The sequence below is a fragment of the Necator americanus genome, chromosome IV (genome assembly GCF_031761385.1).
Source record: "Necator americanus strain Aroian chromosome IV, whole genome shotgun sequence".
In the NCBI taxonomy this organism is placed as follows: Eukaryota; Metazoa; Nematoda; class Chromadorea; order Rhabditida; family Ancylostomatidae; genus Necator; species Necator americanus.
Window position 1 is genome coordinate 32,001,404 of NC_087374.1, and position 101,304 is coordinate 32,102,707.

The 101,304-nt window shown below is 40.2% G+C and overlaps 12 protein-coding genes across 19 annotated transcripts; 7 read left to right on the plus strand and 5 right to left on the minus strand.

Annotated features, from left to right (window-relative positions):
- Positions 1-4,551: 4,551 nt before the first annotated feature.
- RB195_003421 (uncharacterized protein) lies at positions 4,552-13,609 on the plus strand (the record flags this gene model as incomplete). Its single annotated transcript, XM_064201062.1, has 11 exons — positions 4,552-4,590; positions 5,408-5,490; positions 5,792-5,867; positions 6,020-6,123; positions 9,813-9,897; positions 9,998-10,095; positions 11,389-11,458; positions 11,611-11,704; positions 12,222-12,303; positions 12,858-12,939; positions 13,559-13,609. The coding sequence occupies 11 exons, from the start codon at positions 4,552-4,554 to the stop codon at positions 13,607-13,609; spliced, it is 864 nt and encodes a 287-aa protein (XP_064056943.1).
- Positions 13,610-14,055: 446 nt separating this feature from the next.
- Positions 14,056-14,704, minus strand: RB195_003422 (uncharacterized protein; the record flags this gene model as incomplete). Of its 2 annotated transcripts, XM_064201064.1 has the most annotated exons (4): positions 14,056-14,099; positions 14,164-14,210; positions 14,283-14,584; positions 14,647-14,661. In XM_064201064.1, 4 exons carry the CDS (start codon positions 14,659-14,661, stop codon positions 14,056-14,058), a joined length of 408 nt encoding a protein of 135 aa, XP_064056945.1. The 2 variants fall into 2 exon arrangements, with proteins under 2 accessions (XP_064056945.1, XP_064056944.1); XM_064201063.1 differs by having other exon boundaries at positions 14,283-14,704.
- An 821-nt stretch (positions 14,705-15,525) lies between these two features.
- RB195_003423 (uncharacterized protein) lies at positions 15,526-24,563 on the minus strand (the record flags this gene model as incomplete). 2 transcript variants are annotated; one of them, XM_064201065.1, is made up of 15 exons in its annotated part: positions 16,896-16,997; positions 17,066-17,228; positions 17,315-17,446; positions 18,750-18,902; positions 19,022-19,134; positions 19,201-19,305; positions 19,374-19,457; positions 19,521-19,617; positions 20,191-20,315; positions 20,522-20,721; positions 21,787-21,889; positions 21,967-22,082; positions 24,075-24,146; positions 24,204-24,245; positions 24,539-24,563. In XM_064201065.1, the coding sequence occupies 15 exons, from the start codon at positions 24,561-24,563 to the stop codon at positions 16,896-16,898; spliced, it is 1,632 nt and encodes a 543-aa protein (XP_064056947.1). The 2 variants fall into 2 exon arrangements, with proteins under 2 accessions (XP_064056946.1, XP_064056947.1); XM_064201066.1 differs by lacking the exons at positions 24,075-24,146; positions 24,204-24,245; positions 24,539-24,563 and adding exons at positions 15,526-15,608; positions 23,275-23,290 and having other exon boundaries at positions 16,904-16,997.
- A 4,200-nt stretch (positions 24,564-28,763) lies between these two features.
- Positions 28,764-32,510, plus strand: RB195_003424 (uncharacterized protein; the record flags this gene model as incomplete). 2 transcript variants are annotated; one of them, XM_064201068.1, is made up of 2 exons in its annotated part: positions 28,764-28,925; positions 32,352-32,510. In XM_064201068.1, the coding sequence occupies 2 exons, from the start codon at positions 28,764-28,766 to the stop codon at positions 32,508-32,510; spliced, it is 321 nt and encodes a 106-aa protein (XP_064056948.1). The 2 variants fall into 2 exon arrangements, with proteins under 2 accessions (XP_064056948.1, XP_064056949.1); XM_064201067.1 differs by lacking the exon at positions 32,352-32,510 and having other exon boundaries at positions 28,764-28,976.
- Positions 31,756-33,352, minus strand: RB195_003425 (uncharacterized protein; the record flags this gene model as incomplete). Its single annotated transcript, XM_064201069.1, has 3 exons — positions 31,756-31,851; positions 32,092-32,199; positions 33,281-33,352. 3 exons carry the CDS (start codon positions 33,350-33,352, stop codon positions 31,756-31,758), a joined length of 276 nt encoding a protein of 91 aa, XP_064056950.1.
- Positions 33,353-34,013: 661 nt separating this feature from the next.
- On the plus strand, positions 34,014-45,315 carry RB195_003426 (uncharacterized protein; the record flags this gene model as incomplete). The annotated part of the gene is made up of 14 exons (XM_064201070.1): positions 34,014-34,031; positions 34,504-34,603; positions 34,850-34,965; positions 35,045-35,147; positions 35,548-35,747; positions 42,749-42,870; positions 43,123-43,219; positions 43,295-43,378; positions 43,431-43,535; positions 43,593-43,705; positions 43,805-43,957; positions 44,768-44,899; positions 44,959-45,121; positions 45,205-45,315. The coding sequence occupies 14 exons, from the start codon at positions 34,014-34,016 to the stop codon at positions 45,313-45,315; spliced, it is 1,617 nt and encodes a 538-aa protein (XP_064056951.1).
- RB195_003427 (uncharacterized protein) lies at positions 38,928-39,707 on the plus strand (the record flags this gene model as incomplete). Its single annotated transcript, XM_064201071.1, has 3 exons — positions 38,928-38,983; positions 39,238-39,420; positions 39,542-39,707. The coding sequence occupies 3 exons, from the start codon at positions 38,928-38,930 to the stop codon at positions 39,705-39,707; spliced, it is 405 nt and encodes a 134-aa protein (XP_064056952.1).
- Positions 45,316-47,759: 2,444 nt separating the features above from the next.
- On the plus strand, positions 47,760-59,727 carry RB195_003428 (uncharacterized protein; the record flags this gene model as incomplete). Of its 2 annotated transcripts, XM_064201072.1 has the most annotated exons (14): positions 49,524-49,627; positions 50,504-50,688; positions 51,903-52,021; positions 52,522-52,624; positions 55,799-55,998; positions 56,161-56,282; positions 57,573-57,669; positions 57,820-57,903; positions 57,989-58,093; positions 58,160-58,272; positions 58,350-58,502; positions 59,125-59,256; positions 59,365-59,527; positions 59,617-59,727. In XM_064201072.1, 14 exons carry the CDS (start codon positions 49,524-49,526, stop codon positions 59,725-59,727), a joined length of 1,791 nt encoding a protein of 596 aa, XP_064056954.1. The 2 variants fall into 2 exon arrangements, with proteins under 2 accessions (XP_064056953.1, XP_064056954.1); XM_064201073.1 differs by lacking the exons at positions 49,524-49,627; positions 50,504-50,688 and adding an exon at positions 47,760-47,775.
- A 767-nt stretch (positions 59,728-60,494) lies between these two features.
- RB195_003429 (uncharacterized protein) lies at positions 60,495-63,200 on the plus strand (the record flags this gene model as incomplete). The annotated part of the gene is made up of 6 exons (XM_064201074.1): positions 60,495-60,563; positions 60,619-60,735; positions 60,931-61,023; positions 61,643-61,867; positions 61,928-62,053; positions 62,991-63,200. The coding sequence occupies 6 exons, from the start codon at positions 60,495-60,497 to the stop codon at positions 63,198-63,200; spliced, it is 840 nt and encodes a 279-aa protein (XP_064056955.1).
- A 3,277-nt stretch (positions 63,201-66,477) lies between these two features.
- RB195_003430 (uncharacterized protein) lies at positions 66,478-73,009 on the minus strand (the record flags this gene model as incomplete). Its single annotated transcript, XM_064201075.1, has 20 exons — positions 66,478-66,589; positions 66,727-66,880; positions 66,965-67,034; positions 67,867-67,968; positions 68,042-68,160; positions 68,224-68,320; positions 68,467-68,581; positions 69,075-69,184; positions 69,252-69,315; positions 69,444-69,534; positions 70,125-70,225; positions 70,418-70,548; positions 70,830-70,932; positions 70,987-71,074; positions 71,181-71,322; positions 71,495-71,569; positions 71,653-71,745; positions 72,048-72,179; positions 72,759-72,858; positions 72,918-73,009. The coding sequence occupies 20 exons, from the start codon at positions 73,007-73,009 to the stop codon at positions 66,478-66,480; spliced, it is 2,091 nt and encodes a 696-aa protein (XP_064056956.1).
- An 8,968-nt stretch (positions 73,010-81,977) lies between these two features.
- Positions 81,978-99,342, plus strand: RB195_003431 (uncharacterized protein; the record flags this gene model as incomplete). Of its 4 annotated transcripts, XM_013436712.2 has the most annotated exons (12): positions 81,978-82,067; positions 83,687-83,790; positions 84,277-84,418; positions 84,545-84,614; positions 95,449-95,564; positions 95,677-95,811; positions 96,027-96,152; positions 97,497-97,697; positions 97,807-97,943; positions 98,002-98,098; positions 98,175-98,273; positions 99,199-99,342. In XM_013436712.2, the coding sequence occupies 12 exons, from the start codon at positions 81,978-81,980 to the stop codon at positions 99,340-99,342; spliced, it is 1,461 nt and encodes a 486-aa protein (XP_013292166.2). The 4 variants fall into 4 exon arrangements, with proteins under 4 accessions (XP_013292166.2, XP_064056957.1, XP_064056958.1 ...); XM_064201077.1 differs by lacking the exons at positions 81,978-82,067; positions 83,687-83,790; positions 84,277-84,418; positions 84,545-84,614 and adding an exon at positions 93,660-93,786; XM_064201076.1 differs by lacking the exons at positions 95,449-95,564; positions 95,677-95,811; positions 96,027-96,152; ... (3 more) ...; positions 98,175-98,273; positions 99,199-99,342 and adding an exon at positions 84,704-84,744.
- RB195_003432 (uncharacterized protein) lies at positions 84,777-93,573 on the minus strand (the record flags this gene model as incomplete). The annotated part of the gene is made up of 12 exons (XM_064201079.1): positions 84,777-84,841; positions 85,692-85,759; positions 86,784-86,893; positions 87,012-87,118; positions 87,174-87,315; positions 90,272-90,378; positions 90,845-90,967; positions 91,048-91,181; positions 91,441-91,547; positions 92,987-93,098; positions 93,181-93,235; positions 93,411-93,573. 12 exons carry the CDS (start codon positions 93,571-93,573, stop codon positions 84,777-84,779), a joined length of 1,293 nt encoding a protein of 430 aa, XP_064056959.1.
- Positions 99,343-101,304: the final 1,962 nt, after the last annotated feature.

Below are 101,304 nucleotides of genomic sequence, written 5' to 3' on the forward strand. Positions count from 1 at the left end.
GAAACCTAGCCGATAATTTTGTTTTCGTTTTGCATTTATCCACCAAAAACGAATATATTGGATATTCTGGCTCTGGAAGGTCAAAGAGAACTAAGAATGACTGTGTTTATTTTAAAAAAATGCCTAACTGATACAAAAAGGTGAGGGTTTGATGATTTTCCTAAAACGACTTCCAACAATTGCCTTCAGAAGTCTCAGACGTACATACAGCCGACCGAATTCACCACTCTGGAATTATGTGGTTTGATGGCCTCCTTCTGGAGATTTCATGGAAAAATGCGAAAGAAGAAAAATTGTGTATAAAATATAAATTACACCACATACATGACTTTTCCTGCCTTGGTGTAATGCCATTTCAGATTTCCTCCACAGGTGAGTGTAGCGATTACAGTTTTTCCTTCATACGGACCTCCTATAGAACGATTGAACTGGAATACGGATTTTTCTTGGTGGATTCACAGAACACCCTTCTTTTTCTAGTATAATTTTGAATTTGAAAAATTTCGTTCATCTGTTTCAATGTGTTTTCCAATAATACGTCAAGGAGTCAAGGATCAAGAAAAATTCCAAAAAGAATTAAATGAAACATAAAATTTACACACTGAATTTAACACGCCTACCTCCATTGATGACTTCGTTGCGTCCGCCGGCGTAGTACAAACGACATTTATCCGTTTACATCCTGCGGCAGTATTAGCCACAGCCCTTAAAATTACCGATTAGTTTTTCTTTCTGTTTATACTCGCGGAGCAGACAGACTCGATCTAGTCGCTTCTTATCGCTCGCTTTCGTCTAACATTGTCGTTCTGTTAAGATATGTCTTTCTTGATTTTTGGTTTTTTTTTGAGAAAAAATAAATATAATAAAGAAATGGTAAATAAATAAATGATGTGGTTAATAATAAATATAAATAAATAAATAATGTAGTAAAATAATAGCATAGAAAGGGTCAGTTAAAGGCATCACCCCACGAATCCGAGGTAGTACGGATTTCAGAAGGAGTATTCTTATACGGGATAGTAGATTTTGGAGAAGGGGGTGATTCCGTCTATTTCTTCCTAATTGCCGTAGAAAACGGCCCGGGAGATGCGGCGCCGCACAAGGCTGACGCGCTCCAATCGAACTCGTTGTAGAAAATAGCGCGCCGCGACGCTCGAAGCCGTATCTTCCGGGCCGTATTTTACGGCAATTAGGAAGAAATGGACGGAAACACCCCTCTCTCCATAATACAAATACTCCACCTGAGATCCGTACCACCTCAGATTCGTGGATTTTGAGCGAACGAGAGCGAGAGTCAAAGCGGAACGTATGCACACTTTGCAGAAGAAGTTGATTTCATTTGGTTTTTCCCACCTCACCTTTTTCCCTATCTACCGTACTTTTATCTAATTTTTGGAAAAAATAGAAAACCTACTTATCTAACAGCTACGAAAAACAAGAACCCACTTCACCGTCGGTGTCACTGTCCCTGCTCCAGAAGCGCTAATCAGTCCCGCTGCTTTATTCACACATTTTGCGCATGCCGCTGAAGTGATCAGTGATCGGGTTAGAAAGTTATGAAAATTACGATCACTATTTACACTTTCACTTTTAATGTGTGTCGAAAACTTACGTATTGGCTTTTTTGTAGTGGCTGCCTGGAAAAAATCCCATTAAGGAAGAAGTATACACAACAATGCAGCAATTACAATTTTAACATCTCTGTCGTTAGCTGTTCGCCCCCTTCCGGTCCTACTTCCTCAGGTAATGCTACAGGAATAGGATTTAAGAAATAAACACAACTTCTATGACAATTGTTTTTCTTCCTTTCTCTGAACTTGCTTATATCCTTGAGAGCAGCATTCATACTTTGCGGCTTAGCGTCGCTTCGTGGTCCTTATTGTGAGAACACGTTGATGTTCTTTTACACCAACTGTCACATCCATTTAGTTCTCAATTTTAAATATGGCTGGAATATTTCTACCAGATTGCGAGAAAGCATATCGCTCGCACCTGCGATGTTTTGGAAACGCTTACACCGAGTATAAACGAGGTGCAGACACAAGAAGACAAATAATCTCCCTTGTCCTTTCTCTCTTTCACCTTTTTTTTCCATCGTTCTTCGAAAGTTCAGTTATCTACTAAAAATCAGTGTTTTCGTTTAATATCACCTTTATACCATCTTTTCCATTAAAACATTGAGAAAAATCAGTGAAAACTCAAAAAAGTGTAGATTGCCGTAATTCCGGATTCAAATCTTGGTTATTTGAGGTCCGGTCATTATGCGACAACGAATTTCTGCGTTCATTTTTTTTTTAGGAAAAAGAGCCTTCCAATCGTAAAACAATGTATACTAGTTATTTCTAAAGGAAGTTTAAACTGAACTAAAATCCAGAACTCACAGAGATGAAGCTGACCAGGGAAAGAATCACAGCTAAACAGAAAATTTTGCTCATAATCGAATTCAGGAATCCTTGAGTGGTTTGAAAACCGGCGAACACCGTTCTTTTTATATCGGCTTAAATAACATCGGAATAGTCATTGGCCAAAGCAAACGACCTTGGACCCGGCTTACAGGCTTTGCTTGGCGAGATTTACACAATTTTACATTCTTTAAAAACTGTTTAATGTCTTTAAAAGCAGTTGTTCCGATAATAAAATGATAATAAAGGAATAAAAGATAAAGTGCGTGTTTATGCGATTGCGGAGATACCGTTCGATGACACAAAGTAGTATTTTTTTCCTCCTAGAGAAGTACGGTACCTATTTATCGATCCGAATAGGATGAAATGGTTGGGTTGCACTGCAGTGGTTCGGAACCATGGGTCGTGTAGCCATAGCGCCGGACCTCTTAGCGACTGCGCTACACAGATCTGCTTTCACACCTCTCATGAGGCTCCAAAAATAAGAATATAAAGTTAATGGCTGGATATAGTGGCCAGCAATATGAGGGAATGTTTGACTGCCCCTCCAAAGAAGTCTTATGGTCCTAATTAATCGGTTTTTAACTCGAGAAGTTATGAATTTTTACTGATTCAGGTGCTTGGAACTACGTAACTTCATGTTTCACTAAGCATTTTGTGCTGATGCCTGCTTTCCTGCTTTCATGGCGGATCTACCGCGGCAAAATTACACATGTACGCCTAAAGGCAGCGTATCACTATTTTGACGTGGAGTGACACTTTTTTTTTAAAGGCATCGCCCCACGAATCTGAGGCGGTACGGATTTTAGGTGGGGAGTTCCTATACGGGGTCGTAGATTATGGAGAGGGGAGGGGGGTGATTCCGTCCATTTCTTCCTAATTGCCGTAAAAAAATGGCGCGGAAGATGCGGCGCGTGCACAAGGCTGGCGCGCTCCAATCGAACTCCTTGTAGAAAATAGTGCACCAGAACGCCCGGAATCACCCTCTTCTCCTTAATCTACGATCCCGTTTACGAATACTCCACCTGAAATCCACCACCTCAGATTCGCGGGGTGACGCCTTTAATGACGATTTCAGTTTTTAATTTCATTTGATTTTTATGACGCATCCAAGTGCGAGTGTTCGAAGATTAATTATGTCTTCTCACAGCGTATTCAAGTGAAACCAATGGGTAAGCTGCTGAGAGGACCGGAAAGTGTACATCATAACGTACCTCGTAGGAACTAAAGCGGTTCCCAAGCCGTTTTTTGACGATGATCTGGGAAAGATAAGCGGAACTAGGCTAATTATATACCGTAATCTACTGTCCGTACTCTACGCTTTTGTCCTCGGCTCTGGGCTCGACAAAATCGTGATACGCTGCCTTTAAAGAAAGATGTAGGTTCTGCTAAATTGGGTCCCATTGCCCCAATGTCGCACTTCCCCACCGACTTCCACACCGAATAGGAGAGAAATTTTGTCTTGTGTTCGTTGAAAAACTTCCGCTTTTTCTATAATTAGAGGATTTTTTAAATTTTCTCCATTTTACCTGGAACAATAGATAAAAAAGGAGGATTCAACTTGTCGGTAACTTTTATCCACAGCGATGAACGTTTAGAATATATTAAAGTAAGCTGATTTAATTGTACGCGGCTAATTTTCGGGGTCTGAATGCTGGGAATTTTCTCTTCTGACCTCTTTTACAGTTCTGAATCGACGATGCTACATTTTTTTAGAAGTAGCAGTTTGTTTGGAGAGCTGGAGAAAATAATTCAAAAAAGGAAAGAAATTTAACTGTTGACTATGCAGGTGATTTTTAGAAACGAAATATTATGTGAAGCACCTGTGTGTAAGTTATGTACGTGAGGGCAAAAAATTTTCTAACGTGATCCCGTTGATTCGAGTCCATAGTTCGCTAATCGTCATTGTTCGATCTCGGCGATCGTGGCCAATGACTGCTCCGATTGCGTGCTTAGTCGTAGGCGCTTTAGTCGGAAACCCATATAAATTGTGTGATTTTTTGTCGATTTTTCAAACACGTGGAATGAACAAAATTCTTCTTATTTTTGTGGTTTTTTCATTAATCTCTACCGCTACGGTAAGTCGAAATTTTTTTTTTGAACTGATTAGTTCAAAGTTCTTCCAAATGTCAATACGATGTTACTCATTATGACGGTGTCATACACTGTAAGAGTAGAGAAGCGACAGGTAGCGAGCAGAAGCGACCTCGAGGAAGTATCGGAGCTTGCTTGGTTAATGTCTCAGAACGATTCTATTTCATGTCTGAAGCGGCGAATCCAAGCGAGACAAAATGAAAATCACTTGGCTTGTGGAGAAATAAGTGAAATTTGAGATGGAAACTAAAACTGTCTATTTGTTGTAAATAGTAACAAATAATATTAGTTCTTCCTGCTAGTAATAAAAAAAATCTTATTTGGTCTAAAATGAAATATTTAGAAGTTGACTAAGTGAACTACCGTACTTCCTCGAGCTAGCTTACAGTTTTGAGAAACGTGTACTTTAGCGAATCCGAGACAAAATCAGATGTAGAAAGGGCTAATTGGCTAACTTTTACCCTTATGACAACAACATACAGTAAAATTTCATGAGAAGAAAAATTAGGATTTGGGACCTTAGAAGTCACACTATGGACCAGTTCAAAATTTTTTTCGAGATCACCTATCGGTAAATAAACGCTCCGTAGAAGAGAGACGTTGTGATTTGTTTTGTTGGTGAAATTAGGAGTGCTTGAATGAGGGTGAGGTTGACAGAAAGTGGATGAATGAAAAGCGATAGTAAATGACATTTAGTGGTAGATCAAAGACATTAAGTTGTCAGAACTAAAAAAAAAATCCTCACAATGCCCTTCCTTTGCGTATTCTACCAACAATTGACAAACTGAACAAAAATCATAACTGTAAACCGTGCGGAGGGGACCACGAGAAGGTGAATATTAATTTTGTCGTGTTTAAAGTTTTTATGGGTTCTTACCCGTGCATGTTCGTGCCCATTTTCATATTTTCAGGCAGTTGTTGCCTGTGGAACCTGTGTGTATGGAGCTGTCACTCTTATACCTGCCGGAGTTCGAATGACTAAACCTACTACTAAGTGAGTGTTTTCAATTATTAATGGATCTTTGCGAACGCATCTGCATTCATTTCACACATATTCGATCTCTTGTGGCATCATTTTAAATTTGAATTTGAAATTCCAAAAAATTTTACCCCCTTAAATTGCTGTTTTTTTGCTCTTTTTGGCAGATTAATTAATTAAGATTAAGAACATGTAATGTTGAGAAATGTAGAGCGGTTGCCGGAGTAAGGCGGGCGATATTAGACGAGAGATGGCGAGCGACAATAGGCGACAATCGAAAGCACGATGAGCGTTTATAAAAATGATCTACTTCTAGAACGTTAGCAAATACAGCGGCCGGATGTAGACGAATGAATGTTGTGTGCACGTTACCGCAACCTGGAATGATGGAGGTACGTTCGGTTCGGCCGATTCTTATCAAATCTCTTTTTTTTTTCTTCTCAAATCCATAAGGGAAGTGCAAAGAAGTACTCAATCAAATTGACTTCTGTCAACTTTTTAAGGCATAGTCCATAATTGCAGAAAACACAGATTTAACTTTCAGTTTAATCGCGCAAAAGCGGGACCATACGAGGGAAAGTCGATAACGGTACTGCTCACCTGTGGAGCGGATAAGAAATGGCGTTTCACGAATAATGGCGCAGTGACGTGAGAGATATAACTACATAGATTCAATTGATTTATTTCGATGTGACGTCATTAAAATTTCAGATTTATTAATACTGTCGCCTGCTACTATTAGGAGATGTGGAAACGATCACCGAGAAGTTTCCCGATGTTCTCGATTTTTTGTTTTTTTGGGATTTTCTGATAAAGATTTTGTTTTCTATAATAAAGACTTTATTTTTACCCCGAGGTATCTGAACCATCTGGTGAATATATCAGAATGAAGGGACACACTTTTGACTACAGCTGGTATTTTTTCACAGTAGTTCAATCAAGAACCGAATAAACGGATGAATATAATTATTATTGCAGTCTCTTCAAGACTGTCTGATTTACAGTTACACGAGAGAAACAATCGTAGTGCTACAGATCCACATCCTTCTCCACCATCTCGATCGATAATCGATCGGAACGGGTGGCTGGAGTCTTGCATTAAAAGCATCACCCCTCGAATCTGGGGTGGTGTAGATTTCAGATGGAGTTAATATACGGGGACGTAGATCATAGAGAAGAGGGTGATTCTGTTCATTTCTTCCTAAGTACCGTAAAAAACGGTACGGAAAGATGCGGCGCATGCACAAGACTGACGTGCTCCAATCGAACTCGTCGTAGAAAATAGGGCCCCGGAACACTCGAAGCCGCATCTTCTGGGCCGTTTTTTATGGCAATTAGGAAGAAATAGACGGGATCACCCTCCTCCCCAATATCTACGACTCCGTATAGGTATAACCCACCTAAAACCCGCACCACCCCAGATTCGTGGGGTGATGCCTTTGAAGCAATTGTGATTAATAGTTGTGGTGGCAGGTGGTCTGTTACTTCGCTATTTTCTACACGTGAGGTATAGTTGGGTCAAACCGACATGAAGCACAGTGCAATTGCTACCGCCGTTCATTGCTGCAGTTCTCGAAGGTCCCACCCCGATTTCAACCGCTATCTCTGGATGACCGAGGTATTTGAGGGGTTAAATCACCTATGGCTTTGATTTTTTTGGGGTCTGACGTTCACCTGCATCACCTGTGCTCCTACTGTTCGTCGATTTGGTCGAACGGACACGAATAGTACTTCTGTTCGAACCGATCACGTTCAAGGTTTGCCCAATGGCTTCTCTTCTTGCAAGGGACTCGCACATCATCGAATCTTTCTTTGAGGGACTTCGTGAAGAGGTCGGCTGTCTTTTTGCGGTATGTTTGATGTCACGTGGTACCCAGTCGCTTACGGCTCTCATTCAACGATTGTCGTTAAAACGCATCACGTTCCACCTAACTACGGTCCATCTAACTTTACTTCTCCTGGCATGTGTGGCAGCGTCTCTGATCATCGTGAAGTAGGAGTGAACTTCGAATCCCCGACTTTACTTTAGTTGCGTAAAGTGGAACATTCCTATCATCATCCTTTCAGTTGAGCGCTCTATGACACTGACCGCACTTTCCTCTCGCTTGCGAAATCCCCAGGTTTCCGAAGCGTGGGTCAAAGCAGGAAGAACGGCGAACGTTATCTGCTCCTGAATATCGATACCAATTTTGGCTTCAACCTAAGCAGATCAATGTAAGCTACGATAACATTTGATTGTTACGATTGCTTCTACAGAGCATTCTCCCATCACCGAGTACTAATACTGGGTAATTCTGTAGATAGTATGTTATTCCTATCTTTCACCTTATTAAATAAATATCGATTACGTTACGGAGTTCTGGAAGCGTATGTATAGGGAAAATGAGCAGCTGCACTGCATAGTTTTCCCGGACGGTTCATGCTGATATTTTTTGATTAAAACGCGTAAAATAAAGTAATAAAGCTCAAAGTTGTACGTGTGTCCAAACAAGGACTTCGAAGCTGGATAATCTAGCTAAACCGACCAATTTCTCAGTTCACTAAGGAGCCGCGTCAAAGGTTTCCACCTGTTTTTTTTTTGCGTTTTCCTTGCAAACCTACCATTTAAAGTATGTGGAAAGCGACGAGAACTGCTGGAATATTTGATCTCGTATTGATCGCTGTGCTGTGTGTAGAAAGTGCCTACAGGCAATGAAAGAATTTAAAAAAACAATTAATCGATCAATCGGGCAGGACTCACTTTTAAAAATTAGGTCAGTGTTCCTTGAAATACGAATTATCAGACCAAACGTGGGAAATCTTTCCAACTCATTATATTTGTTTATGTCAAATCCACACCTTTGTAAATAATATTTAGTGTACGTCGGGTTTAACGCAGATATTGCATGAATTACTCAACCAAAAGCGATTGAACCATACAAAAACTGTAAGTCTGTATTTAATACATTGATATGTTTGCAAAGAGAAAAAAACACCTTTGTTTACTGGGAAACAAAATTCAAAGATTATTTTTGCACGAAAACGCTTATGTTGACATATTTATTTATGAACACCGTTCGATAATCGTGAAAATCTGAACGCGACCATGTGAGTTTATGGTAATCGTAGGCTATAAATCGTACAGAGATCGGGAAAACCTCTATTCTGAGCGCTATGCTGCACGGTTCTCAACGTTCCTCCCAAAATCGCAGAAAAAAACAAGCGTTAAATTTTGAACTTGAGACACAGAGAAAAATTCTTTTTTGCTTTAAGTTTGAAAAATTTTAGAAACTGATAGGAAAACAAGTTGGGGTGGCGAAATAGTTAACTTAGAAAGATGTTGTTAGTTTTGATTATGTATTTAAGTTATTTCAGATGGCTAAAGCGTTGCTGTATTTTGCATGCATATCGATCGCATTTTTCTCGTGCTGTCAGGTGAGAGAGATCCATGAAACAGGAATGATATCGTGGGGAGAAAAAATTAACTTCTGCTTCACAATGCTTTTTTTTCTAAAATAGTTTGCTTTGATATTTGTAGCAATCAACTCCTTGTTATTTCAGGCAGCAACCACAAAAAGTACACCACGTATGTTGTTATTTATTTGTTTATTATTTCGATTAGAATTTTTTCTCTGATTGAATTGATTCTGTCACGTGCTTGTCCACAGTTATCAGCATTATAAAAAATGATAAAATATGAATGTTTAAAAAATTCAAGTTATAAAAAGGTCTTGTAACCTCTATGCATATATCTATCTATATAAATAAATAAATGTCTAGTGTGTGGACGATGCCTCCCTCGTACGGTTACTTTAACACCTTCGGATGGCACACCTGGATCGATAACTCCAGTGATTAAGTGAGTTTAACCGGTTATAATTTTTAAAATTAGAAAAAGAAGGCCTAGAAATTTTCAAGTCGAAATTATCCATCCCCTTTTGTATGTAGGTGAAATAAAAGGAACAGCGAGAATAAATTCCTTTCGAATTTTTTTTTCGGTAGAGTCGTGATCCCTTTAAAGAGAATCTGAAGAGAAATTTTTTTGAAAATTTCTGAAAAAATCATTCATTTACTTTTATTTATTTATAAATTCATGAATAAAGGGCTTTACTAGTCTTTGTCGCATGCGTTCAACTACTCACACTTCCAACATTCAAAAAACCCTATATTTTAGTATTTTCGAAATTAGTGGACGATTACTGTAATCAACGTTTCATGAATTACTGATGCGAATCTTCTGTCGACTGAAAAATTCCGTGATATAAAAATCATTTCTAACAATGTTACAAAGGAAATTTTTCTTCTTTATTTTCATTAATTTCTTTAATGAATAAATTAATTAATTTCTAATACTTCAGAATGATTCCCAATACTCCACAAGGATGTAGACAAATGAGAATAATTTGCAACACACCAGCCGGTTACACAAAATCAAACATGGTGGTATGAGGAGTTTCCTACATAACTTTCCTCGATTTTCCTTTGTTTTTGCCCCTATCTTTCATAAATTCCCTCGCGATCTCTGTTTTCGTTTTTTTTTTAGTTCAATGGTACTGAACCTCCAAAGGTTGGAAAAAACGTTAACGCTTTAATTTCGTGCTTCAAAGCGTCCTGGCACACAACATTCATGGGCTCATATATGTAAGTTGGAAAAAGTCTGCTCCAATGTACCAATTTTTTGCCCAACGGTGAATATGGAGTTAAGCCGAAATGCATTGCATTTAATGCCTTCAAATCCTGATTTCATCTGGTCGTTAGAACAAAGAAAAAGGAAAATGTTCCAGATATGTGAATTCGGTTAGTTGCTATGCCAGCTAGGAGACCATAACCGCTGCAGGCCGTAGCCGCACGATGCAAAAACTCGTCCAGTCCATGTTCTACTCGATGCTTCTTCCGTTATCCAGATTGCAATGTATTATTCTCTCTTCGAAAATCTTTGGAATAAATTGCGTTACTCGCTTCAGTAGTTAATTTTCTACGTTGTTATTAGTTTGTTTGAAAGAAAAAAAAACTCCACAGAGTGCCTGTTTTCTTGGAAGCGGATGTCGAGCAAAGGAAAACAAAAAAGAAAATTCCTCTCCATTCTTGAAGAAGAGCACCATTTTATTGTTGATAAATCTATGCTGGGATGATTCCCCGGCAATCAATTAGAATCTCATCCAGTGAAAAAAAATAATTGACTTAATCCTAGAAATTATTTGCTTACTTACTCAGATAAATAAGTTCCCCGTCTTCACTGATTGCGTGCGGGTCCCATTCGTTCCTTTCCTCACACAACCGCCGCCCAGGATGTTCCTGAGTTGATGAGGTGTTTGAGCCGCATCCAACGCAACTTGCATATCCAAGTTTGGAATAATAGATAAAAATATTAATTGGAAAAATAGTAGGGAGCGTTTCCGCTGACATCTTCTCATCCATCCCTATCTGGAGCAAAGAGAAAAGTAAAGGGATTTCTACAACTTCCCCCTAATCCAGAAAAGTTTGTCTTTGTTTATCAGATATTACAGTGGCACACGAATTATCTTTGAGAGTTGTTGTTGATTACAAATGCTGGAAAGAAAACACAAACAATAGTAGTAAGCATTTTGTTGTTTGTTCCCGCTCACTCTGTTGTTGTTGTTGTTGTAAATTGTTTTGCTTTACGGTTGTTTATATATCCGCAGTGCTGTCAAAATTTGCTTTTTTTAAATCATAGAGGACGTGTAAACAAATCGATTTTTAATAATATTGGTTTCTATACTATTAAAATCGTAGGAAATTTTCACATGCACGCGTGTACATAGATGTCGCCTACATATTTCTTCCTTATTCTTACGAGAACTGTCACAAAACGCCACTGACTCCTTGACTTCGCTTCTCTTTTAGGATTCTGTTCGGATAACTGCCGTACTCGAGATTTTTTTTTTTGAATCTCCTGACAATCCCCTTTTCCAGAGAAATTCTCATGATCAACTATTCTGTTTTCTGTTTGGTAGCGTTCATGGCAATTTATTCATGTTCCGAGGTAAGTGATCTCGTATTTCATTTCGCATTCTTTTCTGGAACTTGCAGGAAATTTATTGCTGTATACCCTGAATGTAAACATAAATTTATGCACAAACTACCTATATGAACAGGAAAGTTTAGCATAAATTCCATGAAAACTTAATATTTTAGGCTGCCCCTGCCAAAAAACCACTACGTGAGTTTAAATTCCACGAGGTAGCAGGGGTTTTTTTTGCAACATTTTCAATTTTCTACACCACTAAAAGTACGTAAAAATACGAATAATGATGTTCTGGAAAAATTCTTAGAAATCCTTCAGGTATCCTCCAGGTTTCCTTCAGGTTTTTACGATTATTTAGGATATCTGAATAAGAATTATTCAGATATCCTAAATAATCGTAAAAACATCCTCTTAACAGGGCGACTTTTTCAATGGGACTAGAAGAATATTTTCCAGGAATAAAAAAACGGGGGTGGTTTGCTCCAGACCTAAAAAGCTTTCTTTACCATAATTTCGAAGAATAAACGAAGCATGGAATATTGTACTATTTGAGGGATAAGCGCACACGTTTAGACTTCCATTAGTTCTTCCCAGATTTATTGTCCCGCAGGCAGCTGCGCCGCAGCCACCGTGATGCAGTGACCACTAGTTATTTTTATTAGTAGCTAATAGTATAAATCAATCAATTAAATCAATAAATAGACGCCTCCGCAACGTATTGAACGTAGTATGAATAGTTCAAGGATCGGTTGTCCACCTTCTAAACTCAACCCATGTTCAGCTTGTGCAACATGTCTTCCTCGTGAAGTTCAACTTACACCAGCTGATGAGGGTACACAAGGATCGGTAACTCCAGTGTTTAAGTGAGTTTTTTCTGAATATTTCTCAAAATACTAAAAAAAAGTCTCTAATATTTTACGGTGAAAAGTATTCCATACGCTACCTTCGTTGCTTATTTTACATTCATTTTAAGACTGAGATTACAAGGAGCAGTAAGAAAAAATTCCATAATTTACTCAAAACGTTAAGGATTCGCCCTCTTTTTTGCTAATAAATAAAAAAAAATAAGAAAAATAAAAAAATAAAAATAATGAAATAATGCTTTGCAAATAAAAAGACTTTGAAATGATTCAGTAAAAAAAGGGAGACGCCTCGAAGGGAATTTGTTTTATTTTTCGAAAAAAACTTCAATATGATGGGAACTAGAAAATAATTACAAAAATTAATTACAACCTGGAAGAATTATGTACTGTAATAGACGTCTTTAAACTGCAGCTTCATCAAATAAAAAGAGTATTATGCGCGTAATCAGAAATTGCGATGCGTTCTAATGGGAATGTGACGATAGGAATTAAGTACAGAGATCAAAGTACCGTATTTTGTGTAAGAAATACATAAATTTCGGCGAAAATTTCAGGATGTTACCGAATGCCAAGGGATGTAGACAAATGAACGTAATCTGCCCAACTCCAAAAGGTTTCACAAGGACGCAAATGATGGTTTGTCTGATATGTTCTCTCTTAGTTCATTTTCCGAAATATTTTTTTAAAAATAATATTCATCACTTTTATCTTTCATTTCTATCCTTTCTTTACTTGTTACATAATAAAGTTTTGTAAATTTTGAATGCTCATAAGAAAGACAAAACCGGTTATAATAGTTATCCGAAAAAAAAAGAGAAAACATGATTTCGCTTCCGCGTTTTCTCTTCTTAGCGTTCTCGAACTTTAAGGAAAACATCTTGATTTATAAGAACTACCGTTATTTGCTCAAAACGGCAGTTTCACTTTAATCTACCCTCATTTAATACTAAACTACTTTCTGGATTTTCGTTGATCGTTCGTTCATAATTTCTCTTTCAGTTCAACCTCTCCAACTTCTCCAGAGTTGGCGTGAATGTTACAACTTTAGTGTCATGTTTTCAAGGATCATGGAGAATCACGTATCAGAAACAATTCATGTGAGCTGCTCTTTTTTACTAAAAAAGAAGTTAAAGAAGAGTCGTCTAAATAACCTGTTCCATTCTGACTAAGAGTAGAAGAACAAAAAAAAAAGATATTTCGCTTAAATATAAGTTTCATCTTTCTGGAAATTTACGTAATCTCAGTTCATTTTCAGATACCTCAGCTCTGTGAGATGTTTTGCCAGCTGAACTGCAAAAAAAACTGATCGCCTTGCTATGTATGCTTTGTCTGGGAAAAAATTACTCGACATTTTCAAAATTTGATTTTTTCCCCTGATAATCCGGAATAAATGTTACATTTCCTTTCCAAGAATAATAAAAAAATCAAAAAGTAGTGAATATATGTATTATCAAGTTAATTTCGTTCAAGGAACGTGAAAACTAATATAAACAACAAATTGATGAACGGAAGAATATCTTTCTTGTTGTCCCACCCCAGGAAAGTTTTTTGTTCGATTTTTCCAAAAGTTCGGTGTCTTTCAGGGTGCAAAACAAAACCGATTTTATTAAAAAATTTAGCAGTACAACGATATGAGTTATTGATGAGTTTTCAAAACTTTTGACTCTTTCTTTGACATCAATCCTGAAAAAGTAGGTATTTATCCGGATTTCCCTCAACACGACAGTTTTTCAACTCACATACTTGTTTTCTCTAAGAATGTTTCTTGTTCGACTTATGAACACGTGCTGTGTTTTCTAAAACAAGGTATCGTGCAGGTTACGCAACGTTCTTCTGAGAGAAAAAAAACAAAGGACTTACTTTTCTTCTTGGGAGATTTACCAAATTTTTTCGGATCACAAGGTTCACTGAAACAGTAACGGAGAGGGTTCACTAAAAATGTAGTGAAGAAAACAGTAATAACAGAATGTCGAACTCACCAATGTTTATTTTCTGCATTCCGCTTACATTGATTTGGCAAGAAATATGGATCAATCGCTGGCGTTGGTGGTAATGGTGGTGAGTTCTTCTTCTGATTAGGACACGCAAAAAATGGATCATTCACAGGTGCTAGAGGTGGTGGTGGTGGTGGTGGTGGAGGTGGCGGTGGCGGTGCTCGTGGAAGTGGCGGAGGAGGTCGGGGAACAGGAGCTGCAGCTGGAGAAAGGAATCCAGGCATAGCTGGTGAGCCCGCTGGCCATGGTGGTGGTTGCTGTTGTGGCCATGGTGCCCCAGGGGAAGGCTGGAATGGGTAAACAGGAAAAGGAGGTGGAGGCGGTGGTGGCGGAGGAATTCCTGCTCCACCAGGTATCGGTTCATACTCCGCCATTATCTCAGAACAACATAGGCTCTGAAATGACATAAATCTGAAGGTGCCTGCAGTGGCACAAGGGAACGTGCTGTCGTTACTAACCTATGCATACACTGTTGGCGAGTAACCGAAACCACTAGTCAATTTCGGCCGATCTGTGAATAATGAACTTCACCTTTCGCTTTTTTGTGAAGTTGATTTCATTTTATGTGAATCTGTTGATTTAATTCAGGACAAAGATGCTGAGAAGGGAGTAAATTTGCTCGGTTAGTCAAGTTAACTCACTGTCGACGATTCATCGACATTGCTGCCCTCTTCCAGAGAAAATCTGACACCACCGCGAACATTTGTGGGTGGCAGATTCTTCTCACACCATGTCACCAGCACCGTCTTTCACCATCAAAAGGAAATTGTTAAGTTCCTGCCCCCACTCACCGTTAGCCTCATCTGATAAATATTTAGATTACTGTCATGTGCTGGCGAACGATAACCACATCCGAATAAACTTATACTATCATAATTTAAATGATGTTTTAAGTAATAATGGAATATTTCAAGTGATTTGAGGGCATACATAGGTATATTAATCGTAATACTGCTCACTATTGTGATCGTAAGCGCAACGGAGCCGTAAGAACGATCTGGAGCCTGAACAAGTTTACAAGACACCAGCTCCATTGCGTTACGATTTCCATGAGATAGTTATTTAACAACGTCTTACAGAATATTTTCTATTTACATAAGTGTTCAACAAACAAACATAACACAACACAACAAACAGAACAACGTTGTTCTTCGAGTCTGTCACGTTCGAGTTCGTTCGAATGCTTTCAGAAAGGTGATGAGGCGCTTGAGAGAATAAGTGATTGTTTCTATTTGCCAGGCTCTGACGAAGGCGATTGCGCCGAAACGTTAGCTTGTAGTGAAGAAAGATCAACACCAATCTTGGTTACAGCTTAAATAAATCAATTTAAAAAATTACTAATTCAAAATAACAAGATTTAAGGGCATTCGAAGATGGATGCTAGTCCTATAAAATGTTACCAATACTACTACATTTACTTGAAAACTAATCGGGAAATTATTGATTAAATCATCTACAGTGACTGTAGATTTAAAAAAAAAGTAAAATCCATAAATTTGAGAATCCTTGCGTCAGTAATGTTGTTAAGTTGTGTTGCAGACGAATCAGTACCTTAATCCTTCCTTATTTTTTATCTTGTTACGTATACGGTAATAACGGGCCCCCTCACAGCGTAATTGAACGCAGATCCTTAAGAACATGTGGAGCAACATTTCTTTCTTTAGTTTTTTTCTTAACGTAAGAAAAAATATTTGAACAGGATGTAAGGTTGGAGTGTATCGATGAAGCAAAGATTATGAAATACTCTTAATGACTTCAATAGAAAAAGAAATCCTTTCTTTTTCTGGACTCCTGCGATACGCGAGGTTAGAAAATAAAGATCGCTACTTTAATTCCAGAAATTCTCAGATTTTCGATATTTTCATCTGATTCTTCTGCAACAACACTTGCTTCATCAATCTTGAGAGTACTTGAGTAGTGATGAGTCAGGTACTCGTATCCAATCTTAGCTGAAATGCTAAACTTCTCGAAGGTCACACTTTGAAATTCCTGGATAATTAGCGACTTTTGCCAATGGATTTAACTACTACATTTCAGAATTGTAGATATTGTAATGATCTGAACCGCTTTCTTCTTTGGTATCCGTGAATACGTTTTCTAGCCTGGCTTAGAGCTTAGAGCTTAGACCGACACTGTTATTTTTTTTCGCTTCCGTTGCAACTTGTTTTCGTACATATTAATGAAGAAGAAAGGGGTGGGTGTGGCGCAGTCGGTGTAGCCACACGATCGAGGGTTCCAGACCGCCCTAGAGCAATCCAAGCCCTTTATCCCTTCGGGGTCGATAATTGGTGCCAGACTTGTCTGAGAGGATAAAAAGAGTGACTTGATCATCGGCTGGTTCCCGCAAGTCATTGTATGGGTCAACACGCGTTCCAAAACCTCAACGATTGCGAACTCCAGTAAAACGCGTTGGCGCATCCCAAGTGGATTGATACGCCAGTGACTTTATCCTTTTTAATGAAGAAAATGTAGCTCGACTAGGAATTATTTATTGTAGTGAGAGCGTAGCCGCATCGAACAAACATAGAGTTAGTGAATTTCGTTAGAGTCGAAAAGTAGGTGTTTGACAAGCGGCCAATGTAAAGCACTTCCAGATTTTTAACCACTTTTATCGGATCTGCTCCGCTTGATGCGAGTTGCAACAGCTGCTACTACAGCTGCGCCAATACCGCTACCGTCTGCAGACAGCATGAGTTGATACTGAAATATTTCCATTGTAAGCAGACTAATCGCGAACGAATTCTGAATAGGCTAAGAAGATCGCTCACATCCACATTTTTGTCAATAAGGTGACTGATCTTCTCGTTTAATATTCGTTTGAAGGAAGGATGGAAACGGTACACAGATCCGTCAACTCCAACGGTTACTTTGTAAGGTCGTTTCATTCGATTCAACACCTGTGCAATAGTTGAACCAGTAAGATGAGCTGCTCTGAAAATTCATTTTCATTTCCGTTGAGACGTCTGTACTTCGTAAAATCCTATAATTTTCGAGTGAAATGGAAATAGGATCCTAACCTTGTGCTGACGACGGCACATACATAAGCAACGTGATGGCAGTCTTCATCGGTCACACGGCTGACGCCGATTTCGGAGAGGATTTCACGCGTTTTTGGGAACGATTTTCCTTTTCCACCTGATTCTAATTCGCTAGAAGAAAAAGAGAACTAAGTAACGTCCATGTGAAATGTACTGCTACTAAAGAATAATGACTTCTTTTTGAAGCGATATAACACTTAATGAGAATATGAAGGAGGGGCTTCAAATAACTTTTATTTGACTAACAAGATGAGCTCAACGATTGTTCGTTTTCACTCTTTCACTTGGTCCTTCACAAAGAATTGTTTGGAATTAAAGGAAAAAGTATTCTTCGATATCTTTCAGCTGTTAGAAAACCCCATCGAGGTTTCTGAACGAGTGTACAGCCTTACAGTGACTGCTAGTAGGGCTGGCCAATGTTTCGCGTCAGTGTTTTTATTTCATTCTTTCAGACAATTCTGACACCAATTCATCGGTGCCCCGGAGAGATGAAAGTTTTGGCTGGCACTAGGCACTACGAACCATTGATCGATGGTGCAGTCACGGACGAACCTCTTACTTATTGCGCTACAAACGCCGCGATGTGAATAGTAGAATAATCAGTTTAGTGGAATGAGCTCGCACTGGTGCTTAGACCCGAGTGAAAGGACCGACTTGCTTGTTCGAAGGATAATTTCTTGGATTTTCCTTTTCAAGCAACAACAGATTCCTATCTTTATGAGAAGTAAATTACAGTGACCGTTCACAATTCTAAAGATACAAAGGGAAATAACTGAATATTTAAGTATAAAAATATAAGATTTCCGGAGCTAGTCAATCCGCTTGAGATGCGCCACCGCGTTCACTTCAATTCAGAATCAAAGGCACAACCGGATCGCTTTGTTCAACGAGTTATGAGGAGTTGGTTGGGTTCGAGCTGGAAGGGAGGCCACCTCTTTGAAAACTGAAGTTCTGGACTGAGGTGGTGAAGGAGGACTTGAGGACACTTGGCGTGAATAGGTAGTTCAGGAGACGTATGGTTTTCCAGGACGTGGAATAGAGGCGAATGGATTGATTCTGTGCAAACTCTCGTAGAAGATCGAGAAGGCTGGACAGAGCTATGTTCCAGGACAGCATACCTCGTGATGGCATCAACCCGTCGATTAAGTCAAGTAAATCAAGAGTTCGCACCGGCGCTTAGATCGAAGTGAAAGGACTGTCCTGTTTCTTGGAACGTTGTTTACAATTTAAGGAACCGACGGAAATGTTTCCGGAAGACTTTTCTCGTGGTCTTTCCGAAAGGTGAACGAAAATCCTTTTTTCTAATAAGTTTTTTAGTTTTTTTTTTAAATATGCAGTTTTCAACAAAAAAAAGAGACTTTTGACAACTTCTTCTGAGTTTATGTCTCCGTTCATCATAACAAGTAGCACTTACGTTTCAACTTCAGAGACATGTTTTGTTGTGAAACATTCTCGTTTCGAGATCGCTGCATAGTCTCCATTGAACAGTGCACCTTTTCTCGCTAGAAGCTCTAAGATGATTCGAACCAGTTCTCCCATGTACATACCGGAGATCATTTTTTCAAATCTGAAAACGTCATCAAGGAATGGCAGGCTTTTCTGATTAGATTAGAAAAACTAATGGTATTATGGAATTTTTGCAGTTGTTCGAAAATGATTGGTGGTGAAAGAAAATGAATGACTCACAGGTGTTTATTTGGGTTAATACTTTTTTTGTCAATCTCTCTATCGTAATCTGTGTAGATAAACGAAAGACAGCCGTCGTCACCAAAAGCTCCCCATTCCATGTTGATAATCATCTAGAAGCGTGGATATCCGTAGACTAAACGCAGCCGATGTTAGGATGAATGACTGATTGTACATACTTCGTCCGGTTGCCCATCATTTTCCCATTCGCCTTTCAATTTATGGACGTTTTGAAGTTTTTCCATGTAACAGGCATTAGTTCCCGTTCCAAGGATCACACCCATCTAAACAATACCATCTAGTGAAGATATACGAAAGAGAATATGAATAGTTCGCTGTTAATTCATCACACCTGACAGCTTCTTTCCTTAAAAGCACATGCCATCAATGTACCTACAGTATCGTTGAGAATTGCAACGACATCGATGTCAACATCCTTGAACATAGCTTATAATTTTTAAACGATTTCTTCTCGATAGATTCCAAGAAATTCTCTCACTGATCGCTTTTTGCATGCTTTTCTGAGGAGCTGAACCACATCTTTCCCTTCTACCCCACTTGCGCAAAATCCTTTTGACCAATGTATTAGTATTCCTCTGAATAAATTTAACATTTTGACAAAATTAATTCAGAAATCAACTTCAATTCAATTCAATCAAATCAATTTATTAAATGTTGATTTGTTTTGGTTTATGAGATTTTCTTCTGCTGTATCTTGACCTTCAGTTGTTGGAATCGATCTACTAAGTACCCTCCAGTACCCTCGACTTTTCTGAATTAATCAGCTAGGACGAACTAAGTCGCGCACGTCAGAATGAAAAAATTCTCTTGATCAACGTTCCACAAGATCAACACCAATCATACGCATGGGTCATTGCGTGTGATTTTAACGCTAAGTAGTATTTGAGAAAAAAAAAAACTACGGAAATGAATCAGCATAAGATGGGTGGCGCTTAATTCCGCGATGATATTTGTCCGCTGCTACAAATCTTCAAAAACCAAAAAATAATCTTTGGCGGAAGTTAAAGATTTGTTTGCTACAGAAATACAACCTATATTCTCTAGTTACGTTCTTGAATCAAATCAAAACGTTTCCGACAATAGAAATGCTCGACGATTGGACATATTGCGGCCTTGAGAACAAGATTTTTCCTTTGAAAATCACCTACTTGGTGAGGCCAATGATGTTTGTTGCAAACGAAAAGGTAAATCCCAGGGGTAATCTCTTCTTGCTGCCTTTTCCGAATTGTTCTTCACTGAACATAGCCATACATGAAGCGATATGGTCAAAGAGCTGTAAAAGAAAAACTTCTTCTGGCAAAAGTCCTGAAATGGTAGTTCCATTTTACGATGTGTCAGCTTCCATCGTAAAAAAAAAAATAATGGTTCCACGACGAACTCTACACAGGAGACCTATGAAATCGCAAAACCTGTGCAATAATTATACTCCCATACCAGTACCATTAATATGTGCGAAAAAAATCAAAAAATTTAACTTACTTCTTCACCTTTTCCTTGTTGGATAGAAGTTGGAATTGCGTAGACTTTTCCAACCATTTCAGCCTCATGTCCTTTTAGCCGAATAAGAAGCACACGGAAGTTTGTGCCTCCAAGATCAAGCGCCAAATAATCTCCGTATTCGGTACCGTCAGGTATACCACGAATGTAAGATGGAAGCATTTTGAGGCCAACACCTGGTGCTGAAAAGGCAATTGTGATGAATTGGAGCGAATAACTTCTCAAAAGAAGCCCGCAACAATGATCTACGCTCCAATCTCCGTTCCACCTTCAATTTCCACTGCTTACACAACTATCTAACTCCAACATGTAATGGGAGTGGAGGCTAATTCCCGTTACGATTTCATCTTCTGCACAGTGAAACTGTACTTCACGTCACGTTACGGTTCTCGAACATAACAAAGGCAACGTATCACGAAATTGACGGTTTACGAAAACCCAAGGAAAACGGATAAATGAAAATAGAGTTCGGATTGTAAATTATGGAAATGAGTGTGGTCCCGCTCATCCTTTCCTAATTGTAAAAAAAAAATAGCGTGGAACGCGGCGTTCTTCCCTATAAAATCATTTACAACGCACCACCCTTCCGCACGCGACGCATCTAGGAGCGAGGGGTCAAGAATTAGTGAGGTCTCCTCAAGTAAAGCCAACGAATACCCTTCCGAGGGGCGGATCTTGTGCGAGGGTGCGCGTCCTGATGTACCTCGTAGGAAATAAAACAGTTCCCACGAGTTTTTTTTAGGACGACTAGGGAAAATTGAGCGAGACAGCGCTCGTATTCTTAAAATTCTACAATCCGTACTCACGTTTTTCCTAGAGTTGCCGTACCACTTCAATTTCGTGATACTTTGATGGGTTCAATGTTTGTAATTATTAAGATGATTTACGCTAATGTTGTTGTTTTTCTAGTATAACCACTTTTTTGCTAAATGACCATAAGTTTACAGTCAGGATACCTCTTACCTCGTTATTAACTGTAATTATTAAGATTTGTGGCATTAGCTGTTTCGTGGTTTTCAATCAGTTTCATTTTTTGTTGTGAAGCAAACTCAAAGCTATTAGGAGCTTTCATTATTCAAATATTTAACCTTGCCTTTAATGCACAGTAATTCGATAATTCGATATCTAATCGTTGAATAATACTAGTGTGACGTACAGGTACAGTGTGTACAGCTTTCCCATTAAGTATTTGTAATTGTCTGGATCAAACTCTTAATATTCTATGTTGATGTTGAATTGTCACTTACGTGTCCCCTTTCTGAGACCCTTCTCCATTCCATCATGCAATGCTGCCATCACACCTCGAAGCTGTTCATCGGAAAGAATCATGGGCTTGCAGGCTTCCAGCACCTAAACGTCTAGTTTTGACAACTAGTTTACCTTTTTTGTTTGTTTTTGTCCATGTTGACATTATAGCTTATACCCACATCTTTATTGATTTCGGATGCATCAAATCCAGTAACCGCACGTTTTGGTGGCTCAGCAAGACTGAGCAACCATTTCAGAACACTTCTATAGACATCGACGAGAACTTGACATTGCCCTGAAATGCCCCGGTCGAGGAGAACCTACTAACAAAAAACCATTTCAGGACATCCTTACACGCTTTAAAGGCATTACCCCACGAATCTGAAGTGGTACGAATTTCAGATGGAGTATTCGTATACGGGATCGTAGATTATCGAGAGAGGGGTGATCCCGTCCATTTCTTCCTAATTGCCGTAAAAAACTTTCCGGAAGATACGGCTTCGGGCGTTCTGGCGCGCAATTTTCTATAAAGAGTTCGGTTGGAGCGCGTCAGCCTTGGGCACGCGCCGCATCTTCCGGACCGTTTTTTTACAACAATTAGGAAGAAATGGACGGAATCACTTCCCTCTCCGTAATCTACTATCCCGTGTACAAATACTCCACCTGAAATCCGCACCACCTCAGATTCGTGGTGTGATGCCTTTAAACTGGAGAGGAAAAAATCGGTACCAACTACAACGCATTTAGAGTAGTTATAAACAAACATGTGTTGAGTGATTCTGTAAGATTCCCGATACCACCGCTTATCGATAAAATTGATATGGATCTGCTTTCCCGATAGAGACGGGGCACTAAGCCAAGGAACTTTTAAACTTCTTCTTAAACTTTTAAAAAAAAGATTGTGGACATCCTGAGTCCATAAAGAACACTTGTAATCATCTGCTCTCTTGGCAAAATGTTTATTCGCATTAATCTGTACTTTGAACACAATAAAATCTCTTCCAGAAGAACCTCGCTACTTCATTTGTAATTCGGTTACTCCACGATGCAGTTGTTATGCAGTGTTAATAAAAAATTATTATTAAAATAGGTGTAAAATGATTGAAGCATCAGGTCTGGACTTCTATGAGGATTCGATAGATTGATTGCACCTATTGTTCATAATGTCCGTAACTGTTGCCGATATTCTTTTTTGCTCAACTCTTCAACACCTAATGGTGTTGGTTCCCAAAGATGTCAACGGTCTACCTCTCCAAATGTTTCCGCCTACGAGTGCATGTATTTACAGTAGATTCAAAATATCCTAACGAGAACAAAATGACTCTACATAGATTCAGATTATTGTTGATCCAGTCCAAAAACGTGTTCTTTTGCAACGTTTCTTCTAGAGCGGGATTGTAAGCTCAGACCGACACAACAGATGTCTCCTCCTCCAAACACAATTCCCTTTTCGGCAGCTGAAACATGAAGAACCCGTAAAATCTCACCCGAGTCTAACGACATAGTCGCTATGCGATGAAGGTGTAGATAGAGTACAAGAGAACACGACCAATTGAAGGTCCGGTAAGTAGAAGAGTGATTGAAGGAACCTACCGCATTGACCTCAAAATCAATTAACGTTCACGTCAACACTGAAACAACTTTTAAACATGCCGTATCAGTCGCTCAAAGGTGGATCATCATATGGAGAGTTTGGTTGTTATTATTCTCTCTCTGCCACCTTCCTGGCGACGAAAACCAATATCGGCAATGGTGTTTCAACTCTTAAAATATACGGTGGCATAGGGAAACGGGATTTTTTGAGTGTAGTAGTGAGAACCCTGAGGATTTGGAGATAAGTGTGAGTGGCACCCTTCAGTGTACAACTACCTTCCATTTAGTAATCAATGAACAGTGGATCGGTTTACAATGAGCATTTACTGTGAAATCATTTCACAAAGTGGTAGTGAGATTGCTGCTCAGCGGGAAATGCGAGGAGCAGCAGCATTGAACCTAAACCGAACGGCTGTCCGACAAATATTTCGCAGCTTCTGTAGATATCTGTAGGTGAAGATCCAATATGCAAAAGTTATGGGAAAGTTGAGACTTTGAGTAGCAGTCGCACGATCACCATCTTTCTGAAATGACTTAACAGCCTGAATAATTACCGTCCTATTAGCTTACTACCAACGCCGGTGAAAGTAATGGAAAAAAATAATCAGGGATAAACTATTATCTTGGCTAAAAAAGTTTCATCTAATTCCAAGTGAACAACTGGTTTATTACAAGTGCTTCGACATGAACTAACCTAATTGATAGTGTTTTTGACTGGCCTCTACCTCTGAACCAAGGTAAATCGATAGACGTAGTATGCACTGACCTGTCAAAAGCTTTCGATAAAGTATGCCACTCGAAACTAATTGCTAAACTCCATTACCTTGGAATACGGGGCCATATTTTAGATTGGATGATCTCTTATCTTAACATGAGAAGTATGACAGTCAAAGTTGGCCATAGATTCTCAGCCAAATTCCCTTGCACGAGTGGAGTTCCACAAGGTGGAGTCCTGTCCCCTCTCTTATTTCTTATCTACACAGTCGATCTACCAAGTGTGCTCAGAACTTCTCCGCTTGTGAAAGTCCAAATGTACGCTGATGACATTAAAATTTATGGCATCTATGATGATGAGAATTACCATGAAGTACGTACTGCACTTCAAACGTCACTAGCTAGGATGTCTGACTGGGCTTCTAAATGGGATTTGCACATTACCTATGAGAAGTCCCTGGTTACGCATTTAGGTAAAGGGGATGTGGCTGAGTATAGTATGAATGTAGTAACTCTTAACACGTGTAAATCGTGTAAGAGACTTAGGAATGTTTGTCGATGATAACCTCAACTTCTCTGAACACATTGATCATGTTGTAGGAAAAGCATACTCTTCCCTTTTTCGGCTTTTTCGGATTGCCCACACCAGTAATCCAACTATTCTCACTCGCTTATACAAATCGTTCGTCTCACCTCATCTTGAATATGGCTCTCATATTTGGAGCCTCTCAAAGAAGAAGCACATAGCGAAGCTCGAAAAGGTGCAAGATACTTTTACCCGTAAGTTGTTCAGAAGAATGTCAGCAAATCTAACGGTGACTAGCTACAACGATTGTCTTAAAAAATTAGGTATGATCAGCTTGAAGAACAGACATTTATACTCCGACTTGATCTTTTGTTTTCGAGTCCTCAGAAACGAAACCAAGTCAACACCCAGCAAATATTGGTACTTTAGACCTTCTAGTGAAAGAACTGGCCGTTTCAACAAACGTTACGCAAAAATTCAGCATAAAAACTTTTCGCTTATGTTCAACAATTTCTTCTATAGAACTGCAAGATGGTTGGAGCTCTTACCTCGTAATGTTCATAAAGCCGGACAGTGTAGAATATTCAAGATGAGTTTGAAGAAAATTGACATACCCCGGTGTTTGAATACTGATGTCTAACAGCGTGCTTCTCTTATTCTAGCAACTTTCAGATGTCTGGTGCCATTTGCTCAGTATATGGACCGCTCATAGATTTCCACCATTAGTAGTTCTTAGTTGTTTACTATATCCCTCTTTTTATTGCCCTCCTTCTCATAAGTCTTTTTTTTCAGCTAACTGTATGGCCAGTCTTCGCATCCTTCTGACCCATGAAGCCTTATTCGCTCACTGAAGCTCATTCACTAACAAGGATACTTATATCTTATGATTTGATCTCTTTTTTAAAATGTTCCGTCATGTCGCGTCTTCTCTATACTATCTCTAAATAATCTCATCTTATTGACATCCGCATCTTCTAGCTGGGTTGGTCTTGTCTAGATTGTGGTAGTTAGTCCGTTGAGGATCACGAAAGTTAGTGAACCCTCTTCGTTCAAGGTCCCTCGCCAGATTCGCTCAATATTGCAACGCGCTCCTTCTGGGGCTAAGTTGTTCGTATCCCGATATGTAGATAAACAAACTGATGTTGAGCGTTCTGGATTGGGGGAGTAGATGTCATGAGAGGACTCTTCACTTTCTGGAGTAGGAGAACGACATGTTGATGCGTTTCCACCACGAAAAAGACTGCGTCAGGCCCCACTGACAATGAGTTTGCCGACTTTTTCTTAACTATCCTGACATAGACAAATGTGTTTTTTTTTCTCTTTGGTCCACTATCTGTGTATGCGAATAAATAAATAAATAAATAAACAGCAAATGCACGTTGTGAACCGATCCATTGGTCCGGTATTACTAAATGGCAAATATGTAGTTTTATACTGAACGATGTCACTCCCACCTATCCACTAATTTATCAGAACTGCCACTACTATTATACATTCAAAATTTCCCACTTTACCAGCCCGTACTTTTGCTTTTGATTTACAGTCTGTTCGAGGAGGAATCGCCGGGATATATAGCAAGATTATATAGCGATTAACGAGTGAAGTTGACACTATCCCCTTTAATGAACCCCTTGCGCATTGATCGAAAAAAGGAGAAGGTCATAGTTTTCCGTTTAGCACTGGTAAACCATTCGTCTTTTCTTGCCTTCATGATCGAATTTGGTCTGATGCAGAATATTTGCACAAGAGTATACACATCAATGTTACCTCTTCGATCTTAGGAACGAATGCAGCTTGGTAAAAAAAAGTGTCCGAAAGTGATGCAAGTATGTGCATCAAGTTTTTTCTACTTATTTATTGCATTACAAATTCGCTTCCCTCCTAATATTTCGAAAAAGTTTGAACCTCTTGCTGGCTGTGTTCCCAGATCTCTACAGCATCTTTTGATATTTAAAGGCATCACACCACGAATCTGAGGTGGTGCGGATTTCAGGTGGAGTATTTGTACACGGGATAGTAGATTACGGAGAGGGAAGTGATTCGGTCCATTTCCTCCTAATTGCCGTAAGAAACAGCCCGGAAGATGTGGCGCGTGCACAAGGCTGTCGCGCTCCAATCGAACTCGTTGTAGAACATAATGCCCCGGAACGCTCGAAGCCGTATCTTCCAGGCCGTTTTCTACGGCAAATAGGAAGAAATAAACGGAATCACCCTTCGCTCCATAATCTGTAACGTGTACGTGTAAGTGGCCTATACAATGACTTGCGGTGGCTAGCCAATGTGTTAAGTCAGCGTTTTTATCCTCTCAGACAAGTCTGGTACCAATTTATCGACCCCGTAGGGACGAAAAGCTTGGTGAGCACTAGAGCGGATTCGAACCTCCGATTTATCGTGCAAAAAGCGGCACCTCTAACCGCTACACTACACCCTCTCTCGTGTAAGAATATTCCACCTGAAATCCGTACCACCTCAGATTCGTGGGATGATGCCTTTGAAATAGCTGCTCTTGTGTTTGAGAATGCCAATTTTTGGCATTCTCAAACACAAGAGCAGCTATTTCAAAGGCAGCTATTTCAAAGGCATTTTTTTGGGTAAGATTTCAAATGGCGATATAAGCATAGATTTCAGAATAACATTGATGAATTATTTATAGAACTGATCAAAAACCGACTCAGAAGGTATAAAAAATGTACACTACATCGAAAAATAAACGACCGTTACATAATTTAACAACTGGTTGAATTATAATGAACTATTTTCTTCATCTTTGGATCGAAAACAATACGATCCCTCTATGCGTCTAATTAAAGCAATTATTGATTATTAATTAAGCAATTATTAATTAAGCAGGATAGTCTCAACAGATAGCAGTACAAAAAAATTACTCTGATATCAGTTTGGCTAATGTAAATGTCGTAGAGCGGTCATTCTGCTACCGACATTAAATCATGGCATTTTGGTTTTGGCCCCTCATCTCTCGGGTTGCCACAAAGTCGGATTAGCTTACGACATCGTTACAAAAACTTACGGCTGTTAACTGATTAGTCAACCAAAAGTTTGGAACCGTTGTCCTCCTCGTCATAACAAGGATTGCTGTAGCAACAAATGAGGTTATTGGACAGCATTCCCAACACGTCAATGCTGAAAGACTTCTAAAACTGTTGCAGAACGGCTGGGAATAAAATAGAGCTGAATTTGAATTCAATACCAAGGATTAGCCGTTCGATCCGTAGTCTAGGTTTTGCGTCCTATCGGAAACTTTAATTTCAATGAGAAGATTCTCGTTTTAGCCTTTACTTCCCCCTCAAACTTGGAAGGCCAAGCATCATTAGATATAAGGCGAAGGCATAATGGGGATATCCCAAATCAATCCGAATGTAATAGACCAATGTGAACATCCAGCTAACGCCGAACTTCAGACTTCTTCTGATGCTCACTTCGCTTACTTTCGGTTACCAATATAAATTTAAAGCAAGAAAATTTAAATAAATTTTTGCAATGGAACAGCGTTTGTAAACGAGGGTTAGTTCGCTCTTCTTTATATAGGAAAACATGCATCAGTTAATAGTTTTCTAGTAGTAATTTTGCTATAAGTCTCTGAATATTCTGAAGGATATTCAAACTTGATTTTACATCTATATCCCTTTCATAACACATTAATTTGAAGGAATATCTACGAATCTTCCTCATTAGAGGGATCACAGCCGTTTAGTCGCAAAGCTACGTGGCGCGTCGTTAGGCAGCGGAGAGAGGCTAATCGCCAACCAAAAGCGACCTTGACTCTGCCCTGAGACCCGGGTAGATCCAGGCGATTGTTTCTGATCTACCACGATTGACTTATGACATCCTTGTATTCGGCACGTCCGATCTGCCAAAAGTCTGCAATCAAGTGACTGAGAGCTGCAAGAGATGGGGTTTGGAGTCGCCTTCAACAAATACACTCCACTTGTACACTCTAATAAGAAGACGAGACGTTCTCCCACAAACCCGTGGGACCAGAGGATTGCAACCTGCCTATGGGTTTTAAAGTTTCACGCGTGTCACAGTAATAAGAAAGTCTCGTTACTCCGGAGGAGAGAATGGTAAGGTAGCGCCAGGAAGGACGAGGAGTCATATAAGCTATCGAAACGGAAAAGGACTAGGATGACGATCTGTACTTATAACGCGAGTACGCTTGCATCGGAAGCGGAGATCAAAGATCTGATGGCTCAAGCCAAGAAGATTAAGTACGACGTCATCAAACTGACTGAGACGAGGCGACGCCAAAATCTCGACTATGCTTTTGCTGATGTTATTCATGATAAGGTTCGAATGTATGTAAGAAACACCTCAGATGCTGAGGGACCAACTGGCTAAGAATGCGGATTTATCAGAGGAATGGATGCTGTTTGGTAGGTGCATATCGCTGATGTATTTGAGATGGTTACCTATATGTTGCTACCATTGAGTATTTGAGATGGTTACCTATATGTTGCTACCATTGAGTATTTGAGATGGTTACCTATATGTTGCTACCATTGACCCTGCACACGAACCATGGACCATTTCTAGGAAGACTTGTGGCGTGATCACCAATGGAATTGCCTCGTGAAACGAAGAAGAAGAAGACTGTACATCATTCCCCATAATGTGTCAGGATGCAGTGGAAGAGGTACCACCGGAAACGGAATGAGTCATATCACAGGAATGAGTGCCTACAAGAAAGGTTTTTTAAACACTACTCAAATAGTGAAATAGTTCGTAGATGACTGTTTCAGTTCTTTCAGAACTGAGCTCGCGCTATCAGTGGCATATAATTGAGTCAAATGAATCATGCTGCCATCGTCGGTACCTGTAGTAGGGTGAAAACGTGATGATCGACGAGATCGAGGACAGAGTGTAGGATCGAGTGAGGACCCTTACTACCACTTTTTTGTGTTTGTAAGTTATTCTGTTCTGTTTGTTGTTGTCTTTTCATATTAAGTTATTATTGTTGTTATTCAGTTTATTAGTTGATTTTCATTGTTCATGATATTACAATAAAAGCTTTGATACAATAAGACCTGTCCTGAAATATTTCAAATTCACAACAGCATGTAATGCAACAAGTACAACAAGTGTAACAGTAATAGTAAGAAAAGCAAAATGGAATATGTTCAAGTAAGTAACAAGTTATCCACAACAAACAACATCTGTTTAGAACCATGAGTGTGAGTAATACCTAGTAGTAAATGTGGTTAGTAAGTATAATATAATATCACGATATATAATAACGAGCTTAGTCCGTGTGTGTGTGTGTGTGTGTGTGTGTGTGTGTGTGTGTGTGTGTGTGTGTGTGTGTGTGTGTGTGTGTGTGTGTGTGTGTGTGTGTGTGTGTGTGTGTGTGTGTGTGTGTGTGTGTGTGTGTGTGTGTGTGTGTGTGTGTGTGTGTGTGTGTGTGTGTGTGTGTGTGTGTGTGTGTGTGTGTGTGTGTGTGTGTGATGCGTAAATGGGTGTGTGGGTGTGTGTGGGTGTGTGTGCGTGTGTGTGTGTGTGTGTAAAGTGGGTGTGTGTGTGTGTGTGTGTGTGTCGGTTTGTGTGTGTGTGTGTGTGCGTGTGTATGCGTGTGTGTGTGTGGTGGGTGTGTGTGTGTGTGTGTGTGTGTGTGTGTGTGTGTGTGTGTGTGTGTGTGTGTGTGTGTGTGTGTGTGTGTGTGTGTGTGTGTGTGTGTGTGTGTGTGTGTGTGTGTCACGAAATTCGAAAAAGGGGGTGCGACGGGTCCACCCGGTGTCGGATTGGTGCGTCGGCGCCATATACCCATAGAAGCGGTGCGACGGGTCCACCGGCGGCAGATAGCCATTATATGGGGTGCGACGGGTCCACCGCGCCAGATACCTGTAAAAGGGGGTGCGATGGGTCCACCGGCACCAGATACCTGTAGAAGGGGTGCGATGGATCCAGTCCACAGGGGTTACACTGGCGCGCCGGCGCCAGATACCTATGGAAGGAGGTGCGACAGGTCCACCGGCGTCGAAATAGTGCGCAATAACTTCGTGTGAATGACGCAAAAGATAGATGGTTGCAGCCGTTTCAAAGCCGTGGCCACGGGCGCTTTGCTTTACACCCTATATGACTCGTCCGTGTGTTCATCTCCTTCTTCGTTCGCCTCAAGTTGGTAGCATGCCGTTCTCAGAAAGTGGAAACGCGCATGAAAACGGCTGCTTAAATAGTAGCAGGATGTTTATGTGATCTGACGTGGAACGTTATCTTTATCAGTAAGATGATGTCCTTCACGTCATTTTATGCCGAAACATCATTCTTTGATAACTGTTTATAGAAAACAGGAGAAAAACCCATATTTCGCGTGATACTTTCAAATTTTGTTTATAATATATTGATAAGGAGTGTTTGAAGCTGAAGTTCGAATGTACTCCAAATGTAGAACTGACGCGTTTAGAAAGAAGACTATGAAATATTCGCTTATAGTTGTAATATAAAAAAGGAAGAAAGATTGCTGGAGTCCAATTTCATAGAACTAATAACACTAATATTAATTTTCGTTGATTAGCGAAGGCAAGCGAAGCAAACAACACAGAAAGTCTGAAGTACGCACCAATTCGACGCCGACGGACGCTCGCCCACCGGCGTCGGATTGGTCCAATTCTACAGGTATCTGGCGCCGGCGCCGGATACCTGTAGAAGGAGGTGGAACGGGTCCACTGGCGTCGTACTAACGCGCCGGCGCCAGATACCTATAGAAGAGCGTGCGACGAGTCCAACGGCGTCAGATTGCTATAATATGGGGTGCGCTCCAATGACCGGCGTCGATGGACCTGGTCATTGGAGCGCAATAAATTAGTGTGCATGACGCAAAAGGTAAATGGTTGCAGCCGTTTCATAGCCGTAACCACTTGGCGCTTTGCTCTTCACCTTTATGACTACTCCCGTGTGCCTATTTCCTTCTTCTTTCGCCTCAAGTTTGTAGCATGCCGTTCTCAGAAACTGACTGCTTAAATAGTAGCAAAATGTTTATGTGATTTGACGTGGAACGTTATCTTTATCAGTAGGATGATGTCTTTCACGTTATTTTGTGTTAAAACATCATTCTGTGATAACTATTGGGAGAAAACAGGAGGAACACCCATACTTCGAGTAATGCTTTCAAATTGTATCTATATTATTCTGGCATCGAAGGAGTGTTTGTAGCTGATGATCGAATATTCTCCAAATGTAGAATTGACGCGTTTGGAAAGAAACCTCCGTAACCTTTTGCCTTAATTTATAATATAAAGAAGAGAAGGAAAGCGTTGTTAAAAAACACAAATCTAATTTTACAGAAAACACCACTACTATTAACTTTCATTGATCAGTGACAGGGAGCGAAGCTAAAATCACCGAAAGTCTGAAGTCCGGCTTTAGCCGGACATTTAGACTGGTATATAATAAGTGTAATAAGTAACTGTGATTAGTGAAATACTAATTACCAGTACAACATATTATGGTGCTGACAAACCTGATTTTGTGATTTTCGCCGAGTTCTCGTCATAGCTCCGTCGAATTGGTGGTACCTTTCCACATTTCGCAGCGCATCTGTCCGGCAGACCAACAAATTATGAAGGACCTAAAATGGTTTATTTAGAGGTACTCCATTATAATGACATCAGCTGATGAAGGCGGCTCTGCACCCCCGACCCGCGCCTGTCTCGACGGGGCGACGGGTCGACGGGCCAGCGACTATGTGGCTGAGGTTGGCGTTTTAGAGTGTGAATTCAGAACTTCTGCGTGCAAAAGACAGTGATCCCTGATTATCTGATTGGCGCTGTACAACCAACCCAGCACAGCAACCGTCACAAGAAAGAGACATCTACTAGATATAACTGCACTTTCGCACCACCATCAGCACGAGATGAGAGGAGAACGGCTATTGAGTGAAGCTACGACAACGAATTGGAAGGATCAGGTTCGAGAACCAATGCGGGTTTTGAGGATTTTCCCCTACTGAACGGAAACTAAAAAAAGGATAGATCAAGAATTGAGATGATAGATGCTAGGGTTTGTCATTGGAAAAGGAATTATGTATGCAGAATGGAATAATTTGAGGAGAGTATATAAAATCGGAAAAGTGGTTAATGTGATAACTCAAGCCGATAATAATTCAACCACCTCCTCTACAATATCTGGTCGATATCAGCTGATGAAGACGGATCCGCACCGCCGACTCGCGCCTGTCTCAACGGGGCAGTGGCTGTGCGGTTGCGGATGGCGTTTCAGTGTCAATGCAAAACTTTGCCTACAAAAGACATTGATCCCCACTGATCTGACTGCTGCTGGACGAGCAATCCAGCAAACCAACAGCCGCAATAACTGAATATCCCCTACAGCTTCACATCTGCACCACTACCTGTACGAAACGAGCACGAGATGTGAGAGATGTGTATACGACAACGAAATGGAAGTAAGAGGTCTGCCACCTTCATTCACTTCAAACTCCTATTGAATAACAATAATAACACTTCATCCGACCAGCCGAACAATACTTCAGCTCTAGCACATTCAGTTTCCTTACAGTATAGACAACTCTCTCTACCCCTCTCGATATATATCCTTCTGTTTCTCTTCGTCCATCTCTTTTTCACTTTCTGCCCCAATCAGCTTAAGCTGACCCATTGAACTTATCTTATGGCAGTTCGGCGGGTACTAACTCGTCTTTCTGCCGCTTTTTTCGATGGCGGCGCGACCCGTCGACCGCCCCATAGTGAACGTTCAATAATCATCGGAACACTGAGCCGCCAAACCGCGCCGCCCGCGCGGCTGTGAACTCAGCGGGCAGCCTTACGAATTGCAGTAAAACACTTTGGAGCATCCCAAGTGGATTGATACGCCATTGACTTTATCCTGACTTTACTTTTAATGACTATATGGGGTCGAAAACTGCAGAAACGGGTGCGATGACGCTCATTTCTTTTTAAATGCCGTAAAAAACGGCCTGAAAAATGCGGCGTGTGCACAAGTGTGGCGCACTCCAATAGAACTCACCGTACATAACAGCTCGAAGTTCTACTGAGCGCGCCAGCCTTGTGAACGCGCAACATCTTCCAGCAATTAGAAAGAAATGAGCGTTTCTGCAATCTGTGACCCTGTATAGTCATTTACCATCGGAAATCCATACAACCCTTTGCTATGAAATCCCTTTCAGCGCACCTTTCTGTAAGACAGTCTCTCTGCTTGTCCTGAAATTTCTCCTTATTATATAGCATGACTTCTGTTGAACCGTATAATGCTTGAATTTAGCTTCCTGAACAGTACTCAATATGCGAACCAATGTTGATCTGTTTTAAGCAGTTCAGAATGATCTCGGTCAAGATTTCTGCAGGCCAAAAGCATATCATTATCGGTCACTCAAACTTTTTTTCCCTTGACATGTTATAGTCGGTAATGTACTCGAATCTTCAGGTTAGTTTATTTAATTTTAATTTTAATTTATCTATTCATTAGTTCTACACCTCTATAAGACCCGTCTTCTAATATAGATATCCTTTGCTCCCTATCTTTTTCTCTGCTTTAGAAGATATAATGTGGTGAAACTTCTTCTAGTTTTTTGGATGTTTAGATCCATGACAAGTTTTCTACTAAGCAAAACCGCTCTACTTGATATATAAGGTTCTATGTTCGTTAAAATCTGCTCTACGCCTCACAATCGTTTTGCAGAACATTGGACAACTGAGCATAGAAAATGTGTGCATAAGAAAGAAGCGTCGTCCACCATGAATATGCTTCGAACTCTACTCTTTGACCATCCTTTGTAAAAGAACTCTTTAAACCAACAAAAATCTCTTATTACACCAGTTGGGATACTAGATACCAAAAGAATATTTATCAGTCACCTATATCATTCTTTGCTTACGGTATCATGGTACGCTTACAGGATCATTTTTCTATTTGCTATATAGGAACCTGGTCACACTTGGTTACTTTCACATCTCGATTTCCTTCCATCTCAGCGACCATGTCATCGGATTCGGAGGGTAAGAACCTACTTGATTAACCTGCCAAGCTTACAAATAAGACCCAAACGTGGAAAAGACGGAATTCAATGGTCGTAAGCTAGTAGCTTTGAAGAAAGATATTAAAAGATATCTTCACGATTCCACGCTAACTTAAGCCTAACGTGAGTTTTTCGAAACAAGTGGGTTCAAGAATGTGTTAGCTGGTGTTAGGTAGTGAAGGAGTAGTTGCTTGCTAGTAAGTTTATACCAGCTCGGACATTTTAGGGGAATTTCAACTCCTCATGAATGTCTACGGTGATGTTCTAAAATGGTTGTTCAGTCTTGCTGGCTTAGAAAAACATCCAGCTGCTGGATTTGATGAAGCTGAAATCAATAAAGATGTGAGTATAAACTAGAGAGTGCCATCATTGACAAAAACAAACAAAAAAGGTAAAATAGTCGTCAAAATTAGACGTTTAGGTGCTGGAAGCCTGCAAGTGCATGATTCTTTCGGATGAACAGCTTCGAGGTGTGATGGCAGCATTACATGATGGAATGGAGAAGGGTCTCAGGAAGGGGACACGTAAGTGACAATTTAACAACATAGAATAATAAAATAAAGAAGATATAGAATAATAAGAGTTTGATGGAGATAATGACCGACGACGTACCACTAGTGAAGTCAAAAGTCATCAAAATTTGCGATCTCTGCAGCTTTTCGTGCCAAATCTGACCGACAGTTTAAACTTGCGCCGTCATATCCGTATTCATCGCTTGGAGCTAAACACTATCCTCTCTGGAGCAGTACGAAATGAAATCCGCAAGAAATAAGAAAACCGCGTCGCCTCGGGCACAACTGTTCACACAATTCGAAACTCTCGGTGAAATTATTTCTTTTGGAGGGTAGAGACAACAATTAGAAGGCTGTTGTTAGGTACATTTCTGTCGCAGAGGTTTTCAACACTTCATAATCAAGTTTTCAGCACCTGGTATCGGCCTTGATATGATTCCTTCGCACGTTCGTGCTATTCCTAACGGCACAGAATATGGAGATTATCTGGCGTTGGATCTTGGTGGCACGAATTTCCGCGTTCTCCTAATCCGCCTGAGAGGAACCGAAGCCGAAATGAAAGCGAGAACCTTTGAACTTCCAACTTCTGTGCAGCGCGGAACTGGTGAAGCGGTGAGCAGTTTTGACGGATAGAGGAGCACGTGACTAGCACAACAAGAAACCAAGCAAGATTAGTCACGAAAACAACCAAATATAAAGAAATTCCATAAATATCAGTAACAAATAGTTTGGATACTTTACTGATTCCCAATACTGTTCTCGGTCGTTACTTTCCCTCAGTTTTCATTCAAGATGTTCCAGTTACGTTGGTTGTGGGCCATCAGTACTGCACATGAGTGCACATGAGCTCTACTTATTGGGGGTCTCCAGGAAGTTGAGCATTTTTTGGGACCCACTTTAACGTTCTTTTAGTCCATCTTTCATCGGTCCTCTTTACATTGGGACCGGCCCACCTAAATTTGATTTTCGATATAATTATGATAATATAATGATGAGCCATTCCTCTTAAATGCATCGCCACACGAATCTGAGGGTGGTGCGGATTTCAGGTCGAGTATTCATATACGGGACCGTAGATTAAGGAGAGGGGGTGATTCCGTCCATTTCTTGCTAATTGCCGTAAAAAACGGCCCGGAAGATGCAGCGCCGCACAAGATTGGCGCGCTCCAATCGGACCTCTTGTACAAAATGGTGCGCCAAAACGAATGAAGCCGTATCTTCCGGGCCGTTTTTTACGGCAATTAAGAAGAAATGAACGGAATCACCCCCCTCTCCGTAGTTTCCCATCCTGTATACGAATACTCCACCTGAAATCTGCACCACCTCAGATTCGTGGGGTGATGCCTCTAAGTCAGAGCTGTGAAGATCTACTATGTGTGGTTTGCGCTGGTTAAATTTCAGAATACACATTTCAAGTCCTCTGTAAGTAGTAACTTCCCGGTGTACATGTGATAGACGGAGCAGGTATCCCAACCCCATTCACTTTTGGGCGGTTAGGGAAAGGAGCCCCTTCACTTTCAAACGGTTTGCGGAGGGACCTCCTTCCCTTTTGGGTGGTTGGCGAAGGGATCCTTATCACTTGACATGCACCCCATGAACTGAAAACCCTTCACCTGAGGAGAATCCGGCTTCTCGCTACCGCTCCCATGTTACTCAGACGTGGCGGCAGTGCTCCACATCTCTCCTGGCTGGCACAGCACTGGAAGAAGTGTCGAGTAGAATAGGTGGATCTTGCTCCGTCAGTTTTTCATAACTTCCTTGATGGATCTGAATGCCACTTATGCTATTCTCATCCATCTATTCGGTTCTTTCTTCAAGTCAATCTCCATATTCATTCTTGCGCAAGATGAATTTAAAAGAGTGGCGGGTAAGGAGGCTTCCACAGATTTCTGTACATCCCTTCGATCATGCTTTCTTTGCCAATTAACGATAGAGATCATTCCAACGAGGTTCGCCGTCAGCGGAATTAGCTGGATCCGCATGTTAACCACCGATCATAGTGCAGACCATTTGAAAAGATACCGATGTATATCAATAAACACGAGACTTTCATATATTTCATCTAATTTTCTAATCTAATTTTTGACCACGGATCTCCCGCATTAGAGACATCACAGCCGGTTAGTAGCGAGGCAACGCAGCGCGACCCCGGGTGGCGGATAGGGGGCTAAGCGCGGACCAAAAGCGAACTTGTGCTTACCCAGAGACGCGGGTGGATTCAGGAGATGGACTTCCTGTTTCTGCTGAGCCAGGACTGACTCATGACATCCTTGTATCTCGCACGTCGGTCGGGCCAAAAGCCTGCAATCAAGTGACTGAGAGGCGCAAGGGCAGTTTGGAGTCGCCTCCAACAAATAAGCTCCACATGTCCACTCCGGGAGAACGCAAGTTCTCCCAAAAATTCATGGGACTAGAGACTTGCAACCTGCCCATGGGTTTCAAAATTTTACGCATGTCACAGCAATAGAAAGGAGTCTCTTGATTTCGGAGGAAAACCTGGTACGGTAGCGCCAGAAAGGACGGAGTTGCAGGAGTCATATAGGCTACCGAAACGGAAAAGGACTAGAATGACGATCTGTATTCACAATGCACGTACGCTTGCAGCGGAAGCGCCCATCGAATATCTGATGATGCAAGCTAAGAAAATTATGTACGACGTCGTCGGACTGATCGAGACGAGACGACGTCATCCTCTCAACGCCGTATATGAAACTGGAGAAAAACTGTTCTTAGGAACATGCGACAGTAGAGGTGTTGGTGGAGTTAACGTCCTCGTCAACACGAGTATGGCAAAAAACATCGACTCTTTCGAACAACTTACGACCGGAATCGGACGTCTGCGGATGAGAAGATGTGGTCCAACACCAGCTTTGACCATCTTCGTCGCTTACGCTACGCTCCAAAATCAAGCTATGAAGAAGAAGAAGTCGAAGTTCCTATATGGACGTGGAGAAGTTCTACCGAGAAGATCATGCCTTCTACAAGGTCATAATTGGTGACTTCAATGCCATAGTTGGACCAGGAAGAACGCCTGAAGATCTTCACATCGGGACCTACGGCCTAAAATGGATTGAACAGGTGGAGAGGCTCTGCGAGTTCATCATGACGACTAAGACCATCCATGAGAACTCGCAATTTCAGAAGCCCTCTTCTCTACGCTGGATGTGGGAGTCACCCGGTGGAAGGAACCGTAATGAAATAGACCACATCATCGTCAATAAAAGGTTCTGCCTGATGGACGTCGCTGTTGTGCCAAAGTTCTACACGGGATCGGACCATCGCCTCCTCCAAAGAAGATTTTCCTTCACAAGGGGAGAAAAGAAAACCGCCAAGTTCAAAGAGAGAAATCCCAGAACTATCATAATCTGGGATCTCTAGCCTACTTAGGCTAGCTAGGCTAGCCGACTTTTGTGAAGATTCCGCGATGGACAACATCAACGAGGAATATGACCGGCTTGTTGAACACCTTCACGACTGTGCGAAGAAGGCTGAGAGTTTTAAAACCTTCAGAAGACGCTCATCTCTTGAAACTCGAGCTGATACGCCAGCATGGAACAGGACGAGCCGCAGGGAACCAAGAACTCTCGTTCGAGCTCGCAAGCTGCAGAGGCGGGGAAAAGCATCCGCTTGCCCGTCGAGACTCCGCCAGTCGCAAAACGAGGATGACTGCTCCTCGGAACCCGAAGGGAACAACCATTGCATAGAGAAGGGGAATAGAGAAAATCATCTACGACTTCTACTCTGATCTCTTCGACAGCCATGTCCACTTGCCTCCTCACCATCTGAGGGAAGATGGACAAGTCATTCCAGAGGTTCTCCCGTCCGAAATACGACATGCTATCATGTCGGTAAGAAATCGTACGGCACCCGATCCCGACAGAATAAGACCAGAACAACTGAAGAACCTTCCGCTAGTACTCGTCAACACCCTGGCGAGGCTCTTTACACATTATCTGTCGGAATGCAAGGTTCCTACACAGTAGAAGACCAGTAAGACCGTGTTGTTGCATAGAAAGGGAGATCCACATGACATTGGCAACTATCGCCCGATCCGCTTACTGTCCGTCATCTACAAGCACTTTACAAGAGTGTTCCTTAATAGGGTTGAAAAAGTCTTGGATGAAGGACAGCCATGCGAGCAAGCAGGGTTTCGAAAAGGATTCAGCACGATTGACCACGTTCACACTGTTTCGAAACTCATCAAAGTATCACGAGAGTACAAGATGCCGTCCTGTCTCACCTTCATCGACTTGAAGAAGCCTTCGACTCAGTTGAGACGGAAGCAGTCATGGAAGTCTTGGACAACCAGGGCGTCCCTACTCAGTACATAAAGGTACTTCGAGGTGTACAGGGTGATACAATCTCACCCAAAATATTCACAGCCACCCTCAAGAATACAAATACAGGAATACAATGCAAAAGTTGGAATGGGACTACATGGGAGTGAAGGTTGATGGTCGGCAGCTACACTATTTGCACTTTGCTGATGACATCGTACTGATAACACCTAGCATCAGCCAAGCGGAAAGAATACTGACCGAATTCGACGAAATATGTGGATGCATCATGTGAAAGTGCAAAAGACGATGTTCATGCGCAACGGATGGGTCTCGGACGTCCCATTCGCCCTTAACGGAACGAATATATCCGAATGCACCAGTTACTTTTATCTGGGTCGGGAATTAAACATGATGAACGACCTGACCACCGAGCTAGGTAGGAGGAGACGAGCGGCTTAGGAAGCGTATAAGAGCATCGAGGATGTAGTGAAGAAGACAAGAAACACCCGGCTCCGTGCTCACCTCTTCAACACCACCGTACTTCCTGCTTTGACCTATGCTTCGGAAACCTGGTCATTTCGCAAGTAGGAAGAAAACGCGGTGAGCGTCACTGAACGCGCAATTGAGAGAGTGATGCTAGGAGTATCCCGTTTCACACAAGTGAGGGACGGGCTTCGAAGTTCTCTCCTACGTCAGCGATCGAAGATTAGAGACGCCGCGTTTGCCAAGGAAAGTAAAAGAAGATGGGCAGGACACTCGATGCGTTTTTATGACAACCGTTGGACCAGAGCCGTGAGCGACGGGGTTCCCCGCGATATTAAGCGCACTACAGGAAGACCGCTGACCCGATGGTCAGATTTCTTCACGATGTCCTTCAAAGAAAATTACGATGCTCTTCGTGTCCCACGCGAAAAGAGGAACCACAGGGCGACTCTGGCACGCGATCGGGACAAATGGAAGAATTAGAATTACTGCCAAGGTGATCTAATTTCCAAGCTACTAAACTATTTTGGAAAATCAAACACATTTATTAGAATTTTCTAGAAGGAATTTTGCTGGAATGTTCAAAGTTTTCTTTAAGGAACTTCATATAAGAAAATTATTACATGAAAATCATTACAAGCACATTTCTCTGCCCTAGGATTCTCGCTTTTGATACGGTTACAAACATGAGATCACATTACATCAGAATATTTTCCTTAAAATTGAAGAGGATGACAACTACCAATATCCCATAAGATCCAAGCTTTTGTAAGTTTTGCTTAAGTTGTTTCCATGTAAAGTTCACGAACAATGTCTTCGGTCTTGGAATAGATGAAGTAACGTAGACCGGAAGAAAGTGATAAAAAGGAGATATGAATGGAAAAAGGTCCTTGAGCGAGAAACTTTCCATACGTCTGTTGTCTTGAAAGAACTCCATTTGAAAAGACTCATAAACATCTTAGGAAGGATATGTTTACAAAAATTACACTCGTCAGACCATCACACTATTTAATATCTTGTAGAATTAAGTAAATCATATAGAATAATTACGAGTTTACTGTACGTATATTCGTAATTTGTAATTATTCTCCTTATTGCTCTATTTGATCCTGTAATTTCGATAACTCCCATTGTGTATCCTGTTTTTAATAATCCCTTGCAACTGTGCAGCTCGTCGCTCTGTATACCCAAGATAGCATCTAGTATGGTTGTCTATGTCTCGCTGAACTGCTGGAGCAGAGCTTCGTCGAGCTACGTTCGCGTCTCTACTGGCATATCTACTAGATACTAGATGTCGGAGGGTCTCTCGACGCCTCCTTACTGTAGATTTAAAGATCGCGTTCTAGACAGTTTTCATTGATGAGGTGAGTGTTGGTGTTTCAACTGCTCACAGGGTTCACAACATAAATTCGAAGTCGCACAGTCACAAACGCGGCATAGTAGGGTCAAAACGACATGAAGCACGCAACTGCGTACGCGGCTTCTCTCAAGGCTCTTTGGTGGAGGGTAGCGGCTAGGAGCGTGGTGAAACCCTTTCTAGCACCACCCATCGATGTACCTTGCGACAGTCCCACCTCGGTCCTAACTGCTGCTTCAACTGCGCCGTTACGTACGCAAATGCACAGCAACCACACTCGTGATTCATGCCGATTTGATCCGATTATATAAAGTTAAAATGATAACGTTTTTGCCGCTAATCAATCCGCTTGGGATGTGCTCCCTGTCGACCCAGTCGACTGGGTCGACGGGGACTGTTCACTTCAATTCAGAGTCGTTTGAAGTTTACGAACGTGTAACTGCCCTATACTTGCGGTAGCTAGCTGATGTGTCAAGTCAGTGTTTTTATCCTCCCAGACAAGTCTGGTACCAATTTATCGACACGGGAGGGATGAAAGGCTTGGTGAGTGCTAGTGCGGATTCGAACGTGCGATCGATCGTGCTAGAAGCGGAACCTGTAACCGCTACACTACAACCGCCCTTCCCGCATTATATAGTCGCATCAATACGACATGAAGCACGGTGCATTTGCGTACGCGCTCAAAACGGCGCTCGAAATGCTGGAGGCAGCAGAAGCGGAAACGAGGGGAGTATTGCAAACTGCATCGATGGATGGACGAAAGATCGTGAAAGCGTTTCATCATGTGTACAAGCACAAACTACTGTTTTATTAGGTTTTGCCCTCCACTTTACCGTTTTGATGCCTCCGATCCTTGGATTTGTAATGGGAGGGGGGTTCGTATTTTTGCTGTAATACTTGTAAACCACGTCCAATCCCACCTCCAATGAAAAGAGCATGATCATCGAAACAAAAATCAACATCGGAAACATCATCGCATCTTTGCTGCGTGCAACCAGTTTCGTGGAGACGCCAACTGTATACTTAAAGGCAGCGTATAACGGAACTGACGTAGTGTGAAAACGTCATAAAAACATAGAGTTTAGAATGTAGAACACGACGATGGGCATGCTCCCGCTCAATTTCTCCTGATTGCCTTGAAAAACGACTTTCTCCATGTGCGAGCGGTGGAAAAGCAATGAGTCTCAGCAGCCTATTCAAAAAAAAAAAAACAAACAAACAAATGAATAGGTTAGAGATGGAATTGTAGGAACAAACGCTGTTCCTGGGCAGTTTTTTAAAGGATAATTAGGTGAAACTGAGCGGAGCCATGCTCATATTCCCATTCTCCATTCCAAACTCTATGTTTTCCATCAGGTTTCCACATTACGTCAATTTCGTGGTGCGCTACCTCCGAGGGTCTTTCCAGTCCGCTGCGGGCGCTTGTACTTTGAAAACAACCAAGAATGAGTCAGTTATTATATATGTGGTGTTTGAGAACAGTACCTGTTCAGCTCTTCGATCATATTGCTAAATGTATTGCTGTCTTCACAAAGGAGGAGTTCGGAAAAGAGAAGAAGAAGCTCGCGTTAGGATTTACTTTCTCATTTCCAACAAAACTCGATGGCCTTGCAAAGTAAGCAGTAAATATATCCCTTCGAATAACGAAAGTTAAAGCTAGAAAATCTTTCATCCATAACTACCGCATTAAATTTTTATATACGACTAAAGAAACTTACCCACTAGTACTAACTTACTTAGTTACTTACACTTTTCTCGATTATTCTTCCCTTTGATGCAGCCCAATTGAAAAAGAGATTTTTATAAATTGTTTGACAGGCTTTCCATGGTATTGTAAGCATATATTTTGATTATTATTCACGCTTAGGGGAATATTGATCCGCTGGACAAAAGGATTCTGTGCTAGTGGCGTTGTAGGAAAGGATGTTGTTCGTTTGCTTAGAAGAGCATGTAAAAAGATTCCGGTAAAGACTTCTCTCATGTATCCATTTAGATTAAATTTTCAAGAAAAAAAAAGATCCGTATCGCACCGTGTTAAGGAAATTGATGTCGATGTTGTCGCAATCCTTAACGATACTGTTGGAACACTTATGGCATGCGCTTTTAGCGATAAGAACTGCCAGGTAATTCAAAACGTGAACTGCCCTCACCTTTTGCCCAGAAGGTATTCTTCAGATGGGTGTCATCCTTGGAACAGGAACTAATGCCTGTTACATGGAAAAACTTAAAAACGTCCATAAAATGAAGGGAGAATGGGAAAACGATGGACTCCCGGACGAAGTAGGATTTATCAAAATCATTTTTCTTTGTCGTCTACTAATTTCTATTACTTTCCAGATAATTATCGACATAGAATGGGGAGGTTTCGGTGACGATGGGTGTCTATCTTTCGTGCAAACAGAATATGACAAAGAGATCGATGAGAAAAGCCTTAATCCAAAGCGACAATTGTATATCCCTTTAAACTGCTCCTAAATCAGCTCTAATCTCTATCTTCATTGATTTCTTCCTTGATATTGAACGATTTCCCAAGAATTTTCCGGATTTAGATTCGAAAAAATGATCTCTGGAATGTATATGGGTGAACTGGTTCGAATTATCTTAGCTTCTCTAGCAAAGAAAGGTGTGGTGTTCGGTGGAGACAGTACAGCGATCTCGAAACGAGAATGTTTCACAACAAAACATGTTTCTGAAGTTGAAACGTAGGTTCTGTCATATTTACCAAACAGAAAAAATATGCACTACTTCTTTTAGCAGCAGCCATTTTTTTGCCCATAGATCACATCTATAGAGTAGCGATGCATTCCAAAGAAACTAAACTGGTCCCCCTTCCACACATTCCCACTTGAAGTCCTACATAGTAAGACAAAAGTCCTAAATAATAAGACAAAAGCATATGTAAAACTACAGCTTTACTGTACATAGTGGTTTCGTGGGTCAAAACGGCCTGAATTATGGTGCAAGTGGGAAAGCGGATGCGCTCGATGTTGATGAACTTGGACCTAGCTCACGACTCTAACTGGAGACGCCAAAGGTTCCACGACGAGCGAATCCGCCTATGCAACAGCACCACAATAAGTAGTTCCAATCGTGAAGCAAGATATATTTTTAGTAAAACTAGTTGTATTATCGCAAATGACTGCCTATCGCCTAGCCTTCTCTTAACTCCCAAAAGTGATTTTCAACTTAATTAACTTTAACGAGCAAGTGTCATTTCATTTGCTGGGAGAGCACTAACACATAATAATTGTAGTGAGGACAATCTTACTTACAATTCGCTATAAGGCCAAAATCACCTCTCAACTTCCTCATCCCTACCTCTTACTAGCAGATAATCTCAGTTTTGCTTTTTCTCAGAAGAGAATTTTCACAATATTGTAAAAAAGACCTATGCGTTTTGCCCCATTTGTGTATTCCAGAAGAAAAATAAATGGTTATTAGAAACTACAAAAGGCTTGAACGTTACTAATCACGTCGTTAATTGCTTTATCACGTAGAGTAAAAATTTTTAGTGAAATAGAAGAAGGAGGAAAGTCCAAATCTTTCCCGAAAACACGTGAAATCCTCAACCAGATCGGTGTGAAGAACATCAGCAATAATGATTGCTTGCACGTCGCATACGTGTGCAGCGTAGTTAGTACAAGGTAAGTATTTCGTTGTGGTTCTAACCAATTACTGAAATATAGAAAACAAGACATTTCAGAGCAGCGTACCTCTCAGCTGCAGCCTTTTCGCAGGTGTTAAATCGTATGAAACGTCCTTACAAAGTCACCGTCGGTGTTGATGGATCTGTATATCGTTTCCATCCCACTTTCAAACGACTTTTAGATCAAAAGATACGCGATCTGATCGACAAAGAGATTCAAGTAAGCGCTATCACCTTTAATAAAACATAATCAACTCAACTGTGACAACAGTCTGTAAAAAAAAAGTGGAAGGTAAACTTTAGTTTCAAATCAAACTGTCAGTGGACGGTAGTGGTGTTGGTGCAGCTGTAGTGGCAGCTGTTGCAAATCGTATCAAGAGGGAGATGACTAGCAGATCCGAGAAAACCAACTGAACTTGAAAACACCTTGTGAGGATGGTTCATTTATGGGCAACATACCATGAATCTGAATGAATTCGCTGGAAAATCTAGAGTTAGGATTGTAGATTGCAGATCAAGGGCGGTTTTGCTCATCCCTCCCTCATGGTCGTAAGAAACGGCGTGGAAGACGACTTTTTTTGAAGACGATTTCAGTTGCAACGAGCCAGCCTTGTGCCCGCAATTGTGATCGATCAAAAACAATGATCTCTTCTCACAAGTCTATTCAAGAAAAACCAACGAATAGGCTGCTAAGGGGACAGGAACGTGTGCATAGGGACTAAAGTGGTTCCCACACTGCTTTTTAGGACTAGCAGGGAGAGATGAGCGCAACCACCCCTGATCCCGCAATCTACAACCCCATCTTTTCATCTTTTCTCGCGGGTTCCCCCACCAGGTCAAATTCGTGGTATGCTGCCTCTGAAGACAACATACCACGAAATTGATGATGCTGGGGTCTTTCGACGAGAAGAAACTGTTAAGGGTGCAGATCACGAGTATCGGCGCAGGCATACTCGCTCACGGGCAATCAATTGGCAGCTAATACTACGTCTCCCTTCGCTGACAAATTTGGTGCGTATGCCTGCACTCGCGCATTTGACACTTTGACTAGCTGCCTCGTAAGAAGATTCGATCAACAAGTCCTTTTCGCATGTCGTATTCACGATGATTAGGAGGCATTGTGCTTTCGTTTCTGTTATCGCATTCATACTCGTGATCTACAACTCTGACGGTATCTTCTCGTTCAAGTATCCCAGCATGGTCTTAATGGTGAGCTGCATTTAATACATATTCATCGAATTGAAAACAACAAAAAACTATTCCAGACGACATCAATTTTTCATCTATGAATGTATAAAGTCCAAAGCACAATAAACTCGTTTGTAATTTTTGTAGTAGCTCATCAGCATGGGCAGCAACGAATCACTAACACTAGCGGTGCTTCCTGTTTTTCAAGAAATTACTCTTTCCTGCTGGATGAAAAGGGGTAAAAATTCGCATCACTTCTCGCTGAGAGATGAAAACCATCACTGAAAGGTTTTACTTGAACACATTTCATTCCCAGTTCCTGTGTCAACCCTGATCATCCCCGCTTGTGAAGCTCACCCCAAAATTCTTCCTTCGGAAGTGGGAGTTGCTATCAAAAGCAAGAACCTGGGTACAGGCCCTGAGGCTGATTTTATATTAGTGGACTTTCTCTGGGTTGATGGTCATCTTCAAGCAATTCAGCGCATACGACGTTCAATCTTCAGGAAAAAATGATCTCAAATCGGAAAAGACTTCGCGAACCTTTCTTATCCATCAGAAAGGTGACTGAGAAGACCTTCGAGACTACTGCCTGATATGCTTGTTGAGACTTCTGCACAAAGTCTTCGCGAAGGTCCTTCTCGTCCGCATACTACAGACTCTAGATGAGGCCCAAAGCAAAGAACAAGCTGGATTCTGCAGGGATTCCTTCCGCATGGAACCAATCCAAGCCGTGTCGAGTGTTATTGGCTGTCTTTCGCGCTAAACTTGGTCGACTATGCTGTCACTTGTTCTCAAATACGTCGTATTTGAGAACATTAACCAATTGCTACGATTGATGCACCACTACAATACAAATGTTACGGCCCCTGCCCCACCATCCCCACTGAAAAGTGAGTACGATAAAGTGATACTATGTCGCCCAAGCTGCTCACGTGCTGCACCACAATGAGCAAAGAAGTCACTTGTTTCGGAAAAAACAGGATATACTTTGACTGAAGACCTTCCAAATCCTCGTTTCAAGAGCGTCTCTTCTAGAGGAGTATTAGTGAAGCAGGGGGATAACAAAGAACAAAATAGAACAAATAATAAGAAAATAGAACTAATAAATTGAAAGAAGACCGTGTTCATGAACAACGTCTTCTACGAGAACGAAGCAGACAAATCGAATAAGAATCAAGCGTGAAACAATGTTGCAAGTATTCATATTCAATGCTCAATGGTAGCTTCTGATCATGAATTTCTATGAACCTGCTCAAAGTTTACTGTTTGAGACTAGTAAACATGAGAGGGACGAACGCAATGAGGCGACACATAGCACTACGTCCTTGTATAATAAACAAAAATTCCTGCACATTACAATCCAAATACCAAATGTGATGCTAAGCGTATATTTTGTACATGAACTGTGAGGAATTTGAAGGAAGTGGAAATATCAAAATAGACTGCGCGGTCGTCATCGATAAAACTGAGATGAACGAACCTTGAGTGTTTTCATTTGTGGATAACGCGGTCTCTACAAGAGATCTGTTATCAGGTTTGTTTAATGAAACACGGCATAACCCATTGTTGATTATGGTAGAGTAGGTTTTTCTCTTCATTCCTCTACTAACTAGACACCGGCTGGTCATCATCTTTGTTGTACTGATAATATCACCATCCGTACAACGACAATGACGTCACCGATGAGTAAGCTTTCACGAATACTTTGACGTGTTTGTCGAAAATCTGCATAGTACTGAGTAGGGAATCTGCAGTGGTCTATGTGATGGTTAGAGCGCTTTTTTTGCTGTTGCAAAGAATTTGGTTTGAAAATTTGAAACGGATGAAAGAAGTCCAGAACTTTGCATTTTGCCAAGGATTGTCAAGCTTTTCATACTACTCAATTTATGGAAAACCTCACAAAAGGAATCATTCCTTTTTTTTCTAAGAAATGAGGTGAATGAGAGGAATCAAGAGGTGAGAGAATTACCGATGTGATAAACATAAAACGAGATGATGATGAAAACCTTGTTGTGAGAGTTCTAACACGCAGCTTGCTCCATGCACCTTCGCATCGTTTACCTACGCAAATAATAATCTTAACAGTCTAGGGAGGTTAATATTCTATCAAAAACCAATCTCACCATGAAGTGCGAGATTGCAGCTTTATAAAAGTTATACAACTTAGGGTTGTAGTTAAAAAGGACTATCAAACGACTTTCGACCCACACAAAATGATAACTTCATCAACAATTGCATGAACTCACAAATAGTTAGTGATATCATAATATCACCTTCACCATCTTATGTTACTCATCTTCTTTCCCACGAAGGATAAAGATTTCAACGTAGACAACTTCAAGACTTGGTGTATCGATCAATAAAATATTGTGGCTAAAAGTAGAGTTCCCATTCATTAGGAAAAACAAAGGCCAAACTAAAACACTTCATGATCCTTCGAGGTTTTTAGATGGAACTCTTTATTTGTTTGACGTTTCGGCTTTTTCGCCGTCTTCAGATGCCTAGATAGAGGATGACGCAGCAATGCTATGTTTATCCCGTCAAGGTAGCACGTGTCAGTGACAAGTGCGTGCTACTAGCTGCCCCACGTCCGGTGGAACAACACGTACTACTAGTTTCAATGTAGATAGGTTTCTGTTTCCACTACCCTGAACGATTATCGAAACACCGACCCAGGGTAGTGTGGCACTTGACAGGATAAACGTAGCATTGCTGCAGTCATCCTCTATTTAGGCCTCTGAAGACGGCGAAAAAGCCGTAACGTCAAGCAAATGAAGAGTTCCATCTAAAAACCTCGAAGGCACACTATCACGAAACGTAAACAGAATATGCCGTAGTTTTAAGACAGAGAACATTCGAACTACTTCATGATCCATCATTTCACAAAAGTACTGAGATACGGATACTGCGTTGAAAATCGTGCCTGTGTGACTGATAAATGTTGTTGCAAAAGCAGAAGTAGATGATTTTATTGACCACGAAAAACATCAAGACTTTCGGCCAAAGTGCCTTCGACGGTGGAGGGTAGATTCTACTGATAAAAATTTCGAATTTTAATTCATCCTGTGTGAAATGGCCGGCCCTAACTCAATGTTTAAGTAAGTCAATGTTTAGAAAAAGAGGTTGGAAGGAGCACCCAAAAAATGTTCGTAATGGTTCCCTAAGCAGATTTCCCGAGGTCTGAAACACTAAGCAGAATTGGTAAATTTAGTAAATACATCAACTGGTAGAATAATCTTAATTGTCCATTTTTGGACATAATTCGTCGCGTTGCTTCTCCGAACCTCTGTCTCGAAGCGTAACAGCCAAAAAAGAACGCTCAGAATTTATTTCGGATTCGTGTTGATTGAAGGATAACTGCGAAGTATTTTAGAAAATAGCCGCGTAAAAGACCGAAGTGACAGGAATCCGCCATTCATTTGAATAACGCCAAAATGGCTGCTGCTAACATGCTGACTCATCGTGATCTGGCTGATGGTATGGAGCCGGAGCTTGCATTGAATTGCAAGGAAGAGTTTGACGAATGGCTAGCTGATCGGTGATTTCTACGAAAAAGGGGCCGTGCCCAGTTATGGAGAAGTCACGAAGCAGGCGAACGCGAACGGTAAAGACGCAGCGCGATGGAAGTACGAATGGTAAAAATGCAAGTGTCGTTCACCTGAAATTCCGTAAAGATCGGATACGTAAAGAAAAGTTTTTGAAACGTCACATGAAAAGAAAAGAGAAAGAAAATCATTCTAGGAAGTCACTTCTTCGCCTACGACTTCGAGTTCGCTAAGGAGATGATGCGAACGTTGGAGGTCGATAAAAACTCCATTCCTCAGTGGACTCAGTGGTTTCGCGACATACTTGTTCATTACTCCAACACAAACGTAACGAAAATGGGAGGACCTAAAAAGTAGTCCAAGTGGATGTAACGTGATTGGTGCGTCACATGTATGGAGTATAGGACGGCATCGTTCAGTGCAATTCTTTGTACCAAGTCAGTTTGAAACATTTCTTTGAGTATAGGAAAAAAAATTGGATTGGTCCAATGCGAAGCAACTGGTCTCAGTTGAGGGCCACAATTCGCTTCCGTTACAGACTCCAAGGATAGGTGAGACGGTCATTTCTAGGACGTCCTTCAGAAGTGGCTGTTCAGTAGAGAACATCTTCTCTGCGAGCTGTGGAAGCAGATCATAGCGAAGTAATCCGTTTCTCGAGGGGTTTTATAACCAAACAGACTTCATCATTACATTCATTTAACCCAGCACATCCTTTAGGACAACAATCTTGTGAATATAAATCAATGTATGAGTAAAGCTATTGCATGCGAAAAAAATCTTTATTTTCACAAAAAATAGTGGTTGGCCAATTAAGGTGTTTATAGTAATTAACGTAATTATAAATCATCCAACCGTGTTTATTGCCTCAGGGGTCAAGAAACTTGTTTGGGTGCTCTCTCCCCCAACTTTCCCCTTTCTGAATATCAAATGTGGGGAATTAGCTGTGACTTACAGAAAGAGGCTCTCCGAGTTCTTCTACCATGGCGACCGCTTAGAATTGAACTCATGCATACGTATATCCATACAGTCGACCCGAATTTGTCCAATAAGATGAGTAAGATCCTCTTTACGAGCCGAAGCAGAAAGAACTAGTCAAGTTTGTCAAGTAGAGAAAGGGCACGTATTGCAGCAAAAGCGTCGCAATCACCGTGTAAGGCTGCTCGTAGAGTTCACAGCATATTGGACGGTTTGGTTCGACGGACCCGCGGAGCGGCGAGAATCATCGCTGATTTCAATGAGAAAACATCCACGCTCACCACCTATAATAATCGATTATGATCCGACCACCTCCTCTACGATATCCGGTTGATATCAGCTGATGAATGAGGCTTTGAGCCTCCGATCCACGCCTCTCTCGACGAGACAGCGGCAGTGCAGTTGCGGTTGGCGTCTCAGGGTGTCAACGCAACACTTCTGCGTACAACAGGCATTTCGTAGCGTTGGATAACCAACCAAGCACGCCAGCTGCCATACTTCATGGATGTCCACTACCACTACTCTTCCGCTCCATCATTTGCGCAAAATAACCATAACTAGGGATGGGATACGACAAAGAAATGGAAGAAAAAAATTTGCCGCTTCCAGCCATTTCAAACTCCTGGCAATGATGACAATTTATGCGGGGAGCCGAATGATATTTCATCTCCATCCGAACGTTTTTCATCTCCATACGCTACCGCGCCGCCTCGAGCGCAGTCGCCTACGCAACTGTCCGTGTTTCATGTCGTTTTGACCCAATTGTACTTGTGCATCTCCTCAACTGCGGACTCTCTTTTCCTCTATATAAGTATCATTCTGTTTCTAATTGTCATATCCTGCCCAAATCGCTTTCCGTTAACCCACTGAACTACCAATCGTGGCTGCTAATTCGTCCTTCTGCGGTCTTTTCTGATTGCGGCGTGGGCCGCCGTTTTCCTCACGGTGAACGTTTAATAACCATCGAAGTGTAGAGCCGTAGAACCGTGCAGCCCCCGCGGCTGTGAACTCTGCGGACAGCTTTCTACACATTCGACACCGTCTATGCATACGTATACATTCACAAGTGTACACAGCAAGCACATACACACATGTACATATCCACACAAAAGCATGCACAGACACATCTGGCCATACTTACGTGCGTACGCACGCAATTACAAATGTGCCTACATACGTGGACAGTCAGATTAGACCCCTCACAATAGATTATGAAAGGGAAGAAAAAGCGCGCTCGACGGAAAGTAGATGGTTCAGATCTACATTAACGGGAAATGTATGGAAAGTTTTCAGAAGACTGCCAAATGCTCATTGATGTCTACAGAGGGATTATTAATTATCTGCTCAGTTTTTGCATTGACGAAACAACTTATGCAATATCGGGTTTTGAGAGCGTCAGAATCGCGAGAAATGTAAGTCCTTTAGACGAGTTATATGGTATAAAGAATCTTGCGCATCCATTAAATGTAGTTTGTTGGGATTTGTATTCGAATAGATGGGGTGGGATGTGCTTCTCATTCCAATACGAGCGTGATTACGGTCAACATCCTAAAATCCAGAAAAGACGTGTAAAACAGTCTTGGTTGCACTCTTCCTTCTAACTATGTATCTTACTACGGGTAAACGATTGCAGTCCGCAGTGCGTGCGCGATATACAGTAAGAACTTTTGCTTATTTTTGTTATATCAGTTGGACAGCAGATTTTGGACGATAATGGAATTGTTCATGCCAGAGAACTGGCAGAGAACACGGATACAAACAAGGCTTTTCTGACGTCTTTCTTTTAGACCAACTGGACGGAAACGCGCGTGATCACACTCACAGTACTGAACTACTCCCACCCCCATCAATTCTTAGAAAGACCAATATTGTCGATTTCGTGATACGTTGCCTTCAAATATGGAAAATCTAGGTGTATGACGCCTGTAAATGCCTGATGCTTACGGATGACCAGCTCAGAGGTGTAATGTTGGCGCTACATGATGGCATGGAGAAAGGTCTCAGAAAAGGAACTCGTAAGTGATCCCAAATTGGTATAGTATGGAACTGGACCACAACTAGCAAACCGTAGACATATTAAGTATTGTTGGAATGCTGTTTTCAAAAACTAGGTACCGACAAAGACTCCAAAGGCGCTAACCAAAAGTAAGGATCTCTAGAAATATGGTGCTGCTGTGTCATGTTTTTTTTCTTTCTTTTTTGAAAGAGAGAGTGAGTAGCATAATTCTTTGGGTTATTTTGCAAGGGTCTGCCTTTTTGTATCTAAATGTCTCCTGGAATCGGTACCGCCCGACAATGCCATGAAAGAGAACATCTCTGGAATCAGACGATAAAATTACAAGGAGACGTGAAGATTACTTGAAATGGGTAATTTGTTATTCACGTGCCGCATTCGGATGACGACGAAGTGAAAGACTACAAGGCAGACGGATTACCAGATATAAGTGGTTGGTGTATTTCTTTGACTGATAGACAAAGTGAAGACGGCCCGTGAATCCTACCAACAGCACATGAGCTTCCCACTAATAACACTAATAATTCTGTCATGTACTTGGCAGGATTAGGGGCATGCGCTTACTTATGGTTTCCACTAGGTTCCGTTTCTATGGAACTGTAGAGTTCAAAGATTGCAATGGATTTAAAACTGTTGTATTTGAGATTGCACAGTGGAACCTTTGGTCAGCTCTGCACTGCTACTGAAGCTACAGTTTGGTGCACTTACGTGAGCAAATGTGCTCGAAGCAGAGCGTGCCGCGGCTGAGGTCGATATAGGCCATCGCTAACTTAAGAGCCGTGTACCACGAAACCTGGGGCAGAATATAGCGTCCGAGGTGCAGATTACGAGTATGAATGTAACTAACTTAACTTGGATGCAGAGATGATTGGTGCTGCCAGAGGTCCCACCTCGATCCCAACTGCGGCACCATTTTGAGCGTAGTCGGCTACGCAAATGAACTGAGCTTCAACTGGAACTTGGACAAACTAGAAGGATGCCGAATCTGCGTATCAAGGAACATTTGGCTGGTAAAAGAGGCGGAAGTTCGGTAACACCGTGAGGGCGCCACAAAAATGAGAAGCATGATGAAAATGAATTTGAAATGAAATGTACGATATTAGCGCACGGGAAAGAAATATCTCCCAGGAGGGCATAGGAAGCATTCTGGATTTCCGTCAGGATTCCAGTCATGAACAAAAAGAAAGTGCTTATCAATTACCAATCACCCCTTTCCGTTCGTAACAATCTGTGAGCTACAAGATTGTCTCACATGCAGTTCCTGAACGTTATCCAAACATCAGTGCTTAAGGGTACTGCACAGTGCGTAGATCTCATTCGCCCTGGTAACAATCCTTAAGAACGCGGTGGTTCACTAGCCCTGCTAGACGGTGAGGCTGGTCAGTTTGTTTTCCTTTTGAAAGTCTTGCGTGGCGTTTTAGAACAGTATAGAGGCTTGGCAAGCAGAGAGGAGGAGTTTGATGGAATATGCATGGGATCAAAGACCTCTAACTATTTTGAGACCTTTGATAAAGACGAGTTTGTCGAAACTTCAGGCCAATAATTAAGTTCCATTTAAACCTCGTTGGCATAACAAGACAACATAAATATACTTCCCAATACCGAGGTTTCAAGAAGAGAGGATCCGGAGCTTAAATTTCAACTCGTTCTGACTCTACTACAGCAATGCCCACACTGTGGACGCTACTGCTGGCGTAATAGCATCACAAATCACGTACTGATCCGACTGTCTATTGGTGATCCTACAATATCAGACCTCTATTCCGCGCTTCTCTTCATCTGCTGCTGCATACAGTCTGCAACCATATCTTCCTGCCTGGAGTTTAAGATCGAAAAGTAACACAAAATACTGTGCAAGAAAGAAGAGGAAGGAAAGGAGGAAAGTTGCTGAGAGTAAGAAAAGAGAGCAAAATCCAAACGAAAAAGACCCCTAGTGGCAAAGACTGGATTTTCGATGTCGATTTCTGCTCTCTTATGTCCTTCATTCTCCATCTGTTTTGCTTGTTTAACTTTAGTTAAGGGAATTCCTTCAAGCCAGGTTGTTTTTTTATGAACATGTTTTCTTTCTTGGAAAGTTATATATCCCAATATTCCCACTATATCCATGCATAACCAGAGTAAAATGTATTTTTTATGAACATGTTTTCTTTCTTGGAAAGTTATATATCCCAATATTCCCACTATATCCATGCATAACCAGAGTAAAATGTAGTTGGGGGAGGCGGGCACTCTGACGCAACAGAATCGATCTGCGCTTCTACTGTACTTGTGTCGTTATGGCGTGTGCTTCGACTGCGCTACTACCGTAATAGCGTGTACCGACTTGCAATCAGAGCGCGAAAAAGCGTCATGGAGCACAACAGGCGCAGAGATGTGCATGCAGCACAGGAACCATTCTCTTCGTTAAACCATTTCGTCTGCAAAACGTGCTGACTCTTCGTGACTTCACTCTGATTTGTAGTTGGGCGAGCTTACATCGAAGTCCAAGTGGGAATTCGACTATGGGCTTGCTGATATGGGAAATTTCTTTGGAAGTAATACATGATATGACTTAGCTATTCATTCCTGATAAACTTGTTTGGGGTAAAATATAGTTGGGGGTGGCCACTCAAAGGCGCCCTGGTTTCTGGAAGTAAGTAACTGAATCAGTGGGGCCCTAAGACCTAAGCGTTAGTCTTAGACGATTAAAACGTGTAAACTAAAGCTACTAAGAGGAAAAAAAGAAAAATAGAGTTGGAACTGCTAATGCGTGACTTTAACTTTACCATACTCCACGAACTGGTTTACTGGAAGCGAATCGCTAAGTCACGTCATGTAGTACTTTGAATGAAACTGGAAATGCCCTGGGAGATGGCGTGTAAAGTGTAACGGTGAAAGAAGGCACTCAATTGCGCTCTTATTTCTGGAAGCTCTATCTTCCCTTTTCTCTTAGTAGCTTTAGCTTTCATGTCAAAGATCTTCTAGGACGTTAATGTTAAGGTTTTAGACTTAGCTATTCACTCACACTACTGGTTTCCCCACAATCTGGGTTTGACAGTTAAGAACTATCTTTGTGCTCTAGAAACTATTTAGCGCCCTAATGTGCAGTCCAAGTGCAGTTCGATTAGAGCATTACAGAGTGTTCCTCCTTCCCACTAATCTTACCCGCTTTTGTTTTTCATAGCTGCCATTCCAGCTCCTGGTATTGGCCTTAAAATGCTTCCATCGTACGTACGTGCTATCCCGAATGGTACAGAATACGGAGACTTCTTAGCGTTAGATCTTGGAGGAACAAATTTCCGTGTGCTTCTTATCCGGCTCAGAGGAACTGAGGCCGAACTGTGTGGTAAAATCTTCGAAATTCCAAGTGCTATCCAAAAAGGAACAGGTGAAGCGGTGAGCGGGTTTTGCTCTTGCCTATGAACTGTTTGTGAGCTATACTGACTTCAAAAATGACTCAGCCATTCCCGAACTCAATAGTTTTCTACCTATGGCCTATGGAATAATCAACAATGGATCTCACATAAGCTACAGAAAAGTGAATCAATGCATTTGCAGCTCTTCGATCACATAGCTCATTGTATTGCTTTGTTCACCGAGGAACAGTTTGGCGACAAAAAGAAGAAGCTCCCATTGGGATTCACCTTTTCATTTGCAACTCAAATTGAAGGTCTGACAAAGTAGGTCTAGTTCGTGTTGCGAATTACTATCCAATACTTATTAACGCAATCAACTATTTCGAGGTAACCGGTGACTACTATTAGGTACCGGTAATTAATCTGCAACTGCTTATATTAGCAATCTTTGCATACACCAGCTCCGTTCTACCTAGAGCTATTACACAAAAAGGTTTCACGCATGTTTTATTGTTTACTAACTGTGTCGCCAACTGATAAAGCTGGCTGATAAAGGGCGTATATGTTGGCGTTGTTTAGACAGCTAGGGAAAACATAACAATAGAGAAAGACCTCTGAGCACTTGCGGCTGCGCTGAGAACGATGCGGTTGAGCGTAATGGTTAGGATGGAGTGGGGACCCTTGCTAGCACCCACCCACCCTATCGCTTAAAGGCATCACACCACGAATCTGAGGTGGCACGCATTTCAAGTGGAGTATTCTTATACGGGATAGTAGATTATGGAGAGGGAGATGATTCCTTACGTCTTCGAGCGTTCCGGTGCGCTATTTTCTACGACCGGTTCGATTGGAGCGCGCCAGCCGTGTGCACACAGCATTTTCCGGGCCGTTTTTTTTACCCGCCTATTAGCAAGAAATGGACGGAATCACAGCTCCGTATAGGCATAACTCACCTGAAACTCGCACCACCTCAGATTCGTGGGGTGTCGTCCGATTTAAACTTGCGAAGATCAGTTCCTATCAAAACAACCTGAGTCGTCAATCTTTCGGAGCTCTGAGACCTGAGCATTAGTCTTAGAGGATTTATGAAATATATGCTAAAGCTACTAAGAGAAAAAAGGAAAATAGTGCTGGAACTAATGAAAGAATAATGAAATAACAAACTGACGCTTTAATTTTACCAAACTCGCAAAAGAGGATCACTGGAAGTGAATAGCTGGGACATACTTTTAACGAAACCGAAAATGGCCTAAGAAATGGGTTTTCTGCAATTCGCATTTGACAATTAAGAACGGTCTTGGTGCTGTAGGAACGTTTTTTTTTTTTCGTTCGAATGTAAGTTCAATTAGAGCGGTACTGAGTGCCCCCACACTGAATTTTTCTGAAAACCCGCAGAAAAGTAGGTAAGAACTACAAGAACAGTACATAATTATTTCAAAGAAAAATGTGAACGAACTCAGTATGAAACACATAGTATATGCAATTAAAAGTTGCGGACCCGTAATCACGACGACTACGATTGGAATTACGATGACACAAATAGTAGTAAAGAGAGTAAATACTAGAGAAACTTGCTTGGACTTATAATTGTAACTATCTATGAAATATTTGCAGAGGAAAATTAATACATTGGTCAAAAGGATTCTGCGCTAGCGGTGTCGAAGGGAAAGATGTAGTTCGCTTGCTGAGAAAGGCATGCAAGAAGCGTTCGGTTAGATATTTTCTCTTCCAATTTCTTGCTTCCTATGTTTCTTTAGTTTTTTTTTTGGTCGTGTTATGATTCTATGGGATAAACTGTTTTTTGCAACCTATTTTTACATTCATAGGTTCCAAATAAAGTTAATATGTTAGCAGCATTAAGGATGTTGACATAGATGTTGTCGCAATTCTCAATGATACTGTTGGAACTCTGATGGCATGCGCATTCAAGGAAAGAAATTGCCAGGTACATCGAAACTTTTCTTTCAAATGTCATGCATGCGTCTTCTATTTGTTTACTTTGTTTTCTTTGAAGAAAAAAATCTGTTCAGATGGGTGTAATCGTTGGAACAGGAACAAATGCATGTTACATGGAAAAACTTCGAAACGTCCCGAAATTGAAGGGTGAATGGGAAAACGACGGCCTTCCTGATGAGGTACGAGATTTTTGATGCCATATTGTTATTTTTTCGCTTCTATTACAAACATATATTATTTCGTAGATGATTATTAATATGGAATGGGGAGCGTTTGGTGACGACGGCTGTCTTTCTTTCGTTTACACGGACTACGACAGAGAGGTTGATGGAAAGAGTATTAATCCTAAGATGCACTTGTGAGTACTTCCAGAAGACCATCAAACAAGTAAATAAAGTTTGTGGTCATTTGTCTTACAAAAGGTTTCATTTTCAGATTCGAAAAAATGATTTCTGGGATGTACATGGGCGAATTGGTTCGCATTGTTCTGGAACTCCTGGCAAAACAAGGTGTTCTCTTCAAAGGAGACTATTTTGCGATATCGAAAAGAGAGTGTTTTACAACGAAATTTGTGTCTGATGTTGAAACGTAGGTACAATTAATCTCTCAAAGTTTTCTTTTCTTTCAAATTGAATAAAGATTTAGTTTTTTCCTACAAACCAATTCATAACGTCTACTTATCGTAAGGAGCTATGCAACGACTACTCTTTTCGACAAATTCGAGTTCTCGAGAACCCATACTCATTGCTTCATGAGCGCTTAAATCACAGTAGTAGGCAAAATCACTCCCAGCCTGTAGCCACAGTTGTCGTACGCCATCTTGAATTCTGAACTACGCATAACTTTCATGATCGCAAAAATTGCTCTCAGTATTGTCCAGGTGATTTCCACGAGAACCCTTTATATTTCGGATGCAACGAAGAACTTTAATTTGCTTAGACCTCGAAAAACTTGTATGGTGTACAACAACTCAACAACTTCTATGCTTATTTCGTTATATTAACGTGATAGTGATACTTAATTTTCACAAATTTTCAAGTAGTAGTAGAGAAATTGGAACTGGTTAAGCGAAGCGAAAATCAAATCACAGCACAATCTTCTCTTTTCAGATTCCTCTCCTCAGCAAAAAGGGCATTTATAAACTTTTATTTTTTCCACTTCCGCGAACTTTCTTTAAGAGTTCGCACACTATGAATTTTCATTTTTAAAGTGAGATGGAAGAAGGAGGACGGCTAAGATCTTTCCCGAAAACACGGGAAATTCTCAGACAGATTGGTGTCAGAAATATTAGCGATGATGACTGTCAACATGTGGCTTATGTTTGCGCGGTGGTTAGTAGAAGGTAATTGATTCTTGTGAATTGTTGACCACATCTCACTTTTTTTTTCTTAGTATTATGGTTATTGAGATGATTACAGATTATAAAGAGTATGATTCGAGGGTATTTTAGAGCAGCTTATCTCACTGCCGCTGCTATTTCACAAGTGCTGAATCGAATGAGACGTCCTTATAAAGTTACCGTTGGTGTTGATGGATCTGTATATCGTTTCCATCCTTCCTTCAAACGACTGTTAGACGAAAAAATTGGTAATCTGGTTGATAGAGAAGTCCAAGTAAGAGAATGTTTGCAACGTTAAAACACACTATTGCATTAGAAACCATCAGCATCGTTGATATGATTTTAAGACAGTGAATGTTTCAGTACAAACTTATGCTGTCTAAAGATGGTAGCGGCATTGGAGCAGCCGTAGTGGCAGCCGTGGCTACACGAATCAAAAAGGAGCTGACCAGTCGATCTGAGAAGACTAGATAAAAGCTTGGAAATGCTTCATATTGACATCCCTTTTAACATATACTTATCGACTCAAATAGCCACACTAGCAGTAAACAAATCCTCCATTGTTTATCTGTGAGAGAATAAAGTGCTAAATTCTAATGACTAAATCGGCAATAGCTAAGAAGAGAATAATAATTGTGCACATCGTAGAAATACTCTAGAAACAATCTTGTGAATTCAACAACTTCAACGACTAGGAAAAATACTCCTTAGCTCAACAAACCTGACAGGCAATGTATAAGTAAAACAAAAAGCGGCAACCTTCTCTATTAGAGCATTTCTCTATTCTTGAGTTTAAAACGAAAAATCCGCTTCCGATCGAAAAATCGGTTCTTCTCCCCATAATAGGGACGTGCTTCCACAGTCAGTAAAAGTCTTGTAAAGTTATTGATTTTTACGTGACAACGATTATTCGCTGCTCGTGGCATTGTCAACTATTAAAGGGTCAACAAGGTTACGATGATGTGCGGAAATTATCCTGCAGTCAAGCCGTCTTCTAATTTATTATCATTGTCCCCCTTGAAGCAATGTTAAAGGTGAGACAAACCTAGGATTTGACCTTGTTCTAGACAACGAGACTCCTATAAGTAGTGTGTACTCTTCGTATTTGATTCACCAGGTCTGCAGCTAATTTATTCTTTCCTATTTTATTTTATATTTGTGCGAGTCAGACAGTATAAATGACGTAGATAGATTAGAAAACTTCCTAAATTACCACTAATTACAGAAATAACAGGAGCGGTATGGGTGGTTGCGATCAGTTCCCTTTTTTCGCCCTCCCTCAGGAGCTCCAACTAGAAGTTCTAAGAAAGGTGGGACCTTGTAAATCAAACTTTCAAGTTCCATATTCTCATAATTCTTTTGTAGATGAAAGTAAAAGACGTACTAGCAGTTCGCCTTTCTTGTTCAGCTATGAATAATCTTATTGAACTTCACCGACTTTCATTGCCTCACAGGACTTTCCATTACGTGGAGTTGCATCCGGTAAGTTATTTTCACATCTAGGAAACCAACGCTATGTTTTATTATGCACCATATCCATAAGAATTTAATGCAGCATAAGAAGGAACTGTATTCGCATTTTCGAGATCGAACTATTTGACATATTTGTTAGTGCAACTTCTAGAAAGACACAAACGAGAAAATTCTAGATAAACACTGATAGTGACCATATTTGAGGTGATGGACGATGAGACACACATAACTTATGATGAGGAAACGTTCGTGAGGCTTTTCAAGAATGGCAAAATCCGAGGACTAACAATTTCTTACGTAAGTTATTTCAAGTACTTCAACCATTGCAACAAAGAACACGAAAGAAAAACGAAAGTAATCACTACCATTCGGAGTTTCATGAGAAAAAAAACACCTAAAAGACTACCCACATCTATTATGAGAGGCTGTGTCTCCAGTTGTTTATATTCTTTCATAGAAGTCTGTACTCGAACTTCATATGTAAGAACTTTTACCATCGTGCAAAACTGGGACGAGATAAATAGGGGCTGGTCACGCACCCACTGCAAAATGGCGAATAAAGAGGAAGATATACGGGACAAATATTATATAGTTGGTTCAGAATAAGCTAAAGGCTGCAGTAGTTGCGCAAGCGGATGCGTTCGAAGCAGCGCGGTGGAGCGAAGGGTTGCGATCAAGATAGAACCATTATCTATTTTATCTGGGATTGAACAGGCGAGCGGAGGTGTCGCGAGGGTCCCACCTCGATCGCAACCGCTAGCTCTATTGGGACGCTCTGAAAGCAGTTGCCTACGCAACTGAACTAGGGTTCAATGAGTTTTGTTTCAAAGATACTCTCTTGACTTAATAGAGTCATTGTGACTTGAATCATGTGGTTGTGTTTGCAGAATACAAACTCTGAATTTGAATTCTTCAGATGGAGGTTACTGACGAGTTCGTGAAGTCAATGGAACGTGCCTTCAGAAAACATCGAATTCTTGTACAACGTCTCGGTCTGGACTATTGCCGTATCTCCGCGGATCCCTCGTTGTTTGTACGACTTTTGGATACGATGAAGATCTCTGAGCTCTCCATCATAAACACTATCACGGTGAATGAGCGGTTCGCACATGATCTTACAGAAACCGCTACCGTTAAGAGGGTAGGATATTTGATTGACGTAGTTGGCGTAAGAATTGATGAATAAATAGTTACTTTTCAGCTGGAACGATTTGGAGTACTTTTGCCAACAGAAATTTGTGACAATTATCTTGCGGATTGTCGAAACGAATGGTTAGCGGTGGTCGGAACTAATATCACAGCCACTGCAGTAAATCAATTCGTAACGGTAAGGCTTCAACTTCACTTCGTTATCTTATTCTAAACTTTTTTCTAACAATATGTTTTGTGACATGTTCCTGTTCTGATTCTCATTTTTACCAACTATTTCCACATTAGTACAACACATGTTCGACTATCTTTGAATCTTGGGATGTTGAATACGTAGCTTCTGATTGACTTCCTTCAGCTCAATCAAAGCTCGGTCTGGAATTCAAACAGAAGCTATGTATTTCTCCATTCGTTTCAGAATGCAAATCTTTTGATGAAATAAACACAATTTACATCTTCATACATCAGTTATACAGTAGCTAACACAGAATATTCTCTTTAAAACGCCTGAAACATGATTAAAATTCATCACTACGTGCTATTTCCAATCCTAGTTTTAGAAGTAACCCGACAATTATGTTGAAAATTTACTTTAAGCTCAAGTAGAGATTTCAATAGAATTTTAAAAATTGAGTTATTAGTCACAATTCTAAGAGATTCAGTTTACAGTCAAGTTTGGACTGAATTCCGTACGCGAAAACACACGCATATAGCGTGGTTTAAACGACAAGAAGTACGGCACAGTTGCGTAAGCGTCTGCGCTCGAAGTTACGCGATGGTAGAAAGCGGTTGGAATCTATGTGGGACCATCGCGAACTTCAGCGAAGAATTGTGCTAGTAGGGGTCCTCCCTCAATTTTAATCGCTACGCTCCACCGCACCGCTTCGTGCGCAGCAGCTTACGCAACACCACCGTGCTTCATGTCGTCTTGACCCTACTATACCTTTATTTTTTTTGTGCGAACCTAAACCTGTAAAATGTCCTTCTCTGCTCCCTTGAGTCACACTGTCCCTTTTCTTGTTTTCATTTTTCTGCTCCATCTTGAAATTTGACGTAACCTTGTTTCAACTTGATATTCTTTAGATGGATTTACTGACTAGATCTTGAATTTCCAGGAGTGGATAGAGGGTCGAAGGTCCTTCCAATACCTCGCCTTGGAGTTTCCGGAACCCGTTGACCTTGCTGAGATTCTCTACAACGTTGACTTTAACATTGAGAATCAAAGAATTATGATTCGTAATAAATGTGGAGAGGAAAGGAAAGTTACTGTATTTGACAAATACATTCAGATATACAGTGATAAGGCAATAAAACAGAAAAAATAGTAGGGTTATTTGTTTTAATGAGGGATTTATTCGCATCACCGCTCATATTTAATATTTTTGTAGGAATACAGGGGTATAGATACAGCTTTGAAGGTTTGACTTAAGGTCATTTCATTGAGTAGTCTGAACTCATATTCTTGAGCTGTCAACATATAGGACGTAGATTATTTTGGGCTATTTATTATTATGTAGTATAAATATGTATTATTAAGATCTTCGAATCCGTACTGGTCATTAATTATTGTTGTTTCATTGATAGAATGCATGGAATAACAGTGTCTTAACTTTATTTACATTGAAATTTGTTTATGAAACCGGTGTCTTTTATTATTTTTGTGCAAATGGAATAAATATTGATTCTCAAATGTTTTGTTTATTCAAGAATTGTGGGTATTCTTAATTTGGTTTGATGCATATATTTGCAAGTACTAGATATGGTGCAAAGATATTCGAAAAATATCTCGCACATCTCCACTGACGCACATCCCTCTTTTAATGGCCACTAAAATATGGGAACCAAAACCAGATATATTATTTGAGATCGGTCACAATACTCTACGCAGACAATGACGTTCGATTGGTCTCTGTCTTTCCTATTATTGATGAAAACACGGAATTGAAAACTTTTGAGGAATTGGTGCAGCAAATACCAATACACAAATGCAAAAAAAAGATGTCCAACGAAAATGGTGGGAATCGTTTTACTTGTTCACGAGCCAGAAAGTTTTGTACTGGGAGAAGCCCTATCACATCTTTTGAACTATGCTGACGGTTTTTTTTTCGTACTTTTCTATTGAATTGTCGGAAAAGTCATGACACATTTTTTTTGCAGCGAATTGTGCTAATGCATTCTTGAAAGTAATAGAGTCATTTGCACCTATGTTATTATTATGCCATTTGATAGCAGACAGTTCTAAATTCGTCCTCTAAAAACGAGTTAAGTGATTCGGTAGAATTTTGCCAATTTTACAACAAGTTGAAGATGAAAGACTAAACTGTGCATTTTCTCCATATTTTACTATCTTATTTCCATAAACGAAGGAACGCGCGTTAAGCATGTGAAAAGTTACATAAAGTTTACGGCGACAATGCTTTACAGAAATGTCAACCGTTCATAAAATTCCGGATTGTTAAATAAATGTTTTGTAATTTGTTAAATAACTGAAATAAAATTGAATAAAGTTAATGACTGAAATGGTTTCTATCGAGATGCGCAGAAGCGGAAGAGTTTAGCATTGCCAAAATTTAAAATCATGTACAGATGTCAAACTAAGCAATTCCGTTCATTCTGAGACCAGTTAGCAAAATCAAGAAAAAATCAATCAAGTAATAAACTAAACTAACTAGTAGCGATGTTTACAACAAATAAATAGCATTGTAATAACTGCATTTTCTGCTTTATAAAATATGTGAGTTCGGAATAGTAACGAAAAAGTGCTGGAGTGTTCCATGTTCCTGAATGGGCCGGAGGTGCAAAGGTTGTTCTTTATATGGATAAACGAATCTTGAAAAACATAGTAAAAATACGTTGTGACTTCTCCGACAACCTAATAAATAGAAAATGTAGCAAAAAAAAGTATAAAAAAGAAATATAGGTATAAAAGTGGAATACACACACAAAAATATATAGTTTAAAGTATATAACGTTGTTTATTGCTGGATGCCTATATTCTTTTTGTACCTGGTAGAACTGCTGGTAATTTCTAGCTTACAAAGTTCTTAACAAATTTACTTACTTTAACTTTATTGATTTGTGCACGTTGAACGAGGTTGATGAGGTCGCGTGTTGTACGACGCTCGCATTCAGGTGATTATAAGAAGGCGCGTACGAACAGCGGCGGTGCCCGGATGATCTTCGGTGGTCCGATGTGCAGGCTTCAAACCTGTAGGCGGTTAGCAGCCGCAGTGGTTCGATTCCACCTTCCGGGTGTAGTTGTGGAGCAATTTTTGTCACAGATAAGCAACATTGCCTGGGATTATCACGTATTCGGCGCAATTTCTACACATTTTCTCAGTCGACAACACTTTAATAAAATATGTATTCTCTAGTTAAGAAACGTCCCCTTTTAGCCTGATTCCGTCCATTTTTTCCTAATTGCCGTAAAAAACGGCCCGGAAGATGCGGCGCTGCACAGGGCTGGCGCGCTCCAGTCTAACTCCATGTACAAAATAGTGCGCCAAAACGCCTGAAGCCGTATCTTCCGGGCCATTTTTTACGGCAATTAGGGAGAAATAGACGGAATCACACCCCTCTCCATAATCTACTATGCCGTATACGAATACTCCACCTAAAATCCGTACCAGATTCGTGGGGTGATGCCTTTAAGGCAGATAACATGAAATTAGAAATTAGACATAAAAAAAGCGGGCTCTTTCGATTGATATCGTAACTAGATCTTACCTTCATGAAATTTGACGATGGAATATAAAATGCTATTTTAACTATACTCACATAGTTTGACAGTTTACGTTGACTTTTTACACATGGACAAACTCTTCGAGTCGAAGAGTCCGTAGAACAAGGTTTACGCTGTAAAAAATTCATAATGTTGTTTTCTGGTTAGCTTCCCAGATCATCTGCCATGCTTTCAACGCGGTAAGGATATTGAAAAATAAGTATTCTTCTGAAATTATCACGCTTTGCATAATAATGTAGTGTGCTAACTGTTTCGTTTTCAGCTCACCTGTAGGTGATTAGATTAAATGATAAAAGGATAAGGTATTTGTCGTTATCAATCCGTTTAGGATGCGCCACCATGTTCACTTCGAAACAGATTTGTTTTGAGTGTAGTGCGGTTCGGAACTATCTATATATCGTGCAGTCACAGCAGACTCTCTTACCGACTGCGCTACATTCGCCCCTATTAATTATTTAATACTACGATTAGTTTAAACTGTTCGTTGTTAAAAAAAAATTGTTAAAAAATCAGTTGATTCAGCTGAGCTATTAATGTTCAACTTTATTATAGAGTAATGTGTTTTTCTTACTCTTTTTTTCTCTTCAGGAATTTTTTCTCGCGGCTGAAAACTAAGGAATATTGGAGAGAAGAAGCTTTGGAGACCAAACAAAGATTTCGAACCAAATTTATTCAAAAACGTCGACGCAAACCATAAATCACACAGTCAATCAATACCTCGGATATCGTCCATTCATTGCACACAAAATTTTCAATATAGAGAAAAATTGCAGGAAAACATAGTTAAAAATTGCAGGGTTTATTAGGGTGAAGAGAGAAGCTTTAGACTATTAAATTCTCTTTCTTCCAAACAAAAAAGTCTACAATTTGCTTTTTTTAGCGTTCTCCTTAAGAAAATCTCTGAGATCTTGCCACCAATCTGGTTTCATATTGGTATGAGAACGAAACTCCTTCATCATGTGATCATATGGCCTGAAACATTAAACATCAGAACATTACTGTAAATAAAAACAAACAAAAAAGATCTAATACATAGTAACATACAATAAAATATAATACACAAATATAATACAAAATAAAAAAACGACATGAACTTGAAGCTAACGCACTTTCCATCACTCATTCCTAGTGCCGAGTTGAGAACAAAATCTGGTGGAGCGATAGCATCGACTAAAGAGACCGAGTCCGGTAGGAGATCGGCCTCAAGCTGGCGAATCGACCGTCGTATACCTTCTCCGAACTGTTCCGTATAGGTGTATCCGCCTGTTCAAATTTTTTCGAATGATCACAGAAATATTCTCAAAACAGGGAAATTTTCATCGACGAAAAAAAAGGAGTCGAACGTACCCATGTAAAATGATCCGAGATGCTTTTCCAAAGAGTAGAGGCCGTATAAGGAGGGCATTCGTAGCAGCACCTGCAATTTTTTTTCACTGTAAACAGATAATCAAAATAATCATTTGACTGGCCGAAGACACTAATCTTCTGGTTGAATTGAATAAGTTCCTTGGCGTCGTTAAATCACTTAAATATCAGTGTTTCAGATCAAGTCAGACCCTACAGTATTTCATACATATTGCAACTACTTTACCTATGCGCAAGCAAAAAAGAATTTCTGGTGATATGCTCGATGTAGTGCATACATAGTCCTTAACAGGAACATTGTCTTGGTGACCGCTGCATTCGTTGCGTTTGCGACGCGGCTGTGCTTACTTCGATGACCAGCTGAGAGTAGGATTCATAGTTGACGAGGTTTCAGGAAACACCAGGGATCTCCTTATATTCGCCGCGTTCCATCGTTTATGTTCATCACCGTTACAAGATTTTTATGGAAATGATTTTAAAAAAAATATGAAAACAGTGGTTATTGGGTTTTTACGATGGTAGTGCGCTACGTTGTACAGAGGAAAATTTGTGAGTTTCTCTGCAGATACACTTCGTTAGATAGAATCTAGGATTTTAGCAAAAAGAAAGTGTTTTTAGTTTGAGATATATGAGAACTGAACATTGATATCTATGGAAAAAAAATTTTCAAATAGTAATTTCCATTTCGATGTGTGAAGAACACCTTCGACTTATTTCCATATCTTCCTCACCCATTACCGCATTCTTATTCAAGAAGCCTGTTTCCAACAGGATGTCTATAGTCGGCGACAAATGTGTTCATCCGGGTGTACGCGATGCGCCGAAGAGAAAAACACATGCGTATGACGCGATGAAAAAGTGTGCAAAACGGTCCTAAAACGAACCTGATAAACGCGAGGATTTTCCAGACTCCTGTAGGCGTCAGCCGCCCATTTCACAATCACATATTCAGCGTACGCTATACTAAGTAACTGAGCTCTGTGCACCTGAAACAAAGATAGAAAGTTCTTGCTCAAATGATTCTCTGCAAGCTCCAAATGTAATCGTTCAGCGCTGCACCTGTGTCTCATATCGAGATTCGAACGTATCGTTTTGCGTTTCTTTCAAGAATTCGTCATAAGCATCTCTGGTTTCATGTAAATAGTATTTAATCAACCATCTGTATGCGTTTAACACATCTAGAATAAGGGGTTTGTACAAGTTGTTACGATAAGCAAATGAATACGTAAACAAATAAACACCTTCCAAGATATCTTCTCCAAAGTCCCTAAAATTACTTGATTCTCCATATAAAACATCAAATGTTTTCATCGGTGAATCCATGTATTCTTCCCGAGACTGAAAAAGAAGGAAAATGTTTTTAAAAAAATCACGTCAAGGTCACACAGCCTGTTTCAAAAATACCGAACCGAATAAACTCTTGACAAATGTTTTTCTTCAGAGAGAGAGAGAAAAAAAAAGCTGGAAAATTTTCTGTAGCTAACCTTCTCAAGAAGAATATTGCTCGTTTGTTGTAGAATCATATTATTCTCACCCTCGAATGTCTGCGAAGGATCAAAACTGTCTCGTAACTCATTTAATCGCGAACAATAAAGAAACCTGAAATATATGGCTAAAAAATTGATAGCAGCCTGTCTCAGTGATATTGCTGTGGGAGATTATTTAAATACCGAGCTGTCTACAGCTACAATTTGATGGAAACTCTGGCGTAAATAATAATTTTGCATTTTATTTCCCCCAATTGCAAGGAAATTCGTGTTAACCACCACGAAAAGGACTGCGCCAGATACCACTGACAGTATGTTAGGTGCCAATTTTTTAACAAAACGTTTTGACTTAAACAAGGTGTGTTTTCTTCATCTTTTTTTTCGCACAGCGTGTGTGTGAATAAAAAAAAATCAAATATTATGAAATGAATAAATGAATGTAGCTAAATTATGTTTATACAAACAAATCAAAAATTGTCATGTAATCAAACTCGTCCACGCCTCGCACACAGCTAAGCAAATTAAATGGCAACTAATTGGTTCCTTTTATTTCGTAAGACATATACAATATTTTTTTCAAAATGAAAAAGTGGCTAATCCCCTACCCGTGTCCACCGCAAGCTCGTCGTGCCTCATCCAAAGCTTGCACTCCAAACCATGTGGCAACTGGCTTCGCCGCAGCCGAAAGCGCATGAACCTCTTTGGCGAAGTTGGCCTGGCAGAATTAATGGTGGAAAAGAGAAAAAAATTCTTGTTGGGCTAAATAAGAACACTTTGCTTACTAGTTCATCTGACTTCTCACCCTGCATCACACGCATCATATACTCGGTGAAATGTTCTAAAAACCTAAAACAAAGACTGTGTATTAAACTGTAGATTATCTATTAGAAAAAACCAAAAAAAAAAAAGAACCGGATCAGATTCTAGAGAAAGAATAAAAAATAAATAAATATTCGATCTGGAAAGAAACTAACTTTTTGTGGAAGGCTCGCAGAGTGAAATGTCCTGCCAAATAGGGGAACAACCGATGTTGCTGAAGCGGATAGTCTAGCACGGGGATTTCCGCTGAAATAATTCTATTTTTATTCGGATTTCCACAGAATTGCAAGGACATCTTTGATGTGGAGCGTTGTGAGAAAAGGTCAGCGCTATATATTTCCGTGAGTGGCTCTTTCGGATTTATATTCAAGTCTTTAAAGGTAACTTATCACGAACTTGACGTGGTCCAGAAACCTCACGGAACTCGTAGAATTCGAGTTGTAGATTACGGAACCCAGCACGGCTTCACTCAACCTCCTCTGATCATCATAAAAAATAGGCGTTGAAATAGGCATTCTTTTACAGGAGTTAGGCTGGAATACCACACCTATGCACGCGCCGCGTCCACGAGCGAGCGGTCAGAGACCAGTGAGGTTTTTTCCCGGCCTATTCAAGTAAATCCAAAGGAAAGGCTGCTGAGGGGACCGGAACGTGTGCAAGGGGACGTATTCTAACGTACCTCATAGAAAGAAATGCCGTTCCCACGCCGTTTTTCACAACGATTAGGAAAAGTTGAGAAGAGCTAATCTGTAACCCGAACTCGTTACGTTACGGGTTACCTGTCGTTTTCGTACTACATCAATTCCGTGATGCTTTGCGTTTTGCCTTTAACTCACCTCCTTTCTTGGGCCCAAACTGCTTCCTGCATGCACTGTAGCGTATCCCTATTGTCGCAGCTAAACCGCATGCAATGATGCCTTTGCCAATAATGCCAATCCTGAAGAAAACAACTTTGATCAGTACGTAGAGATCAGCGTTAACAAAAACAAATTACAACATTTTCAGACTACCGACTCATTTTTGGAATCCTTATGCATCCAGAAAAGGAATGAAAGTAGCGTAACCGAGAACTTGGCTGAGTGATGACTAGTTTTCGTTTCAAAATCAGCAGTTCACTGGGATATTTCACCTGCCAACAGATAGTGCTCCAAGGCTGACGGACTGCCGTTCGCTAGACGATTTATAGTGCGAAAAGTAGCTCCCAGCTTCGGTAACTTCACAGCCCTTGTTGAGAAGTGTCCATAGAGGGGCACGGTGATCCTGAAAAATATCAGGTAGCAGTTATAGCCCAAAAACGGGAATAGATATGATGAACGGCAGCAAGAGGCTTTTTGCTCCTATTATGATTGATATACCTGTGAGGTAAGATTAAGAAAAAGCCCGCGGAATGAGAAATACCAGAAGAGAAACAAGTAGTCTAAAGATAAAGAATAACTGAGGGCATTCCTGGAGGTGGGGACCAGTTCTCGACTCGACCAGTCTTTCGAATTTGGATTTCTTCAGCGTTTTTTGGTTATTTAGTTTTTAGAATTAGTTTGTACCTTAAATTCCATCCAACCATTCTCAACACCGTTCCATGCGCCTGGCTTTTCGCCCATATCTCCGATAACGATTCCCGGAAGTGGTTCGAAAGTTTCCATGTTCCTGCAATTTAGGTGATTCAGGAATATCTGAGTTGTGACCGAGATTATTCTTTACCTAACTTGAAGAACGAACGCATGGACTCCTTCGCATTTTCCAGAAACATGTAACTGAGCAAAAACGACAGCATGGGTGGCCGATTGTGCTAAACCACAAAAAATTAACTCTTGGTTACTAATTTAAATAAGCTGGGGTCGAAAGGAAGCTTTTCAGCTTTTATTTCTATGTATTGTGAGAGAAAACACGCTGACCTAAATTACCAGCCCAACATTTTATTGCTCCCTCATTCGGACAATTGAAAACAAATTCTCCGTTGTCAAATGTTGCAGTAGTTTGGATCTCTTGGGTGTTTGATCCATGGCTGACTTCCGTCAGGCAGAAACAGCCTACTATCTGAAATGCAGCGTGAAGAGTGGGTTCTCTTTCATAAGAAGGGTAAGAAAGGTTTAGTGAAGAATTCCTGTTGGACGGACATTGTACGCTTCCATGCATGGAAGCGAATGAGAAACCACAGGATCAAGAGAGAAATATCTGGAGTTCAAGATTAGTATAGGTCCCTGCTTACCTCATTTCTCTTTGCTTTCTTGATTATTTCTCTATGACGATCGGTTCCCATAGAAACTAGAGCAGTCATGAAAACCTGAAAAAAGCGCCTTGGTTGCTTAGAACATCCAGAGATCAGCTGAGAGAAATTACAGAGAAAATCGCATATTTCTAACTTACCGAGGAGTGCAAAGCCAGACGTGCGGATAGTCCTTGATCATAAGTCTCCAGTACTTCAGTAAGACATTGGTATCTTTCCAGATCCTCAAATTGCTGAAGAAAGACCTTTTTCTGACAGCCAAATACGATTTATTCATTGTTCATCTATGAAACGGTGAATGGGCAAGTGGGCGTGGTTTAGCTCCCCTCTAATTGGTTAGAAAAGTGACCCACCAGTCATTAATAATCAGTTTCACCCAACTCAAAGAAAATAACAAAAAAGAAAATGATATAAAAACTGTGGCAGTGCCTGATTAACGTTAAGTAAGATTTAAATTGGGAGAGTTTAGTGTAATTCAGGGAATATTTGCTTTTTAGCGCAACTATAAGAGTACAACGTTTCTCTTAGCACTCACATCGTACACAAGTCCCAACTCAATAATTCTCTTCCAACGTTTATGGTTGATTTCCCTGTGTTCCTTGAGCGATAGTCTCCTGAAGTCGCGGGCAAATAACGGTTCCCTGTCGAGTATTGAATAGATCTCTTCCTTAAATATTTATTTGAACATGGAAATTACAAATCTGAGTGAAAATGTTTAGAGGAAGAATTTATTTGGACTTAAAGTTGGATTTCTAAATTTTAATTCGGGAACGTTGTCAAATGATTTGGTAAAAATACGGAAAGGGGTGTGGCGTGGTCGGCAAAACTGTATTCACTGGTTTACATTATATCAACAAAATACGGTCGAATCGGATGCATTGTTAATAAATTCTTGAATGTTATTTATCCTCCAACATTTGATTCAAATGCTTCATTGGAAAATATCATTCGATGATACGAGAAATCGATTGTTATACTTTCTCCACTCCGGAAAAGATGTGTATCGTAGTGTTATGCAAAAAAAAGGGAGCATTTCGAATTAATCACATGATAAAAACAAAAACGTCTCGCTCCAGGGATGATTCATACAACTTTTCCGGCAGTACTTTCATTTTTGATCTTTTTTCGTTTCTACAAAAAAAAATGTATAGGTAGAAGTGTTGATCGTTGGTCTTCAAAGTGTTGATTTATAAAAAAAAAATGGAAATCTGAGAAAAATTCTACTTTGATGAAATTCATCACATACCTTAATTCTTGTAGTGTTCACACCTTCCACGTCATTTCTGAGATCACTCCAGAAGAAAATAGCACGTTTACGATAATCGTCCAACGGTGACGTCATTTTTCTACTTTCAATAAGATCGTTCACTATATCGACAGTATTAATACAAAAATGGGTGGTTACCGTATGAACGGTTTCCTGAACGATGTCGTGGAAGCAGATTTCAGTACAACATTTGAAGGGGGTTTGAATTTTAGGCACGCAAGTGCACACATGACAAATAAAAGATGAAAAAATCAGATTTAAAAAAACGAAGGTGTAAGAAAAAAAAAATAATGAGAGATTAAGGAAAACAACTGGTGTGCATGAAAAGTACAAGAATCATGCATCACTTTTTTCTTCATTGATTGTTAATTTTTTCAAGAATGAGGGGAAATGACAAAAAATCACAATACAGCAGAAAAAAAAAGAATTTTCTAGAGCTTAAAATTATAACTTCATAAACTGTGAAGAATTTACATTACAACAGCAGAAAAAACTTTTTTTAGAAGTGCATGATAGTGCAGAAAGCGCAAAGATTACGGTAATCTCAAGAAGAACAGCCAAGGAAAAAGTGGCCATGTGCGGAAAATATATGTAGCAGAAAAATACGCGTGATCAATCAATAGGTTGTTTGTTGGTTGGTTGTGATAACGCTGCAGCGTAGTGTAGTGAACTGTAATGTGTTAGAAAACAACCGCATGATCGGTGATCTACCAATATCCTTGGATCGTCTCTATGTAGTGATTATTTTTCGTAGCGATATTTTATGAAATTTAGAAAGAAATTTCCGTAAATGTGCTAGTTGTCCGAGGAAGAACGAGAGGCGGCTTCTCGCTAAATATGTCAGTGCAATTTTCGTGGCTTTGAGAGAAGAATTTATGGATTCACATCTATTCAGTCCAAAAAATAAACCAAATCCTTCTGATTAGGAATGGATTCAGGAGGATTCTCGCCGTTCTCGATTCCACAGGAAAAGAGAACGATTGAAAATCGCCTCATCGCCAGCTCAGCGCATTCTTCCACGAAAGATGATCGAAGGCAATCGAGCATCGCGTAAGAACTGTGATATTCTCCGCGTGGCAAAGTAAGCCAATCATATCGAGCGTGAGCTCCACCCCTATAAAACACCATCATGAATTAAGAACGAATGCTACAGTAACGATACCATCACCAACTAAACTGTTCTCAACTTCTGTGGTGTGAGGCGACTAATAGACAGTTTCGACTCGAAGAACAGTGGATCCACAAAATTTTATGGTCTAATTGTTCTTTAGAGAGTGAAATTTTTGGAAAAAGAAACAAAAAAAAACTTGAGATCATTTCTATACATTTTTCAAAGCGTCAGCTAGAGAAAAATATGTCTCCCCAATGAATTTTTCTCGGAAAAATGCAACAAATGAATGAGCAATGGAAATCAGCAGTGTTACAAGGAGTTTGAAAGTGATAAATTTATGGATACGGCCCTACTCCAATTTTTTTTCAGAGAGCTTTGATTTTTTTCTAAAGTTACTGTTAACTAATCCTATTTATTATCCTCTATTATTAAGTTTATTATTAAGTTTTTATAGTTATTAATAATAGTTTATATTAATAAACTATTATTATTAACTATTATTATTAACTATTATTATTAACTATTATTATTAACTATTAATAGTAATAGTTTATATTATTAAGTTTTCTTAATTACTTTCTCTTTTTTTTTTGAGGGAGATTGACGAGACAGAACGTATTTAGAGGAATTCTTCTATTCGAGAATAATTGTAGGGGTGCATTAAAAATAAATATCAAGTTGTAGCTCTCAAAATTTAACTGCGAGAGCGGCATTTCCATGTCTGACTCAAGTATGCGGATAGGATAAGTTAGATAGAAACTCATTGTGATACCACCAGTGTTGTTGCATTATTCATGAGTTTATTTACAGTTATTTATGAGTTAATATTTTGCATAATTTTCCTTAGTTCATCTCCTCGGTCAAGAACTTGCGTTTTCGGCCAGGTAGCTTCTTTCAGCCCGAACCCCACAAACTCCTCAGAACTCGTTGAAGAAGACGATCTGCTGCTCTCCTTAATACACACATTATTTATGAGTTTATTTACAGTTATTTATGACTTAATATTTTGCATAATTTTTCTTAGTTCATTTCCTTTTCCCTCCAACTTCTTTTTTGAAGGCTATTGAAAAAAAGCACTGTTCGCAGTATGGAAACATTACTACTACACAGGAAAAAATATTTCGTATCATTCCATAAATCCTGCATTACTCTCTACTTTGCGTCCCTTTTTTGACCAAAATAAAGATAAATAGAACTTTGTTTCCATTCTAAAATATATTCTTCTTCTCTTTCTACGTTAGTTCCGTTTTTCTGTCCGACCTTCAATGTCCACCCTTTAAAACTAGTCTCCGAAAACTCTTCAAAAATCATCTTCTAAAACTCCTGTAATTGCAAAAAATATCTACATATTTAAAATTTATAATGCTAACAATATGCTAACTATTTATGCCATAAGTATTTTAAGTAATACTTATAGGATGACACAAAACAATAGAAAAACGATTGGAGGTCTGAAGGTGTTGGAGAGGCCACGACAGCGCGAGCACTCACGGGCGCTATCCGGCCACTGCGTCGCGCGGGGGTTTTTGCCTGCTCCCTTTCGGACCTGGGCCGTACACCCCTCCTTGTCCGCCCAGGACCCACCACCTTCCGACGGCGGGCCCTTGGCGACGCAACGCTTGGCGCGGACGCCCGGTCGCCGTACTCAACGACCACCGCGGGACTCCTCCCCTCACTCCATCCACACCAATCTACTGCCTAGAAGCTGGCTCACAGGCGCCCGCCACGACGCCCAGTGGAAGCGTGCACGTTTCGAAGCTACATGAGCTGGAGGAAAGGGCGAGAGAGTACGAGTGGAGAGGAGAGTGGAGGGAGAGCAGGGTGCGCTAGAGAGCATTTTAAACCATGAGACTGCGGGAGAGGAAGGTGGTTTTTGGTTGGAAAACTTGTTTAGACTTGTTGGACCATGCATTTAGGTAATAATTAAGCAAACACTCGTTGTTTTCCTAGTTTACACTATTCAAAATGCCACGTTTTTAACGGTAAACGAGTAAATCCCCTTCTATTTGTTTTTTTTTAAACGATCTTCACTCTTTAACTATATTCAATTGAATAATATTTTAATGAAAAAGAAAGGGTGAAATGTAGTTGGAGGGCACTCAACAGTGCTGTAATAAAACTGCTCCCTAGGGCGCCAAAAAACTTCTCTACAGGGTGCGCCACAAGTCGAAATAGATGGGAGTCCGAAGGAGCCAAGTCCGGACTATACGGCGGATGCGGCAAAACTTTCCAGCCCAACTCTTCGATTTTTTTTTCGATTTACAGACAACTTTATTTTCATCACTCAGCTTATGAGGAACCCATTTGCCGCACCGATTTGTCTTCCCGATTGTATGTAAATGCTCGTCAATTGTCGAATTCGAAAATCCGAACGCTAGTGCAAGTTTTCTTGTAGTTTGTGTCGGATCAGACTCGATCGCCTTCTTCAGTAATTCGTTGTCTACCACTTGAGGACGACATCGGTGTTCTTCGTCTTCTAAGCTCTCATTTCCATTTTCAAAGAGTTCGAACCATTTGTAGCATTGACTTCGCGAAATCACATCTTCAATAAAATAAAAATAAAATAAATAAATAAATAAATAGAATTTTATTTTAATGAAATAAAAGATTTTTATGAAATAAAAAAAAATATTACAGAAATCAAAAATAAACAAAAAAGAAAGTAAAATATACAGGAAAACGCCAGGAACAAAATTTAACCAAAACTGTCCAAATTGCTGTTCGAAATTCGTAAAGTTTCGAAAGTCTCCCTTATATCGGAACAACCTAATAGATCGTAGAAGTAAAAGAAAAGTTGACAAGGAAGTCTTTTCTCAGCATATCAAATAATTGTCAACTCCTACATCGACAGATATAGGAGATGTATAATTTTCAAGAGACAGTATCCATCTTCCGAACACTGTTCAAGCAATTCTGCTGTCTGTCATAGAGCCCTAGTCAGAGCGTCTGAAGGCTGCTATTCGTGCGAAGGGAGGTCATATCGAATGGAAACCAATTTTTCTTGTTAATTAGGCTATTATTAAGTTATTATCAAGGTTTTGGTGTTTCCTTATTAATAATTCCCTTTTTATTGAGTGACCCTATTTATGGCGCACTCTGTAGAGAAGTTTTTTGGCGCCCTAAGGCACAGTTCCATTACAGCACTGTTGAGTGCCCTCCAACTACATTTCACCCTTTCTTTTTCATTAAAATATTATTCAATTGAATATAGTTAAAGAGTGAAGATCGTTTAAAAAAAAACAAATAGAAGGGGATTTACTCGTTTACCGTTAAAAACGTGGCATTTTGAATAGTGTAAACTAGGAAAACAACGAGTGTTTGCTTAATTATTACCTAAATGCATGGTCCAACAAGTCTAAACAAGTTTTCCAACCAAAAACCACCTTCCTCTCCCGCAGTCTCATGGTTTAAAATGCTCTCTAGCGCACCCTGCTCTCCCTCCACTCTCCTCTCCACTCGTACTCTCTCGCCCTTTCCTCCAGCTCATGTAGCTTCGAAACGTGCACGCTTCCACTGGGCGTCGTGGCGGGCGCCTGTGAGCCAGCTTCTAGGCAGTAGATTGGTGTGGATGGAGTGAGGGGAGGAGTCCCGCGGTGGTCGTTGAGTACGGCGACCGGGCGTCCGCGCCAAGCGTTGCGTCGCCAAGGGCCCGCCGTCGGAAGGTGGTGGGTCCTGGGCGGACAAGGAGGGGTGTACGGCCCAGGTCCGAAAGGGAGCAGGCAAAAACCCCCGCGCGACGCAGTGGCCGGATAGCGCCCGTGAGTGCTCGCGCTGTCGTGGCCTCTCCAACACCTTCAGACCTCCAATCGTTTTTCCCTTTGTTGTCTGGTTTGTGTCATCCTATAAGTACTATTTAAAATACTTATTTATGGCAATAAATAGTTAGCATATTGTTAGTATTATAAATTTCAAATATGTAGATATTTTTTGCAATTACAAGAGTTTTAGGAGATATTTTTTGAAGAGTTTTTGAAGAGGAGTTTTAAAGGGTGGACATTGAAGGTCGGACAGAAAAACGGAACTAACGTAGAAAGAGAAGAAGAATATATTTTAGAATGGAAACAAAGTTCTATTTATCTTTATTTTGGTCAAAAAAGGGACGCAAAGTAGAGAGTAATGCAGGATTCATGGAATGATACGAAACATTTTTTTCTGTGTAGTAGTAATGTTTCCATACTATGAACAGTGCGTTTTTTTTCAATAGCCTTCAAAAATGAAGTCGTAGGGAAAAGGAAATGAACTAAGAAAAGTTATGCAAAATATTAACTTATAAGTAAGTGTAAGTGAACTCATAAATAATGCATATGTTAAGGAGAGCAGCAGATCGCCTTCTTCAACGAGTTCTGAGGAGTTCGTCGGGTTCGGGCTGGAAGAAGCCACCTGGCCGAAAATGGAAGTTCTGGACTGAGGTGGTGAAAGAGGACCTCAGGACACTCGGCGTGGATAGGCAGTTCAGGCGAGACGTAACGCTTCGCAAAACATGGAATAGGGAAGAATTAATTGATTCTGTGCAAGCTCTCGCAAAAGATTGAGGTTTGGCAAAGATGTTTCATGTTCAAGGACAGCAAACCTCGGCGAAGATGCGGGTAATCGCGTCCAGCGATGACATCAGGTCGCCGATTAAGTCATGTGGGCCTTTACTTTACCCTTACCTTTCTTGCTTTTACTTGCCTATATTGTTTTTCATTGAAAGAGAACCATTTATGAACATATCCACGATAAACCCCATTTTTCAACATTAACAATGGAATTCGAAAAACGTATGAAGTTTCCTGGAATTTCGGCGTCGTGCTGCATTCCAGCGCTGTTTCATTTGAGTTGCTGTCTGCTAAAAGGAGGGAGAAAAAATGAGAAGAGGTAGTCTTTCGTGCTCATCGCTTCCTTTTGTGAGATATCGAGCGGTTTACGCCAAATAATCCACGGTATTTGCTCAGTTCCTGATAAAACAATGCTCACACCATGTTATCGCATGGATCGCACCACTAGCTATCACAAGCGGTCATCATCACGCGTCATTTGAGTCGACAAGTTTTGATTCCCTCATTTGCACATCATTTTTTCCATAGAGGATTCTTAGTTCTGGATTTAGTTCTAATGCCAGTCCTTAAAAAAAAATGAGCGTTTTACTGTACAGGGTATCTAGGCTTCTTTCTCATATCCGCTTTATTTAATACGCTTTCTTATCCTGAAATTATATAGAATAGTGGATCCGTGTGGTGGCTTGTACCTTGACTATATTCACATCCTTGTATTTTCCTTACCAAATACATAACGGAGAACATACAGTCGTAATTTGACAGAGGAGGCCAAAAACTGGCACTCTGCCTCTTCTCTACGCAAATCGATCGATTGGACAATAATCGATGGTATGGTGTCGTTCTTTGGCTCGTTCAGAAGCTTCGTTTTCTTGTCTTTGTTTGTTCCTCTCTCCTTTATTCTTTTTCCTTTTTCTGTGGAATTGTGCATAATTAGGATCACTTCACGGTAACACTCACTATGCAATAATTTTTTCCTTCTCATTGATGCTCGATTATCCTCATATCAACATCAAGAGGAATAGGGCTAGGACAATGCCCCTCGTCGACGAGAACGTAATGAGACAAGCCAGTAAAATGCGCCCAAAAGAACTGTATTACAAATTTATGAATTCCTGATCCCGTCAAGTATTTCCCAAAAAAACGCCATGCTCAGTTCTCAAGTTCGTGAGGGCACCCCACGCTTCATGAATTAAGAAAAGCAGAAAAAATGCTCAAAGAAGCTAGCAGATAGGAAAAGTCCACTTCATCTTGAAATTGTCAAAATGAAATGAACTTAGATGCACCTGTAACGAAGAATTTTTACTCAAAATTTATGAAAAAGGCACAACGATCCTCTTATCTATTCTCTCTTCCACATATTTTATGGTGAGAGACCATTTGTGTCTGGTTTGTCATTTATTCCACTTTTTCCAGATTTCAAAATAAGAAATTTCAGTGTTTCCAGAGGGTCTTATCCCTTTAATGCAAAGGTTAAAAGCAGTGTATCACGAAAATCTATGGAAGAATGTAGAGTTCGGCGTGTAGATTACAAGCAAATTGGGGATTGGGCACGGACGCACTCAATTCCCCCTAATCGTCCTGAAAAGCGGTATGGGAAACTTTAAGGAATCACCCTACGAATCTGGGGTGGTACGATTTTGGGCCGGATAATGCCTAGTGGGGTCGTAGATTGTGGGGAAAAGGCTGATTTCGTCCATTTCTCACTGTATCAGTGTAAACGGACGACCGCGGAACTCTGTTTCTTACGACGTCCTCCACTACAGCGCGCCACCTTTGCGCCCTTCCGCCTGCGATTCGTCGAAAACACATTCGGACGAGTCGAAGGGGGGGCGCAATGGTTGCTCATTGCAACGGAAGGCGTCGTAAGAACCAGCGTTCCGGGGTCGTCCGTTTACTACAGGGAGAGATAAACGGAATCTCCCCTTCCTTACAATCTACGACTCCGTATAGCCATTACCCGGCTGAAACCCGTACCAGCGAAGATTCGTGGGGTGATGCTTTTAATTTGTTCCTACGACGTACGTGAAAACGCTGCATTCTTGTGCACGCGCCGCGTCGATGGGCGAGCAGTCTGAGATCAATGAGCCTTCCTCACTAGCTTACTCAAGTAAAACGAATGAAGAGACTGCCGAGGGCACCGGAACGTGTACAAGAGGGTGTGATCTAATCTGCCTTGTGGGAACAAACGCCGTTGCACAGGTTTCCCAATTATGCCGTTTTCGTGACACACTTCCTTTAACGCCCACTTTATTTTTTTCCCCGTTCAGTCCTCTCACAAACATTTTTGACACACTGTGCACCTCCAGCACTACATCTTGCCCAACATATTCTCCATCCGAGATTTGTAGAAATGTAACAAAATTAGTCTGGTTTTGTGGGAAAATGGAGACAGATGTGCAAAAAAGGAGGTAGCAGAAGCACAGGCAGTGAAAAGGTATCGGGGGCTTCTCCAACACTGCTCCAATTGCACTGCACTCGACTTGCACCTAGGACGCCGAAAAACGTGCATGGAGTGCAATGACCGTTCTTAACTGACAAATGGCTTTCCCATTTGAGAATGCGATAGTTCATCAATCGATCACTGTTGGAAGTGAATAGTTGAGACAGCCAGGGGTCTAAAACTTAAGCATTAGTCTCAGAGGTTTTATGACATGTAGGCCAAAACTACTAAGAGAAAAAAATGAAGATAGAGGTGGAACTGCTAATACTTTGACTTTATCAAACTCTCCGAAGGTGCTTATTGGAAGTGAATAGCTAAGCCATATTATGTAGTACTTTCAACGGTACCGAAAATACCTAAGATATGGTTTCTCCGCAATCCGCATCTCTCTGTCAAGAACTTGCGCTCCATGGACGTTCTTTGCCCTCTAGGAGCAGGTTGAGTACAGTTCAATTAGAGCAGGATTGAGTGCTCCCCCAAATATCTTTGCGCAGCACAGGCTTGATTGGCTTGTGAAGAAAATCTATCGAACGTGCAGTCTCTTCAGCAAAAGATTCATTCGTAGAGGCACATTAAATCGAACAAAAACCTGTCGCAATAATATTCAGCGTACAGCGAAAAATCCATCCATCAACGCTCAGAGACGGTTAGGTGCACCGTCATCAGCGCCCAAACTATCAACTCTACCAAACCTACTGCTTCGGTCCACCTTAGAAAATATTTCCAGAACCACAACCACAACCCACAACCGAATTTAGCAAAAAATAACACTCTTCCACAGCACTCCAGCCCGAGGGCCGTCGCAGCAGACGACTACTAAATGACTTTCCCCGTAATTACGTCCGCTCTCTGGAACCTCTTTTTTGAATGCTAGGGCGAATTGAGAACTTGCGCGTCCTCTTTTGTCTTTGTTTTGTTTTTCCATACTTTTCTAGTCTTATTTTCCAACGAATTAGGCTCCCCAGAGTTTGTGATATTCGTTAGTAATCGCAATATCGTGCTTTTGCACTTGGTTTCGTACTGTTCACTAATTTCTACTTCGTCCTCCTATGTTCAAATTTGTTTCCAGACTTTAAGTGTGAAGTATTTGGAATTGTTCAGTTTGAAATATGGGCGAAGCACAAGCAGATATTGCGGTGATTGGCTTGGCCGTCATGGGTCAAAATCTCATACTTAACATGAACGACCACGGATTTACGGTTTGTGGTTTTTCTTTTTGTCTTGCCTTTTTTTCTGTAATTGTATTTTTTTTATGGCATATCAGCTTTGGTATAGAAGTATTCCTTGACTGTTGCTGTTTTTACGGCTTTTGTCAGAGGTTTTTCTATGCGGCATTGGAAGCAAAGCAACATTACTTAATAAAATAAAAAAGTTTCAATAAAAGTAATGCTTACTGCTTTTACAGCAGTTTGTAGTAGTGTAACAGGAAATATTCGTACCTAGCACTTTTGAGACTATTTTTAATGCTTTAAAGACTGTAATTTGCTACTCCTACGAGGAATACATCATTGTTGAATATTCTTGTAGTGTACAGATATTTTCAAGTGTTTTTTTCATAGAATTTTCATTTTTTGGCCCCACAATTGTGAAACTTAAAACTGCAACCTGCTATCATCGAAGAATCCATGCGCGAGAAGTTCAACAACAATTCAAATCAAAAACAGTTTGGATGATCCTTTGTGTCCCAGCTGCTGTCATTTTCGGGAGTTATCCAAAAGAGAAGCTGTACAGACTTCACCGTTAAAAAAAAAATGGTGTAACCGTCAAGCTTTCCTCGTATAGGGAGTTGTTTTGCTCGAATATAAACTTGCGACAAATCGGCTGCCTCACTACTATGCTCCTTTTATGTTAATATGCTGGAGTCATTATTAAACTCCATTTATTTACTATTTCAAGTGTATTGGGACTAAGAATGCGACTTTATTATTTTCCTTAATGACACCATACCACGAATCTGACGTGGTGAGGATATCCGCGGAATAATCTAGAGACTTGGTTTCTACATTGTGGGGTTCGAGGTGGTTCTGTTCACCTCTTCTTATCCGTCGTAAAAACGGCGTGGAAGATGCCGTTTTTACGACAATTTCAGTTGCAACGCGCCACCCTTGCGCTCGCTTTGCGTCCAAGTGCGAGCGGTCGAAGATCACTTATGTATTCTCACCGGCCTACTCAAATGAGACAAATGAACAAGCTGATGAGGGGACCGGAACGTGTACGTACAGGTACGTTCTAAAATTCGTTGTAGGAACTAAAGCGGTTCCCATGCCGTTTCTTACGACGAATAAAGATAGATGAGTGCAACGACCGCGGATCCCGCAATTCACTACCCCGTCTCTAGCTGGTAGTGTGCCTACAAGGTTTTTTAGATTGAACTTTATTCGCCTGACGCTTCGCCTTTTTCGCCGTCTTCCGAGGCCTAAATAGAAGTTGATCGGAACAATCCTATGTTTATTCCGTCAAGTGCCACACTACTCTGGGTGAATATTTTGATAATCGTTTTAGGTAGTGAAAACGAAGCCATATACATTGAAAATAGTCTTACTTGTTGTTCCACAGAGTGTGGTGCGACCTGTAGCAAGCACTTGTCACTGTTTAGTGTACCAGCGAATGAGTATTGCTGTGTGTGGATCACCAGCGATTACAGATTACATATACACTGTTATAAAACACAAACAAAAGTATCCCGAGGTTTCAAGACACGAACACGTTTAAACTCCCATCTCTATCTTTTCTCGCGGATTCCCTCACCACGTCAGATTTGTAGTATCTACCTTTAGGTTATTATCCTTGTTTTAATTAAATGTGCATCATTTGTTAGGTATGTGCCTTCAATCGTACGGTGTCTAAAGTCGATGACTTTCTCGCTAACGAAGCTAAAGGTACTAAGATCATTGGAGCTCATTCTATAGAAGAAATGTGCAAGTGAGTTAGATTTCGGTGTCGTTGATTATTTTATTGTTTCATCACTTTTTGGCTTCACTCTTTTTTCTCGTCCTCAATTTTTGTGATGATCTCATTTGTGCAGCTAAAGATGACTAGGTGATCATTCCCTTCGCTAAAGATTTAGCGCGCTTTACAGCACTAGTTTCTGTTTTAGTAAAAATTTTACATTCAGTCCTAGTGTTTCAGAGTTGCTCTTACTAATATAGTATATTTCAAACCGATATTTATTTCTTGTCGTTATCATTTGCTCAAGAGAGGGAGCACTGGTAAATGTTTTATTCTTGAATATGAGGTGATTTAAGTGGAAAAAATGAGTCTTAATTTCTCTAACACCACGGCCACCATCATCATTATTTTTCGAAAGAAACCAGATGTCATTTATTCGAAAACGTTTGTATCATCTTGTTCCGCCATTACTTCTATGTGGTATCTCTCCGAATAAGTTTTCTCAAATTGGTCATTTAGGAAACTGAAGCGACCTCGCCGTGTGATGATGCTCGTAAAAGCTGGGGCTCCTGTAGATTCCATGATTGAATCGATCGCTCCTCACTTGGAGAAAGGTGATATCATCATTGACGGAGGAAATTCGGAATACACTGACACTAACGTTAGTTTCACATTTTATCTGACTGTAATTTTGTAGACCCGAGCCCATACTTAAACAATTCTATCTTGTACCCGAGTATTTCCGGTAGTCTCCAGACGTTTCTGCAGTACATTGGTCCTTTTTCAGCGTCGTTACGCGGATCTCCAGAAGAGAGGGATCCTTTACGTTGGCTGTGGAGTATCTGGTGGAGAGGAGGGTATGTTTTTTTTTTCTTCACAAGGAAACTTTGGTTTTGATTTCACGTTTATGTACACCTCGCAATAGTAACTTATTCCCTTTATTTAGCACATCTGTACCGTTTTTGTACACAATTACCCATTATTTGAAAAAGGTTGTATTCATTTAAAATCCCGTCCAGTTATGTGTTACTTGAGTTTCCCTTGATGAGCGTGGATCTAGTCTCAACATCGGACGTTGCTGATCCTGAAAAAGAGATGTATTAGTAGTTTGCATGTTCCTCCGGGAAATTTCAAACCTCACAAAAATATCCACTATTGTCTTTTTTAAAAACCTCGTTTCTCTCGACAGAATGTGCAAATTCAAATAATCGTCTATGCCACCACCAAGTTTTGGGCCAAGTTATTAAACCTAGAGTCAAATAGATAGGTGAATTCTTCAACATCGACTAGTCTCCGAAAACGGAAACTGAATACGAATTTGGCTGAGGATTTCTATTATGTGTGGAAATTTGCTATCATAGAGAATTATTTGAGGTACAATGCTCCCCGAAACTATAATGTTTGTTTTACGCGTCCCCAACTGCTTCGAGTGTGTCAAAACATTTCCCGGTAGATGAACTCTTGCTTTCATTATCATCCACTTTCTATTCCAAAAAAGGTCTCCCAAGAGGAAAACAGTTCGCATACATTTTTTTGTAACTCACTTTTCGGGGGTTTTTTTTTGGTAGGTAAGGTTTGAGAAAATTGTGGCGATTTTCACTTGCAACGACTGCAATCTTAGTTGTAAAATGTTGTTGATTTCCGTCTGAATATTTCTTCTCCGGACTGTACATCAGTCAGCACCGTACACAATAGAAAACTGGTCTGATGTGGTCAAGTGCCGCAGTTTATGTGCTGTTTTTGGGGAATAGACTCTTCATGAATGTGCTTATTTTGCAGATGTTAAATTTAATCTTTGATCTTCTTGTAGTGCTCTTATGTTTCAAAATCTAGTTCTGTTTTGGAATGCCGAGTTCTTTTTTAAGCCTATAATTTAATGTTTTGTGAACATTCATTCAATTTTTTTTCTTCAATTTTCGGAAAGATTGACTTACGTGAGGCAATACTACTAGAACATTCACTGTTGAATCTCTTTGGGGTACTCTTATTGATCACTTCCAGTCTGAAAACATAAAGTTGAACAATATTTCAGTGCAATTTCTTTTGCATTACAGTTGATTATTTTATGTCTCCAAAGCATAAAATATCACCTCAGCTCACTTGGCTCTAATCCATTAAAGGCAGTGCAGGAAATGAAATTAAGGAATATAGGGACTGCAGTTTAACTTTTAAACTTTTGAAGGGCGACGCAAAGATCAATTTTAAAGATAGGGTAATCGACGTAATTTGTGAACATTGAGAGTGTCAACAGGTTTCTGAACGTGCTAAAACTTAGTGAGGTGGATTTCTCGAAGCGTTGGGCGAAGTAGTGTCCCACTCTATTTGAATTTCAACATGTCTGGGGAAGGATTTGTCTCATATTTGCGATAAGTGCGAGTGAGAGTGCAGACAATCCGTCTGGGCGTTGTGAGTCAGTTATCACTTACAGTTCAAATGCACTTTGAAAAGAACTGGACTACGGCTTTCGTGTATTGATGATTAGGAGACAGGAATTGGAATTTGTTGAGTTCTACGAAAAATCACAAAATTCCATGTTGAATCACATATTTTTCATCACACTTTCTTTTTTTCCATGAAATTTGTTAGAAGTGTGCTTATCTGAAGCTCTCGTCAAATAAGAGTAGATAATTTTTTTAAATTATATATACTAGAGGATTGAATTATTTGTGCTTAGGTTCCAAGATTTACGTGCCTGCCTTGTTGGTCAGGAACTTTTCTGTTGCATTTATTCGTCTTTTCCGCTTTTGCTCAACCTCTTTTTCAAAACATACCACTACAAATGTGCACTAAACACATTTGCAAGTCGATTTTTACAATATATTTGAGGTGCGAAAGGCTGTGAACCTGATTTAGTTCCTATACGGAACGTTTAGTTCTACTCTGTAGTTGAAGTCATGTATATTTCATAGTAGAATTTCAAGAAAAACACGAAATTGATGCAAAAATCCTGCACCAATGTTTCTATAACGACCGGAGTGTCGATAACATTTCGATGCTCATCAAAGCTTATTGAAGAGGTCACGCACCTAATTGTAGCATAGACTGGTCGATGATCAGATTGTGAGGTTTTTTGTATGCAGTTATATGTGACTGTCTCAATCCAGCTTGGTAACCTCGTCCAGTAGAGAACTCTATCCTGAACTTATTAGTGATTAAGGTTATTTACATTGGGAAGACCTCACAAGTTATCTATAGAGGGAGTTATTGTGAGTAACCAAGGGTTACGTAACCCATGTGTTTACCATTCTACTCACCGTATAAGAAGGAATTCTATTTGGCACATAGTCATTAGTACCTATTTCAAACTTGTGCGTAGGAGCAAATGATATTTGCGGTTCTGTGAACTCAGCGAATGCGAGCTCTGGAAAAATTTCGATCATTAATAAATAAGTTAGGATCGGTGTTATATGATGCACCTTTCTTCCGAATTAAATTCAATTCGTCACTTTTCATGGTTTTTTCGATATCATCAATATTAGGTTGTTGCAGTTGAGCCTTCCAGTCAATCTTAGTATCTTCGGTAATTCGAAAATTAAGATCGCCGAGCCAAAAAACGCACTGGAAAAAGAAATATTTATGGAAAAAAATCAAAGAAGTTTTCATGCTTTTCAACCAAAAGTTGCTGCACAAAGAATAGAGTTTTGTCTGAATTAACTTGAAATTTCACTCTAGTCATGAATTGCGAATATTTTAGTAATGAATATCCTCACTTCCCTACTTTTTTGCAGGCCAGTCACGTACACTTCGGTTTTTTGTCCTCATGTATCTTTACCCATACAATTTCTCTTTATGCTTTTTGCTTTATCCACAAAAGTTTTTTTCAATGTTTCGGTGCTGGGTACGGTTCTCGGGAAGTAATGTTGCCTCGTTTATTCATGCATTTCCTCAAAATTGGGTGATTCATCCACTACTCGACACAGAATTTTTGTATCGTAATAATTTCCCGTTTTATTAGACAAGTCTGATCGTCCGGCTTACGCCGGACTCTCAGACTTTGTGTGGTGTTCGCTTCGCTCACTTTCATCAACTAACCAAAATATACTTTTAAATTGAAATTCAAAAATTAGTGGTAGTGATATTTTCTGTAAATAATAAGAGTTCTGTTTTCATGTTGTTTTGTTATTTTCTTCTTTCTTTTTAATGTATATAAAGACAAAAATTTCATAGTTTTTTCTAAACGCGTCAGTTCTACATTTTGAGAATATTCAAACTTTAGCTTCAAACACTACTTCGGTTCGAATATAATATATACACAATTTTAAAGCATTACGCGAAGAATGGGTGTTCTCCCTATTTTCCTCAACAGCTATCAAGGAATGATGTTTAACATAAAATAATGTGAAGATCATCGTACTGATAAAGGTAACGTTCTTTGTCAAATTATGTAAGCTGTTGGCTACTATTTAAGCAGCCGGTTTCATTCGTGTTTCCACTTTCTGAGGAGCACAATACCAAGCTGAAACTATGTGCAAGGAAACAAACGCACGGAGGAGTCATAGAGGTGATGAACAACGCGCGCAGTAGCCACGGGTATCAAACGGCTGCAACGTGCCATTTAACTTCTGCGACACGCAAAAAAAATTACTGCAAAATAATACTGTACAACAGTTCCACGCTGTCCGTCGCACCCAATTTTACAGCTTTCGGGTTTTCAATGTGCTCCCCTCGCTTGCACAACTCTTCTTACTGCTGAACAGCACTTCTACTGAAATTACTCTGACCCTAAAGGTTACTTTTAGCTCAAAACACTCATTCGTTTTCGTTCCCTACACAGTGTAGACACGATTTGAAAGTGGTATTCGAAGAATGGGTTTTCCTGTTGTTTCTCCCTAACAGTTACGGCAGAATAATGTTTAACATGAAATGACGTGGACAACATCATCGTACTGATAAAGATAGCGTTCCACGTCAGATCACATAAACAGCGTGCTACTATTTAAGCAGCTGTTTGAACGTGTATATCCAGTTTCTGAGGAACAGCGGAGCCGAGTAGGTGGAGCGCAACGCCGAAAGTGGTTACAACTATAAAACTTTTACAACGTCCCTAGCTTTACGACGCCGGCACACCAACTCGATGCCATTGGACCCGTCACACCCCCTTCTAAAGGTATCTATCATCGGTGCACCAACTCTACGCCATTGGACCCGTCGTACCCCCTTCTATAGGTATTTGGTGCCGGTGGACCCGTCGCACCCACTTCTATAGCAATCCGACGCTGTGGACCCGTCGCACCTCCTATAGGTATCCGACGTCGTGGGACCCGTCGCACCCCCTTCTAAGGCTATCTGGCGCCGATGGACCCGTCGCACCCCCTTCTAAGGCTATCTGGCGCCGATGGACCCGTCGCACCCTCTTCTATAGGTATCCGACGTCTTGGACCCGTCGCACCCTCTTCTATAGGTATCCGACGTCGTGGGACCCGTCGCATCCCCTTCTATAGGTATCCGACGTCTTGGACCCGTCGCACCCCCTTCTAAGGCTATCTGGCGCCGATGGACCCGTCGCACCCTCTTCTATAGGTATCCGACGTCTTGGACCCGTCGCACCCTCTTCTAAGGCTATCTGGCGCCGATGGACCCGTCGCACCCCTTCTATAGGTATCCGACGTCTTGGACCCGTCGCACCCCTTTTAAGGCTATCTGGCGCCGATGGACCCGTCGCCCCCTTCTATAGGTATCCGACGTCTTGGACCCGTCGCACCCTTCTAAGGCTATCTGGCGCCGATGGACCCGTCGCACCCCCTTCTATAGGTATCCGACGTCTTGGACCCGTCGCACCCCTTTTAAGGCTATCTGGCGCCGATGGACCCGTCGCACCCCCTTCTATAGGTATCCGACGTCTTGGACCCGTCGTACCCCTTCTATAGGTATCCGACGTCGTGGGACCCGTCGCATCCCCTTCTATAGGTATCCGACGTCTTGGACCCGTCGCACCCCCTTCTAAGGCTATCTGGCGCCGATGGACCCGTCGCACCCCTTCTATAGGTATCCGACGTCTTGGACCCGTCGTACCCCTTTCTATAGGTATTTGGTGCCGGTGGACCCCTTCACACCTCATTTTATAGCTTCCTAGCTTCGAGGCATTAACTCGACGCCGGTGGACCCGTCGCACCCTTCATTTTGAATTTCGTGACTGACACACACACAGACACACAGACACACGTGACAGAATAAGCCCGTTATTATATAGTAGATACTCACTGATATCTTCAATTAAATTAATAAATTAACTCAGTTAAATTACTTATTTAAGTTTTTATATACGCTATTCTATCCAGAACATATTGCAGTAGAGAAAAAGAAGAAGTGGACTTCTATGTGTGGAATTTCACGTGGACTGCTTTTAGATTCGCATCTATTTATATCGCATTAGTAATTTGAGCTAAGAAATAAGGCCATGTTACGGCTTAAAACTGAGTAATAAGACTAGGAATAAGCCACGATATTAAGATGATCATGGAGTAATTTGTGGATTATGAGAGCAAAATTATCTCAAATTAAAAGCTTATCTCACATCGGCGTGAAAAATACCGTCGCTCCCTTTGAAGCTGCACATCGCGGGAAATTTAAGACTCTTCATTATCTTGTGGTAGTCCTGAATTCGTTGGATAGGGGTGGGATCTGAAATGCAGTTATGGAGTTTCTCACTTCCTCACTTTTTTGTGGGCTAGTCAAGTGCATTTCGGTTTTTTTTATCTTGTGCCCGAACTTTAACCAGAAAACTTCTTTTTGTGTTCTCATACTAGAACTATTTTAATTTGCTAAATGAATATCAGTTTGTTATTGATTGCTAATCCCGAGAAATTTCTATCTTGGTGTGGAAAGTCATCTATTTGCATACAATTCAAAAGTAAATGTTTTTTTTTTTGCTGAAATGCAAAACGCTGCTATTAGCGGCGAAAGTGGCAACGGTCTGCGTTTTGAAATGTTGTTTCAAGCGAATGACGCATGATAATCGTGTCATTGACGTCGTAAATGTTTGAATGATGTTCTCATGTTAACGTGAGAAAATATTGCTGAGTGAAAAAAGAACATTGATGCAATTTCAATGCTTTTATCAATATTTAAACTCATATATCACACTTACGTGACAGGTGACAAGCTATGATGACGGTCCACCGCTGGTAGATACGTAAACAAACACCGATAGCACCTTTAGTTCGGACAGGTTTCGCAAGTGTTGTCGCCGGTACAAATTTAGCTATAGGTTCTGAAATAATAATGAAGTTTTGCAGGCTGATGCAAATTCCAACCGTTTGCTGCTTGATCTTGTTAGACCTTGAAACTAACCAGTTGTAAAACGAGTGTGCGCTTTCCTCATAAACACGAATATCATTTGACTCCAAGCCCGATAAGATATAAATGTTGAATGTGTCTGTCGTAAAGGCTTCATTATTATAGCTAACGCTTCCTCGTGAAATGTCCTAAAATTCCTTGGTTTTTTCTGTTTTTTTTTCATGTTTCCCACCCGCATTGACAATAGGGCGGAAACTTCGCATTCTGCGCTATTGATTCTTGCTGTGCTTTGTTGGTTTTATGCATGAGAGAATCGCACGAAAATGTGAAAATGTCTTGTTTTTCTCAATAGGTTCCTTGAATTCATTAGCTATTACTGTCTTTTCGAAAAAAATTGTTTCTATGTTAAAAAAAAAATCACATGAAGAAATGAAGGGATATTCTTACTTGGTTGATGGAGGAATTTCTTGAAGAGCAACAATGATAATATCCTCGAGAAGGTTCTCTGGAATGTGATCAAGATGATCGGCGAGAAGATCCAGGGTCTTAACTGGCTGCAATAAATTATCTTTACTTCATGAAAACCATATCTGTCACATAACAGAAATATTTGTGAAAACTACATTTTTATCGGTATTTCTCTTCTTCGATTTGACTAAGAATTTCTCACATTATGTTTGGTGTTGTCATGGAGTGAATCAGCGAACTTTGGGAAATAGGGTTGATTTTTCTTTGGTGATGAAACACTGTCAAAGATCGCTCTTCGATAGCAGTTAATCATAAGAAAAAAAAAAACCACAAACATCAATTTTCATGGGTTGAAAACACGAATTAATTATGTCGCGTAGAAGTATCAATGGATCATGTTCATTTCTTCACCTAACCTTTTTCGGTGCTTTGTTGAATATTTGTTTTTGCAACATAAATTCGAGGCTCGTTTGTGCTGTTGTTTTGCTTTGAGAAGCCATGGGGCCGAATAATGTGCAAAGGGAGCACAAAATCGATCTGTTTCATCTCCTCAAATACATGCGGTGCCGATGTGACTTTAGGATCTCTCTCGCCGCTTTGTTCTTTTTTATCGAATTTTTTTTAGCGGTAGAAATACTCTCTTAGAAACTAAAGACCAAGAACATCAATGATGTGAGAGAAGCTGGGTCTGATGAAAAGATCTAATTGCCGTTAATGCGAAATATTGATTCTGGGTTAGGAGCGGAGGTTCGGGGAGGATACAACTATGAAACTCATAATGCACTCAGTACAGAAATTTATTTAAGATTAAAGAGATGTCAAACTTTTATAGTATAATCTCGTCTTGGTTTTTTTTTTCTCTAAAATAAGGTTGCTTTTTTTTCTTTTCAAACCTACTGCAGTGCCCTACAATGGCAACAGAGCAATTTTCTTGATCTTTTTATAGCCGTATTCTATTAAGAGTTTCAAACTATACTATTTTTAGAATTGCACGCTTGTGGATTTGCCAGTGTGTCTAGCAAAGGGCATTCTACGCATTAGTTAGCAGAGATATTATCGAACACAAAAAGATGCGGTGGTTCATAACTCTAATTAAGAAGTTTCAACGAAAGTGTTCTCCTACCGTTTTGAGTTCTTAGCTCATAGGACTTACAAAAATTTGTAAATGATTTTAATGAGCATCATCATAAAAACCGGACTGCTAACAAATTGATTAAGTGCTTTTAGAAGGGAACGATTAATGTGTGGAATTATCTACTATATAGATAGAAGAAATAAAGAGTCTTAAACATTAGGGATTTCAAGACACGTGAATACGTAGAGCATGTGATTTCATTGTGAAGAAGTTGTGCTAACATAATGATGTTTACAATGAAATCTGCAGGCTCTACGTTTCCACTGAGATGTGAGAAAGATTTTTGAGAGAGAGAAAAAAAAATCACTGTTTCAGCTTAATTTTAAATCACATTCAGAGGATATGGAGATTTCCTTTGTTTAAGGATATATAAGATGAAGGGATAATGACCTTTTCATTGATGTTCCATGTGATTGCACGAATACTCAATTTTCGATCTCTTAGTTTAGCTATATTGTCTTTAGACGGAATAGGTACATTGCCGAATCCAACGACCGTTTGTCTGAAAAGCGTTACGTGTTAGGAAACAAAAGAAAACAAACAAACATTATCGATTGAACAAATGAGGGGAAAGTATTGTTTACCCGGCTAGTTCATTCTCTAACGTGTACTTCCATGTGTGGTCATCGATCTCAGTATCTGGAAAACTAATAATTCATAGAGGTGTTTGTGCGCTTGCGTAGTTTTTGATGTGATTCTTTTTTTTTGCCGGCTAGTGGATAAGCCAGCGGATTTTCGCCACTTCTCGCGAAATCACTCAATAATATCATTGTCAGCCAATCGATAAGCATCATAAAAACTGCATGAAACTTACATCGTCGTTCAGTTCGCCAAGGTGTTCGTCCTTGCGACTGAGATCTGCGTGTGGCGGCAGTTGTTTGTGAAGATGACGAGCTGGTTTGGATAACATTGGAGGAACGCGAAGGATCAGCCGGCTCGAAGGGCAGCTGAGCCGCTTCCGATGCCATCACACTCATTGCAGCGATTCAGCTAGGATGACGTGTTGGCGCGCTGCCATGTGGGCGTTGCTAGGACACGGCCTTGTGGGCGACGTTGTTGAAATATGCGAGGGAACTCGGAGACAATCGCTGCTGCGATGAGAAGTATCGAGAGAAAATATGCAGCTGGGAAACAAACAACTACTAAATTACTGTGGGACGACCATTCTGTCGAGTTTATCCAGCCGCGGGGTTTGTTTGCTTTGCTTGAAATGGCAATGAATGATTTTGTTGAAAAAAACTATAGATTTATTGAGATACACTTGAATCAACAGCGGTCTGATAAGTCAGACAGCAAGTGAAATGGTTACAAAATGTGCTGGCACACTCGATGTTATCACATTTGGTTGCAAATAATCGCATTGCAGTTGCGCTCGTAATAAAAGAGGCCGTGCTTATCATACGAGTTCTTACTTACGTCATGCGTTAATCGTCCATGCGAAATTCAAACGTAGAGATAGGAAAAAAGACACGAAAGTCTGAATTGATCACACTTATTTGTGACTGATGTGCATCTTAATAAGGTATGTAATGCGTCAAGAATAGCTTTCTATTTTCGTTATCGCCAAAATTAGCAATTTTTGTTCTTATTAGAGCTGATCTTATAGAAATAGATCCTCGTTTTTGTTTTCACTGAACTGAATTTTCACTGAATGGTCCTACGGGGGCTTTTGTGTGTTTTATATTTAGAAATAAGAGTAGAAAGAAAAAGCATAGAAAATGACTTGTGAAGTGAAAAACTTGAGAACAACAAGACACAGCTGAAGAATATGTAGCTGACCGAGAAATCATGTCTGTTTGTGTGATTCTATTTTGTTTCTTTCTCTCTTTCTCTCTTCTCTCTTTGCCGATATGTTTGCCTAAGAATTTGTTTCCGAGCACTCATCCTTCTTTTCATAAGCTCGATCTTTGGTCTGTTTAATTTCCGAAGACATAATGGTAATAGCTAAAAAGAAGAAAAATAAAAGGAAAAAGAATGAAGTAAGTTATAAATTGCATAGCGATTTAATAGAGGTAAAATCGGATTGTGATTGAGTTATTTGATTCTGCGATCGCATTTCACTTTGATTTTTTGACTATAGCTTTCTGGAGACGAAAGGGTTAGCAGACAGAAAGAAAATCCTGACAAATCATAAGGTGCATGCATAAAATCAAAGAATAGGTTTTGAATATGGAATACTTTGTAGAAATTGTCCAGTTTGGTTAAAGATCTGCATCTTATTCTTGATGGTTTTTCCGACTATATGGGAGGGCGAACTGGTCTACTTAGGAAGTTTTCGGCCGCATTCTGTTGACATTTCTGTTCATTTCTAGTGACACATAAATGTCAAGCCTCATTGCCGCTAAGGCTGAAAGAATTTATGGAGTGTGATCGTGGTCGATGTGAGTCATACAGGAGTTTTTAGAGAACCTGATCGCTAATCGCATTTCTAATACAAAAAGCGGTTCATCTACAGAATTCTGTATCATAACTGAAAGGTTTGCATTATGAATGCGCAATAAAGATTATTCTGGGAAGCATACGAATAGTGCAAAAAAAAAGCGTCTTAGGGATCTTCACAAACAGCGATGATGAGAACTGCTCGATTAATTACCTGAAATTTGCGCAATTTCTGCAGATGCACACTTAGACTTTTTTTTCGTGATAATGGGCATATATGTGCATGAAACTTGAGCTAATCACAGCGTTAATGCGAAGAAAAAAGTCGGGGCTAGTTTTTTTTAATGTGGAATGTTCAACGGATTTTTTCTTCATTTTTATTAAGGTTTTCGAAATATTTCTAGAATGGCTGTTAAAATAATCGAACAACTGCTGAAGATGTGCTGTAAAACTGAAGGTACCTGTTTTTCTAGGCGCCCGCTATGGACCATCTTTGATGCCGGGTGGAAATCCTGAAGCATGGCCGCATCTCAAGCAAATATTTCAGTCGATTGCTGCCAAGAGCGATGGCGAGCCATGTTGTGACTGGGTGAGTAGAGCAGATACCACTCCAACACGCAATTGAGTGCTTTTTCGATGGATATGGATTGGAAAAAAAATTGTGCCGAGAGAAAATTGTTCATTGCAAGTATGTGCTCTAGGTAGGTAATGCTGGTGCTGGACACTTTGTAAAGATGGTCCACAACGGAATTGAGTATGGAGATATGCAACTTATCGCTGAAGCCTATGATTTGTTGCTCGAAGGTGTGGGACTTAACTGCGACCAGATGGCTGAGGTAAAATTTCTTCTTTTTTGGAGAGGTAGTTCAATTAGCTAGTCTTTTCGGATCTACGGATCTACTGAAAAGATCTTTGGAAACGTTTGAATATATGTATCCACCAGAAAGAACCGTTATTATTTGCTCTTTTATTTGCATTTATTTTGCTTTATTAAAATTTATTCTTGTTTATGTTTTTTTTTCATCCTATTTATTTATTTTTTAAATTTCAGGTCATGGAGGAGTGGAATCATGGAGAACTTGATTCATTCCTCATCGAAATCACTGCCAATATTCTTAAATTCAAGGATGAGAAAGGAGAACACGTGCTGCCAAAAATTAGGGATAGTGCTGGACAGGTAAGAAAATCTTTTTGGTTATGATTCATGTATATTTTTTACTAAACGAGCAAGATAAATTGTCATTTTGTTCGTTTAGTAAAATGTGAAAGATAAATGTCATAGGTTCTGGAAATTTCTGACATTCCAGAAGATTTTAGAAGGAAAGATTTTAGAAATTGTTTGCTTTGCTTTGCTAAGCTGTATTATGGAACCAGTACAGTTGAAGTATGTAGTACTCCTATGAATTAGTGACGGGTTTTGTGTAAATCTTTCGTTTTCTTTTTCAGCTCCAATTGTTTTATTTTGAAGATTGTTTTTTGCACTTAATACTTTTATTTACGTTTTTCTACTTACTTCTTTTATATATGTTTCTTTGACTCTTTTTAATTAATTGGGATTGCGCTTTTTCGTGATCGAATAACACATTACAAATTGAAAACAAATTCTACTGTAGTATCGCAATTAGGGTATAGTCAGGTTTTCTGAATACAGAGCACGACTAGAGTTTTTCTCGTGAAATGCCCTGAACTTCGTTAATGAGGAACCGGTTCTGTGTAAACTAGTCATTAGCAAAATTGTTACATTAAATTCAAAAGTGCACAGCGATGATCATTTCGCTCACATCGTTTGAAGTTTATGAACGTGTGTAAAATGACTCGCGGGGGCGATCCGATACGTCAATGCAGTGTATTTATCCACCCAGAGAACTCTGGTGCTAATTATTCGATCCTGGCGGGGTGAACGGGTTAGCTAGCACAGCGAAACCTCCTATCGACATCATCGCTAAACCCACTTCACTTTGAATTTAAGCTTCAGATATCATTGTGACATCGCGTAGAGATTGAGTGCGGCAAGAATTAGTGATTAACATGTTTTCAATGGCTCTTATCTTAATGAGGTAGCTTTTTTTCGCCGCAGATAGAGACGTGGAAGCATTATGACATCATTTGGTGTTAACTAATAGCGATTTTTTTAAAGTTATTTTAGACTATGGTACGATACTTTTTTGCTTTTTATTGTCATTATTTACGAAAGTTCGAGTTATAGATTCGCCCATTTGTAGTTTCTAATGCATAAAAAATATTTTTTTGAACTTTCTAAATACTCAAGAATTCAGCCAGTTAGTTTTGAAAATGTAAATTGAAAATTCCAAATCACTTAATATTTAGTTTTTTTGAATTAATTTCTTCTTCTAGTACAAATTTCATTTACAAACTTCTATTTGGAGTGCAATTTTTTTGAACATTCCAATACTGTGCCGTCTTTCATCATCTCTAAATGTACATCGATTCTCTCCATGGAAGTTTTCAGGATAGAAAATCACTGTTATATTCGTATTACGCTTCAAATGTTCTGTTTCAGAAAGGGACTGGTAAATGGACGTGTTATGCTGCGCAGGAGTACGGAATTCCAGTGACATTGATTGGTGAAGCCGTTTTTGCCAGATGCCTATCAGCGCTAAAAGACGAGCGAGTACTGGCTTCGTCTCGTCTCTCAAAGCCTCAAACAAACCACGATGAAGTGATACCGGATAAACGGGATTTCATCAAACACATTAGCAAGGTTTTTTTCCTCCCCTGCTTCCATTGTTTCCTTTTTTTTGCTGTTTTCTTTGACTTCTAATAATACATATGACGTAAAGCAGGAGTTTCTGTATGCAGAACTTTTTTAGGCCCTCTATGCATCAAAAATTGTTAGCTATGCACAAGGTTTTATGCTTATGGCAGAAGCAAGCAGAAAATTTGATTGGAAGCTAAACTTTGGAGCAATTGCTTTGATGTGGCGAGGAGGATGCATAATTAGATCGAGGTGAGGTAATACGCTGTAAATCATAAGCTTATCCTTCATCAACCGTTTTTATTCTCAGGTTCCTTGGAGACATCAAGAAGGCGTTCGATAAGAATCATGATCTTCCCAACTTGCTTCTGGATGATTTCTTCGCTAAAGCTACCGCTGACGCACAGGTCAGCGCTGACGCTTAGTGTTTATCAGTGATTTTCTTTTCTTTCTTTGCTCCTAAATTTTGAACTTCGTTTTTAGACATCTTGGCGTGTCGTTGTGACGTCCGCGATACGCTTAGCTATTCCTGTACCTGCTATGTCGTCTGCGTTAGCGTTTTATGATGGGTATTCACGTAAGGTGAGCTGTCCTTCCTTTCTTTTCGAATTTTTAATCAAATAATAACTAATACTTTCAACTTTTTGCATACTCCACAACATAGCCGGTGACCAGGAGGTCCAGTGGATTCTTGATTGATTAAGAGCTCTTCTCGAGAAAACTAGTTTTTTTTTGTCTCTCTGCGGCTATATGTCAAACTATTTGCTACGTTTGAAGGACAAGTTGAAAGAAGCAGTGACTTGAAAATCCACATTCGACTAAAAGAAGAGAGAATCCTTCCATTTCATTTAAAGCGTTGTTGAGCCTTTTAATTTGCTCAGAATTAGTGGACCACTTGTGAAATATGAAGGCTGGACCGCTTAAAAAGGCTAATAATACTTTGTGATTGGCCACGAAATTGCGTAGCGAGTTTTCCTTCAATACTTTTTTCAAACCTCAGCTTTCATCCATCGGCGCTGGCGAAAATCTTATTATTGAATGCTGCTAAAATTTCTGACGAATTTCTTGATGCTGATTTTTGAGGAATTTCTTGATGTACTCTCGATGGGATTATGTGTTGGGTGTTAGTGGCCGCACTTATATGAATTTTTCTGGAAATATCACGTTTAGAAGCTTTTACAGAACCTAAAAACTACCATAGTCACTATTTTAATTGCCTAAAGAAGTTAGGGTCCCTGGATGAGATTTAGAGTAAAAACGAACGTTTAAGGAATTTTGATGCTGGGAGATATTTCACCTTGAGCAGCACGAAAAAGTCTCAATTTTTTGCTAACTCGTGTCCTGAAGACACAGAAATGAACTTCATGAATAGTAACTTAGGTCTATAAGCAGGGATACCTTGTTGAGAATTCCACATGCTTTGTTTGTGAATTATTTATTTTAATTTTAATGTTTACTTATTAATTTATTCAAGCTAATGAACTATGCAATATGCAGATGTGTTTAGGTGCTTCCCGCCAACCTGTTGCAAGCCCAACGTGATTACTTCGGAGCACATACGTACGAACTTATGGATTCCCCCGGAAAATGGGTGCATACGAACTGGACGGGAAAAGGAGGACGTGTTACAAGCAATGCGTATAATGCATAAAACTTAAGCACCCTAAATTATTTCCAAGTACTCCTTTTTTCTAACATATCTGTTTTTAGGGGAAAAAAATTATTAGTTCATGGAGTTACTAGAAATAATGACGATTTTTATGATAGTATTTCCTAAAACGTTGCCAAATTTTCTTTGAGAATTTTATAGAGGTGTTACTTAAGTTAATTAATCTAAAAAATCAGTGATTTTTCCAATTGTGATTTTTGTTTCACTGCTTGTATCTTTTAATTTTCAAATTTTAGAACTCTAATGATGAAATGATGTTATGATAATCCTTTCACATATGTTTATCTCGTATAGATGGTGTATTGGTGGCGATTGTCTACGATTGTCTTTTACCGTTGTAGTAATTTTAATCGAAAACAAATAAATCAACCAGAGTCTTTTTTTTATGGTTTGTAATGGCTGTAATGGCGGCGTTTGACTGTTTTCATGTTGGTCTATGCTCATATTATTCGGGTGCCAAAATTCTTCAATCATGACGCCACAAATCGCAACAGAGTTCTCTTATACGATAGTTTTTTTTTGTGTGAACTAAAATCGAGGATATTTGGGAAGTAGCATTGAAGAATAACACGACCATAATACATAATTCAATTAAAAAAAATATCTGTTTAACTCCAGTCAATCTCGTTCAATAAAGTCGATCTCGAACATCGATCAGGATTGCGTGTCTCATTTCTAGGTTCTTTTTTTCCCCTGAGAATAGGACAGGATTGCGAGAAACTTCATTCGAATCTGTTCTTTCTTTCAGCTTGGCAGCTACTAAATTTAAAATATTCGTCCCGTTAATTATTTATCTGCGATAAAATCTGCAACTCAACTCAACTCACGTCAGCAATTATTTATTTATTAATTTATTAATGCACTCATGTTGCTTCAGAATATTTGATTAAAAAAGTGAGAGAATCTTAAAAATAGAATAAAACACTTAGAAAATATACTGGTACTTTGGACAGATATCTAATGACAAATGACAAATACAAGGATGAAGTATAAATGTAGAAATGGATATAAAGAAATACAGAACATCCCATCATGCCTGGTTTATACTTCGAGATCCAGAATTTTCGTTTAATAGATTCCCTTGTATTCGTTGAAGATCACGTTTTTGAGTAAACATTAGTATTTCGGATGTCCTAAGATATGTATCTATGCCCAGATTACGCAGCTGGAATAATCACACTGAGATTTTCCCTCCTGTTCGGAGGCTTTTTAATCCAGAAGTCCCAAGCCAACCATTAGAGGAAGCATGACAAACTACAAATGATAACCAAGAAAAGTTTTTTTTTAATAAAATTAAAGAAATACAGGACATCTGATTATGCCTGGTTTATACTTTGAGATTCAAAATTTTCGCTCAATAGGTGGTAGAGTTGATTCTTAATTGATAGGGTTCAGTTGTTCACGATATCGGGCTGGATTACAAGTGTGTTTGATTCTCTCCGATTCTTCTCCGGACTCAAACGAAAGGAACAATGACGGAAGTGTAGCTGATAATGGAGTTTTTTCTGCCGAAAGATCTTCCGAAATACCAGAAGAAAATTCTCAAGGAAGCATCGGGAAATTCTGAAAAAAGAGGGACATCTCTAAAGAAAGAAGTGGTGCAAGGACTTCCGCAAATATAATATTTCGTTAACAGCCTTGCTGAGCGAAGATGTGATTCGCACTTCTTCTCGTCGCAGGATGGAGATGTTCACCAAGGGATTCTAATTGAACCAATCATCAAGAGGAACTTTCATATTTTCGAGAAAAGTATTGTAATAAGCGGTAATGCAATATGGACATATTAAATTCAATTACGTAGGGTTAACATCTATGCTACTTCCATGTTTCCCGGAAGGGAAATTCGTTCTAGAGTTCTTCAGGCGAAAAAGTTACGATTAAGTCGAGAAAGGCGTGAACTCTTTGCAATTGAATGATTCAAACTGTGTTTCATTAGAAAAGTTC